The sequence below is a fragment of the Natator depressus genome, chromosome 23 (assembly GCF_965152275.1).
Source record: "Natator depressus isolate rNatDep1 chromosome 23, rNatDep2.hap1, whole genome shotgun sequence".
In the NCBI taxonomy this organism is placed as follows: domain Eukaryota; kingdom Metazoa; phylum Chordata; order Testudines; family Cheloniidae; genus Natator; species Natator depressus.
In genome coordinates this window covers 18,140,458-18,283,146 of record NC_134256.1, presented here as the reverse complement: position 1 = coordinate 18,283,146, position 142,689 = coordinate 18,140,458, and the positions used below count along the sequence as shown (strand labels likewise).

The following is a 142,689-nucleotide window of genomic DNA, read 5'->3' as shown; positions in this document are numbered from 1 at the left end:
GGGGGAGGGACGGTCCCCAGAGCGAGGGGCCAGCCAGGGGCAATGGGGAACGGCATGGCAGGGCCGACCCCGCTCCGCCCAGCCCAGTGCGATGGCACTATTTACAAACCGGCAGTTGCCAGATGCACACTCAACCAATCCCCTGTGCTTCCCCTCGGGGGCGGGCCCATGCCCTGCCACACAGCCCCCCCGCCCAACACAACCCCCACCCTCGACTCCCTATGGCTTGAGGCCCCTGGACCCGCTATGCCCAGCGCCCCCCACCAGACCCTGCCACAAATGCACAGCACCCTGCACAACATGACCCCTGCCCACCGCCCCACTACAACTGCCCAGCACCCCCCACAGAACCCCCACTCCCATCTGCCCCAACACACCATCTACCCCGCCCCCTCACAGCCCAGCACCCCCCAGACCCCCTCCCCCACGCCCTGGCTCCCGGCCGCAGTCACCGGCCCTGCTGGGAGGTGACTGTCTACTGGGCTGAGCCGGCAGCGCAGCCAGGGCTGGTCCCGGGACCGGGCATCGCTCCGGCCCCTCGGGAGTGGCGCGATCAGCCAGGCCAGGGCCTGCTCCGGCCAGGCTCCCTCAGGACCCACTTGCCTGGAGGGGCCCAGCCAAGCCCCCCACACTGCGCCCCCATCAACTGGCTGAGACTGGCGGGGCTCCTGCCCCAGTCCCGGGTGGCTCAGTGCCGGGGGGACAGGGGGGCTCCCCGCGTGGTGGGAAGCAGAGACTGCCCGGAGCCGGGGGTGCACTGGGGTCCGGCTGGGGGGCAGAGGGGATCTGGCGGCTGGGGCCAGGGGGCAGAGAGGAGCAAGTGGTGGGTGAGGGGGGAGCCAGGGGGCTGGCGGGGTCCCGGGGCGCAGAGCAAGCGGAGCAGGCTGGGGCCCCTTCTGAGCCTGGGCCCGGCTCCAGGGCACCACTGGCGCCATTGTGAACCCGGGACCGGTCATAGCCAGGGGGTCGGGGGGGCACAAATCCATGGGCCCCCACACAAGGGCGCCTGTCAGGGTTTTGCCCACGGAAAGGTTTTCCTCAATTTGATTTCGAGAGCTAGTGTTGGAGAGCTGCTGTTCTCCAGATGTGAGCAGTGAATCCATCCACCCGTCCATCTGTCTGCCCGTCCCTCCATCCATCCACCCCCGTCTCGGGCCTGAAATCTCGGAGTTCTGGGTGAGCTGCCAATCAATCAATCAATCAATCAATCAATCTGTTCCCCCCGTCAATCCCCTGCCTGGGACTGTGATGTCACCAGCCCACTCCAGGCTCTGGGGGGAACCCAACCTTAGCCCTTGAACATCCAATTTCTTTTCCTCCCAACCCCACCCCAAGACACAGGGTGGTGTCCCCCAGCGGCTAGAGCCCAGCCCAGGACTCCTGGGTTCTGTCCCTGTAGCGGGTGCTCCCATGGTGCTGCCCTGTTCGTTCTGAGATTCCCCGAGTGCTTTGCAAAGAAGGCTGGGCTGGTGATGCCCATTTGACAGATGGGGAAACTGAGGCAGGGAGTGGGATTATGCCTCAGGGCACGCTGTGGGCATCCAGCAGAGCTGGGGCTAGGGTGGGTGTTGAGGTGGCTCTGGCGTCTCCTTGAGCCCCACGGAGGGCGGACAATGGGCCCCTCACTGGCTGAGACATGGAGAGGGACCGAGCGCTCTGGTGGGCACCAGGGCTTCTCATCTTTGAGCCATTTTTAGCTGCCATCCAGGGGGCAGCATGGCCTAGCAGCTAAAGTCTGGTGCTCAGGAGTCCTGGGTTCTATTCCCTGATGTGCCAGGCCCTTCTGCTATCTCTGCCTCAGTGTCCCTCTTTGCACTATGGGGTGAATGGCCCTGAGTTCCCACTGCTCTGTGGTCATTACAGATGGGGAGAGCCTGGGGGGGAGGGTGCTGTTCCAGCCCCCACAGTGGGGCTGGTTCAGGGTAGGGGGGGTTGAGCAGGAGCTGGGGAAGGCCCTGCTCACTGGGGATGTCAGGTGAGGACAGGCCCTGTCTGCTCCCCTACTGCCTTGGATCAGCATGCCAGGGGGAATGGGGGAAGGACAGGGGGTCAGTATGGCAAGGGCTGAGGGCAGGAGATGGGGGCTGGGGGATGAGGTGGGGGCATGTGCGGGCAGCAAGGATGCCAAGGGAATAGGGGACATGGGGGGCAACGGGGAAATGGGGGGTGGAGGAAGAGGGCTGGGCTGGGGGGGCAGGGACCCCTCCCAGGCGACAGAATCAAAGCAGAGGCCTGACCCACAGGGAAAAGCCAGATTGCTATTGCCCTGTATCCCCCCTTTCCCCCCATGTTCCCTGTGCCACCCTCTGCCCAGCTCCCCCTCCCTGCCCAGCTCCTCCATGAGCCTCCACACGCAGACGGGCTGGCTCTGGCCTACCCCTGCCTGCTGTGTGGATGCTCCGCACAGCAGCCCTGAGCTAAGGGAGGGCTGGACTCATGCGGAGGGTGGGGGGATGGGGTGGCCTTTGTCCCTCCTCCCTCCCCTGCAAGCACTTTCGCTTTCACTGCCTGCCGGTGAGTGGGGCCGGGGCAATGCTCCGGGATCGGGGGTGGCTCCCCTCAACCTGCATGCTCAGGTGCCTTCTCCTCCCTCCTGCCCCCCCCCGCTCTCTCCTGTCCCCCCTCCAGGGCTTAATTTGGGCCAGGGCTGAGCCCCGGCCCCTCTGGGCTTGTCACTTCCTAGCCCCGGCCCCTCTGGGCTTGGCCCGTCAGTTATGAAAGTAAAAATATTGCGGCAGCTCTTCACCACGAATGAAGTGCTGCCCCTGTCCCCTCCCCTCCTCTCCCCTGAGCCCCTTCTCTTCTCATCTGCCCTCCTGGTCCTCTCCCGTCTGCTTCCCCCTCTGACCTCCCCCCACCTCCGTCTTCCTCTCCTGCCACCTCTTCCTCCCCCCCGACCTCCTCTTCTTCTCCTGTCCCCTTCCCCCTCTTTCGTCCCTTCCCCCGAGACCCTCTTCCTCTCCAGCCCTCCCCTCCTGACCCCCACCTGACCCCCTCTTCCTCCCCTCCCCCGAGACCCTCTTCCTCTCCACCCTCCCCTCCTGACCCCCACCTGACCCCCTCTCCCTCCCCTCCCCTGAGACCCTCTTCCTCTCCACCCTCCCCTCCTGACCCCCACCTGACCTCCTCTTCCTCCCCTCCCCCGAGACCCTCTTCCTCTCCACCCTCCCCTCCTGACCCCCACCTGACCTCCTCTTCCTCCCCTCCCCCGAGACCCTCTTCCTCTCCACCCTCCCCTCCTGACCCCCACCTGATCTCCTCTTCCTCCCCTCCCCCGAGACCCTCTTCCTCTCCACCCTCTCCTCCTGACCCCCACCTGACCCCCTCTTCCTCCCCTCCCCCTGAGACCCTCCTTCTCTCCACCCTCCCTTCCTGACCCCCACCTGACCTCCTCTTCCTCCCCTCCCCCGAGACCCTCTTCCTCTCCACCCTCTCCTCCTGACCCCCACCTGACCCCCTCTTCCTCCCCTCCCCCTGAGACCCTCCTTCTCTCCACCCTCCCTTCCTGACCCCCACCTGACCCCCTCTTCCTCCCCTCCCCCTGAGACCCTCCTTCTCTCCACCCTCCCTTCCTGACCCCACCTGACCCCCCCTTCTACCCCTCCCCGAGACCCTCTTCCTCTCCAGCCCTCCCCTCCTGATCCCCACCTGACCCCCCCTTCCTCCCCTCCCCCAAGACCCTCTTCCTCTCCAGCCCTCCCCTCCTGACCCCCACCTGACCCCCTCTTCCTCCCCTTCCCCCCCAGACCCTCTTCCTCTCCAGCCCTCCCCTCCTGATCCCTATCTGACTCCCCTCTTCCTCCCTTCCCCCCTGAGACCTTCTTCCTCTCCACCCCTCCCCTCCTGATAACCCCCCATCTTCTCTGACTCCTGCTCCCCCATCCCTCCCTCTACTGCTCCCCCCCCCACAGCCACCCCTCGACTCTTCGGGGGAGCCGGCAGGCAGGGGACAGAGAGCCGCAGCAGCTGGGCCTGGGAGCTCTCAGCTACCTTCTGACTTGCCCATGGGAGTGACACCAATTCTCAGCAGCCAAGTGGCTGGAGCCCGGGTGCTGACCCAAGGGGGCATCGGGGGCCTGGTGGTTCAAGCCAGGTTCAAGCAGTTCAAGCTCCCTGTGCCCAAAGCAGGGGGTGGTGATGAAACGGAGGCAAAGGACCGGCATGGGGCAGCTGCAGGGACGCACAACGAGGAGCCCAGATTTGGGGTCCAGTCCCAGTTCTGCCATGGGGTGTGTGTGGTGCGGGGTGGGGGTGGGGGCGGGATGTGGGATTGTGTCTGTGTCAGGTGCTTAATAACACCCTATAGCCCCTGGGTCTTCTTGTCAGCAGCTCTTGAAGTGCTCTGAAAAGGAAATCGGGATCGTTAACCCCATGGCACAGATGGGGAAACTGAGGCATGGTGGGAGGAAGTGACTCTTCCAAAGTCCCCTATCAGCAGAGCCGGGCAGAGAACCCAGGTGTCCTGCATCCCAGTTCGGGTCTGTAGCCACTGTCTGAGCACCTCTGGGGATTTATTGATCCTCGCAACACCTGTGAAGGAGGGACGGTCCCAGAGCCCCGGCTCCCGCCCGAGCTGGAATGGCTACGCGGCCATGTTCTAGCCCCGCAGCCCGAGCCTCGTGAGCCGAGGCCACTGGCACCGCTCAGCTGCGGGGGTTTTATTACCGCCAAGGGACTGATTTGTAAAGGGATGGAGGTGCCTAAAATCTAGTGGGTTGGCTGTAGACGCCGGGATGCCCAACTCCCATTGGTTTCCAGGGGGGTTAGGCACCGCGGGCCGTTTGGCCAAAACACAACCCGTTGTTCAAAATATTTTGATGGTGACAAAATCAGCATTTCCGAGCCAAATTTCCAGCCAGCCCTAGCTTGGTGTACAACCAGCAGCCACTTGGTAACTGACCCCCAGGCTGCATGGCCCAGTGGGTGGAGCTAGGCCGTGTCTAAGGGCCATCAGGACTCCTGGGTTCTATCCCTGGTTCTGGGAGGGGAGTGGGGGCTAGTGGCTAGATTGGGCTAGGAGTCTGGACTCCTGAGTTCTATCCTGACCTTGTGCAAGTCACTTCCCCCTTTATGTGCCTCAGTTTCCCAATCGAAAAAATGGCACTATTAATACTGCCCTCCTTCGTAAAGGGCTTTGAGACAGGCAGATGGACAGCAGTAGTTATTTGTCTTAACCTCTGCACAGGACTGCTTTCCTGCCGGGATCTGGGACGCCGGCCCAGGGTAGACATGGCACAGTGCGCGTCCTGCAAGCTCGTCAAGTATCTGAACGATCTAGAATCAAGAGAGTTCCAGATGTTCAAGTTTCAGCTGGAGAACTATCCCCTGGAAGACGGCTACAAGCGAATCCCCCGCTCCAAGATGGAGGTGGCTGAAGCCATGGACATAGCTTGGGCCATGGTCCAGGTTTACCAGGAGTCCAAGGCTCTGCAGATGGCGGTGAAGATATTGGATGGTATTAACCGGAAGGATCTGTCGCTAAGGATCCAAAAGGACATGCCGAAGAGTGAGTAGATGGAGGAGATCCTCCCTCGTTTTCCCTTATGGTCTGACTCATTCCTTGCTGGAACTTTTTGATCCCCCTGTCGTGCCTCAGTTTCCCCCAGTCCAACAAGGGTGGCCTAGCGGCTAGCGCCCAGAACTGGCACTCAGCAGACTGCGGTTCCATTCCCAGCTCTGCTGCTGGGTGATCCCAGACAAATCACAGCCCGGCCCCCTCTCCGTGCCTCAGTTTCCCCATCTGAAAAAGCCTCAGTTTCCCCATCTGAAAAATGGCTGGTAGGGATGCTGGCGTTCCCTCTAAAGTGCTTTGTCTCTGTGGCTGGAAAGCACTAAGGCACGGAGAGGCTGCAGCTACATCTCTGCTACTGAGCCTCATGTAGATGCCGTGGCCGGTCTGTCTCACTGCTAGGGCTGGGGTATAAATACCTCCTACATCGGTGGAAGGGGTTTTCCCGTCCTCTCTCTGAGAGGCAGTAGCAAGGGTGATGGAGGAATCTGTCGACCCAGCTGCGGCGACGCGGGGGATGAGGTCGACCCATCTCTGGCTCTCGGGGCGTGACATTTTCACTGTTCAAAAAATGTGGCGGGGTTGATCTCATTTTGCAGCTAGGCCAGATGCTTTTGGCTGTAAGCACTGGGGGCTTTGCTGGCCTGGCTCTGTTGATCACGGCAGCAGTTGTTTTCCCCCGGCAGCTACGCCAGGATGCGTTTGACGGGTAGGCCAGGCGCAAGCGGCTTGTCCCACGTCGCCTGGGGCATCTGTGGTGAAGCAGCAGATCAAACCCAGAGCTTCCAAATGCCAGGCCAAATGCCTAAGCACCTGCCCCTTTCTCGCAGGAAGAATGTGGGTACATTGCAGAGGGGTCAGAGAAGATTAAAGGATTAGAAAACCTGCCTTACAGTGACAGACTCCAGGAACTCGATCTAGTTAGTTTAACCAAGAGAAGGTTTGGCGGGGCTTGATCCCAGTCTATAAGTATCTACCTGGGGGACAAATATTTCATAACGGGCTCTTCGGTCTATCAGAGGAAGGTCTAATGACCCTGTCCAATGGCTGGGCGTTGAAGCTAGACACATTCAGACAGTAAAGAAAGTAAAGAAAGTTTAATGGTGAGAGTAATTAATCACTGGGACAATTCAGCACGGCTCATGGTGGATTCTCCATCCCTGATCATTTTTATATCAAGATTGGCTGTTTTTTCTCTGCTCTAGGGATTATTTCGGGGTGTTTCTCTGGCCCCGTGTCATACAGAGGTCAGGCTAGACCAGTGGTCCTTGACCAGGGGTACATGTACCCCCGGGGGTATGCAGAGGTCTTCCAGGGGGTACATTAACTCATCTAGATATTTGCCTAGTTTTACAACAGGCTACATAAAAAGCACTAGCGAAGTCAGGACAAACCGAAATTTCATACAGACAATGACTTGTTTATACTTCTCTATAGACTCTACACTGAAATGTAAGTACAATATGTTTATTCCAATCCATTTATATTATATTATATGGTAAAAACAAGAAAGGCAGCAATTTGTCAGTACTAGTGTGGCTGTGACATTTTGGTATTTTTAGGCCTGATTTTTGTAAGCAAGTTGTTTTTAAGTCAGGTGAAACTTGGGGGCGCGCCGGACAAATCAGACTCCTGAGAGGGGTCCCGTTGTCTGGAAAGGCTGAGAGCCACTGGGTTAGATGATCACAAAGATTCCTTCAGGCCCTGGAATCTACACGCTAGAGGTGCTTTGCTGCTATGCCAATGCCCGTGGCAGTGCAGCCCAGCCAGGGGCACCCTCCTGCATTGGGCCACGGCACGGCCGAGGCGCCTTGCCTCAGTTTCCCCTTTCTTCCACCCCTACAAAGGAACAGCATCCGATACAAAGCCCACCTCTGGGCATCGCTTATTGCCAGGCACCGGTGCGGTAATTCCCCCAAAGCCTTGCAGCAAAACCAATCTCCGGTGCCGATGGTGAACATCAGATCCGTGTTTGCTCTCTTTGGGGATCTCACCTCCAGGTCACCCACTCGAGAGTCAATCACAGCACCTCACGTCTCTCCAGAGTCCACCCTCAAGAGCTCACCAGCTTTGGTCTGTTCTCACCAACAATTCCAGCTCCCATCCAGGCTCTTCCCTCTAGGGCCCAGGTAACCGGTTTTACGCCCATTTGGGGGCCAATTGACCAGTCACACATGCACTGACCTCCTCTGTCTTAAAGGACCAGTGTCACCCCGTGACACCTTTCTAGCGTAGGCGCAGCCTCAGGATGTCCTCTCTGCCGTTCACATCGGTTTCAAGGCGCACCCTAAGTTAAAGCAGTGCATGTGGATGCGGCATCTGGGACCCAGCCTAGAGATTGGCTTGGAAGGGTGAGATTTTAATTGCGAAATGTAAATGTTGATTTCACCGTGCACACAGGGACCGATGAAAAAATATCCCTGATGATAATACGTCGATTTCACTGCGCACACAGGGACCGACGAAAAAATGTTCCCATCGACATTAATCGAACTTTAAAAAGAAAGTAAGAAAAATGCGGCTTGAGACCTTATTAGAGTTTGATTTAAGGGTATTTACTTTGTGCATTTTGACGTGGGATGTGGACAATTTGGCTATAAAACTTTAACTTTTGGAATCTCAGCATCTCCTGCCATTAGGTAATTACAGTAACGCCTCGCTTAACGTTGCAGTTATGTTCCTGAAAAATGCTACTTTAAGCGAAACGATGTTAAGCGAATCCAATTTCCCCATAAGAATGAATGTAAATAGGGAGGGTTAGGTTCCAGGGAAATTTTTTTCGCCAGACAAAAGACACGCACACGCACACACACACACACATATAAGTTTTAAACAAATAATTTAATACTGTGCACAGCGATGATGGTTGTGAAGCTTGGTTGAGGGGATGAAGTCAGAGGGTGGGATATTTCCCAGGGAATGCCTTGCTGCTAAATGATGAACTCGCACTCGGCTGAGCCCTCAAGCATTAACACATTGTTCTTAATGTAGCCTCACACCCTACAAGGCAGCACGAATGGAGGGAGGAGACACAGCATGGCAGAGAGAGACAGAGACACACCCTGTGTGTGTGTGAGAGACGCATGCTGCCCCTTTAAATACACTGACCTCACTCTAAATACGCTGCCTTTGTAAGTAGACCAGCAAGCTGAGACAGCAGCTGCTGCCAGCAAGCTCCCTCCATCCTGAGCCCTGTCCTGTCCCTCCCGCTCTGTGGAGATGGGGTACAGGAGCAGGGGGAGGGGGATACCCTGACATCAGCACCCCTCTTCCCACCCTCCCCCCACTGCACAGCAAGCAGGAGACTACTGGGAGCAGCTCCAAGGTGGAGGGCAGGAGCAGCACATGGCAGTGGGGGAGGGACAGCTGAACTGCCGGCAATTGATAGAAGAGATCCCGCCTCGTTTCCCCCAGTGGTCTGACTCATTTCTTGCTGGAGCTTTCTGGTAAATGGGGGGGAGGGTCATACCCTGGCATACCTCAGTTTCCCCCCATCTAACAAGGGTGGCCTAGTGGCTAGCGCCCAGAACTGGCGGCTGCTGCACAGGGAACGTAGGGGAGAGGGGAGCTGATGGGGGGCTGCCGGCCCATGCTGGTTCCAAGCCCCCACCAGCTCGCTGCCGCGGGCTGCTCTTCCTGCAAGCAGTGGACAAAGCAGGCGGCTGCCAAACAACGTTATAAGGGAGCATGGCGCAACTTTAAACGAGCCTGTTCTCTAATTGATCAGCAACGTAACAACATTAACAGGGACAACTTTAAGTGAGGAGTTACTGTATTGTCTGACTCCCCTTTTCCCCCCCAAAAAGGATTTCCTGCAACTCTGAAAAATTTAAATCCATAAAAACAGAAAAAAGAGAGGCTTAAAACCCATAATGTGGCAGAACTGTGAAAATGTCGGTTGATCAAAATAGAACGAAATGCTTAAAACCCGAAATGTCCAGCACCTGTGAATATTTCAGTCGATAAAATAGAAAAAAAAGCTTCAAAATAAACATCGGTATTTATCCCTCGAAATTATAAACCCATAAAAATCGAATGCTGCCAATGCTAGCTGTAGGTGTAGTTCACTGTTCACGCATAAAACGAGAGAGGGAGAAGACAATACAACATTCAGGGTTTGATTCCTCCCGCTGTAGAGATTGCCTGTCCTCACTAGAGCACTCCCTAGTGGGAAGTGATGTATCTACAATGGGGCTGACCCTGGGAGTTTGTAGCCTGACCTCCTGCCAGCCTGCCTCCGTTTGTTCCTTTAGGAGGCAGTTTCGCCCATGGGTAATTATTTCTCTCGTGTGTCTTGTAGTTTTCCATCAGACGCCAGAGCCGGCTGGCGCGAGCGAGGATGACGAGAATGACCAGCAGGAGAAGCTGGACTTGGAGCTGTACGATCAATTTTTCGCAAGCAAGAAGAAAGGTCAGTGACAGTCCAATGCCACCAGCCCAGGGCACGGTGAGATTTCGCAGCGGCCGTGGTGCTGCGTGCCGAGATCTCACCCTAACTCTCTGCTTCTCTCTCCCCAGTGGAGGTGAAGCTGGATCCCAACACGGCATTCCCCACACTGCTGATCTCCCAAGACCAGAAAAGCGTGCGGCTCGGGGACTGCGCCCAGAACCTTCCCTGCAGCTCGGAGCGTTTTTGTTTCCAGCCCTGTGTGCTGGGCACCCCGGGCATCTCTGGGGGGCGGCTGGACTGGGCAGTGGAGGTGGGTGCCGGGAAAGGCTGGATCGTCGGCGCCGTCCGGGAATCAGTGAAGAGGAACGAGTATCTCTACATAACGGCTGAGCAGGGGTTCTGGGGGCTGGAGGGGAACCATGGGAACTACGAGGCGCTCAGCACCCCTAAGACGACGCTTTTCCTACGGGAGCCTCTGTGCAGGATCAAGGTGCATCTAGACTTCATCCTTGGAAAACTCTCCTTCTACAACAAGGACACCAGGGAGCACATCTTCACCTTCAACTACCCCTTCTCCGAGAAGATGTTCCCCTTCTTCTTGACCCGGGACACGGACGTCCCCCTCCAGCTCTGCCCATGTGACTGAGAGCGCCTCCCCACCGCACGCTTTGCAAGAGCAGGGATGTTACATTCCGGCGTGCAGGCCAAAATCCCAGCCCCGGGAATCACCCACTGCCACCTGCCTCCGAACTTCCACTTTCACTTTCACTTCCTGTCCGGATCGGGTGTGAACCCTCCTCGACTGTCTCACGTGACTTTGTTGGATGATATTTTGTGTTGTTTCTTGACAGCTCCAGCTCTTGGAGCCATGGTTTTTTGGTAAGAATCTGCGCTTTCATTAAAAAAAAAAAAGGTAACTCGTTTTCTAGCACTTTGGGTTGCGGAGAAACCCTGTGAAACCTGACCCTAGAAAGGTCCAACCCCAGAAGGCAAATGTATAAAACAAACAAACAACCCCCCCCCCAAAGGTTTATTATTTGTCAAATCTTGTGATTTTTTTTTTCAAGCCAATCTCATGAATTTTGGGGGCTCCCATTCTGCTATTTGAGCAGGGGAGACTTAAAGAGCTCAGTCTGCTTGGAGAAGTTTGAGAGATGACCTGATTTTGACATATAAGTAAGGCTACGTTTTAGTCACAGGTATTTTTAGTAAAAGTCATGGACAGGTTACCGGCAGTAAACAAAAATTCACAGCCCTTGAGTTTTACTTTATATCCCTAACTAAAACTTCGGTGCGGGGGTAATGAGGGGCGGAGGTCTGGGGGTGCTGCTGGTGGTGGCCCAGGACCCCCGCTGGTGCTGGGGTGGGGGGCAGCAACGGTTTGCGGCCAGGACCCCCACTGGTGCGGGGGCGGAGGGGGGAGTGGGGCTGGGTCACGGCGCATGACCGGGACCCCTGCTGGTGCTGGGGAGGGGGGCGACCCCCGCTGCTGCTGGGGTGGTGGGGGATTGGCGGGGCTCGCAGGCTCCTTACCGGGCTCTGCGTGTTCCCGCAGCTCCGGCCAGGGGGCTTCAATCGCTGTCCCTGCTACCCCCTGGTGGAGGGGTTGTGCTCTGCCGTGTGTGTGTGTCCCTGCTGCCCCCTGCTGGAGGGACTGGGCCCTGATCTGCGTGTGTGTGTGTGTGTGTCCCTGCTGTCCCCTGCTGGTAGGGCTGCACCCAGCTGTGTATGTGTGTGTGTGTGCGTGTCCCTGCTGGAGGGGCTGGGCCTTGATCTGTGTGTGTGTGTGTGTGCGCGCGTGTCCCTGCTGTCCCCTGCTGGAGGGGCTGGGCCCTGATCTGTGTGTGTGTGTGTGTGTGTGTGTGTGTGTGTGTGTCCCTGCTGCCCCCTTCTGGAGGAGCTGCACCCTGCTCTGTGTGTGTGTGTGTGTGTGTGTGTGTGCGCGCATGTGTCCCTGCTGCCCCCTGCTGGAGGGGCTGCACTCTGCTCTGTGTGTGAATGTTTATGGATATGGTGTGTGTGTGTGTGCGCGCGTGCGCATGAGATGCATGTATTAGGGCTGTCGCTTAATCGCAATTAAAAAAATCAATCGCGATTAATCGCAGTTTTAATCGCACTGTTAAACAATCGAATACCAATTGAAATGTATTAAATATTTTGGATATTTTTCTACATTTTCATATATATTGTATTCGATGTTGTAATTGAAATCAAAGTGCATATTATTTTGATTATAAATATTTGCACTGTAAAAATGGTAAAAAAAATAGTATTTTTCAATTCACCTCATACGAGTACCATAATGCAATCTCTTTGTTGTGAAAGTGCAACTTACAAATGCAGATTTTTTTTGTGACATAACTGCACTCAAAAACAAAACAATGTAAAACTTCAGAGCCTACAAGTCCACTCAGTCCTACTTCTTGTTCAGCCAATCGCTCAGACAAACAAGTGTGTTTATGTTTACAGGAGATAATGCTGCCGGCTTCTTATTTACAATGTCACCCGAAAGTGAGAACAGGCATTCGCATGGCACTTTTGTAGCCAGCATTTCAAGGTATTTACGTGGCAGATATGCTAAAATTTGTATGCCCTTTCATGCTTCGGCCACCATTCCAGAGGACATGCTTCCATGCTGATGATGCTCATTAAAAAAACAATGCATTAATTAAATTTGTGACTGAACTCCTTGGGGGAGAATTGTATGTCCCCTGCTCTGTTTTCCCCGCATTCTGCCATATATTTCATGTTATAGCAGTCTTGGATGAAGACTCAGCACATGCTGTTCGTTTTAAGAACACTTTCACTGCAGATTTGACAAAACGCAAAGAAGGTACCAATGTGAGATTTCTCAAGGTAGCTACAGCACTCAACTCAAGGTTTAAGAAGCTGAAGTGCCTCCCAAAATCTGATCGGGACGGGGCGTGGAGCATGCTTTCAGAAGTCTTAAAAGAGCAACACTCTGATGCGGAAACTACAGAACCTGAACCACCAAAAATGAAAATCAACCTTCTGCTGGTGGCATCTGACTCAGAAGATGAAAATGAACATGCGTCGGGCTGCTCTGCTTTGGATCGTTATCGAGCAGAACCCATCATCAGCATGGACGCATGTCCCCTGAAACCATGGTTGAAGCATAAAGGGACGTATGAATATTTAGCGCATCTGCCATGTAAATATCTTGTGATGCTGGCTACAACAGTGCCATGAGAACACCTGTTCTCACTTGCAGGTGACATTGTAAACCAGAAGCGGGCAGCATTATCTCCTGCAAATGTAAAGAAACTTGTTTGTCTGAGCAATTGGCTGACCAAGAAGTAGGACTGGGTGGACTTGCAGGCTCTAAAATTTTACATTGTTTTACTTTTGAATGATTTTTTTTGTACATAATTCTACATTTGTAAGTTCAACTTTAATGATAAAGAGATTGCACTACAGTACTTGTATTAGGTGAATTGAAAAATACTATTTCTTTTGTTTTATACAGTGCAAATACTTGTAATAAAAATAAATATAAAGTGAGCGCTGTACACTTTGTGTTCTGTGTTGTAACTGAAATCAATACATTTTGAAAATGTAGAAAACATCCGAAAATATTTGAATAAATGATATTCTATTATTGTTTAACTGTGTGATGAATCACAATTAATTTTTTTAGTTGCTTGACAGCCCTAATTACTATAATACTGCATTACCTACATTTTGAGATGAAAAGTTGTTCTGAACTGAAGAAACAGAATTTTTCATTTTGATTTTTTTTTAATGCAAGATACAATTAAAGCCAAAGGATACGTCTTACACTGCAAGCACACCCCCCCCACACACCTGTGCTGAGTCTCAGAGTGTGGATCAATTGACTCGGGCTTGTGGGTCTCGGGCTGTGGGGCTAAAAACAGCAGTCTAGACTTTCCCATTCCGGCTGCAGTCCAGACCTGAGTCCCTCCCCTTTTGCCGGGTTTCAGAGGCCGGGCTCCAGCCTGAGCGGGGACGTCTAGGCTGCTATTTTTAGCCCTGCAGCCTGAGACCCGTGAGCCCTAGTCAATTAACCTGGGCTCTGAAAGTTGGCTTCACGAGATTTCCTTTGCAGTGTAGAGTCATAGGGCTAGTCTACACTACATGGGCTCTGCAGATACAGCTATCCCCGTAGAGGGGTAGGGTTAGGGTTATCAGCAGAGTACCCTAGTGTAGATGCAGCATATGCTAACTGAAGGAGGTTTTTCTTTCAGTATAGGAATGCCACCTCCTTGAACAACCTTGGCTAAGCTGACAATGTTCAATATAGCTGTGTCTACATGGGGTGCTCAGCTATGTCGGCTGTGGAGTGTTTTTCTTTTTTCATTCCTCTGATTACTATGCCAGCAAAACTTTGCAGTATACACCTGGCCATAGAATTTAAGGCCAGATGGGACCCCAAGATCATCTAATCTGACCTCCTGCATCTCACAGGCCACTAAGCACCACCTCAGCAACCAGAATAGACCAAAGTATTACAGCCCTCCGTAGAGCAAACTATTGTGTGCCACAGGCAGAGAATAGGAGGGTCTGAGGTGCACCAACGCCTGAGGCCCCTGCAACAGCAGGGAATTGATACCCAGGTGATCCTAGCTGGTGGAACTCCTTGCCACTGGATATTACCAAGGAGCTAAGATTTCAGCAGGATAATGAGAACCGGTGACCACAGTAAAGTGGAATAATACCCAAACTTCTGGGAAGCAGCTAGAAACTCCCATGCTTCAGGGTGTAAACAGTCTATTAAGGGCTATTTCAAGAGGACTTGTGATCAGTTGTTCTCCATGTCCACTGCAGGTGCGACAAGCAATAATGGACATGAGCTGCGGCAAGGGAGATTTAGGTTCGTTAGTAGGAAAAATATACTTAAGTTCCTTAGACTTTAGTGAACCCTAGTGCTTTGCAGAATAGGGATGGTTTGCTGAACCTGGGACCCCATCAAGACCGAATTCTTATCCGTCCAAACATTTCTAACCAGGCAGCTCAAATATCAAATGTCATTGAATAGCTCACAGCCAAGAATTGTTTTGTTGCCATTATTTGGAAAATAACTCTGAATAGTGAGTACGTTTCTGAAAAGTGAGAAATGCTCACAGATAATTCACCAATAGAAAAAGATACAAATATGTTACCTTCTGTGCATAATTTGCTCAGCACTACTGCAGATGTTCAAAACTGAGCACTATCTTTACAGCGGTGGTTCTACCCCTGCCATGGTTCTGGCCCTTTTTAACCCAGCGGGCCAGTCCTTCAGAAGGGAATAGGCTGCACCCCCTGTAAGAGTGTAGTTTGGAGTGCTAGATCCCTGAGCACCAGGGAGTCCTAGGAGGCAATCTGCCCCTTTCAGCAGAAAATGACTGTGAAGATGGAAAAAACCGCATATAATTTCTGGTAATTTTTTTAGCAGAAAACCAGTGATTTTTTTACCAAAATATCAAAATTCTGAAAAATGAATATTTCATCCAAAAGCTGCTGATGGCTGAATATTTTTGGCCGCAAACTGGGAAGTCGTTGGGTTTTTGATGAAAATGTTCAGTTTTCATATTTTCAGCATTCTGATGAAAAATCAGAAATTTTCTAGGAAAGCAGACCTTTTCCATTAAATGTTTTGTTTTTTCAAAAACTTTATTTTTAATAAAAAAAAGTTTTGATGGACAAATTTTGGTCAGCCCTTCTCCCAGCATTCCCTCTGGAATTTTGCAGCGCTGCATTTCCCCTGTCTATACATGTTGTGTGCATTGCACAATCAAGACTTGGTGGGAAAGAAGAGACCCTAACCTCCCTGCCTTGCTTAGCAGCAAAATAGAGCTCAGCATCTAGACCTGTATTTGCATTTGGGGAGGAATGCATTAGACTGGGGTTTCCAAAGGGACTTAAGGGATTTAGGCACCCAAATCACATTGAATTGGGTGCCAAATTTCCATAGAATCCCCATCAAAAGCTCAGCTTTCATTGTTACGCTAATAAAATAATACCAATAGGATCTTATACGAGGGATAAGGCAAAATGTCGCGTTTATTGTAAATACAACAGAAAATCAGCAAATGCAATCACTATCACTATTCATTCACACAAACACATTCAAACAAGTTCTGCAAAGTTGCTATAGTTACCAGCCTAAAGGTTGCTCGTGCCAAGTCACTGGCCAGGTGACCTGGGCATGAGGGTGGAGTCGAGTCTTTGTCAGGTGTGCATCTGATGCTCCTGGAGGGTGGTCGCAGAACCAGACTTGAAGAACTCAGTCCCTCGGTTCTGTTCTTATAGGTCTTTGGTCTAATACAAGTTTATGGAGGCTGCTTCATCATGCTGATGTATGACCATTAATCAGCTCAATCAGCAGATGGCACATCCATGACGGCTGTTTTTCAGTTCTTCTGTCCTCCCAAGTTTGATGCAATTGGGTGGATTCTGGTTTCCTTCCGGGGGTCGTCCGGTTATCTCCACTCTGCACTTTCTTCGGCCCATCGATACTGGAGTCGTAATTCTTAGGCTGGCACCATCGACTAACCAATTAATTACCTATTTCAAACACTCACTCACATGCACTCATCATTCTTACATTTCATTTATATACCTATTCTTTTACTTAATTTCATGACTTTCAGGGTGTAACAGAGTCAATCCAATTCTCTCACCCTCTCTTGTTATACAGAAATCTAAATAAACATCATAAAACACGCAAAGGGTGAGAGAATCAGTGTGCTGCTTCGAAGAGCAGCATTGTTTTCTCAAAGTTCTTATCACTCCTTAGCGCAGACTCTGTCTTGTAACAGCCTGAGATAATTAGCACTTTGGCCTTGCAATTTGTACAGAGAGAGAGAGCAAGAAAGAAAGGACAGAGAGTGAATCATCATGGCCTGATTTGGCCAAAACATATGTCAAGCTAAGCTCTACCACTACTTCTTATTATAAATCCAAGTGCAATCCAACATCATGACTGCTCTTTCCTTTCTGTGCCTTTAAAATAAAGATTTCCATCTGATACCAATCCTTTCCCAACAAAGTATGTTAAAAGAAAATACTAGAAAGAACCAAATGTAACTATAGCTGAAACAGTTTAGTCCATTTAATTGGAGTGATTTTAAACAAGGTTGGTTGCTGTATTGGAAGCTCTACCAGGGAGCATGTGCATCCTGGAGGGGTTATATAGGGATAAATTCTGCTTAATAGAGACACAAGTACCAAAAATTCTGATGAACATGGGATGCATTCACCCACTGCTGAGAATAAATGAGTTATTTTACATGTTGTGAAATTTGACATTTTTTCTCTTGAAGAAACAAACTGATAAAATAAAAAAAAAAAACTTAAAATGAATCAGTGTTTCATTTCTTAATAGCTTATTTCTGACAGCTGTTTTCCTAAATGGCCCATTGTTATGCTGGACAGTTGGGTACTTAGGGGAATAAATGCAATGTCCACCAGGATGTCTCACTTATACTGGGATTTTATATAAATCTAGGGCTTTAGTATACTTGCTTGAAATATTCCCAACTGTCATGTAACCCTGTTGCTGACCATCCTGAACGTAATAAAAGATAAGCAAAATCTGAACAACAGGTGACTACAGGTGGGGGAGGTTTAGGTGGGATATTAGGAAAAACTTTTTCACCAGGAGGGTGGTGACGCACTGGAATGCGTTACCTAGGGAGGTGGTGGAATCTCCTTCCTTTGAGGTTTTTAAGGTCAGGCTTGACAAAGCCCTGGCTGGGATGATTTAATTGGGGATTGGTCCTGCTTAGAGCAGGGGGTTGGACTAGATGCCCTCCTGAGGTCCCTTCCAGCCCTGATATTTGATGATTCTATGACTACTTGCCCTCTTTGGGAGTCCGATTCTGCTGTATAATTGATGAGAATCAAGAATCACAGTATCTTGCAGCATTGGCCATTAAGTGGTCAACTAAAGATGATGTCCAGCAATACATAGCCTTCTTTACGTATACAGCCTCCTCCCCGTAATAGAATTTAATGCCAAGATATTATCTGATTCTGCAACCCTTATTCATTGTCAAGTCCTATTATAAAGCCCTTGAATGAAATACAGGTTCAAACTCTGAGAAATGACTCTTGAAAAAGGGTCAGACTCCATATTTAGTATCTCTCAATGACTGGTGAAAAAGTGTTCTGTCTACAAGTAACCAGGTGCTCTGCAAACTCAGCATGAACTCTGAAAGTCAAGCTGGGCGCTTGCTGTTTCATGAATCTTTGGCAACAAATGTTTTCACTCAAAATTCAGGTAATAATCCTCTTGCTGATGCATGAGCCAGAAAAAAATCCAACTCAAAATGTACATGTTAAATTTATCCTAGAAATCAAATGACAAGCTGTTATGTCACAGAACACAGGTGCTTCTTGCATAAAACCCTATTTACTAGGCAGCACACTAGTGTCTATATTAACTGCAGTAATTACAGAATTGTTATTATAAAACATTCTCTACATCCTAGTGTCCCACCTGCTAACTGGTACAAAGGCCAATAGATGGGAAGATATGACTTGATCACTGTCTTCAAGTATATACACGAGAAAAAGATGTCTGATAGTAGAGGGCTCCTTAATTTAGGATTAAAAAATCATGAGACCTATAGCCTGGAATCTGAAGATGGACAAATTCAGAATAGAACAGTGGTTCTCAATTGTGGTCCACCGCTTGTTCAGGGGAACCCCCTGGCTCGCCGGCCTGGTTTGTTTACCTGCCACGTCCGTAGGTTCGGCCAATCGCGGCTCCCACTGGCCACAGTTCGCTGCTCCAGGCCAATGGGGGCTGCGGGAAGGGTGGCCAGCACATCCCTTGGCCCGTGCCGCTTCCCGCAGCCCCCATTGGCCTGGAGCGGCGAACCATGGCTAGTGGGAGCCGCGATCGGCCGAACCTGCGGACGCGGCAGGTAAACAAACCGGCCCAGCCCGCCAGGGGCTTTCCCTGAACAAGCGGTGGCCCACAGTTGGGAACCACTGGAATAGAAATCAGGTGCATGTTTTTAACAGTGAGGGTAGTTAACACTTGGAACAAATTACCTAGGAATGTGTTGAATTTTCCATCACTAAAATGAGACTGGACGTCTTTCTCAAAGAGATGCTACAGCTCAACCAGAACTTATCAGCTTGATGCAAAAATTGCTGCGAGAGATCATTTGGGCTTTCATGCAGATCAGAGTAGATGACCTCAGTGGTCTCTTCTGGCCTTGAAATGTAGGAATTTGCAGATGTGCATGTATCCTTACCTGAGTAAGGGTATAGCGGGAGTCCCTGCTGAGGGACTAGTTTGTCTTTAAGGATTAGGGAACCCTTCGCTCCATCTTTTGCTTGATAGTTAGTGACACTTTGACTGCACCCTGGACTTGGAAAGAAAGAGGTGGGAAGTGGTTCAGGGAAGCAGCCTCAGGGCACTCCTTGATGTCATTTCCACTCCTAGAGCCCTGGGTTGGAGCCTGCTGGAGAGGGAGGGCCCAGGTTATCATACCAGGCAGCTGGGAGGGAGGCATAACTCTGGCTGCCCCCTGAGATAAGGGGAATAAGGACACTGGAAGCCCTGAGGCAAGAGTGTGAGGGACTACAGCCACTCCAACAGCTGCCCTGAGATCTGTGGGAGGACCCCCTAGATGCTGGGACATTTCCATGGTTGCAGAGCCAAGGCTTAACCACTTCTGAGGGCTCACTCATCCTTATCCTTATGGGGGAGATTGTGCATTAAGACAATTCATCATTGCCCTGCACATTGGGTAGTCATGTACACCTGTCTACAAATCCTGGGGATCTGTGGATTCTGGGAACCAGGATGGGGTAGGGTGCAATCTACACAACACACACACACACTCACACACACTGATGGCATTTTCTTTCATTCACCTTCAGTCCCCTCCTTCACACATTTCCTGAGCGCTTGTTCAGATATTTGCCCTTTGCCCACACCTGCTTTTTATAGTCCAACGGATTTTGGCGGGCTTTTTTGTGTCTGCTGAGAGAGTTCTGAGGTGAGTACACAAATCTGCTGTGTGTGAATATAATTTATAATCCAGATAAGTCGTTTTTAAAATACGTGTTTTACATTTACTCTAGATTTGGGATTTATAAAAGTTACTTCTTGTTTCTGGAAGAATTGGAATGACTGAAAATAAAGTTTAGATGCACTGCAGGGATGTTTTCATAACTGAAGCGATGAAAAAAGTTGCAATTCATTCAAAAAACAGTGGCATATAATCAGAAGACGTTTTGTGCAAATACAGAGTTTGGACTAACATTTATTGGTATTAATTGGATCATGCTGAGTGTGTAGATGAGAGTAATAGATGCTAATCTCCTTGTCACATAATGTTCGATTTAGAGTTGTAATGCTAAGGAGAGGTAGGCACTTCACTATTTTATTTTATTTTTTTCAAAAGAGGAAAGTTGTAACCAAAACCACTCTCCTTTTGCTATTGGACCTTTAAGGCAGGAATCTGCTCTGAGGGATCTGTGGGGATGGCAGAACTAGACGTGTCTTTAGAGATCTCAAATACAAAAGGACTTTCATTCTTAACAATAGATTATCACATTGGAAAGTATATCTTGGTGTAAAATATACTAGGCTACGGCATGTGCATGGGATGGGCAGGCAGTTGGTGAAAAGAAGAGAAAGGGAATAAAATGGTGCTTGTGAATTTTTCTTCTTGAATCATAGAATCATAGAATATCAGGGTTGGAAGGGACCTCAGGAGGTCATCTAGTCCAACCCCCTGCTCAAAGCAGGACCAATCCCCAATTAAATCATCCCAGCCAGGGCTTTGTCAAACCTGACCTTAAAAACTTCTAAGGAAGGAGATTCCACCACCTCTCTAGGTAACGCATTCCAGTGTTTCACCACCCTCCTAGTGAAAAAGTTTTTCCTAATATCCAACCTAAATCTCCCCCACTGCAACTTGAGACCATTACTCCTTGTTCTGTCATCTGCTACCACAGAGAACAGTCTAGCTCCATCCTCCTTGGAACCCCCTTTCAGGTAGTTGAAAGCAGCTATCAAATCCCCCCTAATTCTTCTCTTCCGTAGACTAAACATCCCCAGTTCCCTCAGCCTCTTCTCATAAGTCATGTGTTCCAGTCCCCTAATCATTTTTGTTGCCCTCCGCTGGACTCTTTCCAATTTTTTCACATCCTTCTTGTAGTGTGGGGCCCAAAACTGGACACAGTACTCCAGATGAGGTCTCACCAGTGTCGAATAGAGGGGGACGATCACTGCCTTGTGTTTCACTGGAGGTGCTTCAGAGGAGGAGATGCATATTTCACAGGATTAACAGCATTGCTCTGCTGGTAATTTTGGCAGTTGTCTTTGGAGTTAAAAGAGGGAAGAAATTGGGAAAACCAACAAATAAAAAAAACAAACACTTACTAGTTATTTGGGGTCAGTTGGATTATAAAGTGTATATAAGAAAGCTTTAAAAGAGACTGAAGATCAGAGCTGGTCAGACTCCCCAAATACATTTCATTTGAACTGTTTGATTTTTTCATGGCAAAAAATCAGAATGAAAGAAAATTAATTTGTTCAATTTGTATAGAACATTGTGTTTCAATCATTCAGTTTTTGCTTTTTCCTTTATTTTGAGTTTTGCTTTTCTCCCACTTTCTGTCAGTTTTCTCCTTTTTACATTGTTACATTTCTTTGCTTTTTGTTCTTTCTAACTTTTCCAAAATTGGAGAAGTTTTGCAAAGTTACAGAGTGCAGGAAAAAAACCAAACCCATGGTAAAAAAAACAAACAAGCAAACAAACCCCAGACCTCACTCAGTCAATCTATTGCATTCAGTGGCGAAAAAGGAGAAAAGAGAGAGAAAGTGGGAGAGAGAGAAATCCAAATGTTTGATTTTTTAAAGATGTTCTGGTTATTAAGAAATGTTTCAATTTGAAATGAAACAAAACAAAATATATATTTATTATCCCTCATGATTACATCAGGGGGATTTTTTTAAACAATTAGCCTTCACAACATACAAAATTTCTAAGCATAAAAAGGGGAAATCTACTGTCTAAAATTTATCCCCATGAGTCACCAATAAATCCTGACTGCAAACCGGCTCTGTACTTAGTCACCTGTCTCTTGGAGATGGTAGGGCTTAGCGCACATTGCTCTCCTTGGCTTCTCCCAATGGCTCATTTAAACAAGGAGCCACCTAGTTTGGGGGCTTTTGGGAATCTCAGTCTACGGCGCCTCCCTCCCACCATTCCTTGTTTGGGGATCATGGGCGCCAAACTCTGACTTTTGGATTACAGTGATATTCCAGGTGCGAAACACACACACACACACACGTATTCTTCCCCCCTGAGTGAAGGGAGCACAGTGTTTCCACTGGTCTCCCCCCACACACACCCTGGTATTATTGCCTTGCTACTGGCAATCATGGCTATATTTTGAGATGGTCTTTCCTGCTTGGACCCTCCTGTCCATTCAATGCAGCTCGCTCTGGGGTTGATTACCCCCCCAAGCTTTTTAAGGAGCTCTTTGCCGCAAATTGTATCTCCCTGCTCGAGGCAAACCCAGATTTGACTGACTGTAACCATATCTTCAAATTCTATTTCTATTGGCTGTCTTAGGGTTGCTTTTTCCCCCTCCCACCCCTTCAATCCATATGGTTTGACGGGTGAGGGGGAGATCTTGGCTGGTTATCGATACCGAGGCTCCTGTGTCTATTAACATACTGCTCGGCCGGCCCCCCACTCCTGCGTTAAGAAACACCCTGGGGTCGCCTTCGGTTCCAGCCGCGACCTATTTGCTACCTGATACCTATTTGCTAGCCAGGAGTTTGAGCAACTCCTGGGTTTGTTTAACCTTTTCCGGTTTTGGGGTACTAGTTGTATCAGTTTTATTCTGCTTGTTTGGCCACTGGCCTTCTGTGGCCCACTTCATTACTGCTGAGTATGTCTCTCCCACTGAGATGCCTAATGCCAGGGCTGCTTTGGTGGTCCACAGACAGCCCTTCCTTTAGGATTTGGAGGAACACATCATGGTCTTGGGTTGTTATGGTCTCCACGTCTGAATAAGCGCGGAATGCATTCCACTTCTTTTCAGCACAGGACATGGCAGACTCCCCCTTCTGCTGAACCGCTGATTGCAGAGCCCCCCAGTTGGTGGTCTGGGCTCCTAGAACAGCCGAGAGTGCCTTCCTGAATTCGGTTACAGTGCCTGCGTCTGGGTTTGGAATTCCTGCTGGCTCTTCAGCCTGATGCCCTCCTGCGGGGTTAGGGTTATAATCTTCCGCCCAGTGCCCCATCTTCCATTTATTGTCTAAGTTGTCCCACACATCCCTGGGGTACTTGCACTTGACCAGGATGTGAACATCCCTCCTATGGAGGCCGTGTATATCAGTTAGGCCATCCAGTTTGTCCCAGTGTTTTTGGTATCACGCTTGAGTTCAGGTAAATCGGACAGCAGTGCCTGTTTTTCCTGTGGGGTAAAGGGACGGTAGATCTCAGTGGTTTCTGTCCTGAGTCCCTTCGCTCGCTCGCTTTCCACATTAACATTTCTGAACCTCCTTAGCTGCTTTTTGATTGGAGCCAAACGTTGTTCTTGCTCCCCTGGGGCAGTCAATCCTTGTGGCGCCCCTTCATCATCCCTGGAGGTGCCCAAGTTTGGCCTTTCACATGAAGAAATGTATGGAGGGGGTTCTGGCTCATCTCCTTTGCTTCTTGCTGCTCGATTTTCCCACAGATAGTTAATCGGTGGTGCAGTTGGCTGGCAAGTGCCGGGTGTGAGCTCCCCCGCTTCGGATCTGGGGGGGTGTCCCAGGCATGGTGGTTGTAATTCCTTTGCTCTGGGACCTTTTCCATCTTCCTGACAGTCACATGTTTTAAAACACCAGCTTTTATCTCTCAGAGCCTCATTTTCAGTTTTTAAAGTTGCATTTTCTTTTTCCTCTATGTTGAGCATATCCAATACTACTGTGATGGCTTTGTGTATTTCGTCACCTTTCTGGTTATTCCACCCATTAACCAAATCTTCCTAAAACAGTGACATATGATCAGGAGGAGATTTGTGCAAATACAGAGATTGGACTAACATTGATCTGTATTAACTGGATCTTGCTGAGTGTGTAGAGGAGAGCAATAGACACTAATCTCCTTGTCACATAATAGAGGGTTCAGTGCTGTAATGCTAAAGATAATAGAATAATAAAATACTAGTATATTTTACATCAAGATTTACTTTCTGATATATTGCTCAGTGAAGAGGGAGAAACAATGGGAAACTTGGAAATGGCAGAGGGGCTTAATGACTTCTTTGTTTTGGTTTTCACCAAGAAGTTTGATGGTGACGGGATGCCTAACATAGGGAATGCTAGTGGAAATGGGGTAAGTTTAGAAGTTAAAATAAAAGAAAAAAGAACAAGTTAAAAATTACTTAGAAAAGTTAGATGTCTGCAAGTCGCCAGGGCCTGATGAAATGCATCCTAGAATACTCAAAGAGCTGATAAAGGGGGCATCTGAGCTATCATCTTTGAAAAGTCATGGAAGTCGGGAGAGATACCAGAAGACTGGAAAAGGGCAAATATAGTGCCCATCTATAACAAGGAAAATAAGAACAACCCAGGAAACTACAGACCGGTCAGTTTAACTTCTGTGCCAGGGAAGATAATGGAGCAAGTAATTAAGGAATTCATCTGCAAATATCTAGAAGATAATAAGGTGACAGGTAACAGCCAGCATGGATTTGTAACGAACAAATCATGTCCAACCAATCTGATAGCTTTCTTTGATAGGATATCAAGCCTCGTGGATAAGGGAGAAGCAGGGGACGTGGTATACCTAGACTTTAGTAAAGTTTTTGATATGGTTACACATAACCTTCTTATCAATAAACTAGGGAAATACAACTGAGATGGGGCTACTATAAGGTGGGTGCATAACTGGCTGGATAAACGTCTTCAGAGAGTAGTTATTAACAGTTCACAATCGTGCTGGAAGGGCATAGCAAGTGGGGTTCCACAGGGATCTGTTTTGGGACTGGTTCTGTTCAATATCTTCATCAATGATTTAGATGTTGGCATAGAGAATACGATTATTAAGTTTGCCGATGATACCAAGCTGGGAGGGGTTGCAAGTGCTTTGGAGGATAGGGTCATAATACAAAATGATCTGGACAAACTAGAGAAATGGTCTGAGGTAAATAGGATGAAGTTTAATAAGGACAAATGCAAAGTACTCCATTTAGGAAGGGACAATCAGTTTCACACATACAGAATGGTAAGTGATTGTCTAGGAAGGAGTACTGCAGAAAGGGATCTAGGGGTCAGAGTGCTCTATTGAAAAATAATAATATAAAACAATATTTTCCCATGAAAAACCTCATGTTTATGAACTCCTATATGTGACTGTGGGGCCCGGAGCAGCCACGCTGAGAACGCGTACTCACGACAAACTGCAAGCAACAGGGCAGACAATCCCCCAAACTGCTGGTTTACTCTATACTTAAATTCCAGTAACAAAACAGCTTCTGTATTATCACACTGGTTATCAACAACAGTCTCCTTTAAACATTGCAGCTACTGGCTCCCACCCACACAGCCAAGCCTAGAACAGTGAGGGATTACTAAAAATCTTATTCACCATATCTAAAATTCTACCAATCCCCAAAGTCTGGACACATTACCCACCAGATCAATGAATATTTCAGATTTCACCAAAATACATGCTTACAGCCAATCCTTATTAACGAAATCTAAGATTTATTAATAAAAGACAAATGAAAGAGAGTTACTGTGGTTAAAAGACATGCACATAGATAATAGGTAAAGTTCTTGGGTCAGTTTCATAGCAGGGACAGTGAGGCTGCTGATTTGTAAAGGTCTTTCTGAAATCAGTTTAAAAATTTACAGTTCAGTCAGCAGTCCATGTGCAGAGTTTGTTCAAATTCTTCCATGAGAATTCCAGGGTGAGTCCAGCGTAACCTGGAGATCTCAGTCTTGTGGGTTTAGACTTTCCCTGACAAAGTTCAAGCAAATCTGAGATGAAAAGGATCGGGTCCAAAGCTTTCTTTTTAGTTGCAGCAAGCCATCATCACAGCAGAGCCTTTCTGGGATGAAGAATAGATAATGTTTACTGTTGCTTTGAAGGTAATCTGTTTCCTACGCATACATAAGTAACTAGGTGTATTCATTAGCATAATGTAATTAATTATTTAAACAGTTCACCCGTAGTTTACTATGTGGGGTTATAAACGTCAAAGACAAATCAGTATAATAATATGATTACATCCCAAGTTCCATCTAAATGATATTATTCCCTTTTGATGCCTGAATCAATAGAATGTAGTAAGGAAGCATCGTGAGACAGGAGCAGAATTTAGACATCTACAAGCTAATTAGCTCACATTTACAAACTTCAAACAAGGTATAGGAAAACATCGAAAAATCTAATAATAGAACCATAGAACTGGAAGGGACCTTGCGAGGTCATCTAGTCCAGTCCCCTCACTCACGGCAGGACTAAGTATTATCTAGACTGTCCCTGACAGGTGTTTGTCTGACCTGCTCCAGTGCTTAACCACCCTGACAGTTAGGAAGTTTTTCCTAATGTCCAACCTAAACCTCCCTTGCTGCAATTTAGGCCCATGGCTTCGGGTCCTAAACTCAGAGGTTAAGAAAAACAAATTTTCTTCCTCCTCCTTGTAACAACCTTTTACACACTTGAAAACAAGTATCCTGTCTCCTCTCAGTCTTCTCTTTTACAGATTAAAAAAACCCAGTTTTTAAAATCTTCCCTCATAGGTCAAGTTTTCTAGACCTTTAGTCATTTTTGTTGCTCTTCTCTGGACTTTCTCCAATTTGTCCACATCTTTCCTGAAATGTGGCTCCCAGAACTGGACACAATACTCCAGTTGAGGCCTAATCAGCACGCAGTAGAGCAGAAGAATTATGTCTCATGTCTTGCTTGCCACATTCCTGCTAATACATCCCAGAAGAATGCTCACTTTTTTTTTTGCAAGAGTGTTACACTCATATTTAGCTTTTGGTCTCCTACGACCCCCAGATTCCTTTCTGCAGAGCTCCTTCCTAGGCAGCCATTTCCCATTTTGTATGTGTGCAACTGATTGTTCCTTCCTCAATGAAGTACTTTACACATGTCCTTATTGAAATTCATCCTATTTGAAATTTAATGTTGATAAATGCAAAGTAATGCACATTAGAAAGCATAATCCCAACTATACATATAAAATGATGGGGTCTAAATTAGCTGTTACCACTCAAAAAAGAGATCTTGGAGTCATTGTGGAGAGTTTTCTGAAAACAGCCACTCAATGTGCAGCGGTAGCCAAAAAAGCGAACAGAATGCTGGGAATAATTAAGAAAGGGAAAGATAATAGGACAGAAAATATCATCTTGCCTCTATATAAATCCATGGTACGCCCACATCTTGAATACTGTGTGCAGATGTAGTCGCCCCATCTCAAAAAAGAGATATTGGAATTGGAAAAGGTTCAGAAAAGGGCAACAAAAATTATTAGAGCCATTATGGAATGGCTTCCATATGAGGAGAGATTAATAAGACTGAGACTTTTCAGCTTGGAAGAAAGATGGCTAAGGGGAGATATGATTGAGGTCTATAAAATCATGACCTGTGGAGAGAATGTAGATAAGGAAGTATTATTTACTACTTCTCATAACACAAGAACTAGGGGTCACCAAATGAAATTAATAGGCAGCAGGTTTAAAACAAATAAAAGGAAGTATTTCTTCACACAACACACAGTCAACCTGTGGAACTCCTTGCCAGAGGATGTTGTGAAGGCCAAGACTATAACAGCGTTCAAAAAAAGAACTATCTAAATTCATGGATAGGTCCATCAATATCTATTAGCCAGGATGGGCAGGGATGATGTCCCTAGCCTCTGTTTGCCAGAAGCTGGGAATGAGCGATGGATGGATCACTTGATAATTACCTGTTCCGTTCATTCCCTCTGGGGCACCTGGCATTGGCCACTGTCGGAAGACAGTATATGAAGCTAGATGGACCTTCGGTCTGACTCAGTATGGTCATTCTTATGTTCTTATGTTCCATTTACTTCAGACCATCTCTCCAGTTTGTCCAGATCATTTTGAATTTTAAGCCTATCCTCCAAAGGACTTGCAATCCCACCCAGCTTGTTATTGTCTGCAAACTTTATAAGTGTCCTCTCTAAGCCATTATCTAAATTATTGATGAATATATTGAAGAGAACCAGATCCAGAACTGATCCCTGCGGGACCCCACTCGCTATGCCCTTCTGTCATGACTGTGAACCACTGATAACTACTCTCTGGGAACGGTTTTCCAACCTCTTTTGCACCCATCTTATAGTAGCTCCGTCTAGGTTGCATTTCCCTAGTTTGTTCATGAGAAGGTCATGTGCGGCAGTGGATGTTTTCAAAGACCTATCCTCAGTGACTCCAAGGGCTCTTTCTTGAGTGGTAACAGCTAATTTAGACCCCATCACTTTATACATATAGTTGGGATTATGTTTTCCAAGGTGCATTACTCTTGGGTGAAAACCATCTGGTCCTGGCGACTCTGCTTTCAGTTTCAAACACAGGAGTTAACCTCAAAATGACTGCAGTCTCTCATTCAGCACTTCTGACACTGTGGAATGATCTTGGAGTTCATTAAACAGCAAAACAGTGAGTATCTGCTGTAGACAGCTATATTGTGTTTTCACCCTCTGTTTTCAGGGCACAGCTCAGAATTCCTATAGTCCTTTATGAGGGAGCCTCTCTAAATAATAATCTTGCACAAACACATTTCCACACCTGCTGTCCCTGCAGTGGGAGGGAAAGGATTAGGTGACATCCACCCAGGTGCCCTAGCAGGTGATCCATCCCCCATGCTTCCTTATGGCAAACTTGTCCCTGTTTTCCATTGAAAAAACATTTGAACATTTTCACCTAGCTCTGCTAATCCCGTTCAGAGACGTCTTTAAAGCAGTGCATGGGATTTGGGCTGGTATTTATAAGGAACCTCAGGGCTGTTTACTTGAGTTTTGCAGAGCAATAAATCCACAGCCCTACCTACTCCCTTCCCACCCATCCCCTCACTGAGAAAACTGCTTTTGTTTTTCACTCCTCACTTAACAAATAACTTTGGGAAATGACTGCTCCAGCTTCACTATCAGCAATGACGCAGTGGCAGAGTTTAAAGGTAGCAAGCAGCCATAACCAGCCCCACCAGCTACTCAGGGTTACTGGATTTGGATCTCCAGGCAGCATGGGTGGTAGGTATTGAAGGCCAGGGGAGGCTAAACCTCCCCTAACCCAGGCCATGACCCCACCCACACTCTGCCCTGCTACCCTGCCCTTGCTTCCCCTCTCTCCTGAAGTCGGTGGGGACTCAGCTCCAGCCAGTGGCCTGGAGCTCAGGGCTCGGGCCAGGGGCTAGGGGAGCCAGAGGTGGCTTGGGCCAGTACTTGGGCTGGCCAGGGGTCCAGGACAGCTAAGGTTGGGCCTGGGTGACTCGGGTAGGCATGAGGCTCAGGCCAGTTCAGGCTACTCCAACAACGGGGGTTGGTGCTTGAGGCTCTGGACATGACATGATATATATTGTGGGATGTTCTTGTGATGGTGAGTGAATTAACCCTGGTGTCTTGGATAACTTACAATTTTGTTAACCAGGGCTTGTCTACATAAATTCTCCTTGCAGTCTCAGGTGAATGAAGTGTTAAATTCCTGTTCTAGCAGCGTTGTACTTTGTCCTTTGTACAAGGAAGCAAGTGATATTTGAGTTGGGTATGTTTGTGAAGCCCTTTGGGAAGAAAAATACTGCAGTAGCTGTACATAAATTGTTACTACATGGCCTGATTCTTCCAGGCTCACTCACGGAGACATCCAGTCCTTACTTCTGCTATGCTGGTCTCTCCTTTACAAGGTGTGTGACTGTCATCTGAGTAGCAGTTGAATCAACATTGCTGGAAAAAGAAATACAGTGAATTTACAAGACAATGTATCGTGAGTTTGAATTTGAATTTTTTCTTTTAAATAATTTTTGTGTTAGTGAAAAGTTCTCATTTGAGATCAGCAGAGAATAAATTCCTTCATAACCTCTGCCGCAGAAATAATAATAAAAAAAAGAAGCACAAATTCCCCAGTCTTGTTCTACAGACCACAATGGTGAATGCCATGTCATGTCTACTCTACACAAGCCCCATCCAGCAAAGGAGGAGATTAGTACTAATTTGTTTGTTCTGTGTGCGTTTTGTTTCACTTTTTAGTGAGAACATTTTGCTATTAGAAAATTGGCTGGAAAAATCAGCACATTTCACATAGCCCAGAATAGAATCACTGAATGTGCTGAGTTTACGTCACCCACTGCTTGGTCTGCATTTTATCCATGCAGCCACTGACAGGAGAAAGTGTCTAGGGTTAACTAAATATCACAGGAATTACCTCGTCTTCCCTCAGTCTACTTCCACAAAGGATAATTTTTTCTTAGTGTTTTGTTTTTCAGGAAAGTAGAAGTTGCCTTGTAAAATGAATGCAGTTTTGTATAGAGCTGGTCAAAATTCAAAATTTCCATTCTGTTGTAAATTCTGAAATTCTGAAAGTTTTAATTTTGATTCGGAACAAAAACTGGAAAGTTTGAAATTTCTCACATAAAGGAAATTCTGAAAAAAAATTTTTTTTTTAAATCAAATGGTTTTGATTCACTTTTCCCAAAATGAAATAGAGCAGCTGGCTGCTCCACGTCCTAGAGACTCCCTTGGCTGTATGGGGAGTCCCCCAAAGTTTGGGGAGTCCTCTGATACAGAAGTCCAGACTCCCCTGGCCAGGTGTGCTTTTGGTTTTGATGAATAAGCATTTTCAGATGCAGTCACATTGTAGAAGAATTCCTGACCAGCTCTAGTTGTGTGTACACCTCATGCTACAGATTGTGATGTTTTCAATTTCCATTGGCAGAGAATTAGATGAATTATATTGCAATCACTTCACAATGCACATAGGAATCAAAGTATTCTCCACCGTTTTCTCCAGCACTTCATTTATTTTCATCATGAAATGGCTTTGGGGTAAGAACACCATTTTTTATTAACTACTAATTAGATAATAAATATATACATATCCATTGCTGCCTATCCAAATACTGTGTAAGGAAACCATGATGCATGCTTATGCTCCAATAAATTTGTTAGTCTCGAAGGTGCCACAAGTACTCCTTTTCTTAATATAAAGAGGGATTTCCAAACAAAATTTGGGAGATCTAATGGCATTGTGGTGGGAATAACATCACTGTGTTCTGGAGCCTGTCTATCTCTTCAGCTGTTTTTACATGATCTCAGATGTGTGTAAAATCTCAGTGACCCTGCTTCATTAACCAGGGGGGTGGGGAGTGAGCATACAAGCTCCTTGTCTGAACACAAGTCATTAGTCACCCTCCTCAAGCTGCTGAAAAGTACAGAGAGATGTATTTCAGGATGAAAGCACAGTGACACTGCTGCTTAGATGAGACATTTACCCTACCAGTGGATATTGTTAGGAGAAGCCTAAAATAACAGAATGATTGTTACTATTCCAAAGTAACAGAAAGATTGGCAATGGCCAGGTACAATTGCTTTTCCTGCATTCAGGGACTACTCTCTCCTGCTTCTTCCAGATGCACAAGCCACCCAAAAAGGTTAGGCAGAAAGCAGGACCATGACTAAGCTTGGAAGGATTAGATTTTTATTGGTATCAGTAAATGCTGATAAATGTCGGTTTCACTGTATGCCCACAAACTGAGGAGAAAGTATTTCCATTGCGGCTAATCAAAATACTCAGAGAGGTAAAGCAACAAAAATGGGGCTTGAGAATGTATTAGAGTTTGATTGAAGGCTAACATTTCAACATATGCTGTGGACAGTTTCTGTTTTAATGGTTATATGCTTTCACTCTTTGAATCCCAGAATCTACAGTCATTAAATAATCGTCTCTGTGTGTGTCCCCCCAAATTTCCTGAGACTCTGAAATTTTAAGTTGACACATTTTTTTTAAAAAGTCCAAACCCCATAATTCTGCAAAACTCTGAAAATTTCAATAGATAAACATAGAAAAAATGCTTAAAAATAAACATTGATTATATGTGTGTGTGTGTGTGTGTGTGTGTGTAACCCTAGCTCTGCTGTCCATCCCACCATGCACGATCATTCTCTAGTGAGAACTGTTTGCTCCTTACCTGCTGAGGTTTCAGTTGTCACCATGAAATGTTCTGGGGCTGCCTTCCATGGGGAGACTTTTCTGCTCTGGCTTGGAGCAGCCCACGTGTCAGGGCAAAAGCAGAAGGGCAATTTTGCTATAAACAGGGAATATGGCACAGAGGAGTTTCAGTTGTTCAGGGCATAACAATCTGGAGGTTAGGCATCTGTGCTTTCCCACATCACAGTCTAGAGGGTAGTTTTAATTGTTGGCAGAGACCCACTCCACAGTGCCCTGTGAACTTTCAGAGCTACTAAGCTAAACAGAGTTAAACCTGGTCAGCTCCCAGACTACTGCACTGGGCAGCACAGCATGGGGAGGAGGTGACCAGCCCTCTGTGGAGAAAGAAGTGGTTCGGGACTATTTAGAAAAGCTGGACTTGCACAAGTCCATGGGGCCGGATGCGTTGCATCTGAGAGTGCTAAAGCAGTTGGTGGATGTGATTCAGAGCCATTGGCCATTATCTTTGAAAACTCATGGCGATCGGGGGAAGTCCCGGACGACTGGAAAAAGGCTAATGTAGTGCCCATCTTTAAAAAAGGGAAGAAGGAGGATGCTGGGAACTACAGACCAGTCAGCCTCACCCCAGTCCCTGGAAAAATCATGGAGCAGGTCCTCAAGGAATCATTTCTGAAGCACTTAGAGGAGAGGAAAGTGATCAGGAACAGTCAGCATGGATTCATCAAGGGAAGGTCAGGCCTGACTAATTTAATCGCCTTCTATGACGAGATTACTGGTTCTGTGGATGAAGGGAAAGCAGTGGACGTGTTGTTCCTTGACTTTAGAAAATCTTTTGACACGGTCTCCCACAGTATTCTTGCCAGCAAGTTAAAGAAGTATGGGTTGGATGAATGGACTATAAGGTGGGTAGAAAGTTGACTAGATTGTCAGGCTCAACGGGTGGTGATCAATGGCTCCATGTCTAGTCGGCAGCAGGTATCAAGTGGAGTGCTCCAAGGGTCAGTCCTGGGGCCGGTTTTGTTCAATATCTTCATAAATGATCTGGAGGATGGTGTGGATTGCACCCTCAGCAAGTTTGCAGATGACACTAAACTGGGAGGAGAGGTAGATACGCTGGAGGGAAGGGATAGGATACAGAGGGACCTAGACAAATTGGAGGATTGGGCCAAAAGAAATCTGATGAGGTTCAACAAGGACAAGTGCAGAGTCCTGCACTTAGGACGGAAGAATCCAATGCACCGCTACAGACTAGGGACCAAATGGCTAGGCAGCAGTTCTGCAGAAAAGGACCTAGGGCTTACAGTGGACGAGAAGCTGGATATGAGTCAACAGTGTGCCCTTGTTGCCAAGAAGGCCAATGACATTTTGGGATGTATAAGTAGGGGCATTGCCAGCAGATCGAGGGACGTGATCCTTCCCCTCTGTTCGACATTGGTGAGGCCTCATCTGGAGTACTGTGTCCAGTTTTGGGCCCCACACTACAAGAAGGATGTGGAAAAATTGGAAAACCTCCAGCGGAGGGCAACAAAAATGTTTAGGGGACTGGAATACATGACTTATGAGGAGAGGCTGAGGGAACTGGGATTGTTTAGTCTATGGAAGAGAAGACTGAGGGGGGATTTGATAGCTGCTTTCAACTACCTGAAAGGTGGTTCAAAAGAGGATGGACCTAGACTGTTCTCAGTGGTAGCAGATGACAGAACAAGGAGTAATGTTCTCAAGTTGCAGTGGGGGAGATTTAGGTTGGATATTAGGAAAAACTTTTTCACTAGGAGGGTGGTGAAACACTGGAATGCGTTACCTAGGGAGGTGGTGGAATCTCCTTCCCTAGAAGTTTTTAAGGTCAGGCTTGACAAAGCCCTGGCTGGGATGATTTAATTGGGGATTGGTCCTGCTTTGAGCAGGGGGTTGGACTAGATGACCTCCTGAGGTCCCTTCCAACCCTGATATTCTATGATTCTATGATTCTGGTCAGAATAACTCATTCATTAATGGAGTCAATTGTTTCCACAGAAAATTTCAATTTTTGTTGTAAGTTTAAACACCAACATTTTGTGGCTGAAACAGAAATAAACAAAAAACGTCAGCTGAAAAAGGAGGCATTTTTGCTTACTCTTTCTCTTTGGACTGTCAGACTTGATTCCATTGTGATAAGGCATCTTTGTTCCGCTTTGAGTAATTGCCTTTGCCCATTACATTAGGTGTGTTTCTCGTGTATGAGTTCCAGAGAGTTTTTGCAGATGGTTCCAGTAGAGGGGACCCACCCTAGGGCTCAGACACACTGACAGCAGGAGGCAGCCCTGAACCAGCACCCAGACCAGCGGTGCCATGTGGTGACTGAGGCCTTGTCTACATTAGGGGCTGAATCGGCACCCCTGCAATCTATGCAGTGGCATTGATTTAATGGGTCTGGCGAAGACGTCATAAGTCGTTAGGCGAGCGCTCTCCGGTGGACTTAATTAATCCACCTGAATGAGAGGCAGAAACTATATCAGTGGGAGAGCACCATGTTAGGTCGATGTAAGTTACGTGGATGTAAGTTACATAAGTTACATAAGCTCTGTAAGGTAACTAGCATAACTTAGGTTGACTCAGAGCATTAGAAAAGGGCTGAGTTTCCGTAGGGAGCTGAAAGGCTAACTCAGCCTGGCTGGGTGGGGGAGTTCTTCCTCGAGGGCTGTCCCTGTGGGTGCTCCACTTTAGGTGTTTGTGCTCCCCTGCGCTCATAGTTGGAGACTTTTGGTAGCAGTGCCTGCTGGGGTCGCACATGCGTGGTCCCTGCCTCGCGCTGCTGCAGGCCGTTAACCGACGCTGTGTGACCAACCCCCGCTCCGTTCCTTCTCCACCGCCCTTGGCTAGGAGTCGGAGCAATCAGCAGCTCCTCGCTACTTTGTAGTTAATTAGCTACAGTAAGTTACTTAGGTCTGGTCTACGCTGGGTGTGGGGGTCAACCTAAGCTACGCAACTTCAGCTACGCGAATTGCGCCGCTGAAGTCGACGTATCTTAGGTCGACCTTCCTGGCCGTCCTCACGGCGGCGAGTCGACCGCTGCTGCTCCCCCGTCGACTCCGCTTCCGCCTCTCGGAGAGGTGGAGTTCCGGAGTCGACGGGGAGAGCTCTCGGGGATCGATTTATCGTGTCTACACTAGATTAGTTTCCTTGTTAGCAGCTACTTAGCTTCTTTCCCTTTTCTTTTCTCCTTGGTTAAAAAAAAAAACAACAAAAAAGATCCCGGCCAGGAACTTCAGAAAAACAGCCGTTTTGAGGGCGGAAGCGTCCCTCCCCCAACGGGAATGCCCGGTTTCCCGGGCTTTCAGCGCCTTGCCTCCAGGCTCGCAGTGCCTGTCCCTGACAGCCACGATTGGTGTGTTTGCTGCCTGGGGGAAGCAGGCATGCCACAAAGCATTGCATTGCTTCAGGCTCACGGCCAGAACGGCACGAAGTGGAGAGGTCTCTCGGACCTGCGTCGGGGCATGAGGCTTGGGACCCCCCCGCACTTCGCCAACCACGGCTTCAGACAGGGGTCCTTTCTCCAACCCCACATTGGAGTGCCCCGCCGGGCGTCACTTGAGGAAGCACCTGGGTCCCTGCCACAGGAATTACAAAACAACATAAAACACAGCCGTCCCGTGGATAATAATAGTACCGGCTGGGGTGGCTGAGAGCTCCGGCACCCCTGCAGATGGAGACTGCGGGGGACGGCGCCAGCGGAGGGGAGGTCGGAGCCCTGTGCCACCACACCTCAATCTACAGCCGCTCTGCGGGCAGGCATCCAGGGCCTGCACCACCTGGTCAGCGCCGGAGCCGAGGTGGTGGAAAACCCTGGCACCCACCGCTAAAGCCAGAGACTACAAGAGTCGGCTCCGACACAGGCACTAAGGGGAAACCAAACCCCTGTGCCTCCACACCGCAATCTGCAAACGGCGGCGCGGGGCCGCTACAAAAGGCGGCTTCTTCAAGGGCGCACCCAACACGCACAGAGGTGCAGCCAGCAGCCCCGCCTTCCCCTCTGCAGCCCTGACACGGACCAGGAGGCAGCCCCACGGGTCAGTCAAACCAGCACAGCAGCAGTTCCTCAGACAGAGGGCTCTGGTCTTCGGCTCTGCCCCGATCCCCCTATCCGCAGTACGGATACGAGAATGATACCCTGGGCACCGAGTCTCCCTGCGTCCCCAACACCACTCGTTGTCTCACTCCTTATTTGAAGGAGGAAGATGAGGAAGAAAGGGAGCTATTTCCCCACCGGCTCCTATCCATCAGGAGCCAGTCAGCCCAGGAGTCTCTCCTTACAGTGGTATGGGGACCCCTGTGCCACTCCCATCCCAATGGGCATACTGGAATCCCTGGGTCATATGCCCCACACAAGGGGGGACTGCCTGCCATGGTCAGACCCAGCACACAGTAATTCCCCACAGCTTCTGTACCAGTACCCTCAGTGGTACCAGGGGAAGAGGAGGAAGAACCCCTGCTCCTGCAGGGGACATCACCTATCCACTTGCCATCATTGTCCACAGAGGACACCTTTATGCCTCCTCCCCCAATATAGGGGATGATATCAAACTGTTCCATGGCTTATTTGAGAGGGTGGCCCTCTCTGGACATCTCCCTTGAGGAGGTCCCCATGATACAGCATGGGCTAGTGGGCTTTTTGTATACATCCACTTCGTTTAAAAAAAAATTGCCCTTCACATGAATGAGACACTGATGGACCCTGTAAGGGTCATTCTGTGGACCCCTGTGGCTGCCCCTCCAGCGGGAGGTCCGGCAGGAGGTGTGTACCAACAAAGGGCGTGGACTTTGCATCCAACATCTAATTTCTTAGTGATAGACGCAGTCCAGCGACGTGGCATGCGACAACAGCCCAGAAACACAACTCATGTTAAGGACTGGAAAAGACTTCATCAGTTTTGGCAATAAGGCTTACTCCTTGGCTACACCTCACTTCCACATAGTCAACTATGGGACATTACTAACGAAATATAACTATCCAAACTACACAAAAATCTCAGAATTGATTAATTTTATTGCCAAGGACAAGGGAGAACAATTCGCAGCACTTGATTCTGAGGACAGGGCTGCAACTTCTGTGTCGACGGTGATTGTAATGAGAAGGGCCTTGTGGCTCTATCTTTCTGGCTTCCCCGAAGAGGTGCAATCCACAGTGGAAGACATGCCGGCCCAAATTATTCGCCAAAAAGACAGATGACTCACTCCACTCACTCACTCACAGACTCACAAGAGACACTCCGATGCTTGCGAACCTATAACCCTAAACCCAAGAGGAAACAGAGGAATTACTTTACATCCCAATGATACCACTGGCCAGTGTATTCACAACAACAGTGGTGATTTGACTCACAGGGTCGCAGACACAGGCCCTGAGGGGACAACAATCTACTTCTCAAGTCGCTGCATCCCAATCATCAACCTCCCTGAACAAGAACTCCAGTGGATGGACACCAATACTCGATCTCCGATAATTCAACAAGTTTGTCAGAAACACAACGATTCAAGATGGTCACACTATACACTATAAGTGACTGCCTGCTAAAAGCGTCAACCCAGCAGAGAGCATTGCAAGCCACCGGACAGGTGGTGACCCTCTTCACGAATCTGGGCTTCCTAATAAATAACGACAAGCCCACTCTAACAACAGTGCAAGAGCTGGACTTCATTGGGGCCCACCTCAACTCTATCAAGGCTATAGCCTCACTACCGAGACAATGTTCTCTCACTCTCACCAGCCTCATACCCACTGCGTGAAATAGCCACAGGTATCTGCCAGGACTTGCCCCCAACTCCTTGACCACATGGAAGTCACAATGTTTGCTGTCAGACACACCAGATTGAACGTCCGTTGCCTACAAGGAAGGCTACGTATCGGCTTTGTTCCATACAGGCACAGTATAAACAAGCACCCCACGATATCGGGCAAAATAAAGGACCCTCTGGTGGGCAAAACTGACCAACGTATGCACAGGGGCACCCTTCATGCAGACCACAAAATGCCTCACTCCTGGGATGTGGAGCACACCTGCACCCACATTCCATATAGGGCTGCTGGTCCCCTGAGGAATCCCTTCAACATAGAAACCTATTGGAACTTAAAGCTGTCTGCAAGGCTTGCTCCCAATTCCTGCCACTCATCAAGGACAAGGCTATTTGAAGCCTTAGCTTGTATGTATTATATATATGGACAAGGGGGAGCACACTCACAGTACCTCTGTGTGCAAGTCATAAAACCCTGACGATGGCGCATCAGACACAATATCCACACTACCACAGCAGATACCCTCAGCAGACAAATTTCTCAGGACCGCGAAGGGAGCTCGACAACACAGTACTCTTGCATGTGTTTCAACACTGGGGGTTCCCCACAGTAGACCTTTTTACAACTGGACAAAATACCAAACACCCTCGTTTTTGTTCCAGTGCAGGTCTCCGTGTGCAGTCATTAGGCGATGCATTTCTCCTAGAGTGGAACGGTCCCCTTCTCTATGCCTTCCCTCCTATTCCTTTCTTGAACCGAGCGATCCACAAGATCACTCCTATTCCTCTCTTGAACCGAGTGATCCACAAGATCAGGCTGGATGGGTGGTATGGGCCACAGTAATTCTACTAGCATGGTCTCACTAAACCATGGTATCCTTACCCCCTCAGCATGACCGTGCATCCATGAATTGCACTCCCAGTTCTTTCTCACTCACTGTCCCAGGACTCAGGCAGTGTCCTGCATCTGCAGAAACTCCATCTCAGAGCATGGCTCCTCCATGGCTCACAAACCCTGAGCTGACCTGTTCAGAGGAGATACAAAATATACTGTTACACAGTTGAACAGAAATGAACTGTCACCCATACACCCTGAAGGGGAGATGAGTTAAGGCCTGGTGCCAACTAAAATGGATGACTTCCATCCCAGGGACATTACCCTCTATACTGCATTACCTATTAGAACTCAAAGGGTCAGACCTATCCATGAGCTCAATAAAAGTCCATCTGCCTACCATCAGAACATTCCATCACAAAGTGAATTGCCATCTTGTCTTTACCCATCTACTGACCCAATGTTTCCTCAGAGGACTCAGTAATGCCTATCCTGAACTACGTAAGCCTACTACACCATGGCACCTGAGCCTGGTCCTTTGGATCATCACCTCTTCCCTGTTTGAACCCATGACAACATAATCACTGCTACACCGTTCTATGAAAGTAGCATTTCTTGTGGCAATGACATCTGTCAGACGTGTGGGAGCACTGTGGGCTTTCATGGTGGAACCCCCATACATGCTCTTCTTTGAGGATAAAGCCTCCCTCAGACCACACCCCTGAACCCACACAGATAGAACACATTACACACTTCATAATCTTGATGTTCAGAGGGCATTGGCTTCTTACATAGACAGGACTAAAGCATCCCATAAATCCCCCAGACTGTTTCTATCTATCGCTGAATCTCTAAACAAAGACTTTTCACGTAGATCCATAATCGCGCAAAACTCAGCTATCATCAGTGCGACTGCCAATCCCTCGTGGGGATTTGCTCACATCCCACTAGAGCCTTATCAGCCTCCATGGCTTCCCTGCACAATGTACCTATCATGGACATTTGTAGAGTTGCTACCTGGGCCTCAGAACATACCTTTAGACAGCACTATGGCTTGGAGCAACAGACAACATCTGATACCTCCTTCGGATGCTCTGTAGTATCGGAGGTCACGACTTCAACTCTGAAGCCCCTCCTTCCATCGGAGGGCGCTGCTCTGAAGTCAACTAAAGTGGAGCACCCACAGGGACAGCACTCAAAGAAGAAGAGAGGGTTACTCACCTTGTGCAGTAACTGAGGTTCTTCGAGATGTGTGTCCCTGTGGGTGCTCCACTACCCTCCCTCCTCCCCTCTACTTTGGAGTTTCCTTATTAGTCTCTGCAGTAGAGGAGGAACGGAGTTGGGGTTGGTCGCACAGCATCGGTTAACTGCCTTCAGGGACCACACATGTGTGACCGAACTGGGCACTGCTACCAAAAGTCTCTGACTACGAGCGCAGGGGTGCACGAACACCTAAAGTGGAGCACCCACAGGGACACACATCTTGAAGAACCTCAGTTACTGCACAAGGTGAGTAACCCTCTCTTTTCCCAACAAGACTCTACAGGCTGGGGGGTCACCTTGAAGACTACAGTTGCTTTTCCTATGCTCAGGGACTTCTCCCTCCTACTTCTTACAGAGGCATAAACCACCCAAAAGGGTTGGGCAGAAAGCAGGAGCATAAGTAGGCTTAGATTTTTATCAGTAAATATCGATAAAATGTCAATTTCATGGTACGGACACAAACGGATGAAAAAATATTTCCAGTGCTGCTAATTAAAATATTCAGAGATGCAAAGTAAGAAATTAGTTTGACTTAACCCTGAAATTTTTATATATGCGGTTGACAGTTTGTGTTTTAATGCTTATAAACTTTAATTGTCTGACCCGCCCCCATTGTGTGCCCCTCCACTGGCCCCTGCTCTGACTGGAGTTTCAGGAGGGACTATGCATCCTGCACCTACCCAAGAGAAGTTCAGTCTGTACCACCTCGTGCTCAAATATGTGTATAGCTGAGCTACCAGTGAGGACGTCAAACACGCCCTCCATTCTGAAGGGGGGTAATTAGGTTAGATGGGGTGAGTTTCTCCCAGGAAACATAGCACTGCTGTTGTGTCTCAGAAATTGCATCTAGTTTTTATTTTGTTCTCTCTACACCAATGTCAAGCTTTTGAAGAAAATCAGTGATCATGATTTATTTCCTTTCTTGCAGGTGATTTTACTGTCACTGTGCATGTTGATCCTCCAATTGCCTTGGTTGGACAAGCTGTGATGTTGTCCTGCAATCTCATAGGCCACAACCCTGCTAACGTTCAAGTGCATTGGTATAAATGGGAAAGGAGCAAAAATACGACATTATATTTTTACAATAGCACAGAAAAAGGGACTGAGCTGGGCCAGGCTGGGGACCAGCACAGGATCAAAGGACGATACGAGAATGGAGTGGTTAGCATGAAGCTCTTTCCAGGGCAAGTAGAAGATAGTGGTCAGCACGTGTGTGCGGTGACAAGCGATGGTGTCTATCAAGAAGCTATCGCCCAGGTGACTGTTGCAGGTAAGCATGGAGATGTTGATAGAAAAGTGTTGCTGGCAGGGAACAATGCCGCACTGATCACAGTGGTGCTGATTCTCCATTGCCTTGCACTGTGTGTAGCAGCTGCATTTCCATTTAATCCTTTCCTCCCAACAGGGAGGTTCATCAGCTGGCAGGGGAAGGAGAAACACCCACTTGTGTGCCACATTATGGGAGGTGGGCAGAGGAAGTGATGGACTGGGAGTCAGAGAAGATTCAACATTTTGGTGTCCATCTCGCACAGTGTATTCAAATTATACACAGTGTATGCACACAACATGGATACCTCATGTACATTTTTCTCTGGCTTTTTGCTAGTGGCATGTGCAATCCTCATTCCCCTGCCTTGTGTGTGCTGCTGTTGTACAACAGCAATAAAATGAATAAAGCGCAGGGGCAAAGCTGGGCCATTACCTCCCGTCACACGTACATGCACCCAGGCAGTACATTACAGAGTCCTGCAGAGCGGTGAGGTCACTGTCCACCTGTGGTTTGTACACACTGCATCTGATTCTCAGTTACACGAAGGCCCTTTTACGTGGAAGTGAACCGCTGACATTACCCCTTGTACAGAGAAGGTTCTCCTTGGCCAGTGTAGAGCTGATGTAAGGGCTCTGTAGTGGCCTTGCTTCCGGACGTGGTGTAAGAGGCATATCAGGGTTGTGGGAGAGAGGGAGCAGGCTGAGGGCTCGTAGGGGTATGGCTGGAGCTCACTGTGCTTTGGCTATGCTCTGCTTCCCAGGGCTCATAGGGGACCATGGGAAGCAAAGTGTAAGTTAGAATAGCCCTAAGGCTGCTCTGACTTACAGTGGGCCTGAGCGAGTCCCTGAATGAGCCCAAAATACGGGGAGCACAAAGATAGCTCTCCCCTTTTCTGAAAACACTGCTTCCTTACTGATCTGCTACCATCCCAAAAGTGAAGCTGTCACATACATACAATGTCGTCATGTCTACATACAGTTTGGGATCAGCTTGTGAAGTGTTTGGTGATCTCTTGAGGTGGAAATCTCTCTGTATGAATTTAAGATACCTGAAATGCAAAATTATAGTTCAGCATAGGTTCAATAGGACATGGCGGCTGTAATGATAGTGGTGATCTTTCATCATTAGCACTCTTTGGTTGGTTTGTTAGCTAGTTCTTCAGCCTGTTTAACATTTTCTGAAATTGGTTTTCACTCTAGGTTTTGGCTCTGCACCTCGTCTAACTATAGACCATCAGCAGAATAATTCAGTCACTCTGAGGTGTACGTCCCAAGGGTGGTACCCACAACCTGAAGTATGCTGGACTGACAGCACAGGACAAAACATAACTGCTATGGCTGAAACAAGAATCCAAAAAGATCTGACAGATCTGTATCAAATCCACAGTACGCTCAGGGTTGCAGATATTGCTTCTGACACTATCTCATGCACTATAAGAAACCCCTTGCTGAAGAGGCACCGCAAAAAAGTTATTGCAATTTCAGGTAAGAGATGCAGTACTGTCAAAGCAAATATTCCTGCTCTTACTTATGAAATTGGGCTAAACGCATCTGCCTTGTGGCCAACCATGTCATTCAAGGCTTGCCTACATGGAGCACCAACACGCATTATTGGGGTGTGATTTCTAAAGTGCATTAATGGGTTGCACGTTAATTCATCCATGTAGACATCCAGCTGGTACTCACTAAAGTTTCCCTGGTGTGCTTTACCGTATTATTGTTTGAAACAGTAATATGGTAAATCACACTGGGGAACTTTTAGTGTGCATCATCAAGGTCTACACAGACCAATTAATGCACAACACATTGGTGCACTTTATTCGTCACACTTCCGTCGTGCCCATTACCCCACTGCGTAGACAAGCCTTTGGTGCAGCATCGTGAAGACCTGTACCACTCAGCATTTCTTTTCAAATACTACTCTTGAGATCACCGCAGATGTAAAAGACAGTAGAGCTCCGATTCTCTTTTCACTTATCTGTGTGTATATTAGGAGTGACCCCCTGAAGCTAATGAATTTACACTATTGTGAAAACAGCATAAATAAGAGGAGAATTAGGGCTGCCTCTTTTTCACGCTCTCTCTTGCATATTAATATGAGGCATTATGTGCTGCTGGTGCAAATATAACCCCCTGAACATTTTTCAGGTTTCTTTGATGTGGAGGCAGAACATGACGTCGTTACCGCTGGAATTGGAGAAAACGCCATTCTTCCCTGCCGGCTGATTACGAAACATCTGCCCCCCAGCATGGAGCTGCAATGGAGGAAAGTTGGACCTGGAAAGGATAAGACAATCTATTTCTACCTCTATGATCAAAGCAGCCCCCTGGTTAATTCTTATCCACATGATGACAAATGCGCAATGGGTTATTTGTCTCCAAATGGAGTCAACAGCAGAGAATGGCGCAGGAAAGAATATGGAAAAAAGGCAGAAGTTTTTAAAGGAAAGGAGTTTGGGAAAGGAAATATTTCTCTGAAACTGAACAATATTCAGGTGGAAGATGAAGGGAAATACGTATGTTCTGCCACAGCCAACTCATTTCACAGAAAGATCATCATTGACATCTTGGTTATCGGTAAGAAAAGCCTAGAATTGGAGAAAGCAGATTTAACAAAACTCTATTATTCTGTCTCCCCAGGAGCCAGCGCAGGCTTGTCCCTTCTCCGCGGCACATTTTATTTTATTAAAAAAAGAAAAGGAGTACTTGTGGCACCTTAGAGACTAACCAATTTATTTGAGCATAAGCTTTTGTGAGCTACAGCTCACTTCATCGGATGCATACTGTGGAAAGTACAGAAGACGTTTTTATACACACAAACCATGAAAAAATGGGTGATTATCACTACAAAAGGTTTTCTTTCCCCCCACCCCACTCTCCTGCTGGTAATAGCTTATGTAAAGTGATCACTCTCCTTACAATGTGTATGATAATCAAGGTGGGCCATTTCCAGCACAAATCCAGGTTATCTCTCCCCCCCAACAAACACTCTCCTGTTAGTAATAGCTTATCTAAAGTGATCACTCTCCTTACAATGTGTATGATAATCAAGGTGGGCCATTTCCAGCACAAATCCAGGGTTTAACAAGAACGTCTGAGGAAGGGGGTGGGGGGGGTAGGAAAAAACAAGGGGAAATAGGTTACCTTGCATAATGACTTAGCCACTCCCAGTCTCTATTCAAGCCTAAGTTAATTGTATCCTACTTTGAGTTGGAGACTTCGAAAATAGGATTCTAGGTCACCACAGAACTGTATCATGTTCGTGGGGGTGGAGGGGCAGAAGGAGAGGCCCCGAGATAGGACAGCTGCTTCTGCTGGGCTAAGAGTATAGTTGGATAGGTTAACCACCCCCCCCCCTTCCTCAGACGTTCTTGTTAAACCCTGGATTTGTGCTGGAAATGGCCCACCTTGATTATCATACACATTGTAAGGAGAGTGATCACTTTAGATAAGCTATTACTAACAGGAGAGTGTTTGTTGGGGGGAGGGGAGATAACCTGGATTTGTGCTGGAAATGGCCCACCTTGATTATCATACACATTGTAAGGAGAGTGATCACTTTACATAAGCTATTACCAGCAGGAGAGTGGGGTGGGGGGAGAGAAAACCCTTTGTAGTGATAATCACCCATTTTTTCATGGTTTGTGTGTATAAAAACGTCTTCTGTACTTTCCACAGTATGCATCCGATGAAGTGAGCTGTAGCTCACGAAAGCTTATGCTCAAATAAATTGGTTAGTCTCTAAGGTGCCACAAGTACTCCTTTTCTTTTTGCGAATACAGACTAACACGGCTGTTACTCTGAAACCTTTTATTTTATTATTATTTTATTGTTTTAAAACTCCTAAATGGTGGCATTTCCACTTCTTCCATTGGGTAGCTATTAGATCAGGGATGGGCAAACTATGGCCCGCGGGCCACACTCTGCCCGGGGGCCTTCCTGTCTGGCCCCTGAGCTCCCGGCCGGGGAGGCTCCACCCGGCCCCTCCCTGCTGTCCCCCCTCCCCTGGAGCCACTCCGCCATGCGGGTAGCGCTCTGGCCCGCCGCTCCTGCCTGGTGGGCTCCGGGGGGCCTGAGTTCCTGCCGCTCTGAGCGGCCTGGTAAGGGGACGGGGCTGCGAGCTCCAGCGGGCAGCGCGTCTGGCTCCAGTGGGCCACGCGGCTGCCAGACACACTGCTCTGAGTGGCCCTGTAAGGGGTTGGGGAGCGGGGTGGGGGTTATCTATAGCAGGGGGAGGGATAGCTCAGTGGTTTGAGCATTGGCCCCCTAAACCCAGGGTTGTGAGTTCAATCCTTGAGGGGGCCATTCAGGGATCTGGGGAGTTGGGGTTGGTCCTGCTTTGAGCAGGGGGTTGGACTAGATGACCTCCTGAGGTCTCTTCCGACCCTGATATTCTATGATTCTATGATAAGGGGCAGGGAGACCCGGGGGGTCTGTCAGGGAGTGGGGGTGTGCAACGATAGGGGTCAGGGGGTAGGGGGAGGAGTCTGGGGGGCAGTTAGGGTGGGGGGTCTCAGGAGGGGGCTGTCATGGGGACAAGGAGCGGGGGGATGGTTAGGGATGGGTGGGTCTCTGGAGGGGGCGGTCAGGGGACAAGGAGCAGGGGGGGTTGGATGGGTTGGGGTTTCTGAGGGGGGCAGGAAGTGGGTGGGGGTCAGATAGGGGGCGGGGCCAGCTGTTTGGGGAGGCACAGCCTTCCCTACCCTGCCCTCCATACAATTTTGCAACCCCGATGTGGCCCTCAGGCCAAAAAGTTTGCCCACACCTATATTAGATGGTCTAATGCATGTCACTGTGAGATCAGTTTCCTGATTTCAAACTGTCTGTTGTTAGCAGACATACCAATAATAATCACTCTTCCCTTTATTTGCCTTTAAAATGCCAGTTCTTGGAGCTGTATTGTTAAATCTATCTTCTAAAAATTAAAGTGATGTTAGAGTGTAATTTAAACTACTTTTTAATACGCCTTTTTGAAGCACTGTTAATTTTACAACAGAGTTTGTTAGTATCCTAAGAACAGGAGAACCTTCAGCCATAACAACATAGAATAAAAGAAATGTAGGGCTGGAAGGGACCTCAAGAACTTTGTGAGAGTTTATTATTACAACAATAATAATTTGTTTACAACAGAGAAAAGATGTTTTTTCTTTCCACGCTGAGGTTGAAAAAAATACATTTTATTCCATGAGGTAAAATGATTTAGGATCTTGAGTCCCATTTTCAAAAGTTACTGAGTTGTTGTCTACACAGAAGCATTCTGGAAAATTAATTCGACTTAACTGAAGTTTGAATGTAAAGTGGATTAGTTAAATTTCATTAAGCCCCTGTATGGACATCCTTATTCAGATTTTAAATTGCCTGAATTCAATTTGTGAACTAAGCTAAATCAAATTAAGGCCACTGTAATTCTGAATAATTTCTGAAAAACATGTGTTTACTGTGGTTTAACTAATAAATTTGAATAGTTGATTCAGATTAACTTTCTTGAGTTTCCCCATGCAGACAAGTCCTTAGATACTTTGGAGAAAGTCCAGTTAACTTTCCAGGAAACTTAGGTTAGGTCTACACTACAGATCTATGTCAGTATACCTATGTCACACAGGGGTATGAAAAATCCACACCCCTGAGCAACGTGAGCCAATAGGGGGAGGCTTGTGAGACAGAACTTTAAACTGCGTGGAAGCTGGATTCAGACTATAGAACTCAATCCTGCACAAAACCAGAATGGTCCAAACTTCTCAGGTTTCCCAACTACATTCAAAACCCACCTCTTTGATTCTACTTTTCCCAGTTGCTCCCAACCCCTGCATATTTAGTGTCACGTACCAGATAATGTCATGAAAGTTTTAGCAGAAAAAATAAAGTACAATTTTTTCTTGGTTTGAAAAATAAGCATTTTGAGGTCATTGTAACAGTTCATGTTCAGAAGCAAATGAGTAAGTCTGCACCTGCTTTATGTCCTTTACACTCAGATACGTGGGAAAAATGTACCCCTTCATGTAACATGTGCTGACCCTGTGCCTCTTTCACAGAACAAATTCATGAAGAAATTAAGGTTCCATTTAAGTACAGAATCACATTGGGGCAGAGTGGGGGTGTCAGAAAAATTGAGCACCACTTATTCCAAGACACGAGCCTTCCTTCATTGAATTCAGTGTTATCTTCCATTGGCTACACTGGGAACAGTACTGGGCCCCTAATTTGAAAGCAATGAAGTACATATATTGAAAAGTGTTCCTTTTGTTTTTCTTTTGCAGCCCAACTCAAGGAGGAAAAGGGTAAGTTGGCTTCTGCAGTTTGGAAGGGGAAGGGTCAGTGATTTCCCCATTCAGAGAAGGGAGGTCAGGACCTTTCTCCTTTTGCCGTGAGTGGGAGGTGAGTGAGTTTTGCAATTGTGAGTGAGGAGAATCTGGATATTTTTTACTGTCAGGTTGTATATCTGGTTGGTCAGGGCTGGGGTGTCAGACTGGGGCTGATCAGAGGAAAGAAATGTTCATTCACCCAATGTTAAGCAACAACAAAGATGAGTGCCTCGTATTAAATGAGGATATTGATATAATAGGCATCATAGAAACTTGGTGGAATGAGGATAATCAATGGGACACAGTAATACCAGGGTACAAAATACATCAGAAGGACAGAACAGGTCGTGCTGGTGGGGGAGTGGCACTATATGTGAATGAAAGTGTAGAATCAAATGAAGTAAAAATCTTAAATGACCCAAACTGTACCATAGAATCTCTATGGATAGAAATTCCATGCTTTAATAATAAGAATATAGCAGTAGGGATATATTACCGACCACCTGACCGGGGGGGGGGCGGGGGGTGGAAATAGCTCAGTGGCTTGAGCATTGGCCTGCTAAACCCAGGGTTGTGAGTTCAGTTCCTGAGGGGGTCATTTAGGGATTTGGGGCAAAAATTGGAATTGGTCCTGCTTTGAGCAGGGGATTGGACTAGATGACCTCCTGAGGTCCTTTCCAATCTTGAGATTCTATGATTCTATGATGATAGTGACTGTGAAACGCTCAGGGAGATTAGAATGGCTATTAAAATAAAAAACTCAATAATACTGGGGGATTTCAACTATCCCCATATTGACTGGATACAGATCACCTCAGGACAGGATGCAGAAATAAAGTTTCTTGACACCTTAAATGACTAGTTCTTGGAGCAGCTAGTCCTGGAACCCACAAGAGGAGAGGCAATTCTTGATTTAGTCCAAAGTGGAACACAGGATCAGGTCCAAGAGGTGAATATAGCTGGACCGATTGGTAATAGTGACCATAATATGATTAAATTTAACATCCCTGTGGCGGGGAAAACACCACAGGAGCCCAAAACTGTAGCATTTAATTTCAGAAAGGGGAACTACACAAAAATGAGGAATTTAGTAAAACAAAAATTAAAGGTTACAGTGCCAAAAGTAAAATCCCTGCAAGCTGCATGGAAACTTTTTAAAGACACCATAATAGAGGCTTAAATTAAATGTATACCTCAAATTAAAAAACATAGAGAACCAAAAAAGAGCCACCATGGCTAAACAACAAAGTAAAAGAAGCAGTGAGAGGCAAAAAGGCATCCTTTAAAAAGTGGAAATTAAATCCTAGTGAGGAAAATAGAAAGGAGCATAAACTCTGGCAAATGAAGTGTAAAAATACAATTAGGAAGGCCAAAAAAGAATTTGAAGAACAGCTAGTCAAAGACTCAAAAAGTAATAGCAAATTGTTTTTAGTACATCAGAAACAGGAAGCCTGCTAAAAAAACAGTGGGGCCAATGAATGATCAAGATGCTAAAGGAGCACTCAAGGAAGATAAGGCCAGTGCAGAGAAACTAAATGAATTGTTTGCATCGGTTTTCACGGTTGAGGATGTGAGGGAGATTCCCAAACCTGAGCCATTCTTTTTAGGTGACAAATCTGAGGAACTGTCCCGGATTGAGGTGTCATTAGAGGAGGTTTTGGAACAAATTGATAAACTAAACAGTAATAAGTCACCAGGACAAGATGATATTCACCCAAGAGTTCTGAAGGAACTCAGATGTGAAATTGCAGAACTAGTTACTGTAGTTTGTAACCTATCATTTAAATCAGCTTCTGTACCAAATGACTGGAGGATAGCTAATCTGATGCCAATTTTTAAAAAGGTCTCCAGAGGTGACCCTGGCAATTACAGGCCTGACTTCAGTACCGGGCAAACTGGTTGAAACTATAGTAAAGAACAGAATTGTCAGACACTTAGATGAGCATAATTTGTTGGGGAATAGTCAACATGTTTTTTGTAAAGGGAAATCATACCTCACCAATCTCCTAGAATTTTTTGAGGGGGTCAACAAGCATGTGGACAAGGGGGATCCAGTGGATATAGTATATTTAGATTTTCAGAAAGCCTTTGATAAGGTCCATCACCAAAGACTTTTAAGCAAAGTAAGCGGTCATGGGATAAGAGGGAAGGTTCTCTCATGGATTGGTAACTGGTTAAAAGATAGGAAACAAAGGGTAGGAATAAACGGTCAGTTTTCAGAATGGAGAGAGGTAAATAGTGGTGTCCCCCAGGGGTTTGTACTAGGACCAGTCCTATTCAGCATATTCATAAATGATCTGGAAAAAGGGGTAAATGGTGAGGTAGCACAATTTGCAGATGATACAAAACTACTCAAGATCATTAAGTCCCAGGCAGACTGCAAAGAGCTACAAAAGGATCTCTCAGAACTGGGTGACTGGGCAACAAAATGGCAGATGAAATTCAGTGTTGATAAATGCAAAGTAATGCACATTGGAAAACATAATCCCAACTATACATATACAATGATGGGGTCTAAATTAGCTGTTACCACTCAAGAACGAGATCTTGGAGTCGTGGATAGTTCTCTGAAAACATCCACTCAATGTGCAGTGACGGTCAAAAATGCGAACAGAATGTTGGGAATCATTAAGAAAGGGATAGATAATAAGACAGAAAATATCATATTGCCTCTATACAAATCCATGGTACGCCTATCTATTGAATACTGCATGTATATGGTCGCCCCATCTCAAAAAAGATATATTGGAACTGGAAAAGTTTCAGAAAAGGGCAACAAAAATTATTAGGGTACGGAACAGCTTCCATATGAAAAGAGATTAATAAGACTGGGACTTTTCAGCTTGGAAAAGAGACAACTAAGGGGGGATATGATTGAGGTCTAAAAAATCATGAATGGTGTGGAGAAAGTAGATAAGGAAGAGTTATTTACTCCTTCTCATAACACAAGAGCTAGGGGTCACCCAATGAAATTAATAGGCAGCAGGTTTAAAACAAACAATAGGAAGTATTTCTTCATACAACGCACAGTCAACCTGTGGAACTCCTTGCCAGAGAATGTTGTGAAGGCCAAGACTATAAGAGGGTTCAAAAAACAACTGGATAAATTAATGGAGGATAGCTCCATCAATGGCTGTTAGCCAGAATGGACAGGAATGGTGTCCCTAGCCTCTGTTTGCCAGAAGCTGGGAATGGGTGATAGAGGATGGATCACTTGATGATGATTACCTGTTCTGTTCATTCCCTCTGTGGCACCTGGAATTGGCCGCTGTCGGACAACAGGATACTGGGCTAGATGGGCCTTTTGTGTGACCCAGTCTGGCTGTTCTTATGTTCTGAAGACAAATATGTGACAAGTGGAGGTGTATGTCCTTTTGGAGTAATAGAAGATGAGGGTCCTGGCCTTCCCTGCCCTTGGCACTAGGGTGCTGAGGGTGCTGTCCCCCTCCATGCCTGGAATCTCCAGGGGGGGCTGTTAATCTCTTGAGGCATAATCCCACCCAGAGCTCCACAGGGCGGTGCAGTTTAGCAACCCACTCACCTTTCCTGACACACACATAGGCCTATCCCACACACATCGTCTGTGATGGGAATAGGTGCAATTTCTGTCTCAGCAAAGCTGTACCCCTTTGCTTGGAGCTCACACAAGCCCTTCAGTAGGAAAGTGTTCGCCAGGCCCCAGGCCAGAGGGCATGGGGATGATATTAGTTAGGACAATAGAGGTTATAATAGCTCTGTATTTCGCTGTGTTCTTGGAATAGTGTGTGCAGTTCTGGTGTCCCCCACTGCAGAAAGAAGTTGTCAAACTGGAGACGGTTCAGAGAACAGCACCAGAATGATTAAAGGATTAGATAATGTGTTATAGTGATAGATTCAAAGAGCTCAATCTATTTAGTTTAACAAAGAGAAGGGGTGACTTGATTGCACTCTATATGTGTGTACATAGAGGACAAATATGTGATAATGGGCTCTTTAGTCTAGCAGAGAATGGTCTAGCAAAATCCAAAGGCTGGAATTGGCCAATATTTATACTAATCAACAGAGAAAGGATCTCATTCATCCTCTTCAATTCATAAGTCAATGGACATTCACTGAACTGTTTTCTTCTTCTCCCAATTTTTCTTTTGCAGAGGAACTCCAGGAGCCAATGGGTGAGTTTGCCAACTGTACTCAATACTTACAGTCCACTGACTAAACTTCGTGTGCCCTGTATGGGTTTCAACAACTTCAGCTGCAGAAGGGATGCTATCGTTGCATGCCCCGTGCATCTGGGAAGTGGAGGGTCTGTGTAGATTACTCTGGAATCCTGGTATGTCAGCGAGCTGAGACCTCATCAGCACTTTGCAAAGAAAGTCAGAGGGGTCGGGGTTCAAGGGCAGTCGGGCAGGAGAGAAAAAACATCTACACGCTACAGGAACTGATCATTCCACTGAATGGAAAAGCTCTGGATGGGGAGTGTGGCAGGACCGAGTTGCTCGTGCTGTGCCTGACCTTGTAGTAGCTGAGAACAAATAAGTACATAGAGAACAAATATGTGATAATGGGCTCTTTAGTCTAGCAGAGAATGGTCTAGGAAAATCCAATGGCTGGAAATTGAAATTAGGAAAGTCCGACTAGAAATAAGGCATAGATTTTTAAGCGTGAGGATGATTACACATTGTAACAATGTAACATGGGTTCTGGTGGATCCTCCATCACTGGACATTTTTGAAATCAAGGTTGTATGTTCTTTGTAAAGGATCTGCTCTAATGCAAAGATGAATTGTTTGGGGGAAGTTCTCTGGCCCATGTTGTAGAGGCCTTAGACAGTATGATGTTCATTGTGTAGACACTTGCTCACTCAGAGCTATTCGCCAATAAACACAGCTTTTGATATTTTTTACTCGGAGGGTGGTGAAGCACTGGAATGGGTTACCTAGGGAAGTGGTGGAATCTGCATCCTTAGAGGTATATAAGGCTCAGCTTGAGAAAGCCCTGGCTGTGATAATTTAATTGGTGCTGGTCCTGTTTTGAGCAAGGGTTTGGGCTAGATGACCTCCTGAAGCCTCTTTGAACCGTAATCTTCTATGATTCTATGCTTCTGTGCACTATTAGTTACCTTTGTTCTTCGCCATATTATTATAAAAGGTGAGATTGTTATCTTTAAAGATTTTTTTTTCTTGTTTAGGAGACTTGGAAAAGAGAAGAAGTAAGTCTTTGCCTTTTTCTTTTGTGTACTCTACTGCTCTGTAGGAATCTTGTGGAATGAAAAGAAAATTCATTGAGTTTCATTCATTCACCCCACTTTCCTGTTTATGATAGAGCAAAGATTACTTGGCTAATTTTGTCAATAACAAATCTGAGCACTTGCTGGTTCTGAGGAGTGCTGCTCATACATTGCCGAAATTGAAATAGACTCACCCGCTAGTTGTTTGTATTCTCCAAGAACCAGAACACTCTTGCAGAGACACGGTAGGAAAGGCCATGTACACACCGAAAGGACTCTGCATTGAACCAGCAAATGGAACGCAGCTCATGATGTAAATGGTGTAACTGCTCCTTTCATAGCAGAACCGAAACTGGCAGAGGAGCGTAGTGTGTCATATTCACCTTTTGCTAATTAGTTGTAGCCATGAAGTTTTTTCTTCAATTGATCAAAGCAAGAATATCATCTTCTCTATCTACTCCATAGCGGGATGGGAATCGGCCTAGCCCATGGATTGAAGAGCTAACTCACTACCCATGGCCAATATTTATGCTAATCAACAAAGAAAGGATCTCATTCACCCTCCTCAATCCATAAGTCAATGGACATTCACTGAACTGTTTTCTTCTTCTCCCCATTTTTCTTTTGCAGAGGAACTCCAGGAGCCAATGGGTGAGTTTGCCAACTGTACTCAATACTTACAGTCCACTGACTAAACTTCGTGTGCCCTGTATGGGTTTCAACAACTTCAGCTGCAGAAGGGATGCTCTATTGCATGCCCCGTGCATCTCTGAAGTGGAGGGTCTGTGTAGATTACTCTGGAATCCTGGTATGTCAGCGAGCTGAGACCTCACCAGCACTTTGCAAAGAAAGTGAGAGGGGTCGGGGTTCAAGGGCAGTCGGGCAGGAGAGAAAAAACATCTACACGCTACAGGAACTGAACATAACCACTGAATGGAAAAGCTCTGGATGGGGAGTGTGGCAGGACCGAGTTGCTCGTGCTGTGCTTGACCTTGTAGTAGCTGAGAACAAATAAGTACATAGAGAACAAATATGTGATAATGGGCTCTTTAGTCTAGCAGAGAATGGTCTAGGAAAATCCAATGGCTGGAAATTGAAATTAGGAAAGTCCGACTAGAAATAAGGCATAGATTTTTAAGCGTGAGGATGATTACACATTGTAACAATGTAACATGGGTTCTGGTGGATCCTCCATCACTGGACATTTTTGAAATCAAGGTTGTATGTTCTTTGTAAAGGATCTGCTCTAATGCAAAGATGAATTGTTTGGGGGAAGTTCTCTGGCCCATGTTGTAGAGGCCTTAGACAGTATGATGTTCATTGTGTAGACACTTGCTCACTCAGAGCTATTCGCCAATAAACACAGCTTTTGATATTTTTTACTCGGAGGGTGGTGAAGCACTGGAATGGGTTACCTAGGGAAGTGGTGAATCTGCATCCTTAGAGGTATATAAGGCCCAGCTTGAGAAAGCCCTGGCTGTGATAATTTAATTGGTGCTGGTGCTGTTTTGAGCAAGGGTTTGGGTAGATGACCTCCTGAAGCCTCTTTGAACCGTAATCTTCTATGATTCTATGCTTCTGTGCACTATTAGTTACCTTTGTTCTTCGCCATATTATTATAAATGGTGAGATTGTTATCTTTAAAGATTTTTTTTTCTTGTTTAGGAGACTTGGAAAAGAGAAGAAGTAAGTCTTTGCCTTTTTCTTTTGTGTACTCTACTGCTCTGTAGGAATCTTGTGGAATGAAAAGAAAATTCATTGAGTTTCATTCATTCACCCCACTTTCCTGTTTATGATAGAGCAAAGATTACTTGGCTAATTTTGTCAATAACAAATCTGAGCACTTGCTGGTTCTGAGGAGTGCTGCTCATACATTGCCGAAATTGAAATAGACTCACCCGCTAGTTGTTTGTATTCTCCAAGAACCAGAACACTCTTGCAGAGACACGGTAGGAAAGGCCATGTACACACCGAAAGGACTCTGCATTGAACCAGCAAATGGAAGGCAGCTCATGATGTAAATGGTGTTACTGCTCCTTGCACAGCAGAACCCATACTGGCAGAGGAGTGTAGTGTGTCATATTCACCTTTTCTAATTAGTTGTCGCCATGAAGTTTTTTCTTCAATTGATTAAAGCGAGAATATCATCTTCTCTATCTACTCCGTAGCGGGATAGGAATGGGGCTAGCCCACGGATTGAAGAGCTAACTCACTACCCATGGCCAATATTTATACTAATCAACAAAGAAAGGATCTCATTCACCCTCCTCAATCCATAAGTCAATGGACATTCACTGAACTGTTTTCTTCTCGTCCACATTTTTCTTTTGCAGAGGAACTCCAGGAGCCAGTGGGTGAGTTTGCCAACTGTACTCAATACTTACAGTCCACTGACCAAACTTTGTGTGCCCTGTATTGGTTCCAACAATTTCAGCTGCAGAAGGAATGCTCTCATTGCATGCCCCTTGCATCTGGGAAGTGGAGGGTCTGTGCAGATTACTCTGGGCCCGCACTGCGATCGTTACCCCAGATCCGTCAGGATCTCTGCTTTCAGCTGGGGGTAGTCTGCCGCAGCCTCTTCAGGCAAATCATAGGAGGCCTTCTGGGCCTTCCCACACAGGAATGGAGCGAGGATGGCAGACCACTGTTCTCAGGGCCAAGCCTCCCGCAGGGCTGTCCTCTCAAAGGGCAGGAGGTATGCCTCTACATCATCCTCCCGCGTCATTTTCTGCAGCCAATTGCTGGCCCGCATGATCTGCGTCCCATCATGGCCGTAGTTCAGCTCTGTAAGGACGTTTACCTGGTTTACCAATTCCTGCAACATAGCCCGGTCTTGAGCAGCCTGGTCCACCAGCAGGCGATTAGTCTCTTGCTGCAGCCTCACTGCCTCCTGTTGGGCGGCTGCCTGGACACGAGGAGCCTCCTGCTGGGCAGCTGTGGCTTGTATCAGTGCCTGCACTACGTCCTCCTTTGTGGTGAGGAAAAAGAAAACCCTCTCCCTTTTTTTTTCCCAAACACCTGCCTTCTTCCGCCGTCCTGTGCACACCAGATCCTACTTCTGACACCAGTTGTGAGAAAGTTCCTCCTCTACCTTGGTGGGTCTTGCGCTTATTGGCGGATTTGCTCGCCTTGGAGCTTCACAGCAGCCCTGAGTTTGGCCGTTTTTGTGAACCCACAGTCCAGGTCAACTCCTCCTGTGTCTGAACATGAGTTGGGAGGTTTGGGGGGAACCTGGGGCCCCCCCTCTACTCCGGGTTCCAGCCCAGGGCCCTGTGGAATGCAGCTGTCTAGAGTGCGTCCTGGAAGAGCTGTGCGATAGCTACAACTCCCTGGGCTACTTCCCCATGGGCTCCTCCCAACAGCTTCTTTATCCTCGCCATAGGACCTTCCTCCTGGTGTCTGATAATGCTTGTATTCCTCAGTCCTCCAACAGTATGTGTTCTCACTCTCAGCTCCTGGCGCCCCTTGCTCCCAGCGCCTTGCACGCACCACAAACTGAAGTTTCCACCTCTTCCTTCCCCAACTCCTCCCCCCCAGCACCTCCTGTCCTCTGCAGAAGAGGTGATCAGTGGCGGGCAGGAATCACTGAGGTGGAAGAGGAAGTACCCCTTTCACTGGAGCTCATAGAAGCCCTTCAGTAGGAAAGTGTATACTGGGCCCCAGGCCAGAGACCACGATGGTGATCTTAATGAGGACTATAGAGATAATATTAGCTCTGTATTTGGCTCTGTTGCTGGAATAGTTTGTGCAGTTCTGGTGTCCCCCACTGAAGAAAGAAGTTCTCGAACTGGAGAGGGTTAAGAGAAGAGCACCAGAATGATTAAAAGATTAGATAACATGTGTTACCTTTGTTCTTGGCTTTCTTATTACAAAGGCTGCTATTGTTATCTTTAAACATATTTTCTCTTTTTTAGGAGACTTGGAAAAGAGACTAAGTAAGTCTGTGTCCTTTTTCTTCCGTGTGCTCTACTGCTGTGTAGGAGTTTTCTAGAAAGAAAAGAAAAATCATTGATTTATTAGACCTCAGCCCGCTTTCCTGTTTTTGATAGAGTAGATTACGAAGCTAATTTTGTCAATAACAAATCTGAGCACTTGCTGGTTCTGAGGAGTGCTGCTCATACATTGCCGAAATTGAAATAGACTCACCCGCTAGTTGTTTGTATTCTCCAAGAACCAGAACACTCTTGCAGAGACATGGTAGGAAAGGCCATGTACACACCGAAAGGACTCTGCATTGAACCAGCAAATGGAAGGCAGCTCATGATGTAAATGGTGTTACTGCTCCTTGCACAGCAGAACCCATACTGGCAGAGGAGCGTAGTGTGTCATATTCACCTTTTGCTAATTAGTTGTCGCCATGAAGTTTTTTCTTCAATTGATCAAAGCAAGAATATCATCTTCTCTATCTACTCCGTAGCGGGATAGGAATGGGGCTAGCCCACGGATTGAAGAGCTAGCTCACTACCCATGGCCAATATTTATGCTAATCAACAAAGAAAGGATCTCATTCACCCTCCTCAATCCATAAGTCAGTGGACATTCACTGAACTGTTTTCTTCTTCTCCCCATTTTTCTTTTGCAGAGGAACTCCAGGAGCAAATGGGTGAGTTTGCCAACTGTACTCAATACTTACAGTCCACTGACTAAACTTCGTGTGCCCTGTATGGGTTTCAACAACTTCAGCTGCAGAAGGGATGCTCTCATTGCATGCCCCGTGCATCTGAGAAGTGGAGGGTCTGGTAGATTACTCTGGAATCCTGGTATGTCAGCGAGCTGAGACCTCATCAGCACTTTGCAAAGAAAGTCAGAGGGGTCGGGGTTCAAGGGCAGTCGGGCAGGAGAGAAAAAACATCTACACGCTACAGGAACTGATCATTCCACTGAATGGAAAAGCTCTGGATGGGGAGTGTGGCAGGACCGAGTTGCTCGTGCTGTGCCTGACCTTGTAGTAGCTGAGAACAAATAAGTACATAGAGAACAAATATGTGATAATGGGCTCTTTAGTCTAGCAGAGAATGGTCTAGGAAAATCCAATGGCTGGAAATTGAAATTAGGGAAGTCCGACTAGAAATAAGGCATAGATTTTTAAGCGTGAGGATGATTAAACATTGTAACAATGTAACATGGGTTCTGGTGGATCCTCCATCACTGGACATTTTTGAAATCAAGGTTGTATGTTCTTTGTAAAGGATCTGCTCTAATGCAAAGATGAATTGTTTGGGGGAAGTTCTCTGGCCCATGTTGTAGAGGCCTTAGACAGTATGATGTTCATTGTGTAGACACTTGCTCACTCAGAGCTATTCGCCAATAAACACAGCTTTTGATATTTTTTACTCGGAGGGTGGTGAAGCACTGGAATGGGTTACCTAGGGAGGTGGTGAATCTGCATCCTTAGAGGTATATAAGGCCCAGCTTGAGAAAGCCCTGGCTGTGATAATTTAATTGGTGCTGGTCCTGTTTTGAGCAAGGGTTTGGGCTAGATGACCTCCTGAAGCCTCTTTGAACCGTAATCTTCTATGATTCTATGCTTCTGTGCACTATTAGTTACCTTTGTTCTTCGCCATATTATTATAAAAGGTGAGATTGTTATCTTTAAAGATTTTTTTTTCTTGTTTAGGAGACTTGGAAGAGAGAAAAAGTAAGTCTTTGTCTTTTGTGTACTCTACGGCTCCGTAGGAATCTTGTGGAAGGAAAAGAAAATTCATTGAGTTTCATTCATTCACCCCACTTTCCTGTTTTTGATAGAGCAAAGATTACTTGGCTAATTTTGTCAATAACAAATCTGAGCACTTGCTGGTTCTGAGGAGTGCTGCGCATACATTGCCGAAATTGAAATAGACTCACCCGCTAGTTGTTTGTATTCTCCAAGAACCAGAACACTCTTGCAGAGACACGGTAGGAAAGGCCATGTACACACCGAAAGGACTCTGCATTGAACCAGGAAATGGAATGCAGCTCATGATGTAAATGGTGTTACTGCTCCTTGCACAGCAGAACCGATACTGGCAGAGGAGCGTAGTGTGTCATATTCACCTTTTCTAATTAGTTGTCGCCATGAAGTTTTTTCTTCAATTGATCAAAGCAAGAATATCATCTTCTCTATCTACTCCATAGCGGGATAGGAATGGGGCTAGCCCACAGATTGAAGAGCTAGCTCACTACCCATGGCCAATATTTATGCTAATCAACAAAGAAAGGATCTCATTCACCCTCCTCAATCCATAAGTCAATGGACATTCACTGAACTGTTTTCTTCTTCTCCCCATTTTTCTTTTGCAGAGGAACTCCAGGAGCCAGTGGGTGAGTTTGCCTACTTTACTCAATACTTACAGTCCACTGACCAAACTTTGTGTGCCCTGTATTGGTTCCAACAATTTCAGCTGCAGAAGGAATGCTCTCATTGCATGCCCCTTGCATCTGGGAAGTGGAGGGTCTGTGCAGATTACCGCAGTGCGATCGTTACCCCAGATCCGCCAGGATCTCTCCTTTCAGCTGGGGGTAGTCTGCCGCAGCCTCTTCAAGCAAATCATAGGAGGCCTTCTGGGCCTCCCCACACAGGAATGGAGCGAGGATGGCAGACCACTGTTCTCAGGGCCAAGCCTCCCACAGGGCTGTCCTCTCAAAGGGCAGGAGGTATGCCTCTACATCATCCTCCCGCGTCATTTTCTGCAGCCAATTGCTGGCCCGCATGATCTGCGTCCCATCATGGCCGCAGTTCAGCTCTGTAAGGGCTTTTACCTGGTTTACCAGTTCCTGAAACATAGCCTGGTCTTGAGCAGCCTGGTCCATCAGCAGGCGATTAGTCTCTTGCTGCAGGCTCACTGCCTCCTGTTGGGCGGCTGCCTGGACACGGGGAGCCTCCTGCTGGGCAGCTGTGGCTTGTATCAGTGCCCGCACTACGTCCTCCATTGTGGTGAGGAAAAAGAAAACCCTCTCCCTTTTTTTTTTCCCAAACACCCTCCTTCTTCCGCCGTGCTGTGCACACCAGATCCTACTCCATAGCGGGATAGGAATGGGGCTAGCCCACGGATTGAAGAGCTAGCTCACTACCTATGGCCAATATTTATGCTAATCAACAAAGAAAGGATCTCATTCACTCACTTCAATCCATAAGTCAATGGACATTCACTGAACTGTTTTCTTCTTCTCCCCATTTTTCTTTTGCAGAGGAACTCCAGGAGCCAATGGGTGAGTTTGCCTACTTTACTCAATACTTACAGTCCACTGACTAAACTTAGTGTGCCCTGTATTGGTTCCAACAATTTGAGCTGCAGAAGGGATGCTCTATTGCATGCCCCGTGCATCTGGGCAGTGGAGGGTCTGTGCAGATTACTCTGGAATCCTGGTATGTCAGCGAGCTGAGACCTCATCAGCACTTTGCAAAGAAAGTGAGAGGGGGTCGGGGTTCAAGGGCAGTCGGGCAGGAGAGAAAAAACATCTACACGCTACAGGAACTGAACATATCCACTGAATGGAAAAGCTCTGGATGGGGAGTGTGGCAGGACCGAGTTGCTCGTGCTGTGCCTGACCTTGTAGTAGCTGAGGCCATGCAGACACTCCACCCTGTGCCTCAGGGATGGAGGGAGAATTGTCTTCCCCGAAGAGCTTCCCCCAAAGTGGGAACCCACATCCTGTGCAGAGCCCCCAGTGTTGGCTCTTTGACATTCCCGCTGCAAAGGAAGTGCTGATAGTCACACAGGGATGTTTGCTAGAGCAGGAAATAGACCCTAGATATTCTGTCTTCGGGTCCAGTGTATTCACGATGAGCACAAGGTGATGGCAGAAACTTTCCATGGGAATGTGTCTATTTCAGGGGGGAAAAAGGCTTTTTGGATGAAAAGAAGAGACACAAAAGCATCTCTGCAGAGTCAAAAGTTTCTATTTCCTCCATATTAAAATGGACTGTTCTGATTTTTCACTTCAAAATGAAGGAGACGTTGTTAAGGTTTGATTCATTCACCCAGTCTGTGGGGGCAGTGTAGGCAGAGGTGCCAGCGTTTTGATTTCCTTGATGGTGCTTGACCACCTGTCTGCCCCAGACCCTGCCCCTACTATACCCTTTCCTTTCAGGCCCCACCCCTTCCCTGCCTCTTCCCGCTCCCACTCCACCTCTTCCTGCCCCGTTCCACCGCCTCTTCCAAGAGCGCCCTGCACTTGTTCCACCTCTTCCTGTCTGTGCTCCTTCCCCTGAGCACCTCCTGCCCTCTGCAGAACAGCTGATCAGTGTGGGCAGGAGGTGCTGTGGTGGAGGGGGAGGAGCTGATTGGCCGGACCAGCCGGTGAGTGCTGAGCACCCATGCTTTTATTCCATGGGTGCTCCAGTCCTGGAGCACCGATGAAGTCATCACCATGGAGGCTGTTGAGAGGAAAGAAATGTTCATTAACCCAATTTTCAGAAAAGAAAGACAAATAGGACATATGTGAGCCTGTATCTCATTTTGCAAAGAATGGCATGATGGCAAGAATGAGTTTGCTTTGATTTCTGAGATGATCACACAGAGTGAGATTTGATCAGGGAAATATTTAGCAGCTTGTTCTACACTGCACCCAGGAGATCATGGTAAGTCTTAAACATCTCTGTGGGGTTTCATACAGTGCCCCGAGGGGGAACTCTTGATATTGAAAGACAGAGTATCCCCTTGGATGGGAAAGTTTTTCTGGGAACTTCAGGGGTCCTTAATTGCATCCCGCATCAGTGAGGGGGGTTCTCCCCTCACACAGCAGAGTTCAGGACATGCTGGAATAGCCACAAAGCCCAGGAGTCTGACAGATACCAGCTCTCATGGTCAGAGGTCTTGTGACTTTCTGCCAGAAGAGTTTCCTGGATGCCCCTGTCCCTGGCAGCAGTGTGCTGAGGGTGCTGTCCCCGTGCATGCCTGAGCTCTCCAGTAAGAGCTGTTAACCCCTTTATATACAATCCCACCTACTGTTCCCCAGGGTGATATCATTCAAGAACCCACTCACCATTCCTGTCCCATGACTGGGCCAGTCAGACACAGATTGTCTGTGATCTGAACAGGTGCAATTTCTTTCTCAGCATGGCTGTACCCTTTTCCTTGAACCTCACAAAACCCCTTCAGTAGGAATGGGTTGGGTAGGCAGAGGGCCAGAGGGCATGGGGATGATCTTTAATAGGACTCTGAAGGTTATATTAATTCTGTCTTTGGCTCTGCCACTGGAATACTGTGTCCATTTCTGGGGTCCCCAATTTCTCATCATCTTCACTAGACGACGCAGTGATGCCAACCCCAACCCCGCAACATCTGCTAATTTAATGGACATGGGCTTCTTATTTTCATATCCCACACCAAACTCTCTGGTGGTCAATGCGGTGAATGAAATGGGGAGACAACTTGACTCCAAAATGACCCCCAGTGTTGAAGAGTGGAAGAGGATAGATGTCTCAATGGCAACTCTATAATTCAGAATTTCCCATTATGAGGCTTTGTCAATAGCAACATCAGTGGTTATGAGATGGAGTTCATGGCCACACCTGTTGGGATTCCTGAAGGAAGTGCAGGCCGCAGTAGAGGATGTGCCATTCAAAAGCTCCAAACCATTATGGATTGATGAATCCCTCTATTCCCTAAAAGATTCAAAAGCAACATTGAGATCACTCAGCATTTATACACAGCACAGAAGAAAAGACCAGGTAGATATCACCCTACCCCAAGATCTTGACCTCTGGCTGTCCTTCTAACTCAACGACACTCTGACCTGCAGTGGAGATAACAGAGACCTCCTTCTAAACGTAGACAGGCCCCATTACAATCATCTACATCTCACGACCTACCTCAAAACCGCAGTTTTGAGATCTTGGTTGAGTCCCCGAGACACTTCCACCTAGACCATGTGCTGCCACCCTCAGAAACTCTTCATCAATTTGCTGACCATCTGACCCCATTCTACCCAACATGGCGGAATGTCACCTCAGACAAGTGGGCGTTGGAATTCATCAGCAATAGAAACCCGATTCCATATCTATCCCTCCTGCCTATCCCGCCACCCGTCCCTCTTCAGGGACATTTCTCACTGTAGTGAGGTGGTGTGGTTCCCCGCCACCCCTGAGAGAGACGAGTACCTCCGGACACCAGAGTGGGCAGAGGCAGGGAGCTCTGAGCCCATCCCTCATTGGGTCAGGCGTTGCCCTGGAAGTATAAAAGCTCGACCTCGGAGCTCACTGAGAGAGCAGCTGCCGGGGAGGCCAGACGCCTCCAGCTTAGCTTGCGATTGGGAAACCCCAGTGGCCCGTGGTAAACCTAAGGACTGGCCCGACCTGCCCCACGCCAGCTACCAGGAGGAGTTACCGAGTCTACCCCTCGCCAGCTGTCCTGAGGAACCCATGGTGCTGGACCCCCGCGAGGACACCACCCCGACCCAGGTACCTTCAGAGGGGGAGTCTGGAAGTAGCCTGGGGGCAGCTGACCCTAGTCTGGCTGCAGCACGGCCAGAACCCATGTCAGTGTGTAGCGGCCGGGATCCCCCGATGCAGCAGCGGGTCGTTTGCCACTGCTAGGGCCCCGGGCTGGGACGCAGTGGAGTGGGAGGGCCTGGGTCTCCCCTGCCACCCAAACTCGCGGGTGGCAGCCTCCCCCTCTCCCCGGGCCTTTGGAACCAAGGGCCTCGCTCGCTGCTTATGTACTGTTGTTGCTCAGCCCCTGCCTGAGGGCCTGAGCGCCTGACTCACCCTTGCCCCGCCCTGACCTCGGGCCTGGGCTCACTGTGTTTGTTTCTGCTGTCACAAGGGCCCCTGAGGAAGACTCCCGCGGCCGAACTAATTCCCCACAAGACCTCTTGCTGTGTTTAGTGAGGCGGTGTGGTTCCCCGCTGCCCCGGAGAGAGACAAGCCCCGGCTCACCTCTCTACATGTGGTGGAGAATGTGGGCACAATCCCTCGACCCCTGTGAGAAGGGGCCTGGGGGGCACGCACCCCAGAAAGAGCCATGGATGTGGACAAACTTATCAAGCTCCTGACAGAGAGCCAGGAGCGGCAGCAGGCCGCCCAGCAGCAGCAGCAGCAGCTGATTTGGGACCTGCAGGTTCAGCACCAGGAACACCAATGACAACGCATACAGCAGCTCGCGATGGCACTGCCTCGCCCCGCGGAGCCCCAGCCAGGAGATGCAGCCGGGTCACCCCGCACCACTGCGCCGCTGCGGCTAACCAAGATGGGACCTGATGATGGTCCCGAGGCCTTTTTAGTAACTTTTGAAAGGGTGGCACTGATTGTAGGGTGGGCCCCTGACCAGTGGGCCACTCTCTTGGCCCTGTGCTTGACCAGGACAGCCCAAACGGCGTACAGAGGGCTGTCTACAGAGGACGCAAGGGATTATAGCCAGATAAAGACAGTGATCCTGGACGCCTTGGACCTTAGCCCGGAAACCTTTCAGCAGCGGTTCCGGAGCCAGACCTACCCCAGAGGCACCAGACCCCGGCTGGTGGCCAAGAGCTGAAGCGTGCAAGCATAGGTGGCGAGTTATATGGGCTCATGGTGCCCGGGCTTCAGCAATATTCAGGGTCCGGGGGCCTGGCTTCACCAATGTTTGGGGCCGGGTCTCTCTCCCGGCCCCACCTGTCACCCCCACGCACCTCCCCCAAGTGTCCCCTGGCCCCCACTTGCTGCCCTGGCGCACCTCCCCGGGGCCCCAGAGTGGAGTGTCCCTGTCTCGCCCCTGAAGCTCCAGGCTGCCTCCCTGCATCAACTGCCGCCGCAGGTCCTAGCGCCCCATCAACTACTGCCAGGGCAGGCTGACCCTGAGCCTGCCCTTCCCCCTTAGACCCTTTCATTTTCCAGTGGGGCTCCCCTCCAGCAGTCACCACTCCTGCCCCACGCTGGACAAGGGGCAGCCCCACCTCCCCACCCCCCAGTGTGGCTACAGTGAGGGGCAGCAGCAGGGGAGGAGGTGCACATGTGATGGCAGTCCCCCGCAACACCCACCACAGGGGAGGCGAGGGGGCTTTCTGCACCTGAGAGGGGCCCTAGGAGCACGTGCAGTGACAGTGGTGCGAGGTTAGTGTGGTGCAGGGGGGCCCTCCCCCAGAGCTCGTTGCTGCCTGTGGGGAGAGGGCTGGGGGGAATCCTCCTCTCTGGCCCTTGCCCCAGGGCAGCCTGTCTGCACCCCAACTCCTCATCCCCAGCCCTGTCCCACCCCAGAGCCCTCACCCCCTGAACCCCAACCCTCTGCCCTAGCCCTTAGCCCCCTCCCACATCCCAAACCCCTCATCCAAAGCCCTCACTCCTGCACCACAGCCCTCTGCTTGAGCCCCCCCCCACACCCGAAACCCCTCATCACCAGACCCACCCCAGAGCCCTCACATTTTTACATTATTTTAAAAAATATACAGTAACTCCTCACTTAACGTTGTTTTTATGTTCCTGAAAAATGGTACTTTAAGTGAAACGATGTTAAGCGAATCCAATTCCCTCATAAGAATTAATGTAAATGGGGGGTGAGGTTCCAGGGAAATTTTTTTTCCAGACAAAAGACTATATTTTATGTATATACACAGTATAAGTTTTAAACAATTTAATACTATACACAGCAATGATGATTGTGAAGCTTGATGGAGGTGGTGAAGTCAGAGGGTGGGATATTTCCCAGGGAATGCCTTACTGCTAAATAATGAACTCGCACTTGGCTGAGCCCTCAAGGGTAACACATTGTTGTTAATGCAGCCTCACAATCTATAAGGCAGCAGGAATGGAGGGGGGTGGGGGGAAGACAGCATGGCAGAGACCGAGACAGAAACACATCCCTATGTGTGAGAGACTTTGAGACAGCAGCTGCTGCCAGCAAACTCCCTCCATTCTGAGCCCTGTCGAGTCCCACCCTGCTCTGTGGAGATGTGGGGGGTAGGAATGGGAGAAGGGGACACCCTGACAACAGCACCCCTCTTCCTCCTTCCCACCCCTGCTCTTAGGGTGACCAGACAGCAAGTGTGAAAAATCAGGACAGAGGGTTGGGGGTAATAGGAGCCTATGTATGAAAAAGACCCAAAAATCAGGACTGTCCCTATAAAATCAGGACATCTGGTCACACTACCCCCACCAGCTAGCTCCAACGGGCTGCTCTTTCTGCAAGCAGTGGACAAAGCAGGCAACTGCCGAACAACGTTATAAGGGCACATTGGGCAACTTTAAACGAGCCTGTTCTCTAATTCAGAGGTTCTCAAACTCTGGTCTGTGGACCACCAGTGGTCCGCGAGCTCCATTCAGGTGGTCTGCGGATAGTTCCCTCTAAGGTGAACTTCTGGGCGGCTGCACATGAGAGAATGAAGGGCCACCCACCTAATTAGTGGAGCTGCACAGGTGTGGCTCCTCTAATTAGGTGCCTGGACCCTGGAGAAGATGCACGTGTAAGGGGAGGTGGTGGCCTTGGGGGGAATAAGGGGTAGGTGGGAGGGGGCAGTGGGGTGAGAAGAGGGGGTGGGGGGAATTTGGGACATGCAGGGCTACGGCTGCCAGAGAAAGAGGCTCCAGGGCTCTGGCTGCTGGGGAGAGACCCCCGTCCTTCCCAGCTTCAGCTCTGTGGCTGCTGTGGCAGGGGAGAGACCCCCCCTCCTTTCCAGCCAGAGTTCAGGGGCTGCTGCAGTGAGGGAGAGAGGGAGAGACCCCCCCCTTCTTCCTAGTCCCAGCTTGGGGGCTGCTGAGGCAGGGGAGAGAGGGAGAGACCCCCCCTCCTTCCCAGCCCCAGCTTGGGGGCTGCTGCTGTGGTGGAGAGAGGGAGAGACCCCCCCTCCTTTCCAGCCAGAACTCAGGGGCTCCTGCGGTCGGGGAGAGAGGGAAAGACCCCCCCCTTCTTCCCAGCCCCAGCTTGGGGGCTGCTGCCGTGGGGGAGAGAGGGCACATCCATCGCATTCGAAAGGTTAAGACTACTGATATTAAAATATGAGTTGTGTGCTTTTATGTGTAGAACAAAAAAAGTTTATTATTATTTAGGGTTTTTTTTAAGTAGCGCTTTTATCCAAAGCACTTTACAATAGTCAGCTAACGGTCCAAACAAAGTTTGGAGAGATCATTAAGCGGAGCTCCAAGACCCTCAGAAATTGTCAAGTTGTCCACGGAAAAAAAGGTTCTAGAGCCACTGCTCTAATTGATCAGCAACATAACAACAAAACGAGGTGACCTCTAAATGAGGAGTTACTGTGTATTGGCTTACAAGGCAGGTGTGTGTGTGTGTGTGCGGGCGGGGGGAGGGAGAGCGGGACTTGGACCTGTTCTGAGCACCAACAAAAATTAGACAAGCCTGCCGCCCCTGAGTGCAAGCGGTGGTTACAGCCGGAGAGGAGGACTGCTGATGAGGTCATGGAACAAGTTATTTTAGAACAGTTCGTACACATCCTCCCAGCGCAAGGAAGTGCCTGGGTGCTTCGCCATCAGCCAGCGACGCTAGCCACCACCACTGCACTGATGGAAGACTTCCTTGCCGCTGAAGTGCCGGTGGGGCCAGCTACCAGAGCCCACCCCCACCGGGCCAGAGCGCCCTAACTCCGAAAAGAAAGGGGCGTTCAGACCAAAGTGCAGAGTCTCCCCTGCGGACAAGAGGCTCGCTCGGGGCTTTGGGTCAGATGCCCCAAACTCCCACCTCAACAGGGATCCATGCCCCCTGCACCGAGTGTCCTGGGGACCAATTGGAGTCTTTACGGGGTGGAATGAGATCCACACATGAAAGAACCATGGACACAGCTGCTGGTGCCTCTGTGCCACCGACGAGCCATAATGAAGCTCGCACATGACATTCCTGCTGCTGGGTACTTGGGCCATGAAAAGACCCTTGCCCGGATTTTGACGTGGTTCTTCTGGCCCGGTGTTCACCAGGAGGTGAGGAACTATTGCAGCTCCTGCCCGGAGTAACAGTTAGTGGCTCCCTGACGGGTGACCAAGGCCCCTTTGGTTCCCATGCCCATAGTGGAGATGCCATTTGAGCGGATGGCCATGGAACTGGTGGGCCCGCTCCCAAGAAGTGCCATGGGATTCCAGTATGAGTTGGTCATCGTGGATTATGCCACCTGTTTTCCCAAGGCCATGCCATTGCGGAGCACCACCGCCCAAACCATCGCCTGTGAACTAGTGAAGATCTTCGCTCGAGTGGGCCTGCCCCGGAAATCCTAATGGACCAGGGCACCAACTTCACCTCCCGGCTGTTGCAGCAGATATGCGAGCTCCTGAGAGTCAAACAGTTACACACCTCCTTCTACCACCCACAGACTGACAGGGGGGTGGAACGGTTCAGTCGGACCCTGAAGGAGATGTTGTGCAAGTTCCCCCCAGAGGAGCTACGCCGGTGGGACCAGCTACTCCCACCTCTAGTGCTGGCCATCTGCGAGGTATCCCAGTCAACGACAAAGTTCTCCCCGTTTGAGCTACTATATGGCCGCTGCCCGCAGGGCCTGTTAAACTTAATGCTGGAGACATGGGAGCAGTCGCCATCTCCAGACCAGGGCTTCCTGAAGTATGTTCTCCAGCTCCAGCAACACCTCGCTCAGGCTGGAGCCCTAGCATACGAAAACTTAAAAGCCGTGCAGGAAGCCCAGGCACAAACCTATAACCAGGAAGCGCGGGTCTGTGCCTTTGAGCCAGGTGATTGGGTCCTGCTCCTCTTACTGTCAAGCAAGTTGAAGCTGCTGGCCCATTTGCAGGGACCCTATGAGGTGGCCCAGAAGGTTGGGCCCATCATCTATGAAGTCCACCAGCCCGACCGGCAGAAGAAGACCCAGTGGTATCACGTGAATATATTGAAACCATGGCGGAAGCGGGAGGGCCTATTAATTAACCCTTACCCACCAGAACCAGAGTTGGGTCCCCGTGCACCCCTGACAGAGGACCCTGCAGGCCCCCAGCTCAGGGACACGCTCACAGAGGAGCAGTGTAAGCAGGCCCAATGTCTCCTGCAGGTTTTCAGGAGAACCTTTACGGTCCTACCCGGTTACCTGACCTTGGTCCATCATGCCATCCAGACCGAGCCGGGGAAGGTAATCTGGGAGACGACCAGGCCCCTGCCGCACCGAATGTGGCAGGAGGTCGAGGAGGAAGTACAGGCCATGCTAGCCCTAGGAGTCATCAAGCTGTCGTAGAGTGAGTGGTGCAGTCCAGTGGTCTTGGTGCCCAAGCCTGATGGCACATGGTGCTTCTGTATAGACTTCCAGTGGATCAATGCCATCTCAAGGTTCGATGCATATCCTATGCCCCATGTGCATGAACTGCTTGACCACCTAGGGGAGGCCCGTTTCAGCACCACCCTCGACCTCAGTAAGGGGTACTGGCAGATCCTGCTCCACCCCATCTCTAAGGAGAAAATGGCATTTGCCACCCCAACGGGACTTTACCAATTTACCCGGATGCCCTTCAGCCTCCATGGGGCCCCGGCGACGGTCCAATGACTAATGGAGTGCCTTTTATGGCCCCATCAAGACTATGCAGTGGTGTATTTGGATGACATTGTAGTCTACAGCTGCCAGTGGGAGGACCACGTGGAACACACAGCTGCGGTCCTGAGGTCCCTGCAAAAGGCGGGACTAACAGCCAATCCAAAAAAGTGTCACATTGGATGGCAAGAGGCAACATACCTCGGATACACCATAGGTGGAGGATGAGTGAAACCCCACATGGGGAAGGTTCAAGCACTGGAAGCATGCCCGCCACCCACCATGAAATGCCAAGTGCGACAATTCTTGGGGCTTGCTGGCTACTATTGATGATTCGTCCCCCAGTTCGCTTCCATCACAGCCCCCTTGTTGGGACTTTTGATGAAGGACAGCCCCCGGCGGTTGCCGTGGACCCAAGAATGAGAAGACGCCTTCCGGACACTCAAGGAGTACCTCTGCCGGGAGCCAGTCCTATATAGCCCGGACTTCAACCGTGACTTTATCCTCCACACGGGCACCTCGGAGGTGGGGCTCGGGGCCGTCCTGTCCCAAGAAATCGACGGAGAAGAACACCAGGTCTTATATCTTAGCCAGAAATTACTCTCCCGGGAGAAGAACTACGCGGTAATAGAGAAAGAAGCACTCGCGGTGAAATGGGCCTGGGACGCCCTGCAGTACTACCTCCTCGGGGGCCCATTTACACTACTCACGGACTATGCCCCACTCCCGAATGAAAAACAACAACACTAGACCACTGCGCTGGTACCTGGCGTTACAGCCCTATGCTTTCACCATCCGGCATGTGGCCGGCAAAGACCATGAGAATGCCGACTTCCTGTCCCGCCTAGGAGGGATGGAAGAGTCTGGCCCCGAAAAGCGGGAGCCAGACTTGAGGGGTGGTGTGTGTAGTGAGGCGGTGTGGTTCCCTGCTGCCCCAGAGAGAGATGAGTCCCTCTGAACACCAGAGTGGGCAGAGCCAGGGAGCTCTGAGCCCGCCCCCCATTGGGTCAGGTGTTGCCCCGGAGTCTGCTCTGCGCCAGCTGCCCCCGTGAGGACACCACCCCGACCCAGGTACCTCCAGAGGGGAATCTGGAAGTAGCCTGGGGCAGCCGACCCTAGTCTGGATGCAGCACGGCCAGAACCCATGTCAGTGTGTTGCGTCCAGGATCCTCACTGACGCAGCAGCGGGTCTTCTGCCGCTGCTAGGGCCCCAGGCTGGGACGCAGTGGAGTGGGAGGGCCTGCGTCCCCCCTGCCACCCAAACTCGCGGGTGGCAGCCTCCGCCTCTCCCCGGCCCTTTGGAACCTAGGGCTTGGGTCTGCTGCTTATATACAGTTGTTGCTCAGGCCCTGCCTGGGGCCTGAGCGCCTGACTCACCCTTGCCCCGCCCTGACCTCAGGCCTGGGCTCACTGTGTTTATTTCTACTCTCACAAGGGCCCCCGAGGAAGACTCCCGCAGCCTAACTAATTCCCCACAAGACCTCTTGCTGTGTTTAGTGAGGTGGTGTGGTTCCCCACCGCCACGGAGAGAGACAAGCCCCAGCTAATCTTTCTACACTACACCTTTTAGGTCCTCTCCTGGCTCCCCAGTCTGGAGTCTTGGGGAGGTCCCAGCTGGCTCTAGGTAGCTGCCCCGGGTTGGTTTTCTTCCCCTTGATTGCTGGTCTCTGCTGGGCTGACACTCCCCAGTCACACACTAAACCCCACAATAGTTCAAAGTCCTGATTTGGATGGGGAGTGGGAGCTGAATACAGACTCTTCAGGCTGTGGTGCTCCTCTCCCAGCTCCAAGCTCAGACAGACCAAAAATGAAACCATGGGGACTTCAGTCACTTACAGGGTTAGTTGGTAGTTGAGATTTGGGTTTGAGAATGTCAGTGATGCTTCAATGCTGGACTTAGGCACCTAAAGAGGCACTGAGATGGCTACATTCTTCTGTGAATCTAGTGTTAAGTGACTGATTCAGAATCCACTGAAGTGAATGGAAAGTCTCCCATTGACTTCAGTGAATTTGGATCTGGCCCTAGGCCTGCACTGATTTTGTATCACTCTCACATGTATGAGGGAGAGGTTTCCTCTGTCTTCCTTGAGGCCTCTCTCTTCTGCTACAGAATCACATGTACAAACCCTTGTGCCTGTTTCATAGGACAAAACCAAGGGGAAAATGTGAACTTTACGATCACACATTTGAGGGTGTATCAGGTTGTGCTCTTGCCAGAGAATTATAATTACGTAATCAAGGGCCCAGTTCTTCTCCCAGTGAAATCAATGAGAAGATTTACATGAGAAGGAGCAGGATTAGGTCCTGATCAGATCATATCGTGAATATAATGAAAAGTGTTTGTGGTTTTTTTTTTCCAAATCAACCGAAGGAGGACAAAGGTAAGTTTTCTCAGATGGCTGCAGTTTGAAGGGGGAAGGGCTTGGCATTTTGCCAGTGAGGGACGTGTGGTTGGCAGGGTCCCTTCAACCGAGTGGGGGATCAGGACCTTTGCGCTTTTGCAGCAAGGGGGAGGAAGGTACATATTTGCCTTTGGGACTCGAGACAGTTTAGACATTTTTCACTGGCAGGTTGTGTCTCTGCTTGGTCGGGGTGAGGGTTTCAGAAGAGGACTTCTCAGACAAAAGATGTGTTTGTTAACCTAATTTGAAGCGAAAACAAAGACAAAAGGGGTGACACATTGAGAAGTGTCTGCCTTTGCAAAACAATGGCAGGAAGGCAAAGGTGGAGTTGCTTTGACTGAGAGCCAGTCGCACAAAGTGAACTGTAGCTTCCACGACACAAATTTCTATAACAACTGTAGGATAAATACCTTCTTTCTGCCAAGGAGAATAATTTCTACTGAAGGGTCAGAGCATCCCCTCTTATGGGAAACCTCTGCTGGGAGCTCCATGGCCTCTCCCAGGGATGTTTCCTTGGTATCCGGAGAGTTCTCACCTCACAAAGCGGGGAGTAAAGCAGCCACAGAGCCCAAGATTGATGGGAAATGAGACCTCATGCTCATGAGTCTTGGGCTTTGTATACAAGGATGCTCTTTTCCAGAGCAGTCTCCTGGCCTCCCTCGTCTCTGGCAGCTAGGTTCTAAGAGTGCTTTGTCCCTCTCCATGCCTGGGATCTCAAGGAGGAACTGTTCACCCCTTAAATCACAATCCCCACTGGTGGTCTCCCCTGGGCAGTGTGGTTCTGCAACTCACTCCCCTTCCCCAGGTCTGGGTCTGGGCCTATCACGCGGAAATGTTCGATAGTGGAAATAGGTGCCATGCCTTGAATGAAAACTTTTCAGCAAAGAGCCTTCGCCAGCGATTCGGTCCATGAGGCTAGTCACATGCCCACCCACCCCATATAGACTATTAAAAGAGAGATTAGAGCCCAACCTTTTTGAATGATTTTGGCAAGAACCTTCAGAGTCCCTCTGCTAAATAGCAAAAAGCTCAGTAGGACACAACCCAAGTCTCCTAATATGGGCATCAGCTATTAAAAGTGTCATGATGTTATTTCTGTAATGAATCATGTTCCATTTCCTGTTTCCATGTGCAGTCCTTTTCGTATGTACATTTTCTTTCATTCAATATTTGTTTTCTGGAGAGTTACATTTCTAGAGGACACTGAACAGCACTGGGGGTGTTCATTTGAAAATGCCAGAATAGAAAAGCAACTCTCCTCAGATCTAGCAAATATTCAGAGATGCTCTTGTGAAGCCAGGAAAAAGGGATCATGAAAGGCAGGAGAGAGCAGAGAATTTAAAAATAAATTCTTTCACTTTCCACTCTATGGGATTTGTGTATATTGACCAGACTATATCTAAGAGAAATTAGACACAGACTTACCTATTGTCTTCTCTAAGTTTCCTGAAAATGAAACAAATGTTCAGGGATAATGACTGAAACTTTCATTCATAGAATCATAGAATCATAGAATATCAGGGTTGGAAGGGACCTCAGGAGGTCATCTAGTCCAACCCCCTGCCCAAAGCAGGACCAATCCCCAATCAAATCATCCCAGCCAGGGCTTTGTCAAGCCTGACCTTAAAAACTTCTAAGGAAGGAGATTCTACCACCTCCCTAGGTAACGCATTCCAGTGTTTCACCACCCTCCTAGTGAAAAAGTTTTTCCTAATATCCAACCTAAACCTCCCCCACTGCAACTTGAGACCATTACTCCTTGTCCTGTCCTCTTCTACCACTGAGAATAGTCTAGAACCATCCTCTCTGGAACCACCTCTCAGGTAGTTGAAAGCAGCTATCAAATCCCCCCTCATTCTTCTCTTCTGCAGACTAAACAACCCCAGTTCCCTCAGCCTCTCCTCATAAGTCATGTGTTCCAGACCCCTAATCATTTTTGTTGCCCTTCGCTGGACTCTTTCCAATTTATCCACATCCTTCTTGTAGTGTGGGGCCCAAAACTGGACACAGTACTCCAGATGAGGCCTCACCAATGTCGAATAGAGGGGAACGATCACGTCCCTCGATCTGCTCGCTATGCCCCTACTTATACATCCCAAAATGCCATTGGCCTTCTTGGCAACAAGGGCACACTGCTGACTCATATCCAGCTTCTCGTCCACTGTCACCCCTAGGTCCTTTTCTGCAGAACTGCTGCCGAGCCATTCGGTCCCTAGCCTGTAGCTGTGCATTGGGTTCTTCCGTCCTAAGTGCAGGACCCTGCACTTATCCTTATTGAACCTCATCAGATTTCTTTTGGCCCAATCCTCCAATTTGTCTAGGTCCCTCTGTATCCTATCCCTGCCCTCCAGCGTATCTACCACTCCTCCCAGTTTAGTATCATCCGCAAATTTGCTGAGAGTGCAATCCACACCATCCTCCAGATCATTTATGAAGATATTGAACAAAACCGGCCCCAGGACCGACCCCTGGGGCACTCCACTTGACACCGGCTGCCAACTAGACATGGAGCCATTGATCACTACCCGTTGAGCCCGACAATCTAGCCAACTTTCTACCCACCTTATAGTGCATTCATCCAGCCCATACTTCTTTAACTTGCTGACAAGAATACTGTGGGAGACCATGTCAAAAGTTTTGCTAAAGTCAAGAAACAATACATCCACTGCTTTCCCTTCATCCACAGAACCAGTAATGTCATCATAGAAGGCGATTAGATTAGTCAGGCATGACCTACCCTTGGTGAATCCATGCTGACTGTTCCTGATCACTTTCCTCTCGTGTAGGTGCTTCAGGATTGATTCCTTGATTCCTTGATTCCTCCTTCCATTCTGTAGTGGGAGGTAGTTACCTGTGAAAGGTTAAAGATGTGTGGTATTGTCCTGTGTGTGCAATCAGAGGGGGTAGGAAGGGGAGCAATGTGCATTATCCCCACTTCCCCCACACCAGTCCCTCCAGCATTTGCAGTCGTATGGATCCCAGGACCAGCTAAAGGACTTTGTGACATCTGGGTGAAGGGTGACAGCACGATAATCAGCTGAAACCTCCTCTTTTGTGGGGGAGAAAAACTCAGTGTGGAGGGGTTTTGTTTGACTGAGGCTCACTGGAGCATGTAAGAGACACTCCTCCTGAAGGTCGAAACAACAGACTAGACTTCTACATAGAGTGCTTCCGCCGACGTGCACGGGCTGAAATTGTGGAAAAGCAGCATCACTTGCCCCATAATCTCAGCCGTGCAGAACACGACGCCATCCACAGCCTCAGAAAGAACTCTGACATCATAATCAAAAAGGCTGACAAAGGAGGTGCTGTCGGCATCATGAATAGGTCGGAATATGAACAAAAGGCTGCTAGGCAGCTCTCCGACACCACTTTCTACAAGCCATTACCCTCTGATCCCACTGAGGGTTACCAAAAGAAACTACACCATTTGCTCAAGAAACTCCCTGAAAAAGCACAAGAACAAATCTGCACAGACACACCCCTGGAACCCCGACCTGGGGTATTCTATCTGCTACCCAAGATCCATAAACATGGAAATCCTGGATGCCCCATCATCTCAGGCATTGGCACCCTGACAGCAGGATTGTCTGGCTATGTAGACTCCCTCCTCAGGCCCTACGCTACCAGCACTCCCAGCTATCTTCGAGACACCACTGACTTCCTGAGGAAACTACAATCCATCGATGATCTTCCTGAAAACACCATCCTGGCCACTATGGATGTAGAAGCCCTCTACACAAACATTCCACACAAAGATGGACTACAGGCCATCAGGAACAGTATCCCTGATAATGTCATGGCAAACCTGGTGGCTGAACTTTGTGACTTTGTCCTCACCCATAACTATTTCACATGTGGGGACAATATATACCTTCAAATCAGCAGCACTGCTATGGGTACTCGCATAGCCCCACAATATGCCAACATTTTTATGGCTGACTTAGAACAACGCTTCCTCAGCTCTTGTCCCCTAATGCCCCTACTCTATTCGCGCTACATTGATGACATCTTCATCATCTGGACCCATGGAAAAGAAGCCCTTGAGGAATTCCACCATGATTTCAACAATTTCCATCCCACCATCAACCTCAGCCTGGACCAGTCCACACAAGAGATCCACTTCCTGGACACTACAGTGCTAATAAGCGATGGTCACATAAACACCACCCTATACCAGAAATCTACTGACTGCTATCCCTACCTACATGCCTCCAGCTTTCATCCAGACCACACCACATGATTCATTGTCTACAGCCAAGCTCTATGATACAACCGCATTTGCTCCAACCCCTCAGACAGAGACAAACACCTACAAGATCTCTATCAAGCATTCTTACAACTACAATACCCACCTGTTGAAGTGAAGAAACAGATTGACAGAGCCAGAAGAGTACCCAGAAGTCACCTACTACAGGACAGGCCCAACAAAGAAAATAACAGAACGCCACTAGCCATCACCTTCAGCCCCCAACTAAAACCTCTCCAGCGCATCATCAAGGATCTACAACCTATCCTGAAGGACGACGCATCACTCTCACAGATCTTGGGAGACAGGCCAGTCCTTGCTTACAGACAGCCCCCCAGCTGAAGCAAATACTCACCAGCAACCACACACGACACAACAGAACCACTAACCCAGGAACCTATCCTTGCAACAAAGCCCGTTGCCAACTGTGTCCACATATCTATTCAGGGGATGCCATCATAGGGCCTAATCACATCAGCCACACTATCAGAGGCTCGTTCACCTGCACATCTACCAAAGTGATATATGCCATCATGTGCCAGCAATGCCCCTCTGCCATGTACATTGGGCAAACTGGACAGGCTCTACGTAAAAGAATAAATGGACACAAATCAGGTGTCAAGAATTCTAACATTCAAAAACCATTCCGAGAACACTTCAATCTCCTTGGTCACTCGATTACAGACCTAAAAGTTGCAATTCTTCAACAAAAAACTTCAAAAAAGACTCCAACGAGAGACTGCTGAATTGGAATTAATTTGCAAATGGATACAATTAACTTAGGCTTGAATAAAGACTGGGAGTGGATGGGTCATTACAAAGTAAAACTATTTCCCCATGTTTATTCCCCCCCTCACCCTCCACTGTTCCTCAGACGTTCTTGTCAACTGCTGGAAATGGCCCACCTTGATTATCACTACAAAAGGTTTTTCCCCCCACCCCCGCTCTCCTGCTGGTAATAGCTCACCTTAAGCGATCACTCTCGTTACAGTGTGTATGGTAACACCCATTGTTTCATGTTCTCTATGTATATAAATCTCCCCACTGTATTTTCCACTGAATGCATCCGATGAAGTGAGCTGTAGCTCAGGAAAGCTTATGCTCAAATAAATTTGTTAGTCTCTAAGGTGCCACAAGTACTCCTTTTCTTTCAGCAGGAAGAGGAGATCACCAACATGGCTAAAATTTATTCTATTGTAACCCTTCTGCCAGGTGGAGCCGGCAGCAGCCAGGGCTGGGTTCAATAGCTAGGGGTTCCTTTTCAACAATACAACACAAAACTGGCTTCAGCCCCCTGGGAAAATGGGAAAATGACAGCACCTGGGAAAATGACAGCACGAGGTGCCTCTGAGAGGCAATACTTCCCCATTCGCAAGCACAGAGTCTGAGTATAGGAAAGAAACTTTTAATGAAAGGGGGGAACTCACCCAACATTAATTGGGGAAAAGGCCAGAAGCAGAATTGATAAGGATAAAGCTGTGAGCGGGACACTCACCCCAGAGTGCGTGGGGCAGAGTCATCTGCCTCCTGCTCTTGAGTTCTACAACCAAAACTTCCCTTTCTGTGCCACTCTCTGCTCCTTCACCACACCCCACCCCATTCACAGTGATTGCCCTTGGTGAGGACCCAGGGTTCAGAGGTGCATCTCTGTGAGTTCACCTCCCATCCGGGGAAGAAGGCACCTTGCTTGCTCCGCCATCTGAGCACTTGCTCTGGCTGGCTGCCCCACCAGTCGCTGTTCCTCCCTAATGCCCTCCCTGCCAGCTGCTGTTTCTCCCCTGCTGGCTGCCCTCCCAGCCTCTATTCCTCCCCCACTTGTTCCACTTGCCGGTCACCTTCTGCCACCTGCCTCTCTGCTGTGACCTCTGCAGGTCAGTCTCTTCAGAGTCCACCCAACTCTTAGTGATTGTCAGCTCTTAGTGACTTTCAGCTCTTAGCAGGCTGGGTTGAGTGCTTAAAATAACAAAAGACTCTTAATGGAGCTGATTTCGCTCTGTCTTTGAATAGGGGGGAGGAACAGATAAAACCAGGCTGGGGACCCTTAGGCAGAGTCCACACCTCCTGGCAGGGACATCTGTTCATACCCCATCATTGTTCATACCCCATCAAAAGTCCATCATTGTTTAGGTCCAAAACTGTAACACTTAGAAATACCTCCCATGTCTGAGGCTACATGGTGGTGATAGTAACATGTTCTATTTTTCCGTAGGTGTCTTAATCTTTTTATTGCTGTCTATTGCTGGGATCACCATCCTTTTTCTTGGAAAATGGAACAGTAAGTGAACTTAATTTTCTTTTGTTTAATTTGCGTAAGGTGTAAATTTTTAATAGTGATGGTGATTAACCATTGGAACAATTTACCAAGGGTTGTGGTGGTGTTGCCAAACCTGGCAATTTCTAAATCAAGATTGGATGGTTTTTTCAAAAAGAACCTCTGCTTTAGGAATTATTTTGAGGCAGTTCTCTGGCCTGTGTTCTAGGGGTGATCAGACTAGGTGATCACAAAGGTCCATTTTGGCCTTGGAATGAAAGAAAAAATGGTCATATTGCATGTGAATGAGGTTAGTTTTGCTTGAAAGAAACCATGGAAAAGCTGATTGACAGCAGCAGAGAGAACCCAATGACGGTCACATTTACTGATAGCAAAAGTACTGGATCCAAACATTTGTCCACATGAACCTCACTGAAGGTGGCTAATTTATGATGTTCAAGATGTTTAAAATACAATTAGCGAATTTTAATATCCCCTAGCAATGAGTTCCATGGGTTGACGGTGTGTTGTGTGAAAAGTACTTCCTTTTGTTCATTTGTTTGTTTTAAAGCTATTAATTTAATCAAATAACCCCTAGTTCTTGTGTTATGCAAATGGGTAAATAATATTTCCCTTTTCTCTTCCTCCACAGCATTCATGATTTCATAGATCTCTGTCATATTCCCCCTTTGTCATCTCTTTTCCAAGCTGAAAAGTCCTAGTCTTTTAAATCTCTTCTCATATGGGAGCTGTTCCATACCCTTAATCATTTTTGTTGCCCTTCTCTGTACTTTTCCCAACTCTAACATACATTTTTTTAGATGGGGTGTCCAGAACCGCACACAGTATTCAAGGTGTGGGCATACTATGGATTTATATAGTGGCATTATGTTAGTTTCTGTCTTATTATAGATCTCTTTCCTAATGGTTCCTAACATTCTGTTCGCGTTTTTGACTGCTGATGCACATTGAGCGGATGTTTTCCGACAACTATCTGAGCTTTTGAGAATTTTACCTGAGTTACCCCTGAATAAGATTTCTGGATTTGGCCAAATATGAACTGAGGATGCTCGGTACCTCACAGAAGCAGGCAGTGACACACAGAGCCATCGACTTAAGCTACCTACCTAATCTAACTCTTTCTTTTTTGCAAAAATATTTTTTGCGCATTTTTTCTCCTCGTCTCTTCTTTCTCTGTGGTGTGGCTGGGAAAGCTAGCATTGCTCTGGAACGAGTGAGATCTGAGCCCTTCTTGTCTGCTTCAGAGGCAGCTACTTGGTCTTTTCACAGCTGCTAGGACCCTCATCTGCCGCTCTCACAAGTTCAACAAGTGTGGTTGACCATTTCATGGTTCATCTGGGAGCCCTCAAGAGAGATCTTGCTGTAAGGTAGACAAGTGTATTCTTTTACATCTTCTTTATATATCAAAAACCTCCTTAAAGTCGAGTTTCTTTGAGATTGTTTGCTTCTCCTTCTCAAGGAAAGAAAGAAGAGCATTCTGAAGAACGTAAGATTTACTATATACCCGTTAATCCATCAGCAAGGGGCACATTTCACCCAGTCACAAAGATAGAGAACACATGAAAATATGATTGGTTATTTAATGTGCCAAGATCCACTGTAGGGGAGTATAAAGTTTTAAATGTCTTTTGCTTCTCCAACATCAGTTAACTGGATAAAGGGTGTGATTGCTTCCATTGATTTCTGTGGGAATTAGATTGGGCTTTAGACTACCTTGACCTTCTGCCTGCCTTTCTTTCAGTGCTATGAACACTGAGCGCTAGGTTAGGTAAGAGGAGTGTGTTTCCATCTATTTCTAGTGAGTACAGTCATTCACTCATCATAAACCTATTGTACATCACAGCTCATATGGCAGTCATCTTTCTAGAGAAAGAGGATATGGACTTTCCGTTATAAAACTACTATTATCAGTTCCTCATAATGTAGGGAAACAACCACAGTTGGAGTTGCAAGTGCTCAGTTACTGCCTTTCCTCAAATGCAATGATTTTGTTTTTCTTCTGGAAAGTTTAAACAAAAACTTTTCTTCCATTTTTGATAAAAGTATGAATAATGGGAGTTTCTTCATTTTGCTCGGGCTCCCAGGTCCTTTAAAAGGGAGGGGTACCTCTGCATGATTGCAGCCTGGGTTCAGAATCAAACCTGTCTGTCACTGGCACCAGGGGAATTCCCCATCCCCTGCAGTCCCTGGCTCCCTGGCAATTTTGTTGTGGCACACAGGATTCAGAGACTCCTTCAGCCCTCCCTGCTGAAGAGACAGCTCTCTGAGGGAAATGCCAACATTGTATTTCATGTAGTCTCCTTCCCCCTGGCCCCCTGTTTGGCTTAAGCCTCCTCCCTGCTGCTTGCTAATCGGAGTGGCTTGTCTTCCCTCCTCGCATGCATTGGTTCCTGGGTTCTTTATTTCAGCGCCTGGTGCCTCTACCCAAGGTGATTCCTGTCTGTGCTTCGGACACCAGGGTGCTGTCTCTTGGGAAAATGACTAATGCTACTTATCTATTTACAAGAAATATAACCCAGCACATGAACAACACAATACACTAATACAAATCCCAACAAATGAAAGGCCACACTCAAAAATAACAGTATAACACAGGGAACTTAACTGGGGACAGGGAACAAAGCCTCTAGGGAAGCAACATAAGAACAGCCATACTGTGTCAGACCAATAATCCATCCAGCCCAGTATCCTGTCTTCTGACAGTGGCCAGTGCCTGATGCATCAGAGGGAATGAACAGAACAGCAATTTATCTAATGATCCATTCCCTGAAATCCAGTCCCAGCTTCTGATAGTCAGAAGCTTAGGGACACCCAGAGCACTGGCTTGCATCCCTGACCATCTTGGTTAATAACCACTGAAGGAGCTATTCTCCATGAGCTTATCTTATTCTTTTTTTTTTGGAACCCCATTATCTTTTTGGCCTTCACAACATCATTTGGCAACAAATTGCCCCTAATATACCCCTTCCGCCTCGGCCCCACTGCTGCCCAACATCTTTCCATTCCCACTCTGACTCTTCCTGCCCCATTACACCCCTCTCCTAAGAGCGCCCCACCCTCATTCTGCCTCTTCTTTCCCTCACTCCTCCCCCGCAGCGCCTCCTGCCCTCTGCAGAACAGCTAATCAGTGTCGGGAGGGAGGTGCTGGGTTAGAGGGGTGGAGCTGATTGGTGGGGCCTGCTGGTGAGTGCAACTTCTGTCTCAGAAAAGCTACCCTGTTCACTGGAGCTTACGCATGCCCTTCAGTAGGACAGTGTTCACTCAGCCCCAAAGCAGAGGACATGGGGATGATCTTAATTAGGGTTATATTAACTCTGTATTTGGCTCTGTTGTTGGAATACTGTTTGCAGTTCTGGTGGCCCCAACAGAAGAAAGAAGTTGTCAGACTGTAGAGGGTTCAGAGAAGAGCACCAGAATGATTAAAGGTTTAGATAACATGTGTTATAGTGATAGACTCAAAGAGCTCAACCTATTTAGCTGACGACAGAGAAGAGGTGACTTGATTACACTCTATATGTATTTAGATAGAGAACAGATGTGTGATAATGGGCGGAGGGCAACAAAAATGATTAGGGGACTGGAACACATGACCTATGAGGAGAGGCTGAGGGAACTGGGGATGTTTAGATAGAGAACAAAAGTGTGATAATGGGCGGAGGGCAACAAAAATGATTAGGGGACTGGAACACATGACTTATGAGGAGAGGCTGAGGGAACTCGGGATGTTTAGTCTTCAGAAGAGAAGAATGAGGGGGGATTTGATAGCTGCTTTCAACTACCTGAAAGGGGGTTCCAAAGTGGATGGCTCTAGACTGTTCTCAGTGGTAGCAGATGACAGAACAAGGAGTAATGGTCTCAAGTTGCAGTGGGGGAGGTTTAGGTTGGATATTAGCAAAAACTTTTTCACTATGAGGGTGGTGAAACACTGGAATGCGTTACCTAGGGAGGTGGTGGAATCTCCTTCCCTAGAAGTTTTTAAGGTCAGGCTTGACAAAGCCCTGGCTGGGATGATTGAGTCGGGGATTGGTCCTGCTTTGAGCAGGGGGTTGGACTAGATGACCTCCTGAGGTCCCTTCCAAACCTGATATTCTATGATTCTATGATTCTTTAGTCTAGCAGAGAATGGTCTAGCAAAATCCAATGGCTGGAAATTGAAATTAGGAAAGTCAGACTAGAAATAAGGCTTAAATTTTTAAGAATGAGGGTGATCAGGTGTTCTAATAATTTACAAGGGGTTGCGGTGTATCCTCCATCTCTGGAAATTTTTCAAATCAAGATTGTAGTTACGTTTGTTCTTGGCATTATTATTACTATTGTTATCTTTAAATATATTTTTTCTTTTTTAGGAGACTTGGAAAAGAGAAAAAGTAAGTCTGTGACCTATTTCTTCAGTGTGTTCTACTGCTGTGTAGGAGTCTTCTAGAATGAAAAGAAAAATCATTGATTTTTTTAGACCTCACCCCACTTTCCTGTTTTTGATAGAGCAGATTACTTGACTAATTTTGACAATAACATATATGAGCACTTGCTGGTTCTGAGCAGTGCTTCTTATACATTGCTGAAATTTAAATAGAGTCCCCCACTACTTGTTTGTATTCTCCAAGAACCATAACACTCTTGCTGAGACAAAGTACAAAAGACAATTTACACGTTGAAAGGACTCTGCATTGAAACTGCAAATGGAATCAGCTCATGATGTAAATGGTGTTACTGCTTCTTTCATAGCAGAACCCATATTAGCAGAGGAGCATAATATGTCAGATTCACCTTTTGCGAATTAGTTGTGGCCATGAAGTTTTTTCTTAAATTGATCAAATCAAGAATATAATCTTCTTTATATACTACGTAGAATCTCAGGGTTGGAAGGGACCTCAGGAGGTCATCTAGGCCAACCCCCTTCTCAAAGCAGGACCAATCTCCAATTTTTGCCCAAGATGGCCCCCTCAAGGATTGAACTCACAACCCTGGGTTTAGCAGGCCAATGCGCAAACCACTGAGCTATCCAACCCCCAAATGTAGTGGGATAGGAATGCGGCTAGCCTATGGATCGAGTAGCTAGCTGACTATTCATGGCTAATATTCATTCTAATCAACAAAGAAAGGATCTCATTCACCTTCTTCAATTCATAAGTCAATGGACAAACCCTGAACTGTTTTCTTCTTCTCCCATTTTTTTTTGCAGAGGAACTCCAGAAGCAAATGGGTGAGTTTGCCTACTTTACTCAATACTTACAGTCCACTGACCAAACTTCGTGTGCCCTGTATTGGTTCCAACAATTTCAGCTGCAGAAGGGATGCTCTCATTGCATGCCCCATGGATCTGGGAAGTGGAGGGTCTGTGTAGATTATTCTGGAATCGTGGTATGTCATCGACCTGAGACCTCACCAGCACTTTGCAAAGAAAGTCAGAGGGGTCGGGGTTCAAGGGAAGTCAGGCAGGAGAGGAAAAACATCCACGTGCTACAGGAACTGAACATATCCACTGAATGGAAAAGCTCTGGATGGGGAGTGTGGCAGGACCGAGTTGCTAGTGCTGTGCCTGACCTTGTATTAGCTGAGGCCATGCGGGCACTCCAGCTTGTACATCAGGGATGGAGGGAGAAATGTCTTCCCCTTAGAGCTTCCCCCAAACTGGGAACCCACATCCTGTGCAGAGCACCCAGTGTCGGCTCATTGACAATCCCCCTGGAAAGGAAGTGCTGATAGTCACACAGGGATGTTTGCTAGAGCAGGAAATAGACCCTACATATCCTGTCTTCTGGTCCGGTGTATTCACGATGAGAGCAAGGTGTTGGCAGAAACTTTCCATGGGAATGTATCTATTTCAGACGGAAAAAAACTTATTGGATGAAAAAAAGAACAAGAAAGAAGCAAAAGCATCTCCGTAGAGTCAAAAGTTTCTATTTCCTCCATATTAAAATGGACTGTTCTGATTTTTCACTTCAAAATGAAGGAGACGTTGTTAAGGTTCGATTCAGTCACCCAGTCATGTGGGGGCAGTGTAGGCAGAGGTGCCAACTTTTTGATTTCATTGATGCTGCGTGACCACCTCTCTGTCCCTTGCCCCTCCCCTACTATACCCCTTCCCTCAAGGCCCCACCCCTGCCCCATCTCTTCCCTCTCCCACTCCTCTTCTCCCTGCCCTATTGCAACCCCTCTTCCAAGAGCGGCAGACCTTCATTCCGCCTCTTCCTTCCCCCACTCCTCCCACCCAGCACCTCCTGTCCCCTGCAGAAGAGGTGATCAGTGGCAGGCAGGAATTGCTGCGATGGAAGAGGAAGTACCCTTTCTCTGGAGCTCATAGAAGCCCTTCAGTAGGAAAGTGTTCACTGGGCCCTAGGCCAGAGACCACGATGGTGATCTTAATGAGGACTATAGAGATAATATTAGCTCTGTATTTGGCTCTGTTGCTGGAATAGTTTGTGCAGTTCTGGAGTCCCCAACTGAAGAAAGGCGTTCTCAAACTGGAGAGGGTTAAGAGAAGAGCACCTGAATGATTAAAAGTTTAGGTAACGTGTTACCTTTGTTCTTGGCTTTATTATTACAAAGGCTGCTATTGTTATATTTAAACATATTTTTTCTTTTTTACGAGACTTGGAAAAGAGAAAAAATAAGTCTGTGATCTGTTTCTTCAGTGTGCTCTACTGTTGTGTAGGAGTCTTTTAGGATGAAAAGAAAAATCATTGATTTTTTAGACCTCACCCCACTTTCCTGTTTTTGATAGAGTAGATTACTAGGCTAATTTTGTCAATAACATATATGAGCACTGGCTTGTTCTGAGCAGTGTTGCTCATATATTGCTGAAATTGAAATAGACCCACCCACTACTTGTTTGTATTCTCCAAGAACCATAACACTCTTGCTGAGACAGAGTACGAAAGGCAATTTACACGTTGAAAGGACTCTGCATTGAAACAGCAAATGGAATGCAGCTCATGATGTAAAAGGTGTTACTGCTCCTTTCATAGCAGAACCCATATTAGCAGAGTAGCGTAGTGTGTCATATTCACCTTTTGCTAATTAGTTGTCGCCATGAAGTTTTTTCTTCAATTGATCAAAGCAAGAATATAATCTTCTCTATCTACTACGTAGCGGGATAGGAATGGGACTAGCCTACGGATTGAAGAGGTTGCTCACTATGCATGGCCAATATTCATGCTAATCAACAAAGAAAGGATCTCATTCACCCTCTTCAATTCATAAGTCAATGGACATTCACTGAACTGTTTTCTTCTTCTCCCCATTTTTCTTTTGCAGAGGAACTCCAGGAGCAAATGGGTGAGTTTGCCTACTTTACTCAATACTTACCGTCCACTGACCAAACTTCATGTGTCCTGTATTGGTTCCAAAAATTTCAACTGCAGAAGGGATGCTATCGTTGCATGCCCTGTGCATCAGGGAAGTGGAGGGTCTGTGTAGATTACTCTGGAATTGTGGTATGTCATCAAGCTGAGACCTCACCAGCACTTTGCAAAGAAAGTCAGAGGGGTCGGGGTTCAAGGGCAGTTGGGCATGAGAGAGAAAACATCTACATGCTACAGGAACTGAACATATCCACTGAATGGAAAAGTTCTGGATGGGGAGTGTGGCAGGACCGAGTTGCTAGTGCTGTGCCTGATCTTGTAGTAGCTGAAGCCATGCGGACACTCCACCCAGTTGAGGCCTGAGGTACCTCCCGGATTGCAAACGTAAGGTAGGGTAGTAGGGTGTCCCAATCCTTCCCATCCCGAGTTACCTTATCATTGCTTTGAGGGTTCGGTTAACCCTTTCTACCAGCCCATGGGTCTGCGGATGATAGGCTGAAGTTCTCAGGGTAAGTATATGGAGTAATGTAGAGAGGTCCTTCATTAGCTTTGACATAAATGGGGTACCTTGGTCTGTTAATATCTCCTTTGGTAGCCCCACTCGGGCAAAGATCCCCATCAACTCTTTAGCTATCGTTTTAGAGGCCGTGTTCCCCAGGGGTACGGCTTCTGGGTAGCGAGTAGCATAATCCAAAATGACAAGTATATATTGGTGGCCCGGGCTGCCTTCTCCAGGGGTCCCACTAGGTCCATGGCTATTTGCACGAAGGGGACCTCTATGATGGGAAGGGGTACCAAAGGTGCCCTCAAGTGGGGACAGGGACTGTGCATCTGACACTCTGGGCAGGACGCACAGTACCTCTGCACTTCTTCATGTACTCCGGGCCAGAAGAATCGTCGCAGGACCCGTGCCAGGGTCTTCTCTACCACCAAATGCCCCCCCAAAAGATGACTATGGGCCGACTTAATACAGCATTCTGGTGTTTTTGAGGTACTAGGATCTGCTGTACCTTCTGCCCCTGTACTGGTGCAACCCGGTATAAGAGATTCTTCTTCATTATGAAGTAGGGTCCTGGTCCCTGGTTTTTCCCTTCCATGGGGACCCCATCTATTTCAGTCACCTCCTTCCTAATGTTGTCGTACCTTGGGTCTTCAGGCTGGTCCTGTCCAAAATTTCCTCTCCTGGGGCTAATCTGCCTGAGATGTAGGGAGCCAGTCTCTGTTGCCTCTGCTGGTTCAGAGGCGTTAGGGTGTGGGTCTGACTCGGGTGCTTCTCCCTCCTGGGTGGCATCCTTTTCAACTGCTCGGGTCCGCCTACCTACGAGAGCAACCCTCTGGCTTTGGGCCAGTATTCGTGTTCCCAAGGCCTTAGCTGCCCTTCTTTCCCGTTTCGTCTTTCTACGCTGTCTGGGAGTGGAGAACAAATGTGGGGATATTTCAGAGCAGGTTGGAGGTTGACAGTCTACTGTGGATGCCTCACTACTTCCAGGGCTTCCCCCTTTCTCTAATTCCCCTACCGGGAGTAAGTCTTCAAACCCTGGGAAGTCCCTCCCTATGAGCACCGGGTATGGGAGTTTAGGGACTACACCTGCTGCTACCTCAGTAGTGTTCCCCTGAATCTCGATTTTTACTGCGATGGTGGGGTAATAACCAACTGTCCCATGGACGCATGTTATCCCCATACGCTTAGCCCACAGCAGCTGACTACACTTCACGAGCTTGCCCGAGACAAGCTGTGACGATGTGACGCAGCAGGGAGGGGGGAGTGTTGACCTGGGAATGTGCCCTGGGGACGGGAGACCTGAGAGCCTGTCACCTGAGCCAGGAGGGGGAGGGGGAGGTGACACCTCTGCCCAGGAATGTGGATGGAGGCTGCAGCAGGGAACCTGCTCAGTTTGTCCCTGAGCCCGGGGCACTGGGCCCGTACGTGGCCTCTCTGGCCACAGTGATAGCAGCTCAGGTCACGTTGGTCCCCTCGAACGGGTCGGAGGGGCCCGACACCAGGCGTTCCCCTTTGGAGGGGGTTCTCCCTATTTCCCCGCTGGGAGGCCCCATGGTGACTCTCTCTCTGCATCGGGGGGGGCCTGTTCTTTTGGGACTCCTCCCGGCTACCCCCTGACCGACTGTTCACAAACTCGTCGGCCAGCTGCCCTGCATGCTGGGGGTTCGCGAGCTTTTTGTCCACCAGCCACAGCCTCAGGTCGGAAGGGCACTGTTCATACAGGTGCTCCAGTACAAACAGGTCAAGCAGGTCCTCTTTAGTTTGGGCCCCCGCTGTCCACTTGCGGGCATATCCCTGCATCCTGTTGACCAGTTGTAGGTAGGTGACCTCAGGCGTTTTACGCTGACTCCGGAACCTTCTCCGGTACATCTCGGGGGTCAGCCCAAACTCACGGAGCAGGGCCTGTTTGAACAGTTCATAGTCCCCTGCCTCTGCCCCTGTCATCCGGCTGTAGACCTCCACGGCTTTGGGGTCCAGTAAGGGGGTGAGGAACTGGAGCCTGTCTGCAGGGTCAACCCTGTGCAGCTCGCAGGCATTCTCAAAGGCCGTCAGGAAGCTATCTATGTCCTCCCCCTCCTTCCGCTGGGCCAGGAAGCACTTATCAAAGCTCCTTGCAGTCTTGGGTCCCCCCTCACTCACCGCAGCCGGGGCCCCACTGCTCCTCAGCCTGGCCAGCTCCAGTTCATGCTGTCTTTGTTTCTCCTTCTCCTGCTGCTCATGTTGACGTTCCCTCTCCTTCTCCTCCTGCTCATGTTGACGTTGTTTCTCCTCATGTTGACGTTGTTTTTCATGATCCTCCAGCTCCCTCATTTTCCTCTCCCTCTCCCATTCCAGCCGCATCCGCTCCAGGGATGGGGAGCTCCGCTGGGAGGATCCCCTGCTGGCTGCTGGGGTCAGGGGGCCCTCGGTATTCGCTGGACTTCCCACAACCCCTCCCCCAGGCATAGGTAGGAAGGGTCTCGGGGTGTCCTGGGCAGCAGTCTGACCCCTCCCAGCCTGGTCAGGCCCCAGGGCCCACGCTGCGTCCGCCGGGCGGCTTCCCTCAGGGACAGGGATCGGGTCATCCAAGCGATCCCTCTCCTCCAGCTGGGCAATCAGCTGTTCCTTGGTGGACCTCCCGACGCGCAGCCCCCTCTGCCTGCACAGCTCCACCAGGTCGCTCTTAAGGCGTTTAGCGTACATCTCCCGGCTGGCCACTCGCAGGCCGGGCAGCTGTCCACGGTTTCCAGGAAAAGCCCCTAGTGTGCCAGTCCTTCTTGAGGTCACCACCTCTTTGCCAGGGTCGAGCTGCAGACTCCTCCGCCCCTGGGACCGCTCGCTGCAATCCCCCGGGGGACCCTGTTACTGCAAAAGTCCTTCTCTCTGGTCACACACTCCCAGGGGTTAACCGCCCCCTGAAACCGTCTCTCTCTGAATCTTCAGCACGCCTGGTCCCCGTCAATCCCCCTTCGTTTTACTGTTCCCCAGTCACTTACTGCAGGAAGCGCCGTTCACGGGGTGCAGTAGATCCCACCGCTGCCACCAGTTGTCACGGAGTGTGGGGGAGTCCAGGCCCTGCACCCCTCTTCCTGGGATTCACTGAGACTCTCAGCCAGCCAGTAAAACAGAAGGTTTATTGGACAACAGGAACACAGTCCAAAACAGAGCTTGTGGGTACACCCAGGACCCCTCAGTGAAGTCCTTCTGGGGGAGCAGGGAGCTTAGACCCCAGCCCTGGGGTTCCCTGTGTTCCTCCACCCAGCCCCCAACTGAAACTAAACCCACCGAGCAGGTTCCCTGCTGCAGCCTCCATCCACATTCCTGGGCAGAGGTGTCACCTCCCCCTCCCCCTCCTGGCTCAGGTGACAGGCTCTCAGGTCTCCCGTCCCCAGGGCACATTCCCAGGTCAACACTCCCCCCTCCCTGCTGCGTCACATCGTCACACAAGCGTGATAGCACTCCCCGAATCAACCAGTGCTGTGGTCTCTACCCCATTTAGCTTCACTGGTCTGGTGTACATATGTAGGGTTAGTGAGACCCCCACAAGGTGGATTAGGAAGCATGGGTCGGCCCAGTTCCCCAGGTTACACTGCATAGGCTCCTTGGCATTGGGACACTGTGCAGCTATGTGTCCCCACTCCCCGCAGGCATAACATCTGTATGGAGCCCTAGGTGTTCCCCGATCTCTTGGTTTGGGCAGTCTAACATCACGATCCTCTTTCCCCTCAGTGCTCCGACTCTTTGTGGCTTCTGGTGGGTCTTCAGCCCCTCTCTTTTTCCCCCTGGGCTCTCCTGGTGGCCCAGTCACCTGAGCTCTAGGGCTTGGTGCTGCTAGTTTAACCCGGTGTGCTTCTTCCTTAACTGGTCGGGTCAGCTCCCTCGCCGTCCTTCGCCTTTCTACCAGCGCGAGAACCTCGTCGTAGGTGGAGGGTTCGTTCTGGCTTACCCAGGCGCGAAGGGCTGGCGGTAGTCGTCTCATGTACCAGTCAATGACCAGAACCTCTAGTATCTCCTCCGGACTCCGGGACTCAGTTCGTAACCACTTTCGTGCGAGATGGATGCGGTCATATAATTGGGACCGTGGGGTTTTGTTTTCCTGGTACCTCCACTCATGATATCGCTGGGCTCGCACTGCGGTCGTTACCCCAGATCCGCCAGGATCTCTGCTTTCTGCTGGGGATAGTCTGCCGCAGCCTCTTCAGGCAAATCATAGGAGGCCTTCTTGGCCTCCCCGCAGAGGAATGGAGTGAGGATGCCAGACCACTGTTCTCGGGGCCAAGCCTCCCGCAGGGCTGTCCTCTCAAAGGCCAGGAGGTATGCCTCTACATCATCCTCCCGCGTCATTTTCTGCAGCCAATTGCTGGCCCGCATGATCTTCGTCCCATCATGGCCGCAGTTCAGCTCTGTAAGGGCTTTTACCTGGTTTACCAGTTCCTGCAACATAGCCCGGTCTTGAGCAGCCTGGTCCACCAGCAGGCGATTAGTCTCTTGCTGCAGCCTCACTGCCTCCTGTTGGGCGGCTGCCTGGACACGGGGAGCCTCCTGCTGGGCAGCCGTGGCTTGTATCAGTGCCCGCACTACGTCCTCCATTGTGGTGAGGAAAAAAAAACCCCTCCCTGTTTTTTTTCCCAAACACCCTCCTTCTTCCGCCGCGCTGTGCACACCAGATCCCACTTCAGACACCAGTTGTGAGAAAGTTCCTCCTCTACCTTGGTGGGTCTTGCGCTTATTGGCGGATTTGTTCGCTTTAGAGCTTCACGGCAGTCCTCAGTTTGGCCGTTTTTGTGACCCCACAGTCCAGGTCAACTCCTCCTGTGTCTGACCAGGAGTTGGGAGGATTTGGGGGGAACCCGGGCCCGCCCTCTACTCCGGGTTCCAGCCCAGGGCCCTGTGGAATGCAGCTGTCTAGAGTGCCTCCTGGAACAGCTGTGCGACAGCTACAACTCATAGAATCATAGAATCATAGAATCATAGAATATTAGGGTTGGAAGGGACCCCAGAAGGTCATCTAGTCCAACCCCCTGCTCGAAGCAGGACCAATTCCCAGTTAAATCATCCCAGCCAGGGCTTTGTCAAGCCTGACCTTAAAAACCTCTAAGGAAGGAGATTCTACCACCTCCCTAGGTAACGCATTCCAGTGTTTCACCACCCTCTTAGTGAAAAAGTTTTTCCTAATATCTAATCTAAACCTCCCCCATTGCAACTTGAGACCATTACTCCTCGTTCTGTCATCTGCTACCATTGAGAACAGTCTAGAGCCATCCTCTTTGGAACCCCCTTTCAGGTAGTTGAAAGCAGCTATCAAATCCCCCCTCATTCTTCTCTTCTGCAGACTAAACAATCCCAGCTCCCTCAGTCTCTCCTCATAAGTCATGTGCTCTAGACCCCTAATCATTTTTGTTGCCCTCGCTGGACTCTCTCCAATTTATCCACATCCTTCTTGTAGTGTGGGGCCCAAAACTGGACACAGTACTCCAGATGAGGCCTCACCAGTGTCGAATAGAGGGGAACGATCACATCCCTCGATCTGCTCGCTATGCCCCTACTTATACATCCCAAAATGCCATTGGCCTTCTTGGCAACAAGGGCACACTGCTGACTCATATCCAGCTTCTCGTCCACTGTCACCCCTAGGTCCTTTTCCGCAGAACTGCTGCCTAGCCATTCGGTCCCTAGTCTGTAGCGGTGCTGGGTACTCCCTGGGTACTTCCCCATGGGCTCCTCCCAACACCTTCTTTATCCTCACCATAGGACCTTCCTCCTGGTGTCTGATAATGCTTTACTCCTCAGTCCTCCAACAGTATGTGTTCTCACTCTCAGCTCCTAGCGCCTCTTGCTCCCAGCTCCTTGCACGCACCACCAACTGAAGTGAGCTCCTTTTTAAACCCAGGTGCCCTGATTAGCCTGCCTTTATTGATTCTAGCAGCTTCTTGATTGGCTGCAGGTGTTCTAATCAGCCTGTCTGTCTTAATTGTCTCCAGAAGGTTCCCTATGGTTCTGGAAACTTCCCTGTTCCCTGAGCCAGGGAAAAGGGACCTACTTAAGCTGGGGCTATTATATCTGCCTTCTATTACTCTCCTGTAGCCATCTGGCCTGACCCTGTCACAATAGATAGAGAACAAATATGTGATAATGGGCTCTTTAGTCTAGCAGAGAATGTCGAGCAAAATCCAATGGCTGGAAATTGAAATTAGGAAAGACAGACTAGAAATAAGGGGTAAATTTTTAAGAGTGAGGTGATTAGGCATTGGAATAATTTCCAAGGGGTTGCGGTGGATCCTCCATTACTGGAAATTTTTCAGATCAAGATTGTAGTTGCGTTTGTTCTTGGCCTTATTATTACAAAGGCTGCTATTGTTAACTTTAAATATATTTTTTCTTTTTTAGGAGACTTGGAAAAGAGAAAAAGTAAGTCTGTGACCTGTTTCTTCCGTGTGCTCTACTGTTGTGTAGGAGTCTTTTAGGATGAAAAGAAAAATCATTGATTTTTTAGACCTCACCCCACTTTCCTGTTTTTGATAGAGTAGATTACTAGGCTAATTTTGTCAGTAACATATATGAGCACTGGCTTGTTCTGAGCAGTGCTGCTCATACATTGCTGAAATTGAAATAGACCCACCCACTACTTGTTTGTATTCTCCAAGAACCAGAACACTCTTGCTGAGACAGAGTACGAAAGGCAATTTACACGTTGAAAGGACTCTGCATTGAAACAGCAAATGGAATCAGCTCATGATGTAACTGCTCCTTTCATAGCAGAACCCATATTAGCAGAGGAGCGTAATGTGTCATATTCACCTTTTGCTAATTAGTTGTCACCATGAAGTTTTTTCTTCAATTGATCAAAGCAAGAATATAATCTTCTCTATCTACTACGTAGCGGGATAGCAATGGGACTAGCCTACGGATTGAAGAGCTTGCTCACTATGCATGGCCAATATTCATGCTAATCAACAAAGAAAGGATCTCATTCACCCTCTTCAATTCATAAGTCAATGGACATTCACTGAACTGTTTTCTTCTTCTCCCAATTTTTCTTTTGCAGAGGAATTCCAGGAGCAAATGGGTGAGTTTGCCTACTTTACTCAATACTTACAGTCCACTGACCAAACTTTGTGTGCCCTGTATTGGTTCCAAAAATTTCAACTGCAGAAGGGATGCTATCGTTGCATGCCCTGTGCATCAGGGAAGTGGAGGGTCTGTGTAGATTACTCTGGAATTGTGGTATGTCATCAAGCTGAGACCTCACCAGCACTTTGCAAAGAAAGTCAGAGGGGTTGGGGTTCAAGGGAAGTTGGGCATGTGAGAAAAAACATGCACGTGCTACAGGAACTGAACATATGCACTGAATGGAAAAGCTCTGGATGGGGAGTGTGGCAGGACCGAGTTGCTAGTGCTGTGCCTGATCTTGTAGTAGCTGAAGCCATGCGGACACTCCACCCAGTTGAGGCCTGAGGTACCTCCCGGATTGCAAACATAAGGTAGGGTAGTAGGGTGTCCCAATCCTTCCCATCCCGAGTTACCTTATCATTGCTTTGAGGGTTCGGTTAACCCCTTCTACCAGCCCATGGGTCTGCGGATGATAGGCTGAAGTTCTCAGGGTAAGTATATGGAGTAATGTAGAGAGGTCCTTCATTAGCTTCGACATAAATGGGGTACCTTGATCTGTTAATATCTCCTTTGGTAGCCCCACTCGGGCAAAGATCCCCACCAACTCTTTAGCTATCGTTTTAGAGGCCGTGTTTCCCAGGGGTACGGCTTCCGGGTAGCGAGTAGCATAATCCAAAATGACAGGTATACATTGGTGACCCGGGCTGCTTTCTCCAGGGTCCCACTAGGTCCATGGCTATTTGCACGAAGGGGACCTCTATGATGGGAAGGGGTACCAAAGGTGCCCTCAAGTGGGGACGGGAACTGTGCAGCTGACACTCTGGGCAGGACGCACAGTACCTCCGCACTTCTTCATGTACTCCGGGCCAGAAGAATCGTCGCAGGACCCGTGCCAGGGTCTTCTCTACCACCAAATGCCCCCCCAAAAGATGACTATGGGCCAGACTTAATACAGCATTCTGGTGTTTTTGAGGTACTAGGATCTGCTGTACCTTCTGCCCCTGTACTGGTGCAACCCGGTATAAGAGATTCTTCTTCATTATGAAGTAGGGTCCTGGTCCCTGGGTTTTCCCTTCCATGGGGACCCCATCTATTTCGGTCACCTCCTTCCTAATGTTGTCGTACCTTGGGTCTTCAGGCTGGTCCTGTCGAAAATTTCCTCTCCCGGGGCTAATCTGCCTGAGATGTAGGGAGCCAGTCTCTGTTGCCTCTGCTGGTTCAGAGGCGTTAGGGTGTGGGTCCGACTCGGGTGCTTCTCCCTCCTGGGTGGCATCCTTTTCAACTGCTTGGGTCTGCCTACCTACGAGAGCAACCCTCTGGCTTTGGGCCAGTATTCGTGTTCCCAAGGCCTTAGCTGCCCTTCTTTCCCGTTTCGTCTTTCTACGCTGTCTGGGAGTGGAGAACAAATCTGGGGATATTTCAGAGAAGGTTGGAGGTTGACAGTCTACTGTGGATGCCTCACTACTTCCAGGGCTTCCCCCTTTCTCCAGTTCCCCTACCGGGAGTAAGTCTTCAAACCCTGGGAAGTCCCTCCCTATGAGCACCGGGTATGGGAGTTTAGGGACTACACCTGCTGCTACCTCAGTAGTGTTCCCCTGAATCTCGATTTTTACTGGGATGGTGGGGTAATAACCAACTGTCCCATGGATGCATGTTATCCCCATACGCTTAGCCCACAGCAGCTGACTACACTTCATGAGCTTCCCCGAGACAAGCGTGATAGCACTCCCCGAATCAACCAGTGCTGTGGTCTCTACCCCATTTAGCTTCACTGGTCTGGTGTACCTATGTAGGGTTAGTGAGACCCCCACAAGGTGGATTAGGAAGTATGGGTCGGCCCAGTTCCCCAGATTACACTGCATAGGCTCCTTGGCATTGGGACACTGTGCAGCTATGTGTCCCCACTCCCCGCAGGCATAACATCTGTATGGAGCCCTAGGTGTTCCCCGATCTCTTGGTTTGGGCAGTCTAACATCACGATCCTCTTTCCCCTCAGTGCTCCGACTCTTTGTGGCTTCTGGTGGGCCTTCAGCCCCTCTCTTTTTCCCCCTGGGCTCTCCTGGTGGCCCAGTCACCCGAGCTCTAGGGCTTGGTGCTGCTAGTTTAACCCGGTGTGCTTCTTCCTTAACTGGTCGGGTCAGCTCCCTCGCCGTCCTTCGCCTTTCTACCAGCGCGACAATCTCGTCGTAGGTGGAGGATTTGTTCTGGCTTACCCAGGCGCGAAGGTGTGGCGGTAGTCGTCTCATGTACCGGTCGATGACCAGAACCTCTAGTATCTCCTCCGGACTCCGGGACTCAGTTCGTAACCACTTTCGTGCGAGATGGATGCGGTCATATAATTGGGACCGTGGGGTTTTGTTTTCCTGGTACCTCCACTCATGATATCGCTGGGCTCGCACTGCGGTCGTTACCCCAGATCCGCCAGGATCTCTGCTTTCAGCTGGGGGTAGTCTGCCGCAGCCTCTTCAGGCAAATCATAGGAGGCCTTCTGGGCCTCCCCGCAGAGGAATGGAGCGAGGATGCCAGACCACTGTTCTTGGGGCCAAGCCTCCCGCAGGGCTGTCCTCTCAAAGGGCAGGAGGTATGCCTCTACATCATCCTCCCGCGTCATTTTCTGCAGCCAATTGCTGGCCCGCATGATCTGCGTCCCATCATGGCCGCAGTACAGCTCTGTAAGGGCTTTTACCTGGTTTACCAGTTCCCGCAACATAGCCCGGTCTTGAGCAGCCTGGTCCATCAGCAGGCGATTAGTCTCTTGCTGCAGCCTCACTGCCTCCTGTTGGGCGGCTGCCTGGACATGGGGAGCCTCCTGCTGGGCAGCCGTGGCTTGTATCAGTGCCCGCACTACGTCCTCCATTGTGGTGAGGAAAAAAAACCCCTCTCCCTGTTTTTTTTCCCAAACACCCTCCTTCTTCCGCCGCGCTGTGTACACCAGATCCCACTGCCGACACCAGTTGTGACAAAGTTCCTCCTCTACCTTAGTGGGTCTTGCGCTTATTGGCGGATTTGCTCGCCTTGGAGCTTCACGGCAGTCCTCAGTTTGGCCGTTTTTGTGACCCCACAGTCCAGGTCAACTCCTCCTGTTTCTGACCAGGAGCTGGGAGGATTTGGGGGGAACCTGGGCCCGCCCTCTACTCCGGGTTCCAGCCCAGGGCCCTGTGGAATGCAGCTGTCTATAGTACCTCCCGGAAGAGCTGTGCGACAGCTACAACTCCCTGGGCTACTTCCCCATGGGCCCCTCCCATCACCTACTTTATCCTCACCGTAGGACCTTCCTCCTGGTGTCTGATAATGCTTTACTCCTCAGTCCTCCAACAGTATGTGTTCTCACTCTCAGCTCCTAGCGCCTCTTGCTCCCAGCTCCTTGCACGCACCACAAACTGAAGGGAGCTCCTTTTTAAACCCAGGTGCCCTGATTAGCCTGCCTTAATTGATTCTAGCAGCTTCTTGATTGGCTGCAGGTGTTCTAATCAGCCTGTCTGTCTTAATTGTCTCCAGAAGGTTCCTGATGGTTCTGGAAACTTCCCTGTTCCCTGAGCCAGGGAAAAGGGACCTACTTAAGCTGGGGCTATTATATCTGCCTTCTATTACTCTCCTGTAGCCATCTGGCCTGACCCTGTCACAGTAGATAGAGAACAAATATGTGATAATGGGCTCTTTAGTCTAGCAGAGAATGGTCGAGCAAAATCCAATGGCTGGAAATTGAAATTAGGAAAGTCAGACTAGAAATAAGGGGTAAATTTTTAAGAGTGAGGGTGATTAGGCGTTGGAATAATTTCCAAGGGGTTCCAATAGGTTCCAAGGGGATCCTCCATCACTGGAAATTTTTCAGATCAAGAATGTAGTTGCATTTGTTCTTGGCCTTATTATTACAAAGGCTGCTATTGTTAACTTTAAATATATTTTTTCTTTTTTAGGAGACTTGGAAAAGAGAAAAAGTAAGTCTGTGACCTGTTTCTTCCGTGTGCTCTACTGTTGTGTAGGAGTCTTTTAGGATGAAAAGAAAAATCATTGATTTTTTAGACCTCACCCCACTTTCCTGTTTTTGATAGAATAGATTACTAGGCTAATTTTGTCAATAACATATATGAGCACTGGCTTGTTCTGAGCAGTGCTGCTCATACATTGCTGAAATTGAAATAGACCCACCCACTACTTGTTTGTATTCTCCAAGAACCAGAACACTCTTGCTGAGACAGAGTACGAAAGGCAATTTACACGTTGAAAGGACTCTGCATTGAAACAGCAAATGGAATCAGCTCATGATGTAACTGCTCCTTTCATAGCAGAACCCATATTAGCAGAGGAGCGTAATGTGTCATATTCACCTTTTGCTAATTAGTTGTCACCATGAAGTTTTTTCTTCAATTGATCAAAGCAAGAATATAATCTTCTCTATCTACTACGTAGCGGGATAGCAATGGGACTAGCCTACGGATTGAAGAGCTTGCTCACTATGCATGGCCAATATTCATGCTAATCAACAAAGAAAGGATCTCATTCACCTTCTTCAATTCATAAGTCAATGGACATTCACTGAACTGTTTTCTTCTTCTCCCAATTTTTCTTTTGCAGAGGAACTCCAGGAGCAAATGGGTGAGTTTGCCTACTTTACTCAATACTTACCGTCCACTGACCAAACTTTGTGTGCCCTGTATTGGTTCCAAAAATTTCAACTGCAGAAGGGATGCTATCGTTGCATGCCCTGTGCATCAGGGAAGTGGAGGGTCTGTGTAGATTACTCTGGAATTGTGGTATGTCATTAGGCTGAGACCTCACCAGCACTTTGCAAAGAAAGTCAGAGGGGTTGGGGTTCAAGGGAAGTTGGGCATGTGAGAAAAAACATGCACGCGCTACAGGAACTGAACATATGCACTGAATGGAAAAGCTCTGGATGGGGAGTGTGGCAGGACCGAGTTGCTAGTGCTGTGCCTGACCTTGTAGTAGCTGAAGCCATGCGGACACTCCACCCAGTTGAGGCCTGAGGTACCTCCCGGATTGCAAACATAAGGTAGGGTAGTAGGGTGTTCCAATCCTTCCCATCCCGAGTTACCTTATCATTGCTTTGAGGGTTCGGTTAACCCTTTCTACCAGCCCATGGGTCTGCGGATGATAGGCTGAAGTTCTCAGGGTAAGTATATGGAGTAGCGTAGAGAGGTCCTTCATTAGCTTTGACATAAATGGGGTACCTTGGTCTGTTAATATCTCCTTTGGTAGCCCCACTCGGGCAAAGATCCCCACCAACTCTTTAGCTATCGTTTTAGAGGCCGTGTTCCCCAGGGGTACGGCTTCTGGGTAGCGAGTAGCATAATCCAAAATGACAAGTATATATTGGTGGCTTGGGCTGCCTTCTCCAGGGGTCCCACTAGGTCCATGGCTATTTGCACGAAGGGGACCTCTATGATGGGAAGGGGTACCAAAGGTGCCCTCAAGTGGGGATGGGGACTGTGCAGCTGACACTCCGGGCAGGACACACAGTACCTCTGCACTTCTTCATGTACTCCGGGCCAGAAGAATCATCGTAGGACCCATGCCAGGGTCTTCTCTACCACCAAATGCCCCCCCAAAAGATGACTATGGGCAGACTTAATACAGCATTCTGGTGTTTTTGAGGTACTAGGATCTGCTGTACCTTCTGCCCCTGTACTGGTGCAACCCGGTATAAGAGATTCTTCTTCATTATGAAGTAGGGTCCTGGTCCCTGGGTTTTCCCTTCCATGGGGACCCCATCTATTTCAGTCACCTCCTTCCTAATGTTGTCATACCTTGGGTCTTTAGCCTGGTCCTGTCCAAAATTTCCTCTCCCAGGGCTAATCTGCCTGAGATGTAGGGAGCCAGTCTCTGTTGCCTCTGCTGGTTCAGAGGCGTTAGGGTGTGGGTCAGACTCGGGTGCTTCTCCCTCCTGGGTGGCCTCCTTTTCAACTGCTCGGGTCCGCCTACCTATGAGAGCAACCCTCTGGCTTTGGGCCAGTATTCGGGTTCCCAAGGCCTTAGCTGCCCTTCTTTCCCGTTTCGTCTTTCTACGCTGCCTGGGAGTGGAGAACAAATCTGGGGATATTTCAGAGAAGGTTGGAGGTTGACAGTCTACTGTGGATGCCTCACTACTTCCAGGGCTTCCCCTTTCTCCAGTTCACCTACCGGGAGTAAGTCTTCAAACCCTGGGAAGTCCCTCCCTATGAGCACCGGGAATGGGAGTTTAGGGACTACACCTGCTGCTACCTCAGTAGTGTTCCCCTGAATCTCGATTTTTACTGGGATGGTGGGGTAATAACCAACTGTCCCATGGACGCATGTTATCCCCGTATGCTTAGCCCACAGCAGCTGACTACGCTTCACGAGGTTCCCCGAGACAAGCGTGATAGCACTCCCCGAACCTCTACCCCATTTAGCTTCACTGGTCTAGTGTACCTATGTGGGGTTAGTGAGACCCCCATAAGGTGGATTAGGGAGCATGGGTCTGCCCAGTTCCCCAGGTTACACTGCATAGGCTCCTCAGCATTGGGACACTGTGCAGCTATGTGTCCCCACTCCCTGCAGGCATAACATCTGTATGGAGCCCTAGGTGTTCCCCGGTCTCTTGGTTTGGGCAGTCTAACATCACGATCCTCTTCCCCCTCAGTGCTCTGACTCTTTGTGGCTTCTGGTGGGCCTTCAGCCCCTCTCTTTTTCCCCCTGTCACCCGAGCTCTAGGGCTTGGTGCTGCTAGTTTAACCCGGGGTGCTTCTTCCTTAACTGGTCGGGTCAGCTCCCTCACTGTCCTTCGCCTTTCTACCAGCGCGACAACTTCGTCGTAGGTGGAGGATTTGTTCTGGCTTACCCAGGCGCGAAGGGCTGGCGGTAGTCCTCTCATGTACCGGTTGATGAGCAGAACCTCTAGTATCTCCTCCGGACTCCGGGACTCCGTCCTGTAACCACTTTCATGCGAGATGGATGTGGTCATATAATTGGGACCGCGGGGTTTTGTTTTCTTGGTACCTCCACTCATGATATCGCTGGGCCCGCACTGCGGTCGTTACCCCAGATCCGCCAGGATCTCTGCTTTCAGCTGGGAGTAGTCTGCCGCAGCCTCTTCAGGCAAATCATAGGAGGCCTTCTGGGCCTCCCCACACAGGAATGGAGTGAGGATGCCAGACCACTGTTCTCAGGGCCAAGCCTCCCGCAGGGCTGTCCTCTCAAAGGGCAGGAGGTATGCCTCTACATCATCCTCCCGCGTCATTCTCTGCAGCCAATTGCTGGCCCGCATGATCTGCATCCCATCATGGCCACAGTTCAGCTCTGTAAGGGCTTTTACCTGGTTTACCAGTTCCTGAAACATAGCCCGGTCTTGAGCAGCCTGGTCCATCAGCAGGTGATTAGTCTCTTGCTGCAGCCTCATTGCCTCCTGTTGGGCGGCTGCCTGGACACAGGTAGCCTCCTGCTGGGCAGCCGTGGCTTGTATCAATGCCCGCACTACGTCCTCCTTCTTGATTGGCTGCAGGTGTTCTAATCAGCCTGTCTGTCTTAATTGTCTCCAGAAGGTTCCTGATGGTTCTGGAAACTTCCCTGTTCCCTGAGCCAGGGACCTACTTAACCTGGGGCTATTATATCTGCCTTCTGTTACTCTCCTGTAGCCATCTGGCCCGTCCCTGTCACAGTAGATAGAGAACAAATATGTGATAATGCGCTCTTTAGTCTAGCAGAGAATGGTCGAGCAAAATCCAATGGGTGGAAGTTGAAATTAGGAAAGTCAGACTAGAAATAAGGGGTACATTTTTAAGAGTGAGGGTGATTCGGCGTTGGAATAATTTACAAGGGGTTGAGGTGGATGCTCAATCACTGGAAAGTTTTCAGATCAAGATTGTAGTTGCGTTTGTTCTTGGCCTTATTATTACAAAGGCTGTTATTGTGATCTTTAAATATATTTTTTCTTTTTTAGGAGACTTGGAAAAGAGAATAAGTAAGTCTGTGTCCTTTTTCTTCCTTGTGCTCTACTGCTGTGTAAGAGTGTTCTAGAATGAAAAGATAAATCCTTGATTTTTTAGACCTCAGCCCACTTTCCTGTTTTTGAGAGAGATTACTAGGCTAATTTTGTCAATAACATATATGAGCACTTGCTGGTTCTGAGCAGTGCTGCTCATACATTGCTGAAATTGAAATAGACTTACCCACTACTTGTTTGTATTCTCCAAGAACCATAACACTCTTGCTGAGACAGAGTAAGAAAGGCAATTTACACGTTGAAAGGACTCTGCATTGAAACAGCAAATGGAATCAGCTCATGATGTAACTGCTCCTTTCATAGCAGAACCCATATTAGCAGAGGAGCGTAGTGTGTCATATTCACCTTTTGCTAATTAGTTGTCGCCATGAAGTTTTTTCTTCAATTGATCAAAGCAAGAATATCATCTTCTCTATATTCGATGTAGAATCATAGAATATCAGGGTTGGAAGGGACCTCAGGAGGTCATCTAGTCCAAACCCCTGCTCAAAGCAGGATCAATCCCCAATTTTTGCCCCAGATCCCTAAATGGCCCCCTCAAGGGCTGAACTCACAACCCTGGGTTTAGCAGGCCAATGCTCAAACCACTGAGCTATCCCTCCCCCTCAATAGTTCTACCCCTCTCCCCCAAATATAGCGGGATAGGAATGCGGCTAGCCTACGGATTGAAGAGCTTGCTCACCATGCATGGCCAATATTCATGCTAATCAACAAAGAAAGGATCTCATTCACCCTCTTCAATTCATAAGTCAGTGGACAAATCCTGAACTGTTTTCTTCTTCTCCCCATTTTTCTTTTGCAGAGGAATCCCAGGAGCAAATGGGTGAGTTTGCCTACTTTACTCAATACTTACAGTCCACTGTCCAAACTTCATGTGCCCTGTATTGGTTCCAACAATTTCAGCTGCAGAAAGGATGCTCTCATTGCATGCCCCATGGATCTGGGAAGTGGAGGGTCTGTGTAGATTATTCTGGAATCGTGGTATGTCATCGACCTGAGATCTCACCAGCACTTTGGAAAGAAAGTCAGAGGGGTCGGGGTTCAAGGGCAGTCGGGCAGGAGAGAAAAAAAATCTACACGCTACAGGAACTGAACATATCCACTGAATGGAAAAGCTCTGGATGGGGACTGTGGCAGGACCGAGTTGCTCGTGCTGTGCCTGACCTTGTAGTAGCTGAGGCCATGCGACACTCCACCCTGTGCCTCAGGGATGGAGGGAGAATTGTCTTCCCCGAAGAGCTTCCCCCAAAGTGGGAACCCACATCCTGTGCAGAGTCCCCAGTGTCGGCTCTTTGACATTCCCCCTGCAAAGGAAGGGGTGACACTCACACAGGGATGTTTGCTAGAGGAGGAAATAGACCCTAGATATTCTGTCTTCCGGTCCAGTGTATTCACGATGAGAGCAAGGTGTTGGGAGAAACTTTCCATGGGAATGTGTCTATTTCAGGCGGAAAAATACTTATTGGATGAAAAAAAGAACAAGAAAGAAGCAAAAGCATCTCCGTAGAGTCAAAAGTTTCTATTTCCTCCGTAAATAAAAAGGAACATTCTAATTTTTCACTTCAGGATGAAGGAGATGTTGTTAAGGATCAATTCAGTCACCCAGTCATGTGGGGGCAGTGTAAGCACAGGGGCCAACGTTTTGATTTCCTTGATGGTGTGTGACCACCTCTCTGTCCCTTGCCCCTCCCCTACTATACCCCTTCCCTCAAGGCCCTACCCCTGCCCCATCTCTTCCCTCTGCCACTCCTCTTCTCCCTGCCCTATTGCAACCTCTCTTCCAAGAGCGGCAGATCTTCGTTCCGCCTCTTCCTTCCCCCAGTCCTCCCCCCCAGCACCTCCTGTCCTCTGCAGAAGAGGTGATCAGTGGCAGGCAGTGAAGAGGAAGTACCCCTTTCACTGGAGCTCATAGAAGCCCTTCAGTAGGAAAGTGTTCACTGGGCCCCAGGCCAGAGACCACGATGGTGATCTTAATGAGGACTATAGAGATAATATTAGCTCTGTATTTGGCTCTGTTGCTGGAATAGTTTGTGCAGTTCGGGTGTCCCGCACTGAAGAAAGAAATTCTCAAACTGGAGAGGGTTAAGAGAAGAGCACCAGAATGAATAAAAGATTAGATAACATGTGTTACCTTTGTTCTTGGCTTTATTATTACAAAGGCTGCTATTGTTATCTTTAAACATATTTTTTAGGAGACTTGGAAAAGAGACTAAGTAAGTCCACTGACTAAATACTTACAGTCCACTGACTAAACTTCGTGTGCCCTGTATTGGTTCCAACAATTTCAGCTGCAGAAGGGATGCTCTCATTGCATGCCCCGTGCATCTGGGCAGTGGAGGGTCTGTGCAGATTACTCTGGAATCCTGGTATGTCAGCGAGCTGAGACCTCATCAGCACTTTGCAAAGAAAGTGAGAGGGGGTCGGGGTTCAAGGGCAGTCGGGCAGGAGAGAGAAAACATCTACACGCTACAGGAACTGAACATATCCACTGAATGGAAAAGCTCTGGACGGGGAGTGTGGCAGGACCGAGTTGCTCGTGCTGTGCCTGACCTTGTAGTAGCTGAGGCCATGCGGACACTCCACCCTGTGCCTCAGGGATGGAGGGAGAAACGTCTTCCCCAAAGAGAATGTGGGGGCAGTGTAGGCAGAGGCACCAACGTTTTGATTTCCTTGATGGTGCTTGACCACCGCTCTGTCCCAGCCCTCCCCTTACTATACTCCTTCCCTCCAGTCCCCACCCCTGCCCCATCTCTTCCCTCTCCCACTCTGCTTCTCTCTGCCCCATTGCAACCCCTCTTCCAAGAGCGCCAGACCTTCATTCCGCCTCTTCCTTCCCCCGCTCCTCCCCCCCAGCACCTCCTGCCCTCTGCAGAACAGCTGATCAGTGTGGGCAGGAGGCGCTGCGGTGGAGGGGGAGGAGCTGATTGGTGGGGCCTGCTGGTGGTGTAATTTCTGTCTCAGCAAAGCTGTTCCCCTTTCACTGGAGCTCACACAAGCCCTTCACTGGGCCCCAGGCCAGAGACCATGATGGTGATCCTAATGAGGACTATAGAGTTTATATTAACTCTGTATTTGGCTCTGTTGCTGGAATACTGTGTGCAGTTTAGGTGTCCCCCACCGAAGAAAGAAGTTGTCAAACTGGAGAGGGTTCCTATTTGAGCCCAGAATGATTATAGGAGTAGATAAACTGTTATAGTGATAGAATCAAAGAGCTCAATCTGTTTAGTTTACCAAAGAGAAGGGGTGACTTGATTACACTATATGTGTATGTAGATAGAGAACAAATATGTGATAATGGGCTGTTTAGTCTAGCAGAGAATGGTCTAGCAAAATCCAATGGCTGGAAATGGAAACTAGGAAAGTCAGACTAGAAATAAGGGGTAAATTTTTAAGAGTGAGGGTGATTAGCCATTGTAACAATTTATGAGGGGTAGTGGTGTATCCTCCATCACTGGAAATTTTTCAAATCAAGATTGTCTGTTTTTTCTAAAGGATCTGCTCTAATGCAAACATGAATTGTTTGGGGGAAGTTCTCTGGCCCATATTATAGATGCTGAGAGTGATTCCTTCCAGCCTCAGACACTGTGATGTTCACTGTGTCACTTGCTCCCTCACAGCTCTTCTCCAATAAATACAGCTTTGGATATTTTAACTATTAGTTACCTTTGTTCTTGGCCAGATTATTACAAAAGGTGCTATTGTTATCTTTAAACATATTTTTTCTTTTTTAGGAGACTTGGAAAAGAGAATAAGTAAGTCTGTGTCCTTTTTCTTCCGTGTGCTCTACTGCTGTGTAGGAGTCTTGTGGAATGAAAAGAAAAATTATTGATTTTTTAGACCTCACCCCAGTTTGCCGTTTTTGATAGAGCAAAGATTACTTGGCTAATTTTGTCAATAACATATATGAGCATGTTCTGGTTCTGAGCAGTACTGCTCTGACTTTGTTGAAATTTACAGAGACTCACGCACTCCTGGTTTGTATTCTCCAAGAACCATAACACTCTTGCAGAGACACGGTATGAAAGGCCATGTACACATTGAAAGGACTCTGAATTAAAATAGGTTTCAGAGTAGCAGCCATATTAGTCTGTATCCGTAAAAAGAAAAGGAGGACTTGTGGCACCTTAGAGATTAACAAATTTATCTGAGCATAAGCTTTCATGAGCTACAGCTCACTTCATCGGATACATTCAGTGGAAAATACAGTGGGGAGATTTTATATACATAGAAACAATGGTGTTACCATACACACTGTAATGAGAGTGATCACATAAGGTGAGCTATTACAAGCAGGAGAGTGGGGGGGCGGTGCGGGGGGAACCTTTTGTAGTGATAATCAAGGTGGGCCATTTCCAGCAGTTGACATGACCGTCTGAGAAACAGTGGGGGGTGGGTGGGGGAAATAAACATGGGGAAATAGTTTTACTTTGTGTAATGACCCATCCACTCCCAGTCTCTATTCAAGCCTAAGTTAATTGTATCCAGTTTGCAAATTAATTCCAATTCAGCAGTCTCTCCTTGGAGTCTGTTTTTGAAGTTTTTTTGTTAAAGAATTGCCACTTTTAGGTCTGTAATTGAGTGACCAGAGAGATTGAAGTGTTCTCCAACTGGTTTTTGAATGTTACGAGTCTTGACGTCTGATTTGTGTCCATTTATTTTTTTACGTAGAGACTGTCCAGTCTGACCAATGTACATGGCAGAGGGGCATTGCGGGTACATGATGGCATATATCACATTGGTAGATAGTCAAGGGGGGGGAAGGGGTCATGACCTCTCCCCCCATGAGGAAGGAGGGTTCAACACACTCTGCTCTTCTGTTGCCCCTTTTCTTGGTATTCAAAGCTCCTTCTGCAGAGCCATGGAATTTTATGTAGCGAAAGAGTGAGCCGGGGATTGGGCTGGGTATGGGTGCGGATAATGCACCTTTTCTCCTTCACCAACAGAGAGAACAATGTAATTCATTTACTGGGTAATCTTTGATGCATGGTACCAAGGAAAACACTGAACAAGAGTTTAAAAGGTTGTAATATGTTTTTTTTCAGGTGAAATGAAGAAGGAATTAGGTGAGTGAAGACCTAGGTACACCCTTGCTGGTGTCCCCACTCCCATTGCTTGGGTATTTGGAGAGGTGCAATTTCTCCTGTCTCTCTTCCATCTCCCTGGCTGCTTCTGATGGAGAAGGGGATCCTGACAGTCCATTTTCTTCCCCATCCATATAAGGGAACACAGCAGCTCCAGGCAGACACATTGCAGCTCCCCACAGTGCTCACACGTACCAGGCAGCATGGGAGATGTGGCCTGCTCTGTGCTGTCTGTCTCAGGGGACAGACCCACTGTCTTCTTGACAGCCATGGGGTCCAAAACACATCAGTAGCCACAGCTGGAGTTTCACTGATTTAAAGTATGTCTGCACAGCAGCTGGGGTGTGTACCCAGGGCTCAGGTGGATTGGACTCGTGGCTAACCCGAGCCAGCGTGGTCACTCTGCTATTTTTAGTGCACTAGCTCAAACAGAGCTGGCACATATATGTCTACCCATGCTGGGTATTCCACCTCCCAGCTGCAATGTAGACACACATTGGAGGGAATTGTCCTATGTCCTGCCTAATAGGAACTGGGTTGCTGTGAATACAGCCTCTGGTGGTTGAAAACATTGTGTGTGTTAATTGGGAACATTCAGTTTTTGTTGGAGTGAGAGGGGAATGTGTAAGAGGGAGTTAGATCAAAGCCAATGACAGCAGGTAACATGGGGAGGTGACACATTGACTGGAGGTTCAAGACACTCAGAGCAGATCTTAGACAGAGCAGGACTCCTGCTCTGGTTTCTAATCTTAGCTCAGAACAGCCCACATGTGTGTGACCGAGAGAGAGAGAGAGAGAGAGAGAATGACCATTCAAGTGCCATTTTTGTCTATATTAACTCCTGCAAAAGGAATCACCCCCTAATGCGTCTGGCATCCTCACTTGCCCTCAGTCTGGAACTTCCTTGCTGCTGGGGGGAGGAAATCTACAATCAATGCCTCTCTTAATTCAGTGTCTGTTGTTTTCTTACTTTCGTTTCAGAATGGAGAAGGGCTCGGAACAATTCAGGTAACAGACACACAGCACATGGATGGAGGTGCTAATACTATGGTGATAGATGCAACCTGAGAACCTGAATACATTAGAATCTATTCCATTATTAAAGAAATCAGCAGGTTTTATACTATAATCAAACTAGAAACACAACCTGTTCTTATCAGAGACTTGTCTCCTAAGGCCCTTCCCAGCTCCTAAACTAATTTCAAGGCCTGATTCTGACTTTATTTACATCCATTTCACACCATTGTAACTCCATTGACTTGCATGGAGTTAGTCCTGAATTACAACAGTCAGTTCAGAATCAGCCCCCAATGAGAGATTTCCCTGAGTGAAGACTGATGGTGTGATTTTCAAAAACATCTAAGTGGTTTCAGAGCACAAATCTCATTGCAACTCAATGGGGCCTTGTAAACGGGGCCTATATCTGTTAGCAACCCACTGTGGCAGGGTGGAGAGATACACCACCTGACTCCATCCTCCTTATGCCTCCACCCTCAATTCTGTATTTGTCAAGTTCATTGTCTAGCCCTTTCATTGTCTAGTCCCCTTCAGGATCATGGGGAATTGGAAGTTCCTTGACTCTAGTGGGGTAGAGAGCCCTAGATCTCCATGTTTTGGAGTTTCTTCTCCAAATTCCTTGGCCGGAGTAGGTAGGGGAACCTGGGCCCATCCACTCCACTGGGTTCCATCTCAGGGTTCTTCTTTGGAACAGCCAGAATGAGTCCTTCTCTGTTGCTTGTGGCTCCCTGAGCTGCCTCCTACCTCTCCTGCTCTGGAGGCTTCCCCAGCCTCTTGCTCTGCTTCTCTTTCTTTGGCATGTTGGCTTCTCAGGCAGCTTCTCCCAGTGTGCTGGAGGGATCCTCTCTGCAATCCCTCTGCCTCTCTGGCTGCTGCCTTTCTCCCCAGGAGCTCCTCCCTCTCACTAAGGCCCTTAACCTTTTATCAATACCCAGTGCTTCCCCGCCTAAGTCCCTTCCCCCAGTTACTCAGTGAGGTAACTACTCCCAGGTGAACTTGAGCTTCCTTATGCCCCCTTGTGGAGCCTGTCAGGGGAAGGCTGGGCCCTGACCCCTTCAGAGGGCCAGCTACCCTCTGACAGACCTGTGCTCTGAAGTCATTTCAGCCCAGCTCCTCCAAGGTAATAACCCCAATGGGAGTTAGGCACCTAAATAGCTTTGAGGAGCTGGGCCTCAGTGTTTACTTAGGCGCTTTTGAAAACCCCGCTCCAAGGAGGAACTTTGGCCACAGTGAAGGCACAGATGATGTGGTGGTGGGAATGGGGAGAAAGTGAATAAGGAAAAGTTATTTACTTGTTCTCATAATATAAGAAGTAAGGGCTACCAAATGAAATTAATAAGCAGCTGGTTTAAAACAAATAAAAGGAAGTTCTTCTTCACACAGCGCTCAGTCAACCTGTGGAACTCCTTGCCTGAGGAGGTTGTGAAAGCTAGGACTATAACAGAGGTTAAAAGAGAACTCAATAAATTCATGGAGGTTAAGTCCATTAATGGCTACCAGCCAGGATGGGTAAGGAATGGTGTCCCTAGTCTCTGTTGTCAGAGGGTGGAGATGGATGGCAGGAGAGAGATCACTTGATCACTACCTGTGAGGTTCACTCCCTCTGGGGCACCAGGCATTGGCCACTGCTGGTAGACAGGATACTGGGCTGGGTGGACCTTTGGTCTGACCCAGTACGGCCGTTCTTATGTTTTTATGTTCTTATGTTCCTGTAGATGACATCACTCTGCACGGAGTCACGGCCCACCCCAACCTTTCAATTTCTGAGGACAAGAAGAGTTTTACACATGAAGCCCAACCTCAGCAAGTTCCACCAAACCCAGAGAGGTTCGATTCGACCATCTGTGTGTTGGGCTGTGAAGGATTCTCCTCTGGAAAGCACTACTGGGAGGTGGAGGTTGTGAGCAGCACTGACTGGGACCTGGGGGTGGCCAGAACATCAATACAGAGAAAAGGAAAACTTTCCCTGTCCCCTAAAGAGGGATTCTGGGCTCTGGGTCTGAGTGGGAGAGATTATTGGGCAAAAACAGACCCATGGACCCGGGTCATGGTGCAGAAAAAGCCCAAGAAAATTGGAGTTTCCTTTAGTTACCAAGACAGGCAGGTGACTTTTTTCAATGTAACTGACATGTCTGTGTTGTTCACATTTAATGATTGTTCATTCTCAGGAGAGGTTTATCCATTCTTTAAAAATTCAGACAGAAAAACAACAATGAGAATTTGTTCAATTAATGAGGAATAAATATAACATGACACTGATGCTGATTTTATACTGATGTAACTGAAATCAAGGTTTTCATGAATGTATTTTGATGTAAAAAAATCTGGGTTTTTTTAAATGTACATTGCCATGCTGTCTTCATTACATGTTTTGCAATAAAATGTTTTCATTTCCTACTGGTTTTTTGCTTGTGGTTTTTGTCCAATAGAATATTTGACTAGCCCATTAAAATCACAGACTATCCATCCTCTCTAACACTTTACTTATTGGCAGCTTCACCTCGGAGGCAAAGTAACAAGAATCTTAGGTTAAAACTTCCCCAAGATACAAACTATTTTTTACCCTCTGCCCTTGGACTTCCACTGCCACCACCAAACTTTATCTGGGTTCCTGAGAAAACGTAGTATGGACACGTCTTTCCCCCCCAAATCCTCCCAACCTTTGCACCCCACTTCCTGGGGAAGGTTTGGTAAAAATCCTCACCAATTTGCATAGGTGACCACAGACCCAAACCCTTGGATCTTAGAACAATGAAAAAGCATTCAGTTTCCTTACAAGAAGACTTAATAGAAGTAAAAAAGAATCATCTCTGTAAAATCAGGATGGTGAATACCTTACAGGGTAATTAGATTCAAAACATAGAGAATCCCTCTAGGCAAAACCTTAAGTTACAAAAAAGACACACAGACAGGAATAGTCATTCTATTCAGCACAACTTAATTTCTGAGCCATTTAAAGAAATCAGAATCTAACGCATATCTAGCTAGGTTACTTACTAAGTTCTAAGACTCCATTCCTGTTCTGTCCCCGGCAAAAGCATCACCCAGACAGACATAGACCCTTTGTTTTACTCCCTCCTTCCAGCTTTTGAAAGTATCTTGTCTCCTCATTGGTCATTTTGGTCAGGTGCCAGCGAGGTTACCTTTAGCTTCTTAACCCTTTACAGGTGAGAGGATTTTTTCCTCTGGCCAGGAGGGATTTTAAAGGGGTTTACCCTTCCCTTTATATTTATGACAAATCTTATTGCTAATTGCAGCCTTTTCCTCTATAATAAAAGATAGATAACATGGATATCTAACTAATAACCATATTTTGGGATGGTATTATGCTGTATTATGAAGTTGCAGTGGCTGGAACAAAATCTAGACTGAAGATAGATTTCCACTATAGACACAATTTTACACACCCACCTCCCCCGAAAAGTTATCCAATCTTCCTGACACTTCCCACCAAGATAGAAGTCTTCTGGGAATTCACTCAAAGTGAGTTAAGCTAAACTGATTTAATTCTGAGGTCTGGTCGACACAACAGACCTATGTCTGTCTAACTATGTTGCATGGGTGTGAAAATTCCATACCCTGGAGCCATGTAGTTATAATGACCTTAACAACCCTTTGTAGACAGTGCTATGTCAATCGGAGAGCTTCTCCCGCTGACATAGCTACCACCTGTCAGTGTTTTAAATGTAGACCTACCCTTAGGGCTTGGCTACACTTACATTTTATAGCGCTTTAACTTGCTGGCTCAGGGGGGTGAAAAATCACCCCCCTAAGCGAAGCAAGTCTGAGCGCTTTAAAGCGCTAGTGTAGACAGACTCCGAGCGCTGGGATCCGCACTCCCAGCACTTGGAGCTAATCCCCTTGTGGAGGTGGATTACCAGGAGCGCTGGGAGAGCTCTCTCCCAGCGCCCGCGCTTGACCACACTCGCACTTCGAAGCACTGACGCGGGAGGGTTCCCGCGGGAGCGCTTTAAAGTTTCCAGTGTAGCCAAGCCCTTAATGAGAGTGTCCACACAGGGCTTTACTGCAGTTTAGCTAATCCACTTTTAATTCACATCTGTAGGGCAGGTCTACATTTTGAAATAGTGCAGCTGCGGGGCTGGAGCTACTGCGTAGACTCTACCTTGCTGACAGGAGGGGTGCTGCCATTGGCATAGTAGATAAGGCACCTCCCCAGGAGGCAGTAGTGAGGTTGACGGAAGAATTCTCCCACTGACGTAGCGCTGGCTACACGGAGGGTGGTTAGGTCAGTCTAGCCACGTCTCCCAGGGGGGTGGATTTTGAGAGGCACAGCTATGCCAATGTAAATTCCCAGTGTAGACCAGCCCTTAGTGCCTCTTGTACAAACCCATTGGGTTTAATGGGGTTGCACACTGGAAAGAAGCTGGCCTAAGGTAGTGGGTTTCTTTTCACAAGCAAGGTACAAAGAAACTAACTTCTTAAAAGAGCCCAAACACAGCTCAACAATGTAAAGGGCTCCCATAAAACACCTCCCAAAACTAGGGAAAAGCCACCATCATGCCATGTTTTTCTGCAGTGCCATGGGCCAGATTCACCAGTACTGTTTGGTTGCTTTGCACCATTCTGTGGTGACGAACAGCTGTGCACCCAGTTTAACTGGCTAGTTAATTACGGCTGCTTTGGGACACTGGTGCAGCAGCCCAATTTAAAGCAGGACTAGGGATGTCTTCACTTTCCCCCATTATTTGATCACAGACTCCTGGGGTTTTCTATGCATTTGCTCCTATTTGCTCCCAGATTATCCTCTTTTTTCTAGCCTTAATCCCATCTACAGGGGGCTGGCTCCCAGATTCACAGGGTGTATTTTTTCCTCCAAAAGGTAGAGATAGTGGCTGTAACCTTGGAGCTAATTATGATCTTCCTCATCCCTGAATTCTAAATCACTTGCACAAAAGATGTCACAGAATTGCAGCGCCCGTCTCTGCTGGGTGGAAAGCTCCATCCCGGCACCGCTCTGCCTCTGCTTCGTCGTGTCTAACCTTTGTTCAGACAGTGGGAGGATGTTGTCCTAAAGATATCTGATGATTTCTACAAACAAATCAAGGTCAGCGTTGCATCAGCTCCTCTCAGCCTCTGTTTGTGCTAAAATGGATGTTTTTATTATTCACTTTCAGAGAGTTCTAATCCGTGTTCCCTCTAAGCTGCACCCCTGCGCGGCCGCACAAGAGTCAATCAAGTCCCGCGCACTCGATGAGCAGAGCCGCGCGCATCCGGCAATTCGTGTTGAGGTGCCCCTCGCCCTGCTGCTCTTGCCTCTGCCTTGGAGCCCCTGGCCAGCTGCTCCTGGGACCCTCTTGCTCCTTTGCGGGGAGGGGACACTGATCAGGGTGCCCCCCGCCTCCCTCCCGCCATGTCTGCAGAGCCGGGGTGGGGGGTGGGGACAGGCCTCTGGAGTTAGATGGAGCTGCTGGCAGCTGCTGTGGTCTGAAGGAGCCTTCGGACTGGCAAGTGCCACTGTGCTTAGAGACAGCTCATGGTCTCTCATGCAGTTCCCCAGCAGCCAGCGCACACACACCCTGTCTTTGTGTCTCTCACACACTGCCTCTGTCTCTCTCTCTCTCACACACACGCACACACACACACACACACACACAGAGTCTCTCTCACTCTCTCAAACACACACACAATAAGCCTCTAACCTATGTCTGAGCTATTGAAGTCCCCAAATCATCGTTTAAAGACTTCAAGGTGGAGAGAATCCTCCAGCAAGTGACCTGTGTCCCATGCTACAGAGGAAGGCGAAAACCCCCCAGGGACTCTTCCAATCTGCCCTGGAGGAAAATTCCTTCCTGACCCCAAATAAGGTGATCAGCTAAACCCTGAGCATGTGGGCAAGATTCATCAGCCAGGCACCCAGGAAAGAATTCTCTGTAGTAACTCAGATCCCACCCCATCTAACACCCCATCACAGGCCATTGGGCATATTTACTGCTAATAGTCAAAGATCAATTAATTGCCAAAATTAGGCTATCCCAGCATACCATCTCTTCCATAAACTTATCGAGCTTAGTCTTGAAGCCAGATAGGTCTTTTGGCCCCACGGCTCCCCTTGGAAGGCTGTTCCAGAACTTCACTCCTCTGATGGTTAGAAACCTTTGTCTAATTTCAAGTCAAAACTTCCTGATGGCCAGTTTATATCCATTTGTTCTTGTGTCCACATTGGTACTGAGTTTAAATAATTCCTCTCCCTCCTTGGTATTTATCCCTCTGATATATTTATAGAGAGCAATCATATCTCCCCTCAGCCTTCTTTTGGTTAGGCTAAACAAGCCAAGCTCTTTGAGACTCCTTTCATAAGACAGGTTTTCTGTTCCTCGGATCATCCTAGTAGCTCTTCTCTGTACCTGTTCCAGTTTGAATTCATCCTTCTTAAACATGGGAGACCAGAACTGCACACAGTATTCCAGGTGAGGTCTCACCAGTGCCTTGAACAATGGTACTAACACCTCCTTATCTCTACTGGAAAATACCTCACCTGATGCATCTCAAGACCGCATTAGCCTTTTTCACGGCCAAATCACATTGGCGGCTCATAGTCATCCTGTGGTCAACCAATACTAATATCCAACCTAGACCTCCCCCACTGCAACTTGAGATCTTGTTCTGTCACCTACCACCTCTGAGAACAGCTGAGCTCCATCCTCTTTGGAAAACTCCTACAGATAGTTGAAGGCTATCAAATCCCCCCTCACTCTTCTCTGCTGCAGACTAAATAAGCCCAGTTCCCGCAGCCTCTCCTCAGAAGTCATGTGCCCCAGACCCCTAATCATTTTCATTGCCCTCCACTGGAGTTTATCTAATTTGTCCACATACTTTCTGTAGTGGGGGGCCCAAAACTGGACACAGTACTCCAGATGTGGCCTCACCACTGCTGAATAGAGGGGAGTAATCACGTCCCTCGATCTGCTGGCAATGCTCCTACTAATACAGCCCAGTATGCTGTAGCCTTCTTGGCAACAATGGCACACAGTTGACTCATATCCAGCTTTTCATCCACTGTAATCCCCAGGTCCTTTTCTGCAGAACTGCCACGTAGCCAGTCGGTCCCCAGCCTGTAGCAGTGCATGGGATTCTTCCGTCCTAAGTGCAGGACTCTGCACTTGTCCTTGTTGAACCTCATCAGATTTCTTTTGGCCCAATCCTCCAATCTGTCTAGGTCATTCTGGACCCTATCCCTACCCTCCAGCATATATACCTTTCCCCCCAGCTTAGTGTCATCTGCGTTCTAGGTGTCTTCTTGCAAAATTCTGTGTTTCTTTTTCCAGGTTGCCAGAAAACATTCTTTTGTGTAGCATTGTTAACATAATGCAGATTACAATATATTTCAGAGTGTAGGTGTCTTGGCATTTAGCCGCCAATGCCATGAGGTGATGTGCCTCAGTTTCTCCTTCCACACAGCAGAGTAGGTTTGCTATGGTTTCTCTGCTGTGCCAAGCTCTAAACCTGCTTATAGGTATTAGCTAAGAAGCAGTATCTTTATAGGGCTTCCTTGATACTACCCCTAGCATGTTTAAAAGCTTTTTTCAAAAATCATGCATGTTACACCTTTTCATAGGATTTACCATCAGAACCAAATTCATATGGTTTATGAGCAACAAACTCTGTATTATGAGACTTAACAGTGACAGTAAGGCTATGATAGGGAGGTGTTTCCAAGTGTCTTTATCAGACCATGCCTTCTGTTCACACAGTCTCATTTGTTTAATAGTCATTATATCTTTCAACTCCTCCCTGGACCTTGACATGTGTTCAGTTACTGGTTTTTCTTTTCCTTCAGTATTTTTCTCAGTGACCCCTTCAGTTAGGGTTTTCAGTTTGATTCTGTCTTTGGAGGTGAGGTAAGGATGGGAGGGGACCCTGCATGTTGGATGGCCCTCTGTGGAGCTGCATGTGATCTCCAGGGTTATGCTCATGCAAAAAATGCGTCCCCCAACCCGTGCCGGGGTTGTGATCTTTCAACAGTCCTTCTTTAGCTGCTTGCTGTGTCTTACCTGCCTGGGGAATTGCTTCCTGCTCCCCTTTCTCAGGTGGGTCATTAGCATTTTCACTGACACTCAATTCTTTAGTAGGATTCCCATCCTGTCTTAAAGAGGCAGAATTAATTTCCACTAGTACATCAGCATTTTGCAAAAGTGGGACCTGGATTGGGGTATTCAGTGACCTGTCCTCTTCATTACTTACTGTTCTCCAATTTTCATTTCATCTGTAAACTGCTTCATTTCGTCAGCACTGTTAAACTGGGGTATTGTGTCCAGTTCTGGGTACCACCCATTGGGAAAGATGCGGAGAAGTTGGAGAAAGTCCAGAGAAAGAACAACAAAAATGATTCAAGGTCTAGAAAAGATGACCTATAAGGAAAGATTGAACAAGATTAGGCTGGAGAAGAGAAGGCTGAGGGAGGACAAGATAACAGTCTACAGGTACATAAAAGGGGTTACACTAGATGACCCCTGTAGCCCCTTCTAACTCTATGGTTCTATGAAAGGTTGTAATGAAGAGGAGGGTGATAAATTGTTCTCCTTATCCAATGAGGACAGGACAAGAAGCAATGGGCTTAAATAGCAGCAAGGGCGGTTTAGATTGGTCATTAGGAAAAACTTCCTGTCAGGATGGTTAGGCACTGGAATAAATTGACTAGGGAAGTTGTGGAATCTCCATTATTGGAGATTTTTAAGAACAGGTTGGACAAACACCTGTCAGGGATGGTCTAGCTAGTCCTTAGTCCTGCCTCAGTGCAGGGGGCTGGACTAGATGGACAATTGAGGTCCCTTCCAGTCCTATATTTCTATAATTCTGTGATTCTATAGTGAAACCTGCTGCTATGGAAAATTTCTTCCAAGCCCCAATTAGTGAGAGGTCAGCTCATACCCTGCAGCCGGGGTATTTATAGACAATTTATACCAGTGGGGGATTTGCCCCTAAATGGCAAAAGAAGTGAATAACCAAACATCCTCTGTAAGAAATTCCAAGGAGATTCTGGCTTGTGTGTTTCTTATATTTTGTAGCCTTAATGACCATAACTATCACCACTAATAGCTGTCTCTAAACCTATCATTTAATGGCCCAAACCTATGGGACAAATTCGGCTTCTGCCTGTGGCACTGAAGTTGCTATTTGCATGAAGGGCTGATAGATTGGAAATGAATGTGGCACCGTGTCTCTCTGCTCTATGCCAATTAAAATGACTGCCACTTAGAGAAACGTTGGGAAAGTTGGCGCATCTCCAAGGGTTTCATTAAAGGTCCGTTTAGAAGTTGCGTGATCCCTCGTTGCTGTAGCGATCAGACACAATGCCCCGAGTAAGCTCTCCGCACACCGCAATGCACAGGGCAATGTGCTCTTTTAATGATGCCCAGTGCGATTTAGCTGAACCATTAAAAGTTGCATCGGGGATGCAAACTTGGCCCCCTCCAGAGACACACGCTCACACGGCAGCTCTCCTTCGGCAATGATTATGGCCAGACGGGATTGCTTCTGAAACTCTCTCCAAGTTGCGGATGTGATGACTACAGAGTGATATTCACGGCGGATGGACCGCCGGTCAATTTGATAGCCAGTGGGCTCAGCACACCAGCAGCTGAGCTGTTGCCAAGTCAGGCCTGGTCTACACACGGATTTGGTGCTGGTAGAAACCTCTTAGTTAGGGGTGTGCTTTTCAAACCAGTGCAACAGCTAGAGTGGACACAGTTAGAACCAGTATAAAGGTGCCTTCTCTTGGTATAATTTATTTCCCTTCCCATACAGGAATAGCTACCCTGCTGTGAAGTCCCTTTTTAGCAATAGAACTAAGGCCTGGTCTGTATCTGAACATTAGACTGACCTACCTACGCCACTGAGGGCCGTGAAGAGTTGTGCCCTGAGCACTCTAGTTACCTCGACCTAGACTTTCCCCTGAGGCCCTGCTCCGGCACTGCCTCTTCCCCCACCAAGCCCGGCCCCCCTCGTTCCTCTCCGCCCCCTCCCCTCCCCTTGCTTGCCCTTATGACCAGTAAAAAATGGGAGGGCCCCTCTGGCCCCCCCTGTACCGGTGCCCCTGATTAACGACATTTGACGGGAAAACCCTGCACTATGGGACTACAGCGGCCCAGCTGCAGAGCCAGTGCAGCGGCTCTAGTGTAGACATAGAAATCCACATGGCGGCCCTGCACTGCACTGAGTACACTGGGACAGTGAAAGCCGTCCCGCTTTTGTGTGTAGACAAGGCCTTGAATGCCGTCTTCTTGGCCAACTGCTTTGTCTCTGAAGTAGGTGTCCAGGGATCATAGTAATGAACTTGGTACAAAACCTTAGATAGATACATTCCCAAATGCTTCTTTACCTCAGGTCCCCATATGCCCCTCATCACACCTAGAATGCAAATTATTACACAAGCAAACAAACTTTCCTTGGGTTTTCATGGAAAGGAAGCAGGGTTGGGAGGTCAGGCGCTTTTGGGTGTATTCAGTGATTGTGAAGGGACATGTGTACCATCGGTGTATCTACACGGCACACTGAGGCCTGGCCGAGGCTACGTGATTGGGCCAACACAAGGCAGCTTGCACCAATCTAGTGGTGTGTCTAGTGGTGTCTCCCACAACTGCAAGCATCCTGTTACGCTGACACAATAACATCACCTCTCCAAGTGGCGCAGAGCCAGGACCTGGGGCCTAGGACTCTGCTAGCAGGACAGATCAGAGCCTGGGTCCCGTTGCGGCTTGGGTCCAAGCCCTGTCATTTCGCAGTGTGGACGCAGCTCTAGCCACAGACCCAAGTCAGAAGATCTCTGTAGCTCAGTACGGTCACATTAACATGGCTGTGAGACCCAGATCTTAGCAATTGTCATCCCATGTTTACAATGCAGTGTGAACGCTCAAGCGCAGACTTGGAACTAGTGAGACCTCAAGCCTGGGTCCCACGGAGCCAGGTTTAGGATGCCATGTTGACACACCCTAAGTGTCTGTACCAGGCCCAGAAATATGGACCCTGAATCTTGGTTGGAGCATCTAAGCTCTCGCTATAATCAGTGATGCCAACTCTGCTGATTTTATCGCGAGCCGGTTTGTCTCAAAGCCCCAGTGCCTGGAGTCATGGGATTACCCGAGAATCTCAGCCCCCCCGTTGACATAGAAAGTAAGTTCCTTGCTCTTGTGGTTCCAGAGAAAAGCTTCAAAATGCAGCCAGAGTGAGACCCTAAAAGCTCAGAAACCAGCATAAAAAAGAAAAAAAGTACAGGCAAGAAGTCTCATGATTTTGAAGCCAATCTCTTGGTTTTTGAGGACTGATTCACAGTTGAACAATTTGGGTTGGCAAAACGGGGTGCAGCCGCAGTGCATCTGTCGCTCAGGCTAGAGGACTTCAGATTATGGAGGCCTAATCCTCCCCCATCCATTCATGGCTGTGGCATCTGAGTCCCCCAGCCCCTATGTGCCTCCACATTGCCCCCCTGCCAACACCCCCTCATCCACCCACAGCGAGGATACCCACATAGGCCCTATGCCACCCCGAGGTATCCAGTGGTGATGTGGCAAAGGCCTTCACCTAGGAAGTGGGAGACACCACTTCCTGCTCCAAACTGGGCCCAGCAAGAACATGAAGCCAGGTTTCCCACCTCCGAGGCGAGTGCCCTGACCCCCCAGGCTGGGAACCTGCTTCTCTCTGGCCCAAGGACAATGTGAAGTGTTTACACTGGGTGGCACAGCTCCAAGAAGAGACACCGAGAATGAGCCACCTGGCTAAGGCACCCAACTGGCACGGTGTGGGGGGAGAGATTGATTCAAACCAAGCCGAGGACGGACTTGAACCTGGGTCTCTCACGTTTCAGCTGAGCACCCTCCCCACTGGTCTGCCTAGGGTAGAGGTGGGATTCGAACCCAAGTGCCAGCCGAGTGCCTTGGCCACAGGGCTGTTGGCCATTCTGGAGGGGGTGCCACTCTGTTATTTTTCTGTGAACAGCATGGGAGCTCTCAGTTTGGTCCTGATGCAGTGTGGGAAATTTTTCAAAATCTTGGAAAATGTTGCGGGACTGAGAAAACAATTCCCGTGCCAGCTCTCCCCATGTCATCAATATCTCCTTCGAAAGGGGACAAGGCTCCAAATGTCGGCTACCTGCTCAGGCCAGGAAAGGGTAACAATAATTAATAAGATGGTAGGAACTAGAGTTCCTGTTACGATTGTAAGAAACCTACTCTAAACGTGCCAATATATAGAATAGCCAGTCCCTGTCCCAAAGAGCCGACAATCTAAGTATAGGACAACACACAGATGGGAAGTCTAAGGAAATAAGACTCATAGATTTCGAGGCCAGACGGGACCATTATGATCTAGTCTGAGCTCCTGTGTAGCACAGGCCAGAAAATGTCCCCAAAATAATTCCTAGAGCAGATCTGTTAGGACAACATCCAATCTTGATTTAAAAATGGTCACAGATGGAGAATTCACCACGACTCTTGTTCCAATGGCTAATTTTTCTCATGGTTACAAATTTATGCTTTATTTCCAGTCTGAATTTGCCTGCCCCATGGTCAACCCACTCATCTACTACTGCGGATGCAGAGACATTCCTCTTACTTACACCAGTGGCTTGAATGGTGTTATATAGTGAGCCTGTGGACAACTCATTGCCACTGGCTGGTGCTGAGAGCTAGAACTTAGCAAGAAGCAAAGAGGGCCTGGAAGTTGAATCTCTGTTGCCAACTTCAAACATTTAAAAAAAAAATCATGAGAGCGACTTAAAATCATGATTAAATTTGGGGTTCTCTTAATTTGCCTCCTGATTTCTGAGCCTTTAGGTTCACACTCCATCACATCACTAAGTTGTTCTCTGCAACTATGATGGCTACAAATTTACTGTAAATAAAACCTCACATTTTCACAGGACTCCAGAAGGTGGGGCTTTAAGAAATATGCCCATGAGCATGAGACTTGTGGTAGAATATGGAAGCTGGCAACCCTGCCATAGGGAGAACAAGAATATCCAGAGTTATAATAATTAATGCTAAAAAACCCCCAAAGAATGTTGAAAATGACCTAAAAGTGTCATGTTTCCGGGCTGAAACCAATCTCTGACTGTGCTATGTTTATCACCCTGATTTTCACAGGTGTAAGCTGAGTGGAGCATCAGGCTCTTGCAGGACAGATATGGAAAAGCAGGGGACTTGTAGGATAAGTTGCTACGCCCTGTATAGCGTGAGTCTGGGTATGATGGTTCGACCCCCAGTCTTGTCGTGGTCGCTTAAGGCAGGTCACTTCCCTGACTCACTGATCATTACATAGAGTTCAGAGTACCTACAATGTATTACATAGCAACTAATAAAAAATAAGTAAAAAGGGGGAAGGTGAAAGGAAACTAGTTACCCCACCCTGTGGGCACGGGGACACCACAAACAGCCGCCTTTGCATGGGAATGAAAGTTCACAGTCTGTTCCTCACACCTCCCAGGCCTCCTGCCCAGCCCCTGGCCGCGCTGCGTTGATACCATAGAGTGACAATCTGTACCTCAAGATAGCACCCTGGAGCCCCTGTATTCACCACTAGGCTGGAGTTATGACAGGTTGGGTACAAGGTCTGCCTTGTGAGGCATCATTTTAAAAGTCTTGATCTGTTAAACATGAATATCTTGTTGGATTGTACGTGCTACCCTGGTATGGGAAGTTATGAAGCATTGCTGGGTGTGCTACTGAAATGTGTTGTGAGACTGGGAGACGCCCACAGCCAACCTTTCAACTGCAACAGAGGACCAGCCAGCCAGTGTCAAGGGCTCATCCACACCCATCGAGGAAAGAAGTGAGCTGTAGCTCACGAAAGCTTATGCTCAAATAAATTGGTTAGTCTCTAAGGTGCCACAAGTACTCCTTTTATTTTTGCGAATACAGACTAACACGGCTGCTACTCTGAAACCTATCCCAGCGACTGTGTCCAATGGAGATTGCTTGACCAATGGGGACTGCCTGATCCCCGGGGCACAGCAAAGATCTTTCCAGCAAGCTGGCAGAAAATATAAAAGAGGGGAAGTGACAACATCCCTTGGCCTCACTCCCCCCACAACTCAACACCTGGAAACACATCTTGAGCATAGATGCTGACTCTGTGGGTGCTCCAGGACCCACGGGAAAAAATTGGTGGGTGCTCTGCACCCACCGCCAGCTCCTGGCCCCCCCCGGCCCAGCTCACCTCACCTCCGCCTCCTCCCCTGAGCGCACCGCGTCCCTGCTTCTACTCCCCGTGCTTGCTGCCGCAAAACAGCTGTTTCGCAGAGTAACAAGTTGTGGGAGGGAGCGGGTAGGAGCGGGAACACGGCGCACTCAGGGGAAGAGGCGGGGTGGGAATTTGGGGAGGGAGTCCAATAGGGGCAGGGAGGGGGCGGAGTTGGGGCTGGGACTTTGGGGAAGGGGTTGGAATGGGGGCAGGGCAGGGGCGGGAGGGGTCGAGCATCCATCAGCGCCAGGAGAAGTTGGCACCTATGGTCTGGAGGACAAAGACTTTGAACTGGAGAGGGTGGTCCCGGCCGGAAGGCAGTTCCAGTCTGTGTACTGAAGATCTGTGACCTGTGGGTACCAGCTACCGAGGGAGACGCTGCTTGATTCAAATTCTGGTTAGTTTGTAGAACTCAGACTGCCAGTTTATTTTTGTTTCTTAAGTAACTGACCCTGATCTCTACGCTTGCTAGTTATAATCACTTCAACTCCATCTCTCTGGAGTTAATAAATCTCTTTTCTATTTGAGCTCAAACAGTGTGTTTCGGTTGAAGTGCCTGGGAAATCTCAAAAAGAACAGGAGTACTTGTGGCACCTTAGAGACCACAAGTAATCCTGTTCTTTTTGCAGATACAGACTAACAGGGCTGCTACTCTGAAACCTGGGAAATCTCAGCTCAGGTTACAAAGGCTGGTGCGTATCCTCTCCCCATCGAGGGAGGGGCGGACTGGGTAATGAACAGACACTGGCCAGGCTTCTGACCAGTGCAGGACGGTACCAGGCTGGGGATCTGGGAGGGACTTGACTGGCGCGTCCCTATTAATGGTTTGTGAGAGCCTGGGAGATCATTCATGTAACTCCGGTGGGTGTGTCCCTGGCTATGGATGGCTGGGTAAGTGCAGGACCTGCCAGAGGTTTGTAGCTTGACATCAGTATCACAGTTGGGAGGGATACCCCAGGTTGGTGGGACAGAGGGTCCAGCGGTTCCATAGACCCACCCCGGGAACCCTGTCACAGGGCGGAAATACTGAGCCGGGCCCCTCACCTGCTACCATCAGCTCCATGGGGTCGCTGGGATGCGACCAGATGGAGGGGTCCGATTTGGGGCCATATTGGCAGCTGTAGCTCCCTGTGTGTCTCCGGCTCACGTTGTGGATGGTAAACTCAGCCACGCCCCCAGCAGTCTCTGCCCAGTGCCGTACGTCCGGGTTTCCAAGTTTATACATGAGGAACGTCGCTTTCTGGCATCGACACTCACACCGGATGGTCACATTTCGTCCCAGGGCGACTCCCCTGCTGGGGCTCAGGGAAATGGTGGGTTTGGGGTAGCTGGGCTCTGCAGTGAGAAGGAGACAGGCCGTGAGACAGGCCCCGACACAGTCACTGCGCCCCGTCCTCGCCGCACGGTCCCAGACCCCGGGCCCCTGGGAGAAAACCCAGCCAGAGGCACCTATCTGAGATCCCAGAGATTCCTGGGAGCTACGACCGAAACTGCCTGAGGACCTAAATCCAGAGCACCCTCTGTACCTGTCTATCCACTTAATAGTCCCCCCGAGCCTGGGAGCCAGGACGCCTGGGTTCTGTCCCTAGCTCTGGGAAGGGAGTGGCGTCTAGTGGTTAGAGCTGGGGGGCCTGGCAGTCAGAGGTGCTGGGAGCTCCACAGGCACAGTGAGAAAAAGCCCCCACCCTAAAGCCAACCCCGACTCTCTAACCAGACACAAGGTGCAGGGAGGATGATTCATACAAGGGGAAATGGAAGCACGGGGAAGTAAGGGACACCCCAAGGACCCCTGGGGGCAGGGATCCCCCCCTGCATCAGCCCTGAATCTACAGCGGCTGGGAACCCCCCCTGTGACTCTGTCCCTGCTCCCCAGGACCCTCACCTGCTACAACAATCCGCAGGTAATCATGGGGCTCCGGCTCCGGCTCCGGCTCCGGCTCTGATCTGGAGCGAGATCTGCAGTGGTAGAACCCTGCGTCTTCCCGTCTGGCGCTGGGGATGGTGAATTCACCCCCATCCCCAGCAGCGTCCAGCTCCTGGATTTGGATTCCATCTTTATACAGAAATAACCTCCTGGCCTCGCACCGACACTGACAGCGGATGGTGACGGCTGCCCTCGGGACGATCACCCCGCTGGGGCTGACGGAGATGGAGGGTCCGGGCGCAGGGAGCTCTGCGTTCACACTCAAACAGGAGTGGATGGGGAGACACAAACCCCTCCCCATGTGTCTGTAACCTGCCCTCAGTGCCCAGCTCCAGGGACAGCACCACAGATAACAGACACCTCACTGCATCTACAGCAGGGGTCTCAAACGCAAATGACCACGAGGGCCACATAAGGACTAGTACATTGGCCCGAGGGCCGCACCACTGACCGCACACCCGCTGCCCTGGCCCCGCCCCCACTCCACCCCATCCATGAGGCCCCGCCCCTACCCCGCCTCTTCCCACCCCTTCCCTGCCCTCATTCCAACCCCTTCCCCGAAATCCCCACCCGAACTCCGCTCCCTCCCTGCCCCCAGGGGGTGCAGGAGGGGTGAGGGGTGTGTCGGGGGCTCAGGGCAGGGCGTTGGGGTGCAGGGTGGAGCAGGGGGTCAGGGCAGGGGGTTGGGGTGCAAGAGGGGTGTGGGGTGCAGCAGGGAGCTCACGACAGGGGGTTGGGGTGCAGGAGGGGTGCGGCAGGGGGCTTAGGGCAGGGGGTTGGGGTGCAGGAGGGGTGCAGGGTGCGGCAGGCGTGTCAGGGCAGGGGTTCGGCTGCAGGAGGCGTTGGGGGGGCGGGTCCGGCCCGGCATGCACCGGGGGCAGGGCAGGCTCCCTGCCTGCCTGCCCTGCCCCTGCACCACTCCGGGAAGTGGCCGGGACCTGGGTGGGGGGGGGGCACAGGGGTCTGTGTGTTGCCCTGGCCGCTCCTCCAGGTACCTCCCCCGAAGCAGACTCGGCCAACGGGGGAGGTACCTGGAGGAGCGGCCAGGGCTACACACAGACCCCTGTGCCCGGCCGCTTCCTGGAGTGGCGCGGGGGCAGGGCAGGCAGGCAGGGAGCCGCGGCTCGAAGTTTGAAACTCCTGATCTACATGGAACCTGTGAGTCGGGTTCTGGTCTCAGCCCCCGGGGTCAATCCGGAGTCACTCCTGACTGCACTGGGGGCAGGGCTGGGTTCTGATCTCAGTCCGCTGGGGTTAATCCAGAGTCAACCCTGACTGAGTTTTGGGGGAAGGTTCAGGTCTCAGCTGCTCTTTTCCCCTCCACCTCCCCACCCCTGCCCCCATCCTTAACACTTAGCGTTGAGCAGCACAGATACTCACCGCTGGACACTTTGCTCTGCCTGGCCAGCCAGCAGCCTAGAGAGGAGACAGCTTGTTAGGGACCAGATCCCAGAGTGACTGGATCCTACACTCTGGTCTCAGATTCTCCCCAAGGGCACATGGCCTGGTCTCAGATCCTCCCTCACAGGCACACGCCCTGGCTGTCTCCAATACTTACCTATGAAGAGGACGGTGAGAGCAGATACCATGATGGGGCAGTGAGGGGGCCACCAACATCGCACTGCCTGGCTCCACCAAGCCCCAAATAAAGAACTCAGCCAGTGGCTGCAGCTGGAGGAAGTTGAGGATGTCTCATCTCTTCCTACATCCATCACACCTTATCTCTAATCTGCAGGCGAAATCTAACGCAGCTAAAGTAAGCAGCAGTCACTGCAAAACCGAGGAAACCCTGAGACCTTCAGCCTGGCCAATCACCATGCAGCTCGCAGCTTGTTTGTGTCTGTGGGGAGCAGGGACAGGTCACCCTCAATTTATCCTGCAGCCTTGGGGAAGGTGCAACAGGCTGGGAGCCAGGAGACCACAGGGTCTAGTCTTCAATTTTCAACTGACCACGATTTCCATGCAGATTCCCCCCTCCCATCCTGTCCTTTCTTACATTCTGGAATCAAACCTCACCGGTGACCCATGTAGGTAAAATTAATACGTGATCATGCAATTAAAGGCTGGCATCGTAATGCATGTGCATGAGGGGGCGGAGTTTAGGTTGTTCAGAAAACTGTATCTGTGGCATTTCCCGGTGCTGGAGGGTTTGACTCTGCAGCCTTCCCACTCAGCCTGCCAACCTGCCCACGCGCACAACACCTGCCCTGGCACCGTGTGAGGAGCGGGCGCGATGGGGAACACCTGGGTTTGCTGCCCCTTGCACCATAACTGAGCAGGGAGGACGGCTTTATGCTGTAACGCCTGGTTCAAAGGGTCTTTTCTCAGTGTGGGAATTAAATAAACCAGGTTCAAAGAAAAACTGGAGCAAGAGAAATTCCATCCTGTGCACCCAGCCGGGAGAGACCCAGGGACCTTCTAATGCCCCTGCAGAGACCCTGCCCCCAAGCTGGAGGAGACACTGTCAGTGGTTATGTGCCCAGGCCCCTAGAGAGGGACGTGACACAGGCTTTGTTTATACGCCATTGGCTAGAGGGCAGGAGGAAGCTGGGGGTCAGGAAAGTTTGAATCAGTTCTGGGCTCTGGCAGGGGAGTGGGGACTAGTGGTTAGAGCCAGGGGGTGGAGCTGGGGCCCGGACTCCTTGTGTCACCATCTTGGGGATCGCCTCCCCCCACACACACACAGTGCTGGGCCAGGCCGGGGCTGCATTAAAGGTGCTTCAGCTTCCCAGCCGACGGGTCCCAATGAGCCTCCTTCACTCAGCCCCCTAGTCCCAGGACCCCGATCCCCCTGCTCACCAGACCCCCGGGAGCCTTTGCCCCTGGCACCGGAGCAGGAGGGAGACGAGCAGCAGGCTCATTGCAAAGCAGGGTCATTCCCCCCACCCCCCAGCCTGTCCCCCTCCGCCCCCCGGCCTGACTCCCCGAGTCTCCCAGCTTAGCCTGTGTCACCCCACACCCCTCCTCCCCGCATTGTGCCCCCTGGCCCGTGTCCCCTCACAGACCACTGGCCCCTTCCTCCCCAACCCCCCAGCATCTCTGTCCTGCCCCCTCTCACAGCCAGCCCCCCACTAGCTATGGCCGCCATCTCCCATTGCTCTCCAAGGGAAGGGACCGCAGCTGCCCTCAGTTAACATGGCCACCCCGTCACCCCCTGCAGCCCTCGCAGGCTAGGCTGCCCCCTGGCTAAGATGGCCGACGCCTCAGCCTCGGGGTGGGGAACAATCCTGCCCCCCTGGACTGTCTATGGGGCAGGGAGGGGTGACTATGGGGTTGGGGGCATTATGGGGCACAGAATGTGGGGCAGGGAGGAATGCGTGTGGGGGGGGAAGTGAGGGGACAGAAAAAATGGGGAACCTGAGGGGGCTGGAGCTGGGGTGAGGCTGAGCAGGGGGCAGTGAAAGGGGCGGCTGCTGGGGGTAGAAATGGGAGTCCAGGGGAAACTTGGGGGCACCAGCTCCCCCCTCACTCCTCAGCCCCCCCCAAATCCTGCCCCCCAGCTCTGACCTTCTGAGGAGGGGAGCCTGGCTGCTCTCAAACTCCATCCTGGCCCCTCTCCCCTCAGCCCCCCTCCCAACCAACTTCCCTCAAACTCCAGGCTCCCCGCATCCAGTTCCCCCCAAACACCCACCATAGGGGGCCCAGAAGTGCCAGGGGCTAAATCCCTCTGCACCCTGTTTTGTTCATGGAGACACAATAAAGGGCCCAAGGTGCGAACACGCCCCAGCCCCTGCCCCACACTGAACAGGGTTAAACACAGGCCAGGCGGGGTCCAGAGCCTGCAGCCTGCTCAGCCCCACGGTAAACCCCCCATTGACCCCTGGGACCGGCTGTGACAGACCCAGCAGAGCAGGAACCAGGGGAGCCATGGCAGGCACGGTGTGAAATGAGGGGTTTGTTCCAGTCCCGGCCCCATTCCCTGGAGCGAGCCTCTAGCCGGAAAATCCCCTGGGTTTGGGTGTCTCCCCACTGGCCCTGGAGATGCTAGCGACTGTCCTTGGGGGCAGAGGAGCCGGCGGAGCTGGGCTGGAGCCGGCGTCGCCACGGCTGCTGTTAAAGTCCAACCCCATTTCCTCCCGGGTTGGGGGTACAGCTGGGGGAGGGGCGATGGCATCGGGGTCCCTCTCTCCGGCCGCTCTGCTCAGGACGCCTCTGCGGAGCAGGGTCCGGATGGCCCAGGGGGCCCAGGGTACAGGGGGTGGCAGCCACGACGGTGAAGCCAATTTCCCTCCCCCTGTCTCTTTAAGGACCCAAGTCCAGAGAAAGGGCCCATGAACCTCGTGGCAGGCAGCACCTGGGGGGGAGTTGGGGCCGATCAGCTCTGAATTGATGGTGATGCCGGGCTGGGCACGAGGCAGGCTGAGCTGCCTGAAAAGCAGGAGCTAGGCAGGGGTGGGTGGGTGAAGGTCTCCCGGTCTAGAGAGGGGAGGGGGGAAATCGAGGAGAACAGATGCCCTGGATGCCGGCCCTGAGGGAAGGGGCCCCGGGGGAGGGTGGAGAGAGACCCTGATGGAGAGGAAGCAGCCCAGGTTTAGGATGGGACACAGGTTGGCTGCTGGTTGTAGGTCTCTGGGCTGGACCCTGGAGTGGCAGGCGGGCCGGGGTTCCCCTACCAGCCAGGGGGGCAGTGGCACAGAGCGGGCAGAGGAGCAGAAGCCTGCCTGGACCAGTCACCCAGTGGGAGTTTGATACCCCAGATGGGGAGGACCAGAGCGACCGGCCAGAGGCCAAGCCCCAGAGAGGGGGCACCCAGAGTGATGCAAAGGGAGCAGCCGGGGTCTAGACAGTGAGTGCGAGACCCCAGGGTGAGAGACCGAAGGAGGGGGCGTCGGACAGGATATGAGCTAATCCCCAGACGTGGCTGCAAGGAGGCGCCCTGGTGGTGAGTATAACACACCTAAGCCCCTTCATTCTCACTTTAAACTGATTTTTACTGAAAAAATCCCGGGTTTTACAAAAATGTGGGTTATTCCAATTTTCACCCGTCTTATGTATCATTCAGATATATAAAAAGTAACCTGTTTTATTAGGAAAATACAAGACACATTGCCTGAGAGATCTCTATTATGCTAAAACATTAGTCTGTGTGGATATGCAGAGCTGCTGGCTGAAGTAAGGCTTCGTATTAGCCTAGAAGATACACCCAACAACCAAACCGGTCCATGGGGGGCAGTCCTGGAGTGAGGGGGAGGGGACATGGCAGGGTGGGGGGCAGCCAGGTACCTAACACATCTAGCCCCCCAGGAGGCTGGAGCCGGGACGTGAACCAGCTGCCGCTCTGTCTCTGCCTGCCGCTGAGCATGGAGCTGCTGCTCCTCCTGCCATCTGGTGGATGAAGATGGTCCCCACAGGCACCGGGACATTCTGGGTCCAATCACTTGATGAGCACATGGTCCCCGAACAGCAGATCCCTCAGAGGGGTCCCAGGATTGGGGGTCCAGCAGCAGCTACGCAGGGCCTTTAGCAGACATGGGGGGAACCGGGGAGGAGATTAAAAGTGCCTGGGCCAGGAGCTGTGTGGCCCCTTGGCTCTGAAGCCTGTGGGTTCAGGCTTACAGGGAAACTTCATTAGAAGCCCCAGGATTCAGGGAACAGGTGTATGGGGAAATTTCCTGAGAAGGCCCAGGATTTGTGGGTGAGACCTAATGGTAAATTCCATGAAAATCCACAGGATATGGGGGTGAGGCCCACAGGTAAATTTCATGAGATGCCGAATTATTTGGGGGATGAGTCTCTGGCGAAATTTCAGTTAGAAACCCCAAAATTTGGGTGTCGGCCCCACGGGGAAATGTTATGAGAAGACCCAGGATATGGGGGTGAGATCTAACAGAAAATGTCATGAGAAGCCTCAGGGTATGGTAGGGTTGCCAGGTGCCCAGTTTTCTACCAGAAAGTCTGGTCAAAAAAGGGACCTGGCAGTGTCCGGTCAGCTGTACTGACTGGACACCGACAGTCCATTGCTGCTGCCGTGGATGGAGCTGGGGCGGGAAGAGCAGCTGGTGCTGGAGGAGCTGTTGGAGAGAAGCTTCTGTGAGGAGCTCGCTGGCTCTGGTGGAGAGGTACCACCTGGGGCAGGGATCCGCGTTTGAAATGGCGGGGCTGCACCTGCCGGCCGGTCACCTTCTCAGTCTCCTGGGGCCCTGGGTCTCTCCGAACCCTTGCTCTGGGGGGACCTCCCGGTGTGCCCCAATTGCCCCCAGCCTGTCATTAGGCCTGGGTGCATGGAAACAATGCAGCGTATCGGTGTACGTTGTCGATGGTTCCTGGTCATGTCTATGAACTGGCGGGTGCTAGATCTAATTGCTGCCCACTCTCTCTTTCTTTGCTCAGCAATTAGATGACAATGGGTAAACAGTGAGGTGTAAAGGGGTAAACAGTGAGATGGCAACGTTTGCAGACGATACTAAACTGCTCAAGATAGTTAAGACCAAAGCAGACTGTGAAGAACTTCAAAAAGATCTCACAAAACTAAGTGATTGGGCAACAAAATGGCAAATGAAATTTAATGTGGATAAATGTAAAGTAATGCACATTGGAAAAAATAACCCCAACTATACATACAATATGATGGGGGCTAATTTAGCTACAACTAATCAGGAAAAAGATCTTGGAGTCATCGTGGATAGTTCTCTGAAGACGTCCACGCAGTGTGCAGCGGCAGTCAAAAAAGCAAATGGGATGTTAGAAATCATTAAAAAAGGGATAGAGAATAAGACGGAGACTATCTTATTGCCCTTATATAAATCCATGGTACGCCCACATCTTGAATACTGCATACAGATGTGGTCTCCTCATCTCAAAAAAGATATACTAGCATTAGAAAAGGTTCAGAGAAGGGCAACTAAAATGATTAGGGGTTTGGAATGGGTCCCATATGAGGAGAGATTAAAGAGGCTAGGACTTTTCAGCTTGGAAAAGAGGAGACTAAGGGGGGATATGACAGAGGTCTATAAAATCATGAGTGATGTGGAGAAAGTGAATAAGGAAAAGTTATTTACTTGTTCCTATACTATAAGAACTAGGGGCCACCAAATGAAATTATTGGGCAGCAGGTTTAAAACAAATAAAAGGAAGTTCTTCTTCACACAGCGCACAGTCAACCTGTGGAACTCCTTGCCTGAGGAGGTTGTGAAGGCTAGGACTATAACAGGATTTAAAAGAGAACTGGATAAATTCATGAAGGTTAAGTCCATTAATGACTATTAGCCAGGATGAGTAAGACACTAGCCTCTGTTTGTCAGAGGGTGGAGATGGATGGCAGGAGAGAGATCACTTGATCATTACCTGTCAGGTTCACTCCCTCTGGGGCACCTGGCATTGGCCACTGTCGGCAGACAGGATACTGGGCTGGATGGACCTTTGGTCTGACCCAGTACGGCCGCACTTATGTCCTTATGAACTTGGAAAAGCCCATAGGGTTTGGGTAGGGAAGCGGGCAGGAGGCACCTTTAGGTTTCAGTATATGTTCTGTGCAAAGCAGGTGAATTTTTCCTTTCAGCTGCCTATAAACAAACCTAGTGGAGAAAAGCGTCTCTACCCACCCCCCCAAATGTGTTATGATTTTAATGGACCCAAAAGCAAAATAATTCTGTAATCAAAAAGAGTAGGCCGCCCCCACTTCTTAACATGCATTAGACAGAGTGGCATCAGCGTAACATATTATAAAAGTTGTTTCCGGCTCGGGGGTGGGGCTGGCTTGGCTCCACCCACCGGGGGGTCTTGGGATAGTTCCTCCCCGTCAAGCTCGGAGGGAGGCCGCTCTGCCTCACGACAGGGACACGTAAGGATTTGCTGTGACGTCATCTTAGTTAAGATAACAAGAGTCTGCAGTGTCACAGACCCCATAGCTGAGCTCCTCCCGGTGCCACTGACAAAATTGAACAAGGGGCTTTGCCTGATCCAGGTTTTAAAAACAAGACAATTGAGCAACTGCTAATCCTGGATTGAAAGTAGGACCTTTCCCAGTACTAACCTTATAGGCTATGGCCTAACATCGATCGTGATGGTGCTTAACACATGTACTGTACGCAGCACTGATTGAAGACGTACTGTACACATCACCACACCTGGTGTAGCCACCTCCCACCCTGCAGGTATTGATTGGAAGACAGACCTTTTCCCAGGTTACTAAAGGTGACGTGGTTACATGTATGTATATAAATATCTTCTTCTTATACGTTCCAGTCTGTGCATCTGATGAAGTGGGCTGTAGCCCACGAAAGCTTATGCTCTAATAAATTTGTAAGTCTCTAAGGTGCCACAAGTACTCCTGTTCTTTTTATGGTTACATCTACTAATTTACAGCAGATGGTCACATTTTCACTGAGTGTGCCCTTTACAATCTGCCCCTTTTAAAAACATTTTTTTTTTCTAATCTGTATATATCTAGCCCCTCGCTTATTCCCAGTATGAGGTTGTTCCAGAGAGGGAAAGTCTGCCTTGTGACTTTTTACACAACTTTGGGAAACTGGGCCTCCATGTGCTCTGCGTTGTGTGTCAGCCTGTATTGCCCTCAGACCAGACCCATGCAGACAAAACACCGGGAACAAGGTTTTATTCTGTAAAGAAACACACGATGACTGTCCAGTAACCTCCTCTCTGCTTGCCGGCCTCGTGCTCCCAGCTTCAGTCAGTGCTGACTCTTCCTGCTGGCAGGGCAGAGGATACATCCTGGCAGGAGCCAGGATATTCTCCCAGTGTGCTGCAACATGTAGTCCACAACTTGTAGTTCCCATGGCTGCTGTTGAAGCCCACTGGACCTTGGGCTAGATATACGTTGACACCGTTAGTTTTATCAGGCAATAAATGCGATACTGTCCCACGTTTTGATTATTAGTCTTCCCCAGATACTGCCATCTGGAGGACAAGAGCCTACTGCTCTGAAGATAACACCAGTGCACCAAAGGGTGTTCTTATAGACATCTGGCGTTCTGCACAAAAGTCCATTTTCTCAGCTTCCAATCAAACACTGGCGCTTGCGAGTCTGCCTTTAGTTGCCCAGGTCGTTCACCGACCCAACTGCCAGAATATCTAGGCTGCTGCAGAGGAGGAACAAGGCTGTCAGCTACATAGTGCTCTGAGCTGGTTTTGACTGGGGTCTCCTCTGAAGGTCTTGCATCATTGCTGAGTACCTGCAAAGACACGTCCCTTTCCTGGTACAACATCATGGGACTTCAAAGTTATGGGCATTCACCAACTTTTCATTTGATAGCTTAATTCCTTTCACTGTCCCTGAAAACCTGTGGTGTCATGGAAAGTTTGTTTTCATTGTGTTTCCTGATTTCATGTGGCAAATAACTTGGCTTACAGGGTCCATTGCACATTTACAGTGACCTATTACCTTGTATAAAACCAAGTGCTTTAACATACCTGAGGGGTAAACAATTTAAGTAGTGAAAACAAAATACCTGAATGACACAAATTGTACAAGAGCAAAATCCAAAACAAATTTTTAACAAGACTTTATCCCAGTATTTTGTGCAGGACAGACTTATTGTTGAGGCGATAATTTACTTTAGCTGGAACCTGATTTATATATATTAAGCTTGGTGACACATTGGTTGTCTGGTCGGTCAGTAACTACCGAGGTATTCTGACCCTGGCAAAGGTGTTCAGGAGCTAGGTGGTGATGGTGGGGGCTGTCGCTGTTCATAGAGGGATGGCCTGGGGATACCTGATTGCATAGACTACAACTACAAGGATATAATGGTAACCTGACTTGCTTTTCTTGAAGGGTCCCACTAGGTCCATGCTAATGTGTTCAAAAGGCACCCCAACCACGGGGAGTAGAAGCAGGGGAGCCCTAGGTATCCCCTTGGGTCCAGCTCTCTGGCGTTCTGGGCAGGAGGCAGAGTAGTCCCAGACTCCCTGGTGTATGTAGGGCCAAAAGAATCTTTGCGCCACCTGTTGTAGAGTTTTCTTCCTTCCCAAGTGTCCCACCCAGGGCACCGAGTAGGCTGGATGCAACAGGCCCTGTCAAAACATAGGAACATAAGAATGGCCATACTAGGTCAGACCAAAGGTCCATCTAGCCCAGTATCCTGTCTTCCAACAGTAGACAATGCCAGGTGCCCCAGAGGGAATGAACAGGACAGGTAATCATCAAGTATCGCCCATTCCCAACTTCAGTCCTGCGTGGGACGAACAATTCATAGATTCAGAGATATTAAGGTCAGAAGGGACCATTATGATCATCTAGTCTGACCTCCTGCACAACGCAAGCCACAGAATCTCACCCACCCACTCCTGCGAAAAACCTCTCACCAGTGGTCAGATGTGTTCCTATATGGTGGAGGTCCTTAGTTATCTGGTACAGATGGTTGTCCTGGACCTTGAATCGGGGCCCCTTCGGTAACTGTGGGGGATTACCCTCTCCTGGATCTGGATACACCACTTGTTCCCAAGCCCAGCTTAGGGTTGGGTCCTCCCTTTGTTCCTTCAGGAAGTCCCTGTTGACGTCCAGCCACTCTGGATCACCTTCCTCCAAGGTTCCTGTAGCAGGGAGGTCTTGAGCTGGTGTTCCGGGATGGTCTGAGGGACCTTCCCCTGGGTCCTCAAGTCTTCAGCAGCTCAGTAAACCTCTTCACAGGTTCTGTTCTCACATCTGTGGGGCAGGTGCTCCATTCTTGCAAGACCTCATGGAACCACCACCAGTTACGCCCCAAAATCATGGGGTAGGCCAGCTTTGGAGCCAGGCCGACTTGACAAAGTTCCTCATACAGGACGGCTTGCAGCTGCACCCTGGCAGTTGGATACAGCTGCACTTCCCCAGGGATGCACTGTAGGTGGATAGACATTCCCGCCAGGTCTGGGCATTCTACCAAGCTGGCTTGGGCAAGTGTTTGGCTACATCCCGAGTCAACCAGGGCCATCACCAGGGTTGTTGGGCATCATTATTCTAAAATAGGTATCAAGGTAGTTGCAATTCCAAACTTCCCCAACATGGGAAAGGAAGCCAGGAATGTACAATCTTTCTGCTTTATACAGGAATTATTCGTTTAAGGAAATTTTTCATCTCAACTTTTTTTTCCAGCAAAAAAGGCCTTTTTTGGTCACAATTGAAATGTTTCCAGAAAGTGTCAATTTTGATGAAATTTTGTTTAGGAAAAAACAAAACCCCCTAAATGAAGCATTTTGATATGATGATATGTCTTCTTTTGACATTCTCAGAAGGGAACGTTGTGTTTTTTTCCTTTCAAAATCACTTTTTTGAAAACGAAATTAACTGTTTTTCCACAGAAAACAAAAACTAAAAAGTTTTGGAAGGTTCAAACTGGAATAAACTGTTGCAATTTTATCAGAAAGATTTGATCAACCCGAACAAATTTATTTCAGAATTCCATCTTGCAATGAATTTTGAAATTTTGGAACAGAAAATGCTCTGGATCTGAGAGTGAGGGGGAAAAGGAGAGACATAGATAGATAGAGGGGGTGGAAGGGGATAGATATATAAATTCAATAGAATTAAAGCACCTCAGCGAATTAGGAAAATGCTCTAAATAAAGGTCCCCATCCTCTCTGAGGCCTGGTCTACACTGGTGGGGGGGAAAAATCGATCTAAGATACGTAACTTCAGCTATGTGAATAGCGTAGCTGAAGTCGACATATCTTAGATCGACTTAGAATCACTTACTTTGTGTCCTCGTGGCTCAGGATCGACGGCTGCCACTCCCCTGTTGACTCCGCTTCCGCCTCTCGCCCTGGTGGAGTTCTGGAGTCAACAGCAGAGCAATCGGGGAATCGATTTATCGCGTCTACACCAAACACGATAAATCGTTCCCTGATAGATCGAGCACTACCCGCCTATCCGGCAGGTAGTGTAGACATGGCCTGAGATGCTCACATGGAAGGAGCTGTAGCACCGCAGAGCAGAATTGTTACTGGAAGAACCAAAACCCCGGGGTGAGATTCTGTCTTCAGCAGACCTTCTTCAACATGTACCTGGCAGGACCAGAGGGGTCCAGTGCAGGCAGCACACGGCGTCGCTGGGCTTGGAAAGAATCTGCCCGTAAGGGAGCAATGAGCTACAAAGGGAGATGAAGCAGCAGAGACAAGGGGCTTGCCCAGGTGTGCGTGTGCCTGTCCCTACTAAGGGACTTAGATGGGCCCCATCATTGCAGTGCCTGAACCACTGACAGTCTGTAGTCACAACCCCCCTCCTCCCACTTCCCTATAGGGCAGTGCTATTATCTCCATTGTACAGATGGGGAAACTGAGGCACAGAGAGGCTAAGGGATTGTCTAAGGTCACACAGGAAACCAGTAGCAAAGCAAGGAGTTGAACCTGTGTCTGCCGATTACCGGGCTAGTGCCCTAACCAATCTGCCAGCCCTTCTGTATGGGTTTGCTGGCCACTGTTGGAGATGGGATCCCAGATTCGATGGGCCCCTGGGCAGATCCAGTCTGGCAATTACTATGCTCTACAATAATAGCATGGCTAAGTCTGTACTCAGCAGCGTCAGCTAACAAACCGAAAAGCCGGCTTCCCTGGGCGGTAGCTACACACACCAGCTCCAGCAGATCTGAAGCCACCAATCAGAAGGGAACTAAGACAAACCTACTGTTGCACCAGCAGCCCACAATCCATAGAGGATGATGGGATGAGAAACCAGATGGATAATAGTGTAGGCAAAAATTCTACACTGGTTGAAAGGGGTCTGTTTCTGGCCTACAGGCTGTCTCTGCCGCTCTCGTCTGTGAGTCTAGGAAAGATGCTAAAGGATTTTACCTGGTGTGCATGAGAAGGAAGGAGCATCAAGTCAGAATCCAAGTATCCCTGGCCCTGAGAGGAGAATGTCGTTTGCAGGACGCACTGTGACACACTGCTATTATAAGGAGCGTAGGTTGTGGCATTTCCAGCACTCATCGCTGTCAGAACAAAGGTGTCCCCTGAGGCTAACGGGGCAGATCCGTAGTTGGCATAACTCGTTGTTGCTCCATTGGAGTGGATATTGGTTTACACCAGCTGAGGATCTGGCCCCGGTAACACAAGGGTGAGGATCGAGAAAGTTTTTGGGGCCTTTCCTCTCCCTGTGGCATTGGGTGGATAATGAACCAAGTTAAAATGAGCCAGTTAATGGGAAATGTCTCTCGTGGCCTGGAACACACAGAGCTCATTAAGTTCCAGGATGGTTTCAACAGATGTAAAACAAACAACAAACTCATCGCATCAAAAAGAACTTCCAGATGGAGATCTGGCCCATTGACCTCAAAGGAGCTTCGGCCGATTCATAAACTAGTGAAATATAAAAAAGAAGATGGAGCTACTATAGGGTGGGTGCATAACTGGTTGGAAAACCATTACCAGAGAGAAGTTATCAGGGTTACACAGTCAACCTGGAAGGACAGATCAAGTGGGGTCCTGCAGTGATCAGTTCTGAGTCTGGGTCTGTTCAACATTTTCATCAATGATTTAGATAATGGCATAGAGAGTACAGTTATAAAGTTAGCAGGCAATACCAAGCTGGGAGGGGTTGCCAGTGCTTTGGAGGATAGAATTAAAATTCAAAATGACCTGGAGAAACTGGAGGAATGGTCTGAGGTAAATAGGATGAAATTCAATAAGGACAAATGCAAAGTACTCCACTTAGGAAGGAATAATCAATTGCACAAATATGAATTAGGAATAAATGACTACCTAGAAAGGAGTATTGCGGGAAAAGATCCAGGGGGATAGAGTGAATCAAAAACTAAATATGAGTCAATGATGTAACACTGTTGCCAAAAAAGCAAATATCACTCTGGGATGTATTAGCAGAAGTGTTGTGAGCAAGACATAAGTAGTAATTCTTCCACTCCATTCAGCACTGGTAAGTCCTCAGCTGGAGTATTGTGTCCAGTTCTGGGCACCACATTTCAGGAAAGATGTGGACAAACTGAAGAAAGTCCAGAGAAGAGCAACAAAAATGATTCAAGGTCTAGAAAACATGACCTATAAGGAAAGATTGAACAAACTGGGTTTGTTTAGTGTGGAGAAGAGAAGACTGAGGGGGAACATGATAACAGTCTTCAAGTACATAAAATGTTTTTTTAAAGAGAAGGGTGATAAACCGTTCTCCATACTCCTGGGGGAATTCTGCACCAAAAAATTAAAAATTCTGCACACAATATTTTAAAATTCTGCATATTTTATTTGTCAAAATAACACAACATAAATCACACTAGGTTCAATTATTTTTGGTCATTTATTTCAAAACATCTGTCAGCAAGTACGTCTGCAACAATACAGACCCCTCCCCGCAAAAAATGATTCAGGAAATGTTTTTGGACAAATAGATTCCTTCCTAGGCATATTAATACAGAATTCCAAGTTATAATTCATTTAACCTACAATACAGAACCAGATTTCCCGCACCCCCTCAGAAGCAGTGCAAAGGCTTGCGGGAGTCAGGGGTAATGGAGGAGCTGAGGGAGAGGGAAGTAAATTGCTGGGAAAGAGCCTGGGTGTGAACTTGGAGGGTTGTTGGGTGTGGGTGGGAAAAGTATGGAACAGGGTTTTTTTTGGGGGGGGGGCAGGGAGGGATTGTTAGGGAGCTTCCCCCATGCAGACCCTGGCTGACCCCTAGCCTCTCCCATTGAGTTAGGCACATCTGCCCCTGTCCCCATGTGTCCCTCCACCCCCCACTCAGACACTCACTCCCCACATCTCCATGTGGTTTTGCAACCCTCCCCCCATCCCCATGTATCTTTGTGCCGTCACCCAGCCACTCCCCTGTCCCTATGTAGCTCTGTGCTCCTCCTGCATCACCATGTGATCCTGCACCTCCCTCCCACCTATTCTATATCCTCTCTTATGATAGGCCTGCAAGCAGTTCACAAAGATCATTGAATTGAAATATACAGTTTATGTAAAAGAGAAACCAGAGAGAGAAAACATTCCTGAGGGAGAGGAAATATGTCACAGAGCACCAACGTTTTTTGATGTGTGGAGAAAAAGCTGTATTTTATCACTTGACCGATGCCTCAACAGGAGAGCACGTATCTCTCTCAATATTCCAGCAAGTGCTCCCATTGTGGTGGCAGGTCAATGAAGGTCCATTCGGATGGTTTGGGTTTGATTTCTCACCAATAGGAAACATTTCTCAGAAACCAGAGAGTCTTTTGGAGATTGGAGGAAGGTGAGGGGTGGAATCTTTGAAGGAGTCGACTCCAGAAAGAATATCCAAATGCACTGGCACTTTCTTATATAGTTATTTGGAAAGTTCCAGCGGTGTTTGGCTATTCTTTCTGGGAATGTCTGGGGGAACAGTGGCGCACAGCCAAAAGATTTTTAGTATGTGCAAAAAACCCCAAAAACAACAAATCAGAGTTCTGCATTGAAACCCAGCAATGTGCTTGTTCTCTCAAGAAACCAGAGCCAAACCAGACTGCACCTTCTTACAGAACAACCGGAGAGTGCAGTTGTTTGGATATGATTGGTTGGAATTTCCCCAATGGAGGTTGGTAATCATTCAATGCTGGAGTACAGGTGCAGTTCTTAATGCTGTCTTAGGGTAAGACTACCTGCAGTTCACAATGATCATTGAGGTTAAAGAGACACTTATTGAAAAAGGGAATGGAGGTGGTGGGGAGTATTGGCCTGCCCATCTATGTCTGCCATATGCTTGGTGGTCTCCGCTGGTGCTCCACTGCCTCGGAAGCAGCTTGCTGCACTGCTCGGGTGACGTAGCAGATCCAGCGGGGAGGCAAGGTGAGAGAGCAGGAGGTGGAGATCTGCAGATGAGGAAAGCAAGTGCAGTTTGCCAGGATGGAGCTGCCTGGTCTCCTGCCAAGCCCCAGCACCGTCCCTGAGTGCCTCTGGGGAACTTTCAGTGCCCTGGGTTCATCACCCAGCCTTGGGCTGCACGAACGCTGAGAGGGAGGGCGGTCAAGCAGCCCATTCCCAACCCAGGACAGCTGGTAAACACTGGGGGGAGAGGTAGGATGGGGGATACTGGAGTTCTGGGGAGTTGTGGGAAGGGAACAGTCCCCGTGGGGCGCCTTTGCAGCCACTGCACCTGGTGCTCTGCAAGCGGCTTGCCCCGCATGGGCCTGTGCAAACTTTGTCTGACACACTGGGTGCTCAGGGTAGAACCGCAGGCTGCCTTTGCACACTGTGTCCCTGCTGGCACCACTGGTAGTGCCACAGAGCTCACTTGGGGGCTGCATGGGGCTCACTGGAGAGCCAGGGGCCGGGAACTCAGTGTTTGGCCTTTCCCAAGAAGTTGGCAGAGTTAGGCAGCTCAGGGGCAGCTGGGCACAGTGCCCCACAGAGCGCTGGAGGCAGAAGAGGGCAGAGGCTCCAGGACTGCACTCCACTGCAGGCTGGTAGCAATGCTGCTGGGGAGGCTTCACGGAGCACCAAGCGATGGGTGAGGAAGTAAATGGAGGGGAAGATACAGTGATTGCAGGGTCCATGACAGGGTTAAGGCTGTGTGTGCAAGGCAGCGGGTGGGATGGGGTGATTGTTCTGCATGGTGGGTAATAAGTATTTTGGGGAGAAAATACTTGTGTGTTTTCTACTTGTGCTATTTACTGGGTCAGGACTGGCCATCAATGTTTACAGATGGGTCCTGGTCCAAAAAAGATTGAGAATCACTGGTCTAACCTGTTCTTAAAAACCTCCAGTGACAGAGATTGCATAACCTCCCTACATAATTTGTCCCAGTGCTTAACTACCCTGACAGCAAGTTTTTCCTAATGTCCAACCTAAACTGCTGTTGCTTCGATTTAAGCCCATTGCTTTGTGTCCTGTCCTCAGAGGCTAAGGAGAATAACTCGTAGGGGAATTCTGCGCTATTGCACGTGTGGATAATTAATGAGCTGTGCATATTTTTATTCTTTTGCACAGAAAAAACTTCTGCCAAAATGTTGCTGCAGTTCCGCATTTTGACCACCAGGGGACTCTATGGCACAAGAACAGCAGCAGCTCCCAGCAGAAAATAATTTCTGCAGTTCCACTATTTGCCCACCAGAGGGCGCTGTGATGATAGAACAAAGCAGCAGCTCCCCACCAGCTAGGAAAGAGCCTGCAGAGCCTTCTTCGCATCACCTCTCAGGCAAGGTCAGGAGACAGGGGCTAAGGGTTCACACAGCATGGGGTGGGGTGGGGGTCAGACTGGGGCTCATAAGGGCTAGTGGGGGGGACAGACTGGGGCAAAGGCTGAATTGGAGTGGAGGCACAGAATTGGAGTGCAGAGGCTGGTTGGCTGCCACCTTTTCCCCTATTCTTCCCATGAAGAATAGCCAACCACAGCAGGAGTTTTTGGAGTCATTATATAAGAAAGTGCCAGTGTGTTTGGATGTTCTTTCTGGAGTTGACTCCTTCTGGGATTCCATGCCTCACGTTCCTCCAACCTCCAAGAGACTCTCTGGTTTCTGAGAAGTATTTCCTATTTGTGAGAAGTCAAATACAAACCATCTGAATGGACCTTCAGTGACCTACCACTCCAATGGGAGCACCTGCTGGAATATTGAGAAAGGTTAGTGCTCTCCTGTTGAGGTATCGGTCAGGTGAAAAAAATCCAGTGTTGTCTCCACACAGCACAAATGATGATGCTCAGTGATATCTTTCCTCTCTCTGGAGTGTTTTATCTCTCTGTTTTCCCTTTTACATTGACTGTATGTATACATTCAAAGCTCATTGTGAACAGCAGGTTGTCTTACCCTAAGAGAGGATAAAGAACCACAACTGTACTCCAGCATTGAATGATTAGCAACCTCCATTGGGGAAATACCAATAAGTCATATTTAAAAGACTACCCTGGGGTCATTCTGTAGGAGTTGCAGTCTGGTTTGGATCTGGTTTCTTAAGAGAAGAAGTGCATTGCAAGGTTTCAATGCAGAACTCCTACGTTTGTTTTTTGAGAGGTGTTTTTTTTTTGTTTTTTGTTTTGCACAGATTAATGCTATTATTATAGAGGAAGATTTCCCAGGCAGGGGCTAGTTGCCTGCCACCTTTCCCCCAGATATTCCCAGGAACAATGGCCAAAGACACCAAGATATTCCTGTATAGAAAAGAAAGTGCCAGTGCATTTGGACATTCTTTCTGGAGTTGACTCCTTCTGGGATTCCACCCCTCGCATTCCCCCATCCTCCAAGAGGCTTTCTGGTTTCTGAAAAATGTTTCCTATTCATGAGAAGTCAAATCCAAACCTTCTGAATGCACCTGCACTGCCCTACCACTTGTTGGAGTACTGAGAAAGGTAAGTGCTCTCCTATTGAGGCATAGGTCAAGTGAAACAATATAGTGTTTTCTCCACACAGCAAAAACAATGACACTCATTCATAAGTTTCCTCTTTTTCTTGAGTGTTTTCTCTGTTTTCCCTTTTTCATCAACTCTCTGTTTAAATACAATGATCATTGTGAACTGCAGGTAATCTTATCCTAAGAGAGGATAAAGAACTGCTCCAGTACTCCAGATTTGAATGGATAGCAACCTCCACTGGGGACATTCACACCAATCGTATCTAAACCACTCTGCGGTGGTTCTGTAGGAAGTGCAGCCAGGTTTGGGTCTGGTTTCTTGAGAGAACAAGCACATTGCTGAGTTTCAATGCAGAACTCTGATTTGTTTTTTGGTTTGTTTTGCACAGACTAATGCTCTTTTTCCCTACAGGGAGATTTCCCAGGCAGGGGGCTGGTGATCTCCCAGCATTTCCCCAGATAGTCCCATGAAGAATAGGAAAGCTGGAGTTTTTGGAATAACTGTATAAGAAAGTGCCATAGTGTTTGGATGCTCTTTCTGGAGCTGACTCCTTATGGGATTCCACCCCTCACATTCCTCAAAGTAGAGATTAATCGTTTGGGGGGCAGGGTTTTCTGGGACACATGCTCCCCCCCACCCCCTGATTTGCTGTTTGGCTTGCACTAAGAATGCTCACCTGGACTTTGCATGCTTAGTAACACTGCTGAGGCTTCGTGCCCTCACTGAACTCCCCGACTATCAGCAGGCACAGATTGTCTCTGCCTGAAATCTTCAGGAGACTCTGATTTCTGAGAACTTTTCATGTGAAGTCATAACCAAACCACCCGAATGGACCATCACTGACCTACTACCTCAAATATTGTTGGAATATTGAGAAAGGTAAGTACTCTCCTGGTGAGGGATAGTTCAAGTGAATAATTACAGTATTGTCTCCACACAGCACAAATCCACAAGGCTTATTTGTATGTTTTCAGACTCTTTGTTGCTCTCAGTTTCCTCTTCTCCAATCACTGATCAATTAAATGCAATTATTATTGTAAACTGCAGGCTGTCTCATTCTAAGATATGACGAAGAACTGCACCTGGCCTCCAGCGCTGAATGCAGAACAACCTCCAAGAGGAAATTCTAACCAATCCTGTCTTAACCACAGCACTCTCTGATAATTCTGTAGGATAGTGCTGCCTGGTTTGGATCTGGTTTCTTGTGAAACACAAGCACATTGCTGGGGTTTCCGTGGAGAACTCCTCCTTTTGTTTTGCATGGGCTAATGCTTTCTTTTCCTCGAGAAATATTCACCTGGACGTGGCTGGCTGGCAGCCACCATTTCCCTCCAAAATTCCCAGGAACAATCTCCAAACACAGCTGGCACTCTCTGAAGTGGTAAATAGGAAAGTGCTGCTCTGACTGGGCATTGTTTCTGCAGTGGAGTCCATACGGGATCCTCTCTGTCGGATGCTTC

At 48.7% G+C, this 142,689-nt stretch overlaps 3 protein-coding genes across 22 annotated transcripts; 2 read left to right on the top strand and 1 right to left on the bottom strand.

The window, feature by feature from the left end:
* The first annotated feature begins 2,482 nt into the window (after positions 1-2,482).
* On the top strand, positions 2,483-10,912 carry LOC141976253 (E3 ubiquitin-protein ligase TRIM7-like). The gene is made up of 4 exons (XM_074937146.1): positions 2,483-2,514; positions 5,186-5,506; positions 9,810-9,920; positions 10,028-10,912. Exons 2-4 carry the CDS (start codon positions 5,230-5,232, stop codon positions 10,543-10,545), a joined length of 906 nt encoding a protein of 301 aa, XP_074793247.1. The 5' UTR covers positions 2,483-2,514; positions 5,186-5,229; the 3' UTR covers positions 10,546-10,912.
* Positions 10,913-29,605: 18,693 nt separating this feature from the next.
* LOC141976244 (butyrophilin subfamily 1 member A1-like) lies at positions 29,606-109,223 on the top strand. 20 transcript variants are annotated; one of them, XM_074937109.1, is made up of 30 exons: positions 29,606-29,764; positions 30,793-30,902; positions 40,821-41,162; positions 42,362-42,646; positions 43,310-43,738; positions 47,419-47,439; positions 51,594-51,614; positions 52,631-52,651; positions 53,300-53,320; positions 54,335-54,355; positions 55,003-55,023; positions 56,584-56,604; positions 57,252-57,272; positions 58,287-58,307; positions 58,949-58,969; positions 59,837-59,857; positions 77,895-77,960; positions 82,304-82,324; positions 83,140-83,160; positions 85,215-85,235; positions 92,130-92,150; positions 92,788-92,808; positions 96,770-96,790; positions 97,428-97,448; positions 100,768-100,788; positions 101,633-101,653; positions 104,562-104,582; positions 105,873-105,893; positions 106,893-106,919; positions 108,644-109,223. In XM_074937109.1, exons 1-30 carry the CDS (start codon positions 29,628-29,630, stop codon positions 109,168-109,170), a joined length of 2,385 nt encoding a protein of 794 aa, XP_074793210.1. In that variant the 5' UTR covers positions 29,606-29,627; the 3' UTR covers positions 109,171-109,223. The 20 variants fall into 20 exon arrangements, with proteins under 20 accessions (XP_074793210.1, XP_074793216.1, XP_074793215.1 ...); XM_074937124.1 differs by having other exon boundaries at positions 29,645-29,844; positions 108,644-109,221; XM_074937115.1 differs by lacking the exon at positions 77,895-77,960.
* An 11,377-nt stretch (positions 109,224-120,600) lies between these two features.
* LOC141976857 (leukocyte immunoglobulin-like receptor subfamily A member 6) lies at positions 120,601-124,634 on the bottom strand. The gene is made up of 4 exons (XM_074938022.1): positions 124,604-124,634; positions 123,004-123,294; positions 122,166-122,456; positions 120,601-120,650 (listed from the first exon to the last, which is right to left on the bottom strand). The coding sequence occupies exons 1-4, from the start codon at positions 124,632-124,634 to the stop codon at positions 120,601-120,603; spliced, it is 663 nt and encodes a 220-aa protein (XP_074794123.1).
* Between the last annotated feature and the right edge of the window lie 18,055 nt (positions 124,635-142,689).

Bases quoted from the DNA above. Each gene is read 5' to 3' on its own strand.
- LOC141976253 (XM_074937146.1), top strand. From the start codon at position 5,230: ATGGCACAGTGCGCGTCCTGCAAGCTCGTCAAGTATCTGAACGATCTA. The intron at 5,507-9,809 runs GTGAGTAGATGG...TGTGTCTTGTAG, and splicing joins CCAAAAGGACATGCCGAAGA to TTTTCCATCAGACGCCAGAG. The intron at 9,921-10,027 runs GTCAGTGACAGT...CTCTCTCCCCAG, and splicing joins TTTCGCAAGCAAGAAGAAAG to TGGAGGTGAAGCTGGATCCC.
- LOC141976244 (XM_074937109.1), top strand. From the start codon at position 29,628: ATGTTTGTGAAGCCCTTTGGGAAGAAAAATACTGCAGTAGCTGTACAT. The intron at 43,739-47,418 runs GTAAGAAAAGCC...TTTCTTTTGCAG, and splicing joins CATTGACATCTTGGTTATCG to CCCAACTCAAGGAGGAAAAG. The intron at 85,236-92,129 runs GTGAGTTTGCCT...TTTCTTTTTTAG, and splicing joins GGAACTCCAGGAGCAAATGG to GAGACTTGGAAAAGAGAAAA.
- LOC141976857 (XM_074938022.1), bottom strand. From the start codon at position 124,634: ATGGTATCTGCTCTCACCGTCCTCTTCATAG. The intron at 122,457-123,003 runs GTGAGGGTCCTG...TTCTCACTGCAG, and splicing joins CCTGCGGATTGTTGTAGCAG to AGCCCAGCTACCCCAAACCC. The intron at 120,651-122,165 runs GTGAGGGGCCCG...CCTCTGTTGCAG, and splicing joins CATGGAGCTGATGGTAGCAG to TTGAAAGGTTGGCTGTGGGC.